At 44.3% G+C, this 144,179-nt stretch overlaps 3 protein-coding genes and 2 pseudogenes across 5 annotated transcripts; 3 read left to right on the top strand and 2 right to left on the bottom strand.

The window, feature by feature from the left end:
- The first annotated feature begins 769 nt into the window (after positions 1-769).
- LOC310778105 (N-acetylneuraminate-9-phosphate synthase-like) lies at positions 770-6,859 on the top strand. The gene is made up of 6 exons (XM_083638436.1): positions 770-1,017; positions 1,141-1,356; positions 1,576-1,675; positions 4,138-4,292; positions 5,564-5,830; positions 6,578-6,859. The coding sequence occupies exons 1-6, from the start codon at positions 886-888 to the stop codon at positions 6,761-6,763; spliced, it is 1,056 nt and encodes a 351-aa protein (XP_083494562.1). The 5' UTR covers positions 770-885; the 3' UTR covers positions 6,764-6,859.
- A 57,707-nt stretch (positions 6,860-64,566) lies between these two features.
- On the top strand, positions 64,567-112,441 carry nrg1 (neuregulin 1). The gene is made up of 8 exons (XM_083638435.1): positions 64,567-65,594; positions 88,612-88,750; positions 92,498-92,556; positions 102,998-103,100; positions 103,323-103,449; positions 103,558-103,688; positions 106,130-106,327; positions 109,118-112,441. Exons 1-8 carry the CDS (start codon positions 64,895-64,897, stop codon positions 109,755-109,757), a joined length of 2,097 nt encoding a protein of 698 aa, XP_083494561.1. The 5' UTR covers positions 64,567-64,894; the 3' UTR covers positions 109,758-112,441.
- A 2,745-nt stretch (positions 112,442-115,186) lies between these two features.
- On the top strand, positions 115,187-115,873 carry LOC310777737 (signal peptidase complex subunit 2 pseudogene; annotated as a pseudogene). Its single transcript has one exon. The product of its transcript is annotated as a signal peptidase complex subunit 2 pseudogene (transcript).
- Positions 115,874-118,257: 2,384 nt separating this feature from the next.
- Positions 118,258-119,121, bottom strand: LOC310777736 (mannose-6-phosphate isomerase pseudogene; annotated as a pseudogene). The gene has a single exon. The product of its transcript is annotated as a mannose-6-phosphate isomerase pseudogene (transcript).
- Positions 119,122-121,080: 1,959 nt separating this feature from the next.
- Positions 121,081-142,846, bottom strand: il6st (interleukin 6 cytokine family signal transduce). Its single transcript, XM_083639562.1, has 16 exons — positions 142,704-142,846; positions 142,299-142,388; positions 140,144-140,455; positions 138,144-138,288; positions 137,553-137,710; positions 136,246-136,403; positions 135,631-135,793; positions 134,226-134,296; positions 130,710-130,941; positions 128,351-128,557; positions 127,694-127,798; positions 126,425-126,571; positions 126,077-126,217; positions 124,434-124,530; positions 123,978-124,059; positions 121,081-122,657 (listed from the first exon to the last, which is right to left on the bottom strand). Exons 2-16 carry the CDS (start codon positions 142,369-142,371, stop codon positions 122,007-122,009), a joined length of 2,742 nt encoding a protein of 913 aa, XP_083495688.1. The 5' UTR covers positions 142,372-142,388; positions 142,704-142,846; the 3' UTR covers positions 121,081-122,006.
- Between the last annotated feature and the right edge of the window lie 1,333 nt (positions 142,847-144,179).

The raw sequence follows: 144,179 nt of genomic DNA, 5'->3' as shown, positions 1-144,179 counted from the left end.
TAGAATTTGGAAACCCTCATTAGTGTTTTGCTTGCACCTGTGTTTATTAGACAATTATTTGTTCATGATTGTAAAGCCACAGCACAGTGAAGAGGATATTAATGTGAAGATTAGCCTCTTCATTTTGCTCTCAGAGTGCATCAGATTCATGCATTTTACTTTAAAATGTACAACATTTCTTTGTCCAGCACAGCTTCCCCTAGAAACCCCCCAGTCAGACTAATATTTTTATCCTGCTGGTGCCACCCCTGTTGGCACCAGCGCCTATGAGTGAGTGAGAAACGGAATAATGACATAATAACAGTATACTCCTAATGTTAATTTAGAATGAGATATTCCTCTAAATGGCTAAAAAACATCCAAACATCCAAAAAAGTAAAATTTTCACAGTCCCTTCCTTGCAGCACCCCCTACTTAAAAACAGTTCCAGTGTCCCTGGTGGTGACTGGTCAGCCATTCATTTTTCCATAGACATTTTGTAAAATACCTTTAAAAATTGTATTTGCTTGGTCAAACAAAGCGATTCAGTTATATTTAGAATCAGCATTTTACTTGGACAATTCTTTTTTTTAGTTTTTATCTTGTTTTCCCCCTTCTTGTGTCCGAGTGTAATGTTCGGGGGGGGGGGATGGATTGTCATCACACCGCCATGTGATGACAATCTTCCAACACTAGATTGTGTGTGTGTGTGTGTGTGTGTGTGGGGTGAGGCTGTATAAAAACGGAGCGGTGACATGACTCAAGCCTCTTCCACCTGTGACATTCCACCTGTGACATCTCCAGTTTCATCTCCACATCTCCATCTCCATTTAACCCCACCAGGTCTTGAGACTTTTGCACCAACTCTCTTATTTCACTCGGCACTTCACGTCCTACATCACCAGGATGCCTCTGCAATTTGAACTGTGTCCTGGTAGAATGATTGGCGGCTCCCACCCGTGCTTCATCATTGCTGAAATTGGACAGAACCACCAAGGAGACATTGAGATTGCCAAGAAAATGATCAAGATGGCAAAGGTAAGCTGGTGGAGGGGAGAGAGAGGTGTCTGTTTAGAAGCTATACCAGTGCTGTTGTTTCACCACCTTTTCCTCACCTCTCCTATCTGATCCTCTCCTCTCATGTGTTCTGTATCATCTCAGGACTGTGGTGCTGACTGTGCCAAGTTCCAGAAGAGTGAACTGGAGCACAAGTTCAGCAGGCGAGCCCTGGAGCGGCCCTACAACTCCAAACACTCCTGGGGGAAAACCTACGGGGACCACAAGCGCCATTTGGAGTTCAGCCATGAGCAGTACAGGGAGATGCAAAAGTATGCAAATGAGATTGGCATTTCCCTCACTGCCTCTGGGATGGACGAGGTAAGACAGATTTTTTATTTTTTATTTTTTTTAAGCAAGAAAGAATACTTCATTGCATTCTTCTAAAAGATTCATGGAACAGCAATACTATATATACAGTGTATATATATATATATATATATATGTGTGTGTGTGTGTGTGTGTGTGTGTGTGTGTGTGTGTGTGTGTGTGTGTGTGTGTGTGTGTGTGTGTGTGTGTGTTATTCCATAATTCCCACAGATGGCCATGGAGTTTCTCGATGAGCTCGATGTGCCTTTCTTCAAAGTTGCCTCCTGTGATGCCAACAACTTCCCCTATCTTGAGAGAACTGCAAAAAAAGGTATGAGGCACCATGTATCAATGCTTCAATCATTATTCCATTCTTTATGAAAGTTACATCGTTTTTTTCCTTTGGAAAATAAATAATTTCTTAATCCTCTTGGAGGAAATTTCAAAAATATATTCTGTAGAAGTATCCCAACCAATAGTCCTATTTTTTTAGTGCATTGATTCTACTTTACTCTACAATTAGGGCACAAACTATTTGACAACACATATAGGAGTATAAAAGTAGCTGAACTTACCTTCAGTTACACCGGTTGCTGGAAAAGTATTGTGTCGTTTGAAATAATCAAAAATGCGAAACTGCTTCTGAGAGTTTTTGTTCTCCTGAAAACATTTGAGACCAGACGGCAGACTAAATAGGGAGTCTTGGGTTCGGTGATGCTTGGGTGCATAGACACACCCACTGTAGGCGTGGTGAGTAAAGTAGGCAAGGTGAGGAGTAGGCAGTGTTGAGGAGTAGTGAACTACATGTAGTTTAACTACGTATAGTTGAACCACTCAAACTACAATTTTGGGAAATAAAATGGAAGCAATGAATATATATATATATATATATATATATATATATATATATATATATATATATATATATATATATATACATATATATATATATATGATTCTTACCCTAACCTTAATCATTCCTAGTCAAGTCTTTACTGCTTATTTGTCTGACAAAACAAAACCAAGAGGAACACAGATTTGTTTGCAATAAAAATATAGCATTGAATGTATTGGGTGACAATAAACTCAATTGAGAGTTTTTGCTGGCATTGTGCTTTTTGTAGGCTATTATATTTGATTTCATATGTACCTTCACATTGTTAATTTAATGTTTTTTTTCTTTGTTCTTTTTTTTACAAAGTATTTTGAACCAGTGGTGGAAATGTGGGGAACGGGTGGGAACGGAGTTAGAGTAAACATTGAGAGGGAACAGTAATAACAAGAGGGGAACGGCATTCCTCCTCAGGTTCCCCTTCAAAATGGCTTGCAATGCAGTGGAGAGCAGAGCAGAGCAGTAGAGAGCAGAGCAGTGGACAGCAGAGCAGAGCAGTAGAGAGCAGAACAGAGCAGTGGACAGCAGAGCAGTAGCGAGCAGAGCAGAGCAGTAGAGAGCAGAGCAGTGGAGAGCAGAGCAGTGGACAGCTCAGTTAGTTCTCACTCCGGAAAGCCGACACAACATGACAATACTGTACCAAAAAAGGTGTTCTGTTGACTCAGATTCTGCACAACAAAAACGACACTCATCTGTCTGAGCAATACCCCAAATATTTAACATTTTTCTAGTTGATAAAAATTATTAACTTATTTTGAACTAAAAAGATATTAGAAATGTGTGTTGTTTTATATAATAACTTGAACACTAAATTCCACGGTATGGCACAATCAAAAGTGTCCTCTAATCCAATCGGATTAAAGGAGGGGCAAAAACAAACAAAACAAAACAAGGGATGGCTAAAGTAACTAAACTAAAAGTAACTAATGGTGAAGAGGTGGGTCTCGAGGGTTGTTTTGAAAGTGTCCACCATGAGCTTTGAGGGATGCCCTAAGCTGTAACTAAAAGAAAAATGAAGTGTCGGGTAGGTCATAGCTGCCTTTAAGGTCCTGAAATGATTTGAGACCATCATTGTTGTAAATGTCACCCAATGTACACCCAATACATGGATGCCTTTCCTTTCCCAGTGTGAAAACATTGCCTATGCCCAATAAGTAATAATAATAATTTATTACAATAACTTCTGTCATAATGATGTTGAAAACTTGGCACGCAAATTCAGTACAACCTATAGGCTATGACAAAGTCCCTGCATCAAATATCGTTCACCACTGCTGCCTGCTTAGTCGCTATTTTTTTTTTTACTTTTTATTGACAGATTATCAAATATTTGCATTGTGTATCCAGAGTATCCAGACATTGCATATATGAACTCTCAGGATTACCTATACATTGTCGTTTACTCTTGATATACTGTCATAGAATTTTGTTTTGAAAAGAGTATATACGAAGAAAAGAAAAGACAAAACCACAACAGCCATCCAAAAAAGTAAAATCTAATGGGTGTTATATATTGAACCCAGTATTCCCATCTTGAGGTAAATTGTTCTAATCTATCGTTGACAAATGCAGTTAGTTTTTCCATCTTGTAGATATCCATCGTAATATTCATCCATTCTTTCAAATTAGGGCTTTGTCACAAAATTCCTAATGACTGACAAGATATTAAATAATGACAAGTGGACTTTTGATAACATACAGTGGGTGTCCAACTTTGAACACGACACAAGTGTTTTTATCGGACAGAAGTTTGCAGCGTTTTCTTTCTTCTTCCTTTGGTGGCCCCCATTTTGAAAACACCTTTGCTTCTTCTCTCTCTCTGTTGGCTCCTTCTATTTCTCCTCTTCCTGCTCTCTATCTGCCCCCTCCTTTCTTTCTTTCTTTCCGTCTGTCTGGGGCAGGCCGTCCCATGGTGGTGTCCAGCGGGATGCAGTCCATGGAGACGATGCGTCGGGTCTACCAGATGGTGAAGCAGCACAACCAGAACTTCACCATCCTGCAGTGTACCAGCACCTATCCCCTGGACCCTGAGCATGTCAACCTCAAAGTTATCACGGTGAGATGAATAGAATTTAATAGAATGTGTCACCTGCAAAAGTGAGGGGCTTGGGATCACCTGAACCGCTTCAACTGACTCCTCTAAATGTGGAGGAGCAGTTAGCTTAACTCCAAAGTCGCACCAGATCACTGAGCTCCTCACCTCCTCACATGATCGCCTTCTTCCATATGACCATTATGAGGGCTGCAAAAAGACTACCCAATAAATCAAGCTTTGTGGCTCAGCTGTGTGTGAATGGGTGAATGTAGGCCAGTAAAGTGCTTTGGATAAAAACACTATATATATCAAATGCAAACCAATCCAGTCCAGTCTCTTCACCATTCACCAACACAGTCAAACACATTGCCGCTGCCCCTAACCAGTGGTCAATCTCACTATTATTATTTTTTTACCTTTATTTAACCAGATAAAAAGCATTGAGATAGAAATCTCTTTTACAATGCTGACCTGGCCAAGAAGGCACCAACAACTATATGTCAGGGCATGACAAAGACAGTATTTACAGTCCAAACACACTGCTTGCTAGCGGAGCTCGCAAAGGTAGTGAGCACACTCACCAAATAAGAATAAAAATTCAGGTGCACGGCACAAAAGTAATAGTCAATAAACAAGGAATGCCAGCACGCAATGAATTTCCTTTCAAGGTTTTATTCCGTCATCGAGACCTTACAACGGACGTTTCAGCCAACAGGCCTTCTTCAGCGTTGTGATGCATAAGGCGGAAATCACAATTATATACCGGTAGCATCCGGAAACACAATCAATTAAGCCAACAAATTAAGCAAAACGTTTATTTCCAAATACACCACGAAACAGTACTATAACAAATACAACTATTATTACATAGAAGATATGTGAAACATAAAGCAGATGCTTTGGATGCTTTGGAAGCTCTTAATGCTGCATATGAAGTAGTAAGCAGAAAAAAGGCCCGTGCTTCCCCGTTTTTTTCTGCTTGTATGGAGCTTACTACTTCATATGCAGCATTAAGAGCTTCCAAAGCATCCAAAGCATCTGCTTTATGTTTCACATATCTTATATCAGTTTGGAGGCCTGGCTTCAGTTCTCAGCAGTTCTCACTATGGCCTATGATAAATTGGGTTCTAATAAATGGGTTATTCCTTGGCCCCTGCTATGCTACCTTCCACCAAGTTTCATAAAAATCGGAAACAATCCAACAGACGGATAAACCGCACCGAAAACACACACTACAGACAAGCAATAGTGAGCAATAGTTTATTTTTTACCCACTCTCTCTTCTCCCAAAGGAATACCAGAGGGAATTCCCGGACATCCCCATCGGATATTCTGGACACGAGCGGGGAATCTACATATCGGTGGCCGCTGTGGCGATGGGGGCAAAGGTCGTCGAGCGCCACGTAACTTTGGACAAGACCTGGAAGGGAAATGACCACGAGGCGTCCCTGGAGCCCGCGGAGCTGGCTGAGCTGGTCCGATCCATCCGGCTGGTGGAGACCGCGATGGGAACGCCCACCAAGCTGATGCTACCCTGTGAGAAGACCTGCCATGACAAGGTGGGTCCACTTTAGTATTTCATTACATTTTGTGTTACTATATCAAACTGTCCCCCTGCGCCTGCTCACATTTTCCCAGCCGGTCGGGCAAGAGAGCAGGGATGATGTAGTTTTGTAGGCCAATTAACCCAGAAGTGATGCACTTTCTGGTTCCCTTGTCGGGCAGTCAATGGGATTTCTGAGTGGAGTTATCAGTTAGCCTCCACAGTCCCTTGTCTAAACACTAGTGAGGTAAATATTATTGATATTATTAATATTAAGCTGAGAAGCAGTTCCAGGGACTTCCAGTCATAATATATTAATTATATGATTCATATTAAAGCAACTCGGAGCAAGATTTTCGATTGTTATTAAACAGTCTAAAGTTAACATTGACGCCTCACATCTTACCTATAATAGTAGATGAGACCAAAGCCGAGTGAATGTCTTGATGATTATAGAGTCTGTGTGCGGGCCGGGCAGATCCGGAAGTGAAACAAAACGGTTTACGGCAGCCACTTCGGCCATAACCACAAAATTGCTTCCAAACAAACTATTAGAATATAACGAGAGAGGTTCGCGAGAGTAGAAAGCCCCTTGAAGTAGCGAGGAAAGCTGTTTTGGGTCTGACTGTTGCTATGGCCGTAAACCGTTTCGCTCTGCCTAGCAACGGTTTACAGCTGCCATAAACCATTTCGCTCTGCCAAACAAATATTAGTTATTAAACCATCTGTGGTTTTGGTTCTCTCTTCTCCATTTCTTTTCCAGCTGGGCAAGTCAGTGGTTGCCAAGGTGGCCATCACCAAAGGCTCGGTGCTGAGCCTGGACATGTTTGCGGTGAAGGTGGGCGAGCCGAGGGGCATCGCTCCAGAAGAGATGCATCACCTGGTGGGCAAGAAGGTCTGTGTGGACGTGGAGGAAGACGACAGCATCACAGCTGCCATGATAGAATAAGGGTCTGCCATGAGGGTTGGGCGAGAGACGCAGCCAGAGAGAGAGAGTGAGAGAGAGAGACAGTGGAGGCACAGCAGCAACACACACACACACACACACACACATACAAGACCACATGCGCACATACACAGTACATGGGAGGATTGAATTTGTTTTTCTGTTACTTTAATTTAATGTTTTCATAATTTAATTGATGGTTAATCTGTTGTTATATATACTTTGGCAATATTGTTTGTCATGCTAATAAAGCCCCTTCAATTGAAATTGAGAGTCTTTTTCAAGGACGCAATGAGTAAAGCACAAGCTATATAAAAATGCATTACAAACATTCCAGTGCAAAAAATATATGAAATCACATGAAAATCACAGGTTCAGACAAACAACAAGACTACGAGAAGCATTGTGCAATCCCCACAAAATCCCTGGACGTCTCCATAGATTTCCTGCCTCACTGTTCTATGTGGTGTGTGTGTGTGTGTGTGTGTGTGTGTGTGTGTGTGTGTGTGTGTGTGTGTGTGTGTGTGTGTGTGTGTGTGTGTGAGATACCATACAGCAGTGGTTCTCAAACTCTTTCACCTCAAGGACCCCTACACTAACACAAATTAGACCACGGTCTCCCATCTGATAAGATTTTCAGCTTTTAGATGTTTTTAGATGTGTCTGAAACCCATGAAGAAAATAGTCTGTCATGTTGTTACTTATGGATCAATCTGAGGCCTGTACTACGTAGCTAGATTAATGCTTTATCTGAGTAAGTTTGAGTTTGAACCTGGTTTAGCCTTACTACAAACCCTTGCCCTTGCTGCCCGCATGGCCTGTCCTATTGCAGCTATGTTTAACTCACAGTTCTTGCCAGCAAACAGTTATTTGAGGAGAAGCTGAAGAGTTTCCACGTTTCCTTTGGCAGATGATATATTTTGAGGGATATGCATCTCTGGGAATCTTGATATCTTTTATGTCAGTCTTTACCAGTCTGGCAGCGGTTTTCACAAGACACACTTTTTCTTCATCAACATCATTATTGTCCTTCTTAGATGCATGCAAACATGCACTCAGAATATTTGAGGCCTTCGGCTTCAATGTAACCCCTTCTGGTTTGCCATTGATTTCTGTAATGATTATTTGATCATCACTTCAAGCTATTGTTAAGTTTTCACAGTTAGGTCTCCAAGTGCAATTTGCTCATCATCATTCTGTTCTAAATAGCTGTCTGCTCTTTTTCTTTGGACAACCATGTTCTTCATCAAAGGTCTGAGGTATTTGTTTTTTGCTACAGATATATGGCATCTGCACCATGAAGATCTTGGGCAAATTAATCTTGAAGGTCTTCTTCCTCTGTGGTGTTTTATGGCAGTTGGCATCCTTTATGTTGCATTACCTCCTCCTTCTGAATTTATCAATCCACTGTTTCCCTACATTCTGTAACACCCGATCCCCTCTCCTCTTCTGTTGGTCTTTTCTGAAAGTCTTCTTCTTCTTCTTCTAATGGCTTTCTGGCAGACTGATGCCTTGCGGTGGTCCTAAAAGGAAACATAAGTGGGCGGGCGGCGTGTGTGCCACGATTGGGATGTCACGATTGTCATGTATCAGTGATGTCATCAGTGATGTCACTTGAGCAATTGTGATGTCATCAGTGATGTCACATGAGCAATTGTGATGTCATCAGTGATTTCACTCGAGCAATTGTGATGTCATCAGTGATGTAATAAATCCTTCTTCTGTGGTGTTTTATGGCAGTTGGCATCCTTTATGTTGCATTACCGCCTGGCTGAGGCTTCATAAGTGGTTGGAGTATAAGTAGGGAGAAGAGCACAAGTGGTAGGCTACATCATCTCCAGAGTAAGTGTTTATTAGTGGCTGGGCCAGCGAAGCGGCAGGGCCACTTATTGTGTTTGCCCCTATTATTAGTCTTCTTCTCCCAGGAAGTTGGACTTCCCATGTATGAAAATAAACCAAATTTGCACAAAGGTCCAGGCCCATGCCAAACTTCGTTGACGCGAATTTGGTGCCAATAGTCCTGATGGTGGCGCTACAGCGACCGTCTAAAGTTTAAAACTTTGAAAATTCATAACAAATCAGGCCTATGTGCTACGACTTTGCAACTTTCAACGAAATGTGGGCCCAAGTGAGGAGACACTTTTGTACACTGCAACCTATGGCCAATTATGAATTCTAAAGACTGCAAAACTGCAAAAACTGTCAAACTAATTAAACCCTACTCCCACATTTTTTCTTCAAACCACACCAAACTTAAGCATCTGCATCGTTAGACTGTCCTACACAAAAGTTTCAAACAGATTTTCGATTGATCAAAAATTTAGCCCACAGGCCACAGTGCATCAAAATGTTGAATGTATAGCCTAAAAAGCATCTTAATAGGTTGTATTTGTGATGTCATCAGTCACTCGAGCAATTGTGATGCCATCAGTGATGTCACTCGAGCGTGATGTAATCAGTGATGTCATAAATACTTCCTGGCTCACCCTATATAAGTGGAAGCAGTGTGTGTTTTTACACGCAAGCATCCAGTCCCATAAAACACCACCAGCAAGTATCCAGTCTGTCCATAAGAGGAAAAAGCAGCTCCTGCTGGTATATCAGTTGTGTGACCCCACAGACCTGCAGCGTAGGACCGAAGAGATACAAACTCCCCAGGTGGCTATTAATAGCTCAGCCTCCCTCTCCATCTAACATCAACTCCGCCAGTACCTCATCCACGCTACAACAGTGAGGCAACAGGCAAGTAACTACTACTTTTGTTTGTGAATATACTGATTCCTACTTGTATTGTTGTGAGATGCCTCGCAACAAAAAACGGAATCAGATGATGAAAAAGCTACATGCTGCAAAGAAACCTGAACCTGCTTTGAATCCCTTAGTTTTAGCTATGCAATGTTGTAAGCAGACTGGATGGCATGCAGCAGAAGCAGATGATAGAACGCTCATCCATAAGAGACTTGAGACTTGACTTGGACTTGTGACCAAAGACGTGAGACTTGACTTGGAGGAGTAGCTAAAAGACTTCAGCCTTGACTTGGGGACTCTAGCTCAAAGCCTTGAGACTTGCCCGGCCACGTCCCATTGCTGCGCAGCAGCTATAATTGTTTATTTATGTTTGTTTATTGTTTATTTGCACAAAGAAAATGAATAACAACAGATAGTACCTTAGAAAGTATCTTAATAAGCTATTATTAAGCTATACCTATTAGTAAGCTATTAGCTAACTAGTAAGTGCTTATTAAGCTAGCCTACTTTGAATGGTAACACACAAAGACTGTCATTGGTAACAGACGATAAATGGCGGTCAACTTATCCATAACCTTCGGATATGGAGAATACTTAGCCTACCTGTCCACTCGTCTGCATGTTTGAGCTACAACTTGCGCTGTGCCTTGCCAAAATCAAATTGCCTCCAATGCAAGCTGCAGGGCTAGCTCAGCGAGCTGCAAGGCAGGCGAACTCGCGTAGGGTGCAAGATGCCTAGTGGATTATAATTTCAATTTGAATGGTGAAATTAGATCCTACTTGATATCTTTGAGTTTTGCTATGAGTTGTACCATGTTCATGAGAATCACACACCTGTGGCATTCTCAATCCTCCTATAGGACATGGATGAAAGGCCAGGGGGTCTCTGATTTCGGATATTGATGTGTCCAACTGCTGCTATGTCACAGCTATCAGAGGTACTGGTTTGGCTCTCTGGTGTAACTCCAGCTATAATGCCCATAACATGGAATGTGTTGTGGCCATCAATGGTTCTGATGTTATGGTCCAATAAGTGGGCGGGCGGTGTGTGTGCCACGATTGTGATGTCACGATTGTCATGTATCAGTGATGTCATCAGTGATGTCACTTGAGCAATTGTGATGTCATCAGTGATGTCACTTGAGCAATTGTGATGTCATCAGTGATGTCACTCGAGCAATTGTGATGTCATCAGTGATGTCACTTGAGCAATTGTGATGTCATCAGTGATGTCACTTGAGCAATTGTGATGTCATCAGTGATGTCACTCGAGCAATTGTGATGTCATCAGTGATGTAATAAATCCTTCTGTGGTGTTTTATGGCAGTTGGCATCCTTTATGTTGCATTACCGCCTGGCTGAGGCTTTATAAGTGGTTGGAATATAAGTAGGGAGAAGAGCACAAGTGGTAGGCTACATCATCTCCAGAGTAAGTGTTTATTGTTTATTTATGTTTGTTTATTGTTTATTTGCACAAAGAAAATGAATAACAGATAGTACAAGTATCTTAATAAGCTATTATTAAGCTATACCTATTATAGCTAACTAGTAAGTGCTTATTAAGCTAGCCTACTTTGAATGGTAACAGACAATGACTGTCATTGGTAACAGACAATAAATGGCGGTCAACTTACCCATAACCTTCGGATATGGAGACTTAGCCTACCTGTCCACTCGTCTGCATGTTTGAGCTACAACTTGCGCTGTGCCTTGCCGAAATCAAATTGCCTCCAATGCGAGACTCGTGAATGACATGACTATGAAGTTATAGTTTGCGATGGCTGTCTGAGGGAACAAGATGTGCATGAAAACTCACCCTTTTCCACTAACTATTAGAACATATTAACCACACTTACATTTTTTATGTTTTGTTTTGTTATGTTACAGTATGTTTGGTAGAGCTTTTCCCTACCCTTTCCTGACCACACCCCCTCCCACCTCCCACATACACTCCCCCCCGATACACCTGTCCATGCCCCCTACCCACCTCTCGAATCCAGACTCTCTACGACCTTCCTATCCCTAGCAACGGACTCTTTTCCCTAGCCCCGCCCCCTCCCTTGAGCCGACCCGGATCAGATCCGCTCCAAAATGTAATGGGTTCTTCCTTGGCCCATGCTACACCCTTCCACCAAGTTTCATGAAAATCGGCCCAGTAGTTTTGCCGTAATCCTCCTGCTAACAGACAAACGGTCAGACAAACGGCACCGAAAACATCACCTCCTTTGTGGAGACAATGCCAATTTTGAGAATGTTCCACTACTGGGATTTTCTGGGATTTTCAGTATGTTAAATTGGAAGGTTTCAAGAGCTGAATACAACAAAAATAATTTCTGTTGCAATTTGTTTAAGGTTGGGTCATTTTTTCTCACAGATTCCCTAGACTAACAGTCCAGTCTCTGGAGACGCTTGGAAGCAGACCCATACCCTGGAGGTTGTTAGGGGACTCAGGCTATCCACTGAAAAAAGTGGCTTATGACGCCTTATCTCAGCCCAGCAAACGAAGAGTCAGCAACGCTACAATACAGCGCATATCCGCCTTATTTCTAGATGCCATGATGCCTTACGTGAAATATGGGTGCTTCTTCCGGTGTAATCGATGATGATGGTATAGTGTTCTAGAAGGTTATTGGCCTATAGATTGGGGCCTGTAGGTAGCCTAATCTATTAATGTATTAGGTGAATGACAGGGGTCCACCCGCTATGCCGACCACCCGCAGTGCCGACAGCCCGCAATGCCAACGTTAGGTTTAGGAACGGGGGGTGGGAGAGGTTAGGGTTAGGGTCTGGGGGAGATTAGGTTTAGGCATGTGGGGTGGGAGAGGTTAGGTTTAGGCGTGGGGGCTGGGAGCGGTTAGCTCCAGCCGGTCCCCGACACGCTGCACACCGCCTCGCTCAGCTGGTTCTGCTTGTGGGCTATCGGCATTGCGGACTGTCGGCACTGCGGTCTGTCGGCACATAGACGCGGCACCGAATGACAGGCATATATTGATCGAGCCTGAGAGCTGCAGTTATAGCCTCTTGGTATTGCTGAAAAATAAATAACAGTAGCTATAACTTTTAGCGACATTTATACTGTTTTCGAAAGAGACACAGATGTAGGCCTAGTTAAGTTTGGGCTCTGCTATTTCAAAGTATAGGCTATAACAACTTTAAATGGTTGTTGCCAAGTTTATTCGATTATTATACGATTATATGAGGTTTCCAGTTAGCCTTGTGACCTACAGTAGATGCTATGGCCAAGCTAATACCTACATGCCTTCCTTTGGTTATAGGCATCTTAATGGAGCCTGACAGAGCGGCGGCTGTAGCTGGTGCCTGTGTGGTGCTTCACAACATGGCCATGATGTGGAAGGTACCACTGGTGGATGAAGGAGTTGGAGATGATGGGGGTGATGACATTCCCTTTGGCAACGAGGAGCACATACCGGCTGAGGCTGCCACTGTGCGGGCCTACCTTTCTGCCTCCTACTTCGGATGAACTCAAAAGGCTCACATAGGAATAGGCACGTTTATTAAGGCCTACTGTAAATACAACACAACTGCACAGTGCTTCATGAACCAGAATTGGTAACAACAATATTAGTATAATAGTATACGTAGTAGTTAATAGTAGTATAAGTTTAATAGTAAATATTAGTAACAACAATCTAAAAAATAGTGGTATTAGTAAATAACATTGGGGCCTATAGTAACAGTCGGCCGAATAAGATTTAGCTCTTACATTTTTTTACCGTCTTGAAATACTAATACAGGAGTTGGCTAATTCCTACGGCTCGTGTGCAAATGTGATGGTGTATCCCTGTGTTTTTAGTTCTTCTTGGAGTTTAAATATTTATTATGTTCAATTTCAGCTTTTCAAGGCAAATTTTTTCTTTTTCCGCTTTAATTGTTTCTGTTTCCTCTATGACCTTCTCTATCTCAGCTCTCAAGAGTCGCCATCGTAGCGTGTTCAAATCCTCATCTGTGCTGCTCGCAGCGTTCAAATCCTCATCTGTGCTGCTCGCAGCGGAAGGCCTTCTGTTGCGTTTAGCACGCTTGGCTGGTGGTGGGTGGCTGCTGGACATATCCTGGGGGAGCTGTGTAGGCTGACTGTCATCTACATCCAGGTGGGGGAAGAGGTTGTTCAGCTGTATGAGGATGGGGTGCAGCTGCTGTTGGTGGCAGGGCTGGTGTTGCTGGTGGGAGAGACGATGGTGACACCTCTTCTGCTGTTCCACTCTCAATCCCACATGAAATGCCAATCACTGAAGGGGGAGTCCTCTCCAACTATATCCAAAACAAGTGAGGAGTAATGGCCCCATGTCTCGTCTGGCTTTGGTCCACCTCCTGTTGGGACACTCCGTGGGAAGTCCTCAACGGCCTGCATTTTCAGGTCACTCCACTTTCTTCCTCACATCTCTAATCTCCCTAGTGTTCCACTGAGTCCACTCCTTTTGAATTCATGGCTTCTGTGATGTTCTCCCATACTTGTTGTTTCCGTTTATTGGTGATGAAGTTGTTAAATTTAGATTCTAATGCCTCTTTGTTTTCTTTATATTTTGAGATTTGATTTCTCATCTATCAAACCTTGCGTAGAATCCCTACTAAGGATTCCTACGACTGTGTGGAAAAGAATGACTAACCTGTACCAGTGACTGCGTGCACGCCTGCACGCAATTCCCCGTTACCATCAGCTGCCACAGTGATTACACACGTGGATCTGCCACACTTCCCGTTCCCTGCATGTTCAAATCCAACCAATGGTCAATGCAAATCACCACATGAAGTTACAGAGCATATAAACCAGCCTATTATATCTTTAAAAGATAATGTAGAGTGCAGAGATGGGGACTCGAGTCTGCGACTCGGACTCGAGTTGCACTTAAGTCGCACATGCAGAGACTTGACTTGAGACTCATCCTCAAAAGACTTGAGACTTGACTTGAGACTCGTCCTCAAAAGACTTGAGACTTGACTTGAAACTTGTCCTCAAAAGACTTGAGACTTGAATCGGACTCGAGGTTTGGGACTCGTGAGCAATATATTTTTATATTTTTTGTAAGGGGGAAAAAGTACGGAAATGTCCTCCTTCCGGCCGATCCATTATTTAGCCTTGCACATTGACAATGCGCACTGGGCTACAGAGCTGCAAGCTAGCCAAGCATTATGCCATTGCCTACAGCGAGCCGGGCCAGCACACTTGCAGCAGCAGCCGCTGTACCATTTATTATCAGCTTTGGCTATTCACCTTATTCTTTGCCCACACATGGACGCTTCCACATTACGTCATTTCGTAATAGTATTTCCGTTTTGACTTGCCAAAAACCCTGCAGGCAAGATGGCCGCGCACACTCCTGGCAGAATTACTCCGCCATAAACTAACATATCTGACCAATACGTATGTAACATACAAAATAAAACAACCCGTAATATCTTAATTTTATGTAGAATGCAGAGGACATGTAACCGTTTAGTTAAACTTGCATTCCAGGAATATTGTGCTCTAAAGATGACGTTAGTGGCTAGAGACTGTTTCGTCCTGAAACCCACATAGGTTGCGCCAGGCGTAACCTATGTGGGATTCGAAATAACGCATCCGAGATAGAAACGTTATGAATATAGCCACGTTATAAACAACAAACTAACGGTGTTACTCGAAATGGTTAAAAGTTATATCAATTTGGTCATTCAGTGGCATTTTACTGCCATATAACATAACTAACTAGCGGCTAATATTAGCCACAGTAGGCAACTAGCGCTGAACCGGAAGAACAAATACGTTTGCGTTGAACGCGGAAGAGAGAAAAAGTGGGCGTGGTGAATAAAGACTTTGTACAAAGGGGCAACAAAAGAATCGCTAAATGCAACGCCTGTGGTATGACGATCAAGAATGCTGGATCCACGACAAGTAACTTTATCAGGCACCTGAAAACGCAACCTGAAAGGTCAGTGAATGGCTTGGTGGATAATTTAATGTTAGCTTAGCTTGCTAACCCAGTGTAATGTAGCTACGTTAACCCAATAAGCCTGTAACATTAACGCTAACGTTACATGGTCAGAAACAAACCTCTAAACCTGCCTGTAGCCGACATAATAACGAGGTGTTTAGCGAGCACATAGCTGCGACACACAACTATAAAGGTTGACTATAAAGGCTTATAGTTGTGCGTCGTGGCTAGCCTTGTTTGCTATTGTTAGCTTCCCTCCAACAGATAGCAGCAGAATAATGCTAACATTACTAGCGTTACCTTTGTAGTTTTTCTCGTTCCCTTGTATTTTAGAAAGATGAATGTTTGCTACCACACTTGTTAAAACGGTCGGATAACTACTTGTTAAAACGATCGGGTAACTGCGTTCTGCTGCTACAATCTACTGGTTAACGACAGTTATGAGAGAAACACCTCACTAGTTAATTGTTATGTCGGCTACAGGCTATTGTGGACCACGTAGCGTTAACATTACAGTCCGACACAGCATTACACTGGGTTTGAGAGGCTAGAGATGTGTTCATTTAGTAGATTATAAATAAAGTTAGTTGAGACCCAGTGTAATTATACAACATTGATGTTACTCTTGTTTTGCTAATTCATTTCCAATGTTGTTCATCTACAGGTTTACTGAATTTGGAAAAGCGAAGACTGTCGCCAGTGGAGAGGGACAGAGCACCATTGATTCCTTCTTTAGTCAGGCAACGGTTGTACAACTATACAACCACAGCCATCCCAGACAGAAGGCCATCACTGAATCCATAATACAGGACCTCATCATTTGCTGCAACCTGCCTCTGTCTTTGCTTGACAAGCCTAGCTTCAAGAATTTCATGTCCGTGGTAGAGGAGAGATACTGCCCAGCAAGTCGAAGCACCATAACTAGACGTCTGAGTGAGTTAGCAGCAGAAAAAGAGTCCAAGATCAAATCCAAGCTAGAAAAGACAGGCACTGTCTCTGTGACTGTGGATATTTGGACTGACAGAAGCATGCGTGGCTTTTTAGGGGTAACGGCCCACTTCCTGGAAATGGAGCAAAGCAGCCTAATGTAGCACCTGTAAGAATGGTCGAAGAAGCATTTGTTTTGATACATGCAGATCCCTTTGATTTAATATGTTGTGCACTGACTGACATTAGTTTTCTGTTGATTTCTGTTAGATACACTTATTTTCACTCACCAGTAGGTGGCAGTGTAAGGTGTCTGTAGTCGTGTTTCCATTACCGTCAGAAATGCGCAAAATCTAAATATCGCAATAGAAATTGGGTAATGGAAACACGTGAATTTCGAAAAACCTCCCAAATATCGCAAAAAGTTTTTTCGCTCTCATGAGGTGGTTTTTCAGACTTGTCGATATAGCAGTTTATCGCAAAAGTGTAATGGAAACACATTTTTCGCATTTGCACGTCATGTGACCCATATTATCCCTTGGAAAAGGAGCGGAAAATAAGTTTGGTAAGTAAGGTTCGATAGCCGTGTCAAAACCTCCGCAGCAAGTGGAAAACTTTGAAGCAACGCTACCTAGCAGAAAGACGAGTGTTGTGCAAAAGCGTAGCCGGGCAAATTAGATAATGTTTAATGGCAGAAATCGGTCCATGGTGACAGCAGGCTGCCTGTGTGCGCGCATTTGGCACAGCGACGAGATGAGAGGATGAAAAGCACACACTGGTGCGGTGGTGCTGTCTGAAGTGAATACAGTGACTGTGAGTAGGCTAATACATTGCACACGTTTCAGGTGCAATTATAGAACCAAATCAGCCTTTTCCCCCCTCCATCTCTAAATCGGACCAGTTGTAGGCTATTAGGCTACCTTTTTTCCTCTGCCTGTCGTGCTGACTGCATTCACGCAGCCAGCAACATTTTGCGACTCATTTTCTTTTGAATTGATAATCAGGCTCGTTTATATGCATTGTAACTTCATGTTGGGATTTCCATTGACCATTGGTTGGATTTGAGCATGCAGGGGACGGGATATATGGGGCAGATCCCCGTGCGTAATCACTGTGGCAGCTGCTGCAACGGGGAATCACTCAAACGCAACTTCAATGGAAACGCCTACAAGTCGCAATTGTACATTGTCGAAGTTGTAGAAATATCGCAATTCTTTTGCGAAAAACTGTAATGGAAACACAGCTTGTGACATAGCACTACAAGCTTCTGTAGAAGAAGACGAGTAAGAGAGAGACTTGATCGTGCGTTCCTTTATCGCAAAAGAACTGGGATGTGGAGGCTATGTGGAGCAATACAGCAATTAGGGAGCTCACAGGCCAAGTAGCATCTCTTGTGCAAAATGTCCAGCGTGACAGACAGACAGGTAATAACCAACCCAAAACACCTGCTAATGCTTTCAGGAGGCCAAAGAGACGAGGGGTAGCATGTGAACAGGACAACAGTGACTGTAATAATCATTGTTTCAAGTGCGGGAGTGACACACATTGGGCAAAAGGGTGCAGAGTAGGCGGGAGACAGAATCAGTCGGGAAACGGGAGGAGGTTGTGTCAGGGGGATGCGTCATAGCCTCAAAATCAAAGGCCCAAAATGACCCAAACTTAAAACTGAATCCACCCACAGAGCCTGTACATCTGTATGTGAGTACAGGGGAAAGGAAAAAACTGCCCACTAAGCCTTCAGCACCTTTGAAATCAAAAGGTCTTGGCAGGGAACGAGGGAGGGGAAATTTTAATGGCCGCCCGTAGCACTACATAATGCAAAAAAGTCCGGATTATCCACAATATTTAGGATATACTACCTGCGGATGCGTTTAGACCACTTTTTATTATTTGGCAGGTGTTGTATTTAGAACAAATTCGGCTTCGTGATGTGTTTTTAGTGTTGTTTTTTTGCACCATTGAACGGAGTTTATCCGCTTGGTTTGTGCGCCGAGTGGTAGATCAGGCCTAGCCGGTTGGCTAACGTTAGAAAAACAAGCGGTTGTTCATCGGAGTTGAAGGGAACATTTTAGACCCATTTCTTCAAGCAACAGACATCACACAAGGGGAGAAAGTGGTTACTCTCAGTGCAGCTCTCCCTTGCATACTCGAACTCAACAGCCACCTCATCCGTATGCTGAATATGTCTCGTCACCTGGGTGGTTTAGTGAAAGTACTGCAGAAGTCACTACAACATCGTTTTCAGGGGATTTTTGTGAATGTAAGAATGGATGTCCCAGCTCAACTTGCAGCAGATCTTCCATTTAGCATTATGTGGCAACAGACCTTCCATTTGGAGATGTGTCTGCACTTCTAGACCCATCATTCTGCCTCTTCTGGCTGGAGCAGGATGTCCTTGCACCAAATGACGTCAAGAGTGAGGTGAAGGAGATGATAATAGGTAGGTATAATAATGATAATAAATAATGATAATGTGTACTGAAATAGTGTGTTTATACTATAAGGTTTAAACACACTATTTCAATACACATTACCATCACATTAAATTGATTAATTAACTGACCACCACCACTGTGTGTAGTATGAGTAGCAAGTAGCAACGTCATAATATTGTAACAGCATAATTTTCGTGGGACATTTTCAGAACTTGTCTTGGCTGAGGCTCGGAAAGTCACTGTATCTGACAGCAGTGGAGAAGATGATCAGGAGGAGTCACCTGCTAAAACGGCACGCCTTTTCTCTGGCTATGGAAAAAAGCAACAAGAAGATGGTAGAGAATGGCTTATCTCTCAAGGCTGAACTCATTCGCTACATCCAGGTGGCCTCTGAAGAAGAGCGGGACTGCCTGGATTTCTGGAAAAGGCATGAAAAGGTCTTCCCAAGGCTCTATGTTGTGGCTATGAGAGTGCTCTCTGTTCCTGCCACCACCAGTGCACCAGGAGAGGGTGTTTAGTCATGGAGGCCTTATAATGCGCCCTCACCGAGCCAGGCTTAGTGCAAAGACACTGTCTACCTTGATCTTTTTAAAAATGTAACAATTCTGTTGTATAAACTTTTCTAGGACTTGACTGGGCGACACCTATAGAAATGTGTTGCTGGAAATGTTTTGTGGCCTGCCTATATGTTATTGGTTTGAAAATTAACCCTTTTATTAATTGTGGTGGCTATTGTTTGAAGTGGTGTATACATTTTTTTGAATGTATTGTTTGATTGGGGTCATCCCTATGTTCCCCGGGTCCTATGTTCCGCGTTTTTGTGGGACCGGGGAACATAGAACCCTTTCTATGAAAAAGGGTCCTATGTTCCCCGCTTTTCCCAAATAGGGTCCTATGTTCCCCGCTATGTTCCCTGGTCCGATGTGTCTCCCGAAATGCCAAAAACAGCCTACCTCATATGATCGCGTGATTCAATCAAAAGACAACACTCTCCGTAACATTTGGAAAGGGCCTGCCGACTAGGTCATTTTTTTTCCGGTGTCCACCCGCTATGCCGACCACCCGCAATGCCGACCTTAGGTTTAGGCGTGGGGGTTTTGGGTTAGGTTCTGGGGGAGGTTAGGTTTAGGCGTGGGGGTGGGAGAGGTTAGGTTTTGGGTTAGGGTCTGGGGGAGGTTAGGTTTAGGCATGGGGGCTGGGAGAGGGGAGGTCGGAACAGCGAGAGGTCGGAACAGCGACATGGAACCTTTTTTCCCACCATCATTTTTGAGTTCTGTCTCGGGGATTACCAGGCCTTTTTTAAATATTATGTGAGTGTTGTCTGCGCCTTCATCCCTATTACAACATGCCTCTATGGGGCGGAGCACATGAGCGGGCCTTTAAACCCAATAAAGCTTGACATTGTATGCTTTAACATAGCCTACATGCCCGCAACAGCGGGGCTTACAAGCATTAACACATGTAGACTAAGAGGAGAAAAATACGGAGAGTGTTGTCTGCGCCCATATGCATTGATTGAATCACGCGATCATATGAGGTAGGCTGTTTTTGGCATTTCGGGAGAAACATCGGACCAGGGAACATAGCGGGGAACATAGGACCCTATTTGGGAAAAGCGGGGAACATAGGACCCTTTTTCATAGAAAGGGTTCTATGTTCCCCGGTCCCACAAAAACGGGGAACATAGGACCCGGGGAACATAGGTACGCTCCCGTTTGATTTCAGGCTTGCCACAAACCACTCCTGGAACAGAGACTCAAGGATGAGCTTCAGAAAGTCAGTCAGGAAAAGGTTTATAGACAAACTCCATGTTTTAATACAACTTTTTTTCCTGCTTTTTGAATAATTTGGCAGCAATAGTGTTAGCAATAGTTGCATGTTTTGCATGTGTTGTGTAATAACTGAGGTTGTAAAATACAGTTATTGACTTTAACGGAAAGCGTTCATTGTGATTTTTTCATATTCCATTGCAATAGCCTGTTTATATACCTTTAGTTAATGATTTGATATGCAGATATGATACTGTATGCAGATAAAGAGTGATGATACATGCTTTGATTTCCATAGCTATACAGTGTTCTAATCTAAGCAGACCGGATGGCATGCAGCAGATGGTAAAACTCATTACAACCGTAAGCGACTTGAAACTTGACTTGGACTTGTGACCAAAGACTTGAGACTTGACTTGGACTTGCCCCTCAAAGACTTGAGACTTGACTTGGACTTGCCCCTCAAAGACTTGAGACTTGACTTGGACTTGTGACCAAAGACTTGAGACTTGACTTGGACTTGCAAAAAATGACTTGTGAGCATCTCTGTAGCGTGGCAACATGTTGCTGGTTGTGGTGAATGCAGTGAGCACGACAGAGGAAAAAAGAAAGTCGTCCGATTTGGAGATGAAGTGGGTAGGGGGATTTGGTGTGATAATCAGAATGTCATGTGTATTATAACATTGCACCTCAAACATGTATTACTCACTGTATATTCACTTCTCAGTCAGCGGTGTGCCTCTCCTCCCCTCCTCTCGCTGCTCAACCCGTTCTCACTCTGAGCGCGTCGCATATTGACGCTTTGTCCTGTCCCTTGTGCGTCGCTTGTTACTAACATGGTACCCTTGAGCGACACATGAAACGACTTGGGCTTTCCGACTAAACTCAATGCAAACCCATGGAAGTCATCTTTGACGCTTATGGCAACTGCTCCCCTATTAGCCTAACTGCTCCACCATTAGTCAACTGCTCGCCCATTAGGGTCTGGAGGAGCTAACCTCTCCCAGACCCTAACCCTAAACCTAACCTCTCCCACCCCATGCCTAAACCTAACCTCTCCCAGACCCTAACCCTAACCCTAACCTCTCCCACCCCATGCCTAAACCTAACCTCCCCCAGACCCTAAACCTAACCTCTCCCACCTCCCACGCCTAAACCTAACCTCCCCCCAGACGCTAATGGTGAGCAGTTGACTAATGGGCGAGCAGTTAGGCTGATGGGGGAGCAGTTGCCATAAGCGTCAAAGTTGACTTCTATGGGTTTGCATTGAGTTTAGTCGGAAAGCCCAAGTCGTTTCATGGGTCGCTCAAGGGTACCATGTTAGTAACAAGTGGCGCATAAGGGACGGGACAAAGCGTCAATATGCTACGTGGTCGGAGTGAGAACGTGTTGCGCTGCTGGAAATGCACACAGACACTTGGATTCTCTGCTTAATTCTTAACCGATTTCTGCCATTCAAATTTTTTTGTAATCTGTCACCTGCTCGCTAATTATGTGCCTCAATGATGTTCTTATCACCATTCAATCAAAAAGTACAACTTGAAGTATAAATGTCGCATTTTGGCACTCACATCCCATCGCAGGTTACATGCTGCCACTCCGACGTGCTGCCACTCCGACGTTCTGCCACTCCGAAATATCGGCACTCAGAAAGGGGGTCTATATTCCCCGTTTTTCACTAACCTCTCCCAGCCCCCACGCCAAACCTAACCTCCCCCAGACCCTAACCCAAAACCTAACCTCTCCCACCCCCACACCTAAACCTAAGGTCGGCATTGCGGCTTCTAAGGTGAACGACCGCCAGTCCGAATAATGGAAGTTAACGTTCGGAGTGGCAGGGCGTCGGAAAGGCAGAGGAACCCCGCTCCCGTACAAACACAGGCAACCGGCCTGTGATTAACCATGGATTCTGTGCTTAATTCCTAACCGATTTGTCAATAAAAATTATCTGTAATTTCTCTCATCTGCTCGCTAATTATGTGTGTCAATTTATGTTCTTATCACTATTCAATCAGAGTACAATTTGACGTGTAAATGTCGCATTTTGGCACCACACTCATCTCACCGTGTCCGACACCTGATATCACAGACATATGTTATTTGACAGCCTATTGTAGATTTCTTTATTCTTTTTATTACATTGACATTACCATGCAAAGTCCAACATGATGTCCACCACGCTTCAGCCAAGTTTGGGAAAAAAGGGTTCTTGGTGACAGTGAGGAACAGCATAAGTACATAGAAGTTTTACCTGGGCACTTCACACAGACTACCCAAAGTAAAGACACCGTGGCACTCTTTAAATGTGTAGATGGAAAAGAGTGCTCCAGTGCGGTCTATTTACTTGGGGAAGTCTGTTTGAAGTGCCCAGGTAAAACATTATTATCATGCAGTTTTGAGGATAAAGCAGCATCTCGCTACAAGTCCGAGAAGACAGGAAAGGTAGAACAATGAAGATAATATAGCCTATGAAGGGTTTGTTTCTCTTATGCCTTTTATTGGGCCTATATATTTATGTATTTATATCCTAAGCATTTGTAGATCATAATTAGGCCTATAACTTTCACCTAATAATTTAGGGGAAAACTATCAAATAACGCTATCAAAGAAAGCTATCAAATAACATGTTGGTGATGTCAGGTTATGGACGCGATTGCGATGGGGGGGACCGCCTTCCATTCCGAAACACCACCGTTCCGACACCCCCCCATTCCGAAACCCCCCCATAGTCCATGGGCCAAGGCTGAAATTTTGACATATCGGTACCACCTGAGGTGACCGCACGATTTTGTTATTTTTGTCTTCCTACATGTCTCTAGTTTATATTTTGGTATGATAACCCTTCCGATTTGGTAGCTTAAGGATAGTTATCACTCTGTAAACAAACCTACCCCCGAAAAATGACAAAACCCTGATTTCATCATATCTCCTGAACCACACATGATAACGCAGAAAATGTGATGTCTACCCCTATGTTTTCATGGTCAGGGATTACAATGACACCCTATACAACATCATAAACTGTTCACATGAATAGTTAATGGTGAATTCAGTGGTGTTTTGGTGAATTCAGTGGTGTTTTGAGAAGGATACAATGCAATTAGTCCATGGGCCAATGGTGAAATCGGTACCACCTTAGGGGGCCGCGCAATTTTTGTCTTCCTACATGTCTCTAGTTTATATTTTGGTATGATAACCCTGCCAATCTGGTAGCTTATTGATAGTTATCACTCTGTAAAAAACCTTCTCCATGTAAATGACAAAACCCTGATTTCTGTGTATTAGTATGTGAAAATCATGTTCACTTTTTCATAAAAGCATGAAACTTGGTACGCATATAGTTTGGGGCCCCGTAAATCTTCAGAAATTAAGCCATCACAAAAATGCTTCGTGGTGGCCATTTTAATTCCGCCATAAGTGAATTATGTAGTTTGCATCATATCTCCTGAACCACACATGATAACACAGAAAAGGTGATCTCTATCCCTATGTTTTCATGGTCAAGGATTACAATGATACCATATAGAACATCATAAACTGTTAAAGTAACTAATCAATGGTGAATTTAATGACGTGAGAAGAAAATTACAGTTTCTGATAACTGATGGTAGCCTATAACCTCAATTCCATGACCACTCTCTGGCTAACATTTTTTGATGAGTAATTTGGGTTAGGGTTACTTCTATGGGCCTTTTGTTAAAATAGCCCCCAGGCCCCTCCCAAACATCCTGCGACTTTCTGCCAGACGGCCAAATCCAAGATGGCCACTGGTACAATCTTGAAAAATTAACTTTTGAATCAGAGCAGCTAGAATAATGTATGAAGACACTTTTCGGTGTAAGTCAACCACAAATAATCTGATTCTGACATCAGTTTAACATTCTGACATAATTTTGACCCAGAATTCCAACATGGCTGCCATCCAGTAGCGTGAAAACTTAACTTTTGAATGGCAACATATACGTATGTGGTGTTTGGGGTTTACCATTTTTAGAGTAAGGACGGAGATTAACAATGGTGAATTATAGCTATTTTAATTGCAAATTCATGCCTACCAAACATGGTTTAGTAATGACAATTATTGTGTTTTGAGGGTAATTTCATAATTTTGTTAGTCTCGCTGGCCAGCCTCCCCTCCCTACCGGGAGAGGAGTCTGGCGCCACGGAAACAGGCAACTGGGATAAGCCCTCCCCTGCTCTACAGCTGCTCCCCATTGGAGCGACTGTTTCAGTGGCTGCCGGATGTCCGCTCCCGGCTTTTTACAAACTCTGTCATTGGCTCCGACCACGTCAATCAGAGCAGCTTCCGCTCCCTCCTCCCTGTGTGTAGCTCGTTGCTACACGCTGAAAAGGGCAAGTTGGATTGTTGGAAACTATTTTCCAAGGGCACTGCCGCTAAGCGCCGCCCATCGCAATCCCACTATGGAGACCTGCGTGGGAGGGGAGGCTGGCCAGCGAGACTATGGGATAGGTGAAGGTGAATAGCCTATGTCCATTGTCCAACAAGTTTTCTCAATTTTCTCAATAATTTCCCTCTTTGTGATGTGATAAAAGTTTCTCAGTGAGTTATAGTTGATTGCCTCACTTAATTATCTGCTAATATCCAATTTTAGCAGCAGAATTTGATGTCCTGGCGTGGCACGTCCGTGTGTAATGACATATCCAAAAGGAATTTTACTCTGTGCTGCGCTGCACAGCATAGAGATTATGGTGTGCTCAAGCGCAGCGGAGTATTTATCGCATAAGAGGTGCTTTTTTTTAGCGCGTAAGAGGTGCTGCCCCGTATTCTGTGCAGAAACGCCTGATTGTGTCCAGTAAAATTATAACAGGCATGCGCTTGTGCACGCCCCCAATTTGCATTGCGCGTGGCGTACCGCTTTTGCGAAGATAGGGCCCCCGGGACTTGCAAGAATCTGGTCAACTTCTCCTCTCCTGCAGCATAGGCTGAGTATGGCTGCATAATAGTTGCATAATAGGCTGCAATGAGTTCATCAGAGGCAGGCAGACTGTAGGGTGCGGAGGGTTGGGGAGGCCAGGTCAAACGGGAAGGAATTGAACTCATGCATGCAGGCATGGCTCAAAATGGATGCGAAAAGGTGCAAACACACCAGACGCTGAAGTGACGAAGCATCTGGAAGCGCAGCCAGTTTCATTTTGGCGCTCATTTAGACCGTTCAGTCAGACCAGCCGTGATGCGGCCGGCTCGCCCCATGCAGAGATTGTTTCGCCGTCTGATTTATTTTTGTGTGAGACCCGCGAGTGATTGTGTGAAGCCAGATGGGAAGTCAGTACAAGTTGTCACCGGCGCGGAGCAAAGCAGTGCGTCTGGTGTGAATGGCCAGGGTCCTGCTCGAGCTGAATTTACACACAGCGGCACTTTGCGTCTGCAGCATCACAATCATCTTCCACCCTCCTCCCTGCATGCATGCTCAACCCGCTCTGACTGACTGGTGGCGACCATTTATGGATTTCGTTTCCACTCTGTCTATCTCAAATGCCTGTGCCACTGTGAAACAACAGCATCAACAATGCTAGCTCGTTGCTACATGCTGAAAACGGTTGGATCTGGATTGTGCAATAAAGCAGGCCTGCTTGATACTTTTGGTGGATAGTTGTAAAGGTGAACGGAGCCTTTTTCCCCTATACCAGGGTGGAGGTATTAGCAGCCAGACTCTGCCGTTGTAGGGAGGGAGTCTGGCAAGCGAGACTACCCGGGGAGGAACTCAAGGTACGAGCTGCTGAGATGGAGTGGAGCGCTCCAAGGCAGTGATTGACCTGGTTGTGGTCAACTTGTAAACCTCCACGAGTTGCTGGAACATTGTGTTTTTGATGAATGTGTGGCCTTATTCAACTCCAACATCACATACAGGAAGACGCAGAAGAGCAAGCGCATCTAGAAGCTCTATCTCCAATCTGTAGGGCTGCAAGAACCCTACATCACTCTCGTTGACATGGGCATGATCTACAGGATGGCAACTCCATCAGCAATTGGATCGGCAGACACAAGATGGCACCCCATACAAGTGGTCGGACTATGTCCACAAGGTGTCATCCATCATCCTTGCCCGCCATGGTGATGTTGACATATCATCTGTGTGATCGACCGGTATGACACAGCATACTTGGCTAAAGATGATGAGCGGAATCTGATGATTCAGAATCTATAGCTACAGCTAATAAAAAGAGCTTATTTTAGTTATCTACATTCATTAAATATTTTAATGCAAGAAATCCTGGGGGTAGTTGGTACAGCAGTACCAAAATGGGTGTTGACATTAACATCTTTTCAGTGAACATAATTCTGAAATTACTCCCAAAACATCCACCATTGTTAATCTCCTTCCTTGTGGTAAACCCCAAATGCACAGTATACCTTCCCATTCAAAAGTTAAATTTCCACAATACTGGATGGCAGCCATCTTGGAATTCTGGGTCAAAACTATGCCATAATGTCAAACTGATGTCAGAATCGGATTCCTCGTGGTTGACTTACACTGAAAAGTGTCTTCATACATTATTCTATGTGCTCTGGGTCAAAAGTCAATTTTTTAACATGGCGCCAGTGGCCATCTTGGATTTGGCCATGTGGCAAGGAAAATCCCAGGATCTTTAGGAGGGACCTGGGCGCTATTTTAACAAAAGGTCTATAATAAGTCAAATCACTCATCAAAACATCTTAGCCAGAGAATGGTCATGGCTTTGAAGTTATAGCATCGGTTATCAGATACTGTCATTTCCTTCTCACGTCATCAAATTCACCATTGATTAGTCACTTTAACAGTTTATGATGTTCTATATGGTATCATTGTAATCCTTGACCATGAAAACGTTGGGATAGACATCTCCTTTTCAGTGTTAGCATGTGTGGTTCAGGAGATATGATGCAAACTACATAATTTGCTTATGGCAGAATTAAAATGGCCGCCACAAGGCATTTTTGCGATGGCTCAATTTCTGAAACTGTACAGGGCCCCAAACTATATGCGTACCAAGTTTCATGCTTTTACGAAAAAGGGAACATCATTTTCACATATCATCTGGACTAATATACAGAAATCAGGGTTTTGTCATTTATATGGGGGTAGGTTTGTTTACAGAGTGATAACTATCCTTAAGCTACCAAATCGGCAGGGTTATCATACCAAAATATAAACTAGAGACATGTAGGAAGACAAAAATAACAAAATTGTGCGGTCACCTCAGGTGGTACCGATTTTTGCCTTGGCCCATGGACTACCACTCCGAAATTGAAATTTATTTAACCCCCCCACCCCGAAATTGATTTTCAAGTCCATATTTCTGCGAGTTTCCTGCATTCCTGCAGCTTGAAATAAACGTTTCAACTCATTGATTTTTTTAATTATATGTCACTGTCTTCATATAATTTCGCTAGGCTATAGCAGTAAACACGAGCCATTCAGATAGATAGCCTACACTACAGGAATGTGAACGTTGGATACATCCTAAAATCAGCTGTGGATCACCATCACAGACATGTTTGCACTCTGTGTTGTTCAGAATCGCGCGAGCCGCTGCTCAGGGACTGGGCACAGCTGTCCTGCTTGCTTTCTCCCCCACTCCGCAAAAAAATAGGCTACACCTTGACAACGCACACTTAAGCACGTATCGGGCCCGGAGCAGTGTTTTTATTTGTATTTTTAGGCACACAGACTTTCCACTCTGCTGGTCTAAATAGCCTACCAGGGGCCGGTTGCACCAACTGGTCTTACACTGGTCTTAAGCTAAGTTGGTCGTAACTTTACGACCTAACAGCTACGCCGGTTGCACCAAGACGGCTTAAGCCTTATTTTCACTACGACCAGGCGTAACTCCTACGCCTGGTCAGGAGGAGGCATAGAGCCTGCCTGTAACAGAGATATCCGCGGAGACCTTTTTGACCGTCATCGTCGTAACACCGCCAGTTCGCCGTCTTTGAAAGCACGACGTTAGATTACAACGAGCTAGTTGTGTGGCTTAGCCTTCCAAAATGTTGCAGTTAATTTTTTAGAATGTAATACATAGAATTGGGAACGTTACATTCAATTTCATTCAGACTGTCTTTCTGGCTCAATCGTCGCCATTTTTCCCCCGGAGCGAGGGAGGGTGAGTGTTTTACAGTAGTGGCTGAGAGAGCGTAGTGGCTCAGTGCTCCAAGCAGGTCACGAGGCACATTTTTTGCAACATCATCCAATCAGGGTGCATTCCCTGGCAATTCACATGGACGCGCATTGCTACGACCAGCATAGTTAAGACCAGACATAAGCCGTGTTGGTGCAACAGGCGTAAATCCATGGTCTTAACTAAGACCGACGTAGGAGTTACGACCAGGCATAGTTAACACATTGAGTGCCAAGGACGTCTCTGGACGTCCTAAAAAAATGTAACGAGGAGTGCCAAGGACGTCTGTGGACGTCCTAAAATCATAATTCATATTATTCCATAATTCTGCTGTTTAAGGTCGTACCTAGCCAGTGAGCATGAATCCCTTCAAGGGATCACACGGCGCCACCTTAAACATCGACAGGGAAGCTGCGCCACCCACCTCAGATCCTTTACTTTGTGCATGAGACAGCAGGGAAAGACGTGATCAAAGAGGAAACCGATGCATGCTTCAGCCAGAGCCGTAAAGATTGCTCTGTCTGCAGCGGAGAGTGGGCTCGGCTGCATCCGCGCTCACAACTGAGCTCTTATGCTTCTATCTATCTCCACACGCGTCCCTGCCAGAAAGCCAGCATCCGAAGCCGAACGGCCAAGCCTTTTCGTTCAGTCGCATTTTGCATTTCCTTGATGCGCGCTGGGATCCGTCCGGGGCAAAAACGGAGTCGAGGAAACAAACTCTGTGCGTGTGGGGAGGAGCCCACAGCTCAGAGGTGGAGAAGGGGGGGGGGGGAGAGGGGGGGGCACGCAGGCTGCACAGAAACCACACCACGCCAAAAATAATTGTGTTCCTCAGCTCGTCAAGACTAATAAAAGTCATAATTCGCATTATTAATCCGGATAACAATGTGGACAGCAATCTCTAACAAAATAATCAGATTGGTACTTCATGCTAAAACACATGTCCAAGTCAGTCACACTATAAATTAAAAGACAATCAGTGTCGACGGTCGTGTGATCTAATGGATATAAATAGTGGTAAAGCGAGGCAGACCTTCCTCTTCCTGCCCTTCTTGGCCTCTCCTTTAGCAAGGCCAGCCTTCTTGTTGGCGTCGGCCTTCATGGCGCTGGTGATGCGCGGGATGACGCGGCGACCCTGCGGCGTGGGCATGGTCTCCTGCTTCACCTTCACTTTGCTCTTGCCACCCTTCCCCTTCACAGCGGGCATGGCCGCGTCCTCCTTCTCCTTTGCCTCGACACGCTGAAGACAGAGGAGTCGCAGGATGGAAGTCAGCTTTCTGCACGTTTCCCCATTTCAACATGTCCTACTTTTTTTTGTCAGTGTTCAATATGAGGCATTGGCTATACAATATGCCTGTCAATTAGGCCGTATTTACTCTATAGAGTTGACGCAATGGTGGTAAAAGCGGACAATGTGAAATGACTGTAGGTGACTGGCTATGTTGAAAAGATGCAGACATTATGTGGATCAAGAAAGAACAACCATATTGTCGAGACCTTGACAGAAACTTTTGACTGTTTGAGCAAATTCACTTTTTTTTTTTGCAGGACCAGGAAAAAATGCTAAAATAAATTGTCTGTGTTTCCAAGCCTGCGGAGGAACCTGGTGAAACAGGCGGGACTGAGGACCGAGCTGACGCAAAGTTTGGCATAAGAAATAACTTTAGTGTCGATAGGTAAAGGCCTATTTACCTCCAGTTCCTCAGAAAAGGCAGCCAGGTCTTCCTTCCACAGGTCAGCTGGATTCTTCTTCTTTAGGGTGTTCAGCTCCGTGATCTACAGGAAAGTAGTTGGGTCAGAAATGAGCAAGATCTACCCAAGATAGACCAATTCATCAAATCACCAATCTCACACAAAGTCAGTTTAAAAAAACAAGCAGAATCATAACATCCTGATGGAATGTTGCAGACTTAATCTATCGCTCTGGGAGCATCACCAATCTGCCATTTCAAGCTTTAATTTGAAAAGATGAAGTCAGTAAGACTGGATCAGTATCGGACCTTTGCGTCCCTCTGCTTGCAGAGCTCATCTTTCTTCTCCTTGGTCAGGTACCACATGGGCATACTGAGCAGGTAGTTGTAGTCTGGCCCGCTGGTGTCCTCCTTCTCCTTCTCCTCTTCATCTCCATCCTCAATCACCTCCTCATTCTGAGAACAGGGACAGACATATACAATTTAATTTGTTCAGGTGGAAGCCGATCTTCTCAAACCCAATTTCCATCATAGCAAAACCTGGAAACTATTCATGGTGTCCTACCTTCTCTTGAGCCTGTTTCCACGCTTTGACCGGGTCCGAATCATAGCCCATCCGCTCCAGCATGCTGATCAGCTCCTTCTTTGGCTTGTTCTCTGGAGGTGAACAGACAGATCACATCAGCCATGTTTATGGCTACAATGCTAATCACGATCAATTTTGTAGATATTGTGATTGCAATTACTAATGATTTGGGAACAAAATGTTCAACTACAATAGACGTTCTAAAACAAATGTGACCTGCTCTGACAAAATCAGTCACATTGACCCCAAAAGAAATTTTGAGTTGTATACACCGTTGGAAAGAGGAGACTCTCAGCTTTCTGGGGATATCAAAAGTATCTTTGTAGTCCAACAATTGAGGGAGATACACCCCTTTATGTCGCGACTGTTTCCAAACTGTGTTTTTGAGAAAAACGGCCTCAAAGTTTGACGTTAATTCTGAGACATAAACATCTTTTCTTGAAGTTGTCTGCATGTGCATGCCCACACACCAGGTGGGATTGGGCTGAAATTTTGTATGGCACTGTGTTATGATCCTGGGGAGGTAATGGCAATGTCATGGAAACCACCTGGAAAGTCCTTTAAACCACCTGGAAAGTCCTGGAAACTACCTGGAAAGCACTGGAAAGTCTTGGAAACCACCTCCCCAGGTTGGATTTGGCTGTAAATTTGTATGGCAGTGTGTCATGATCCGTGGAAGGTCATGAGCAGGTCATGGAAACCACCTTGAAAGTCCTGGAGAGTCCTGGAAACTACTTGGAAAGTCCTGGAAAGTCCTGGAAACCACTTCCCCAAGTTAAATTTGGCTGTAAATTTGTATGGCAGTGTGTTATGATGCAGGTAAGGTCATGGGAAGGTCATGGAAACCACCTTGAAAGTCCTGGAAACCACCTGGAAAGTCCTGGAAACTACTTGTAAAGTCTGGAAACCACCTCCGGTTGGAGTGGGCTGTACATTTGCATGGTGGTGTGTTATGATCTGGGGTAGGTCATGGTAAGGTCCTGGAAACCACTTGGAAAATCCTGGAAACTGGACTTTCTAATATTAGATTAGAAAATAAATTTGCCAGATTTGATGAGACTTTCCCTATAAACCACTTCTGGGGCCAAATGTATAAAACTGTGCATGTACTGTATGTGTAGAAATCTGTGTAAGCCCAAAAAAGCTCTACGCCCAAATTAACACATTGAGTGCCAAGGACGTCTCTGGACGTCCTAAAAAAATGTAACGAGGAGTGCCAAGGACGTCTGTGGACGTCCTAAAATCATAATTCATATTATTCCATAATTCTGCTGTTTAAGGTCGTACCTAGCCAGTGAGCATGAATCCCTTCAAGGGATCACACGGCGCCACCTTAAACATTGACAGGGAAGCTGCGCCACCCACCTCAGATCCTTTACTTTGTGCATGAGACAGCAGGGAAAGACGTGATCAAAGAGGAAACCGATGCATGCTTCAGCCAGAGCCGTAAAGATTGCTCTGTCTGCAGCGGAGAGTGGGCTCGGCTGCATCCGCGCTCACAACTGAGCTCTTATGCTTCTATCTATCTCCACACACTTCCCTGCCAGAAAGCCAGCATCCGAAGCCGAACGGCCAAGCCTTTTCGTTCAGTCGCGTTTTGCATTTCCTTGATGCGCGCTGGGATCCGTCTGGGGCAAAAACGGAGTCGAGAAAACAAACTCTGTGCGTGTGGGGAGGAGCCCACAGCTCAGAGGTGGAGAAGGGGGGGGGGGGGGGAGAGGGGGGGGCACGCAGGCTGCACAGAAACCACACCACGCCACCACATCAGAAAACACCAGCCAGAGTCAGTGAATGTGCTCGAAATTAGAGTGCAAAAGGTATTCATAAAAGTGACTATATCTTGGAAAGTTAAAAAAAACGACAGAAAACCCTTGAAAGTGCACTTTTTTCAGAGGCTGTCATTTCATAATGGAACTGTCTAGAAACAAAATTTCTTCTTTGGAAGAAGCAGGAGTGTTCAATGTTTCATTAAAGTCCAGTCCCGTCAATATAGCCCTAATAGAAAAAATTATATAGCTGTTTTCAACTGAATGGAAGTGAATCTGGCACAGGCTGCAGACAATTTTACTGAAGCGCTGTGGCACTCAATGTGTTAAGACCAGTTGGTGCAACCGGCCCCTGGTGTGGTCTTGCGCATTTCTGGCTTGCAGTTTTCTGCAGGTGCACAGAGATATCTCTACAATCACTAAACATTGTTAATTTATGTTGTCTTGCCATACAGTTTGTTAAGTTTGTCAAATGCGTAATCCGAGAGCATCCATGACTATTTTAAACAGAAGACAAAGGCAGCTTGGACAAAACATAGAAAAAAACAAATCATCGATCCATGTTCCATTTTCATCCAGTAGATGGTGCCAGTGACCAAAATATTAGGCTGCCTGACCAAAATATTTACCCACAATCCCATGCACCCACATTTTACAACATAAATCACCCCTTAATCCTCATAAACAGCATTTAAACGTGTAATAATGGAGATATGAGTCGGTAAAACAGTTTTTGTAATTGTTTTATTTTATTTTATTTGGTGAATGAATGACACCATGTTACAGACACAGACCCACCAGTCTTAGTATAAATAGGTTTCAACTAATCAGGTTCAACTGACCACTTGCGGCTGGATGGATAGATGCAAGTTGGTCAACAGTACAGTCCCCTCCCCTACGTCACAAATGCGGAAAATGTGTTTCCATTATGCTTTTGCGATATAGCCTACTGCTACAGTAGTCGGGTTTCCATCCACCTGTTTTGATGCGAAATTTCAATTTGCGCATTAAAAAAAACTGAGTGGAAACGCTGCCTAATTCGCAAAAACCTCCAAATATCGCAAAAAAGTTTTCACGCTTGAGGGAGTCGGGTGTATCGATAAAAAGAAAATGCGAAACGTGCGGTGGAAACAATTTAAGCGATATTCCGTTGTCTCTCCATTCAAAAACAACACAGTTTGCCTTGATCACTGCAAAACATGACATGCCGTGTGTAGCCTCCACACAATAGGGCTACACACGGTAAATCATGGTAAATACGCAGCACAATACCCGCCGTGGTAAACAGAAGAAGACTTGGATATTAACTTTAAGGCGACTCACTTCTAGACTTGAATGAAATTGTATTCACTTACTATCTGCTCCGTGGATTACCATTTTACAATTTCGGAGCCGAAATTGTAACATAGCAACGTTGGTCCACAAACGTTGCTATTTAAAAAAAAAATTGGACATCGGGTTGGGATTTTAACGTTAGTTTGCCGAGTCGCACCTGGTAATCCAGAAATGGCGTTACGCTACGTTCACACAGATAACTAGCTTGATCTACTGCCTCTTAAGGCCTTTAAGTATGCACTTTTTTCTTTTTAGGTAGGTAACGTTTTGCTGCTAGTAATATAATTTATATTCGAGATATATTTTATTTACTTTACCTACCTACCTATCCATGCAAGCTCAATTAGTCCCTGACTTTTATTACTTCTAAGTTCATGTACGTGTCTTTTACTACTTTTTAAGTACATTGTACGTCGTGTATTTTACTACTTTTAAGTACAATTCTTTGATCTACGGATTCTTTGATGTGTGACAATTACTTTTACTATTTCTGTGTTTACTTGATCCATTTCTGTTGTAAAACTGCTGCATATGCTCCATGTTGTTTTATGTTTTGGTTTTACATGTATTCGCTATGTTTTTTTATATCTGCTTGCACACAAATTGCCGTTCTGGGACAAATAATAAACTTGAATCTTGAATAACCTACGCCTTGCCTTGCCTCAACCCACGCCTACGCCTGCAGACCTTGAGCTGGGCGTGAACCTGTTACACGCTTTTGCGATCACACCGCACGCCTTTGCACGCTGAACCTGGAGCCGAGTCACAAGCGCCTCTCCTCTCTCCCGACTGTATTTTTTCACGTGTGGTCCCGAATTATCATGGGTAGCCTAGGTAAAATAAATCTGATATATTTAATGTTCTATTGATGCTGGATATGTATAACCAGGTCTGACTATAGTCAGACTTTTTAGAGAGGTAATCTTGCAAGAATATGTGCTGGCACAACATTGTCCATCTTGCTTCTTCGGTCGCTATTCTCGCTTCTGAAGATTTATTTGCCGACGCGGAGAAAGCCCCACATGATAGCCACCCGTCAATCTCTCTCTCTCTCTCTCTCTCTGCTCAACACTGTTGTAGTAACTCCATTTTATTTTGAAATTCAGTTGACTTTGCCATTTCCCACGGATATTGTCGCGTTTTTCTTTCATGGCTTGACAGAAGAAGCCTGCCTGCACGCGCCTAGTCGGCTTGAAAATAGAACTCACGCCTAAACGATAAAATCGGCAAGGCACAGGCGAGGCGTGGGTACACGCAGGGTTCACGCTCAGGCGCCCTGTTGACTCGTTGACTAAAACGGACGCCTATTTAAAAGCGTGGGTAAAGGCAAGGCATAGGCTAGGCTTGGGTCCCCGGTGTGAACCCAGCCTTATGGTACCTTTGTCTACTTGTAGATCATCAAGAAACTTTAAATTAATAACATTAGATGTGTTTAACAGAGCTGTATATCGGGTCTAGCAGCTGATCAGCAGCTCAGCCAGCCTCAAACACGAGGTGATTGACCGCTCTATAATTCGCAAAATAGCAGTGGATGGAAACGCGCATTGTTTCGCATTTTATTTGACCGACTTTCTGAAAATTCGATTAAAAGTTGCGATACATTTGGATGTAAACCCAGCTAATGTATATCGATACGTCTGAAAACCACCTCATGAGAGTGCAAAAACTTTTTGCGATATTTGGGAGGTTTTTCGAAATTTACGTGTTTCCATTACCCGATTTTTATTGCGATATTTAGATTTTGCGCATTTCTGAGGGTAATATCCATGTAATATTATGGATAGCATGATGCTGCTCCTGCTGCTGAATGTCTGAGCCTATAGACTCGAGCTTTCCCTCATGCAGTCTGTCAATGAAGTCTCACAACCTCGAGATATTGCGGTTTGCACTCGCCGACTTTACGCATACGAGCGGGGAACATAGGACCCGGTGAACATAGAACCCTTTTTAGCAGGAGCGGGGAACATAGACCCCGGGGAACATAGGCATGACCCCGTTTGTACGCATTTGGCCCAGCGGCGAGAGGAGGTAAGGAAAGGCACACCACTGCTGATAAAATAACTATGTATAGTGAAGATAAAAGAAAATAAATAAAAGATGAAAGTAGAAATTCTTAAAATACTATGCAGTCTTCAGCAATGGTGTAGTTGTGCCTGGAGAAGGATAAACGTCCTGTTTATAAACAGTGGCAAGTATGACATCACAATTGCAAGGGTAACGCACGCGACTCCTGCACGTAAGCTGCGCGGCGCTAGCATTCGCGACCTTGTGCGCAGCCAGTTTTCATTAGGACACCATGTTAACAGATCTGTCAGTCCACACCGAATTGCGCGCAGCTCAGCTCAGCGGACGCTCAGGGCGCGCAAGATAGGCCTGGATTTCTATTTTCCTGTGCAGCCGTCGGCACCCGTCAGCGACTCTGTCAAGCAGAACAGATCAGGGGCCGGTTGCACCAAGTGGTCTTAACTATGCCTGGTCGTAACTCCTACGTCGGTCTTAGTTAAGTCTTTAGAGTGGATTTATGCCTGTTGCACCAACAGGGCTTACGTCTGGTCTTAACTATGCCGGTCGTAGCAATGTGCGTCCATGTGAATTGCCAGGGAATGCCCCTTGATTGGATGATGTTGCAAAAATGTGCCTCGCGACCTGCTTGGAGCATCACTGTGCCACTACGCTCTATCAGCGGGAGCGTACCTATGTTCCCCGGGTCCTATATTCCCCGGGTCCTATGTTCCACGTTTTTGTGGGACCGGGGAACATAGAACCCTTTCTATGAAAAAGGGTCCTATGTTCCCCGCTTTTCCCAAATAGGGTCCTATATATGTTCCCTGGTCCGATGTTTCTCCCGAAATGCCAAAAACAGCCTACCTCATATGATCGCGTGATTCAATCAATGCATATGGGCGCAGACAACACTCTCCGTAACATTTGGAAAGGGCCTGCCGACTAGGTTTACTGCGGTCAAAAAAAGTTTTCTCTTGCAGCGCAGGGAGAGACAAAAGATCCAGACATCATATGTTACCCTGCTGCAAGTAAACATTATTATTCTAAGAAATAGTATTTTTCTCCTCTTAGCCTACATGTGTTAATGCTTGTAAGCCCCGCTGTTGCGGGCATGTAGGCTATGTTAAAGCGGGAGCGTACCTATGTTCCCCGGGTCCTATATTCCCCGGGTCCTATGTTCCCCGTTTTTGTGGGACCGGGGAACATAGAACCCTTCCTAACCTCCCCCAGACCCTAACCCAAAACCTAACCTCTCCCACCCCCCACGCCTAAACCTAAGGTCGGCATTGCGGGTGGTCGGCATAGCGGATAGACACCCCAAATGTTACGGAGAGTGTTAAAAACGGGGAACATAGGACCCGGGGAACATAGGGATGACCCCGTTAAAGCATACAATGTCAAGCTTTATTGGGTTTAAAGGCCCGCTCACGTGCTCCGCCCCATAGAGGCATGTCGTAATAGGGATGAAGGCGCAGACAACACTCACATAATATTTAAAAAAGGCCTGGTAATCCCCGAGACAGAACTCAAAAATTGAATCACGCGATCATATGAGGTAGGCTGTTTTTGGCATTTCGGGAGACACATCGGACCAGGGAACATAGCGGGGAACATAGGACCCTATTTGGGAAAAGCGGGGAACATAGGACCCTTTTTCATAGAAAGGGTTCTATAGGACCCGGGGAACATAAGGCTGACCCCCTATTAGCCACTACTGTATGTGCATCACTACACCCTCCCTTGCTCTGGGGGAAAAATGGCGGCGATTGAGTGCCAGACAGTCTGAATGAAATTGAATGTAACGTTCCCAATTCTATGTATTAAATTCTAAAAAACTAACGTCAACATTTGGGAAGGCTAAGCCACACAACTAGTTCGTTATAATCTAACTTCATGCTTCAAAGGTGACTTTACGATGATGACGGGTCTCCGCTGATAGACACGGAGATCTCTGTTACAGGCAGGCACCCTTACCCTTAGACTCTTACGCCTCCTGCTGACCACTTACGCCTGGGCGTAGTGAAAAGAAGGCTTAAGCCCTCTTGGTGCAACCGGTGTAGCTGTTAGGTCGTAAACCGGCGTAGCTTAAGACCAGTCGTAAGACCACTTGGTGCAACCGGCCCCTTGATGAGGGCAGACGGGAACTCGAAAACCGGACATTCGTCCGATAAAACGAATTTCAAAGTGAAATAATGTTTATTTACGTTGTTGATTGCCCCTTCGGAAGTGTGAAAAGAGAGAAAGTGCAGTTGGAGAGGGGGAGCGGCTTCTAGGGGCTCAAGTAGAGAGCTAGGACTCGCCTTCTCTCTACAACAGCACGCACTGGGAAAACGGGAGGAGAACAGACTTAAATATGATGCAATTGCATTTTATACCGCCGAAGGTAGCCATTAAAAGTTATCCCAAACATATTACTTTATATATTTATGTCGTTAATTACTACCCATGATAACGAAGACAGTAGAACTGGGGCAAAATATATAGCGGACGAGCAGAGCGCGCAAAGTGAGCTGCACTCTCTGTGTGGACACTTTAAGTGACTTCTGCGCGGCGCATGCACGCAAGTTCCGCGTACCGGTGTGTCCCCGGCGTAACATCACTGATAACATCCAATTGCTTGAGTGACATCACTGATGACATCACAATTATATCCTCAAAACTGCATGATAATGTCAATCTAATAAAAAGAAGAAAGAAATCTACAATAGGCTATCAAATAACATGTCGGTGTTGTCAGGTGTTGGACGCGATGAGATGCAATGGTGCCAAAATGCGACATTCACACTTCAAGTTGTACTCTTTGATTGAATGGTGATAAGAACATAATTGACACATAATTAGCGAGCTGATGACAGAGATTACAGAGCCTGAACGGTAGCGATTGTGTGTGCGTTCCAAGATTGAAATGTTAAATCGGTTATCTGTCGTGAGCAGTGTTTGGAATAACGCCGTTTAAAAGAACGGCGTTAGGTAACGCCGTTATTTTTTTCAGTAACGGGGTAATCTAACTAATTACTGTTTGCGTCGTTACAACGCCGTTATCGTTACTGAACGCTAAATGCGGTGCGTTACTATGAAATGATTGAGTAAACTACCCGTAGCCTACACTAGTGTTGTCAAGTGACTGTGAGGAGACCGGGTGGGTTAACATAACGAGATAAACGATTATGATTGGCTAAGGCAGAGTCATGTGTTTCATGGTAGCCAATCGGAGCCAGTGTTTTCACACACGAGCCAGGACATTAACAACGAGATAAGCGATTATTGGCTAAGGCAGTCATGTGTTTCATGGTAGCCAATCGGAGCCAGTGTTTTCACACACGAGCCAGGACACATCGCATGCGCGACACACACACACACACAGACACACCAAACAGATTCGAGGAAGCAGCAGAAATGACGAGTCCGGAGCAATCCGATGAAAAGTTGGCATTTTCAAGGTGGTTATATGAAGGAGAAGAAAAGCCAGCACTCTCAAAAATGTCCTTTTGTTAATTTAATTGAAGCAGATGGCAGGTACAAACGTTTCGACAGAAGTCTTCCTCAGTGTACAAAGAACCAGGAAATGATAGACCCTTATATACTGTCTGTTACTTTCTACTTCAGCTTTTCAAAATAAAATAAAATAAAATAAAACTTAACAAGTCATATATAAATAAACACAGTAAAGTAAATAAAGTGTCTATGGAAATAACAAAGTAAGATAGAAACCTATAACGCACAGTAAAGTAGATAAAGTGCATGAGCAAACAATACAATAAAGACAAAATCCAGATCATAAAGCACAGTGAAGTAGATAAAGTGCATGAGCAAACAATACAATAAAGGCAAAATTCAGATCATAAAGCACAGTGAAGTAGATAAAGTGCATATGAAAAAATACAAGAAGTCAATAAAAATACTAGATCCTAAAGCACAGTCAAATAAATAAAGTGCATATGGAGACCAAGACTAATAGAACATAGGTAATGAAAATATATAACATTACCTAGACAATAAATAGATAACTATCAAAAATACAAAATTCATAAAAAACATCCCAGTAATAACTCCTCATTAAGTCCTTTAGGAAACTCAGTCTGTAGTTGGTGTATCCAAAAGGCTTCTCTCTGTAACAGAGCTCTATCACGGTTGCCTCCCCTACGAGGTGTACCTACCATCTCAATACCCTGGAATCTAAGTGTACAAACATCGTGACCTGCTTCATTAAAGTGGCGAGCAACAGGGGATTTAACATCCTTGTTCCTGATGCTACTTTTATGTTCAGAGAAGCGTGTTTTAAGTTCTCTTATAGTTTTGCCAACATAACGAAGGCCACAAGGGCACTTAAGGAGATAAACTACAAATGTGGATTTGCATGTAATTCTGTTTCTCACACGTAGTTTCTGTCCAGAGTGAGGGTGTACAAAAAACTCACCTTTGATCATAGCGTTACATTGAACACACTGACGGCACGGAAAATTACCACCAGGTAAAGAATCTAAAAAATGTTCAGGTTTCTTAAAACAATCCGCTCTCACCAATTTATCACTCAAATTACTAGCACGTCTGAGGGCAAAGATAGGAGGATCTTTCAAGGCGTTACCAAGCTGGGGATCACTAGTTAAAATGTGCCAGTGTCTCATCACACATTTCTTCACGTCAGTGGACATATTAGAGAAAGTAGTGGCACATACAAGTCGAGAAGTTTTAGATTTCGGACATTTTGATGAAAATAAAGATTTTCTGTCAAGCCCCCTTGCTTTCTGTAAACATTGCTCAAGAAGGTCATTATTGTAACCCTTAGCCCTAAAGCGAGAACACAGGTCCATAGCCTGTTCTTCAAAAGTGGCATCAGTGCTGCAAAAAGGTGGTTATATAACGCAAATAGTTACTTTCCCTGGTAACTAGTTCGTTTTATTATAGAGTAATTCAGTTACTAACTCAGTTACTTTTTGGAACAAGTAGTGAGTAACTATAACTAATTACTTTTTTAAAGTAACGTTCCCAACACTGGTCGTGAGGTGTGTGGACTCCATAATCTTCAAGGATTTGATGTTTAGGTGTGGGGGAGACATAAGATCGCAGCATACAAAAAAATATCAGTCACAGTAAAATGTAGAGGAGGATAGAATAGAGAAGCAATTGACAGGATTTTGGTCAATCAGTTTGTGTGATGGAGAAGATGCCTCACCTGTCATTGGTCCAGAAGAGGGGATGAGCCAAACATTCCTGGACTGTAGGTGTCTTCTCTGGTTCTTCATTGATCATGTCCTGAATGAGATCCTTTGCAACCTCATCTTTAACATGTTCCAGATTGTACTTCCCTTTGAAAATGTTGAGCTCACATTCATAGCCGTCACCAAATGGATGGTGGCGTCCAGAGAGGATGTAATAGATCAACATCCCTGCCACCTTAATAAGAATTGACATAACAATTTAGTAACTACAGAATTACTTTTCACAGTCATTAAATAAATGGCTATAACAGAAGAAAAAAAACTCACCTGTATATCACTGCTCTTCTTGTATCGTATCTTAACAGCATCTTTCAAAGTCTCTTTGGCCATCCAGCATCTCGTCCCTGCCAGGCTTGTGTGGCAAGTTGTTTCTGCTTCAGGTATCTGTCTGCTTATGCCAAAATCAGCTAATCTTGCCCTCTTGAGAACATCTGGAGGACAAAAGTGTGTAGACCAAATTAAAAAACACTGTTATATATTCATCAAAATAGATTTCAAATTTTATGTATACTTTTTACATTTTAGAATGTTAATTCCATGTTTCCTCATTTCTTACTTGTCTTACCTATCAAGACATTCTCGGGTTTGAGATCCCGGTGGAGAATATTATGACCATGAAGCACACTCAAACTATCGAGAAGCTGATGCACAAGTTCTCTCCTCGTTTCCTTTGATAATTGTTCTTTGAGATGTTCTTCCAGGGTGGATTCACATAGCTGAAGAATAAGGTAACCAAAGTTTTCATCCTCTTCAAAGTCAACGTATCGTACAATGGACGGATGATCAAGCTCTGGAAGCCGTAAAAATCCTTCCTCATTCTTCAGCAGCTCATAGTTGACTTCAGGCATTCTCTTAACTGCGACTTCAGTGCCGTCAGTTGTTTTCAGCCCCAAGAAGACTTGAGTTCCATCACTTCCCATTGCTATGGGGAATTCTTTCGCATACATGATGTTTCCAACTCTTTTTACTTTACTTAGTTATAAAGCTTCTCCAACTTTCCCTTCCATGTCACGCTGCATTGATGCCATTTCCGTGGCTTTGATGATGCACCAGTGTTGGAGAGGACATCAACATTTGAACTTTGAACAGAATCTGAATCACAAACTGCTGCTGTTGGTACAAATGTAGCAGAAGAAACTTCATCATCTGGCTCCTCTGACTTTTGCAAATCCATTTCGTCACTACAGAAGAACTGTGGGGTGACAAAAGTATGAAGTTAGTGTAACATTTGGTGCATTTTGAAATTTAGACCAGTTGCAGATTTATTTTCATCTAGTGATGAAAATAAACGTAATGGATTTTGCAGAAATTGAATATAGGCTAATATTCATAAGCATGTTCCAGTATAATTCCATGAAAATAAGAAATGCTGCATTTTCCTGACATTAGAGTTAGCCCATAGAAGTGGGTCCCTCGACAGAGCCCACCATTCAATGTAATATTCAGTTTCACAACCAGTAGTTGCAAAAATCTACACACTGGCTTTTTTATTATAAGTGCTTAGAAAGTTACACAATAATAAGCAGACCACAGCCTACCCATGCTCTACAAGTCAGAAGTGTAGGTTATACAGTATGGTTAAATCATGTAATACATGCTATATAATGTACATTTATGTGTAAATAAAACCCTGAAATAACATTTTAATCCTTTACTATGTTCACAAATAATATTATATTAGCACATTATGAAGTTATAGGTGGATTTGTCAACTCCATCAGCTTACACGTCAACTCTGTCAGACGTAGAACCTGACATAGTTGATGTCTGACTGAGTTGACGTAAGGGCATGTATTTTCCCTCCAAAACATGTATTGTACACAGCAGCAAGCTGGCTTTTCATCAGTTGCTAGCTGTCTCAATAACCTCACTAAAATGCTTAAATTCAATCCACTATGGTTAAAAAAAAACATATCATAACGGAGAGATGGTGTTGACATGGTCCAGCTGTGACCATAGGAATATTGACATTGTTTGTCTAAAATATCAAAAAAATTCAAACTTACCAGAGCATGTGTGGTAGTGTTGCATTCAGCACAGGTGGGGAGATGAAAAGGGGTCCTCAGGGATATAGCTGACCATGCTATTTCCGGGGTTCCTCTGCCTTTCCGACATGCTGCCACTCCGAACGTTAACTTCCATTATTCGGACTGGCGGTCGTTCACCTTAGAAGCCGCAATGCCGACCTTAGGTTTAGGCGTGGGGGTGGGAGAGGTTAGGTTTTGGGTTAGGGTCTGGGGGAGGTTAGGTTTAGGCATGGGGGGAGGTTAGGTTTGGCGTGGGGGCTGGGAGAGGTTAGTGAAAAACAGGGAATATAGACCCCCTTTCTGAGTGCCGATATTTCGGAGTGGCAGAACGTCGGAGTGGCAGCACGTCGGAGTGGCAGCATGTAACCGCTATTTCCTGATTTAATAAGGTTTACGAAAAAGTAACGGATTTGACAGAAACTGAGGACACAATTTTGATAGGGAGATTTTTACGGAAAATATTGTTTGACATTCATTTCATGCATTGTTTTATATATGTATACCCCTTCTTTCTTATTTTATATAGGTATAATGCATTCACAATTATATAGTTTTTTTGGTGCATGCTCCCTAGTCCGATACCTCACGAGTCCGACACCTCACGAGTCCGAAAAAAGAGGCATTGGACAGGGGATCATGTCTATGTTCCCCGGCTTCTATGTTCCCCGGGTTCTATATTCCCCGTTTTTCACTAACCCTAAACCTAACCTCCCCCAGACCCTAACCCAAAACCTAACCTCTCCCACCCCCACGCCTAAACCTAACCTCCCCCAGACCGGTTACATGCTGCCACTCCGACGTGCTGCCACTCCGACGTTCTGCCACTCCGAAATATCGGCACTCCGAAATATTGCCACTCAGAAATCCCACCACTCCGATTTCCATAAGGTCCGCCATTCCGAACTTGATTTGACTTCCAGTTCACGAACCAGCCGTGTGTCAGATAAAGTAGGCTCGGGCAGAGCCGCGGCCTGTAGCTTGCACTCTCTGTGATTTCTTGTGTCTAATCTATCTGGTGTCTAAATATTAACCAAACCTGAACTGTGAACCAAACCGTGAAAGTTACATCTTTCCCAAAATCTACTTTGAATTATGGAATTGATTAAAATCGTTTTTGTCAATAAATATTTTCGTTTGGACTTTTGTGCGCAATTCTCTCTCTCTCTCTCTCTCTCTCTCTCTCTCTCTCTCTCTCTCTCTCTCTCTCTCTCTCTCTCTCTCTCTCTCTCTCTCTCTCTCTCTCTCTCTCTCTCTCTCTCTCTCTCTCTCTCTCTCTCTCTCTCTCTCTCTCTCACAATGTGCAAGATATAGGCTATGTGTCTCTATAGTCGGGTGCGCACAACGCACACACCCTGCTTAGAGAGCAGCGCACACACATGCTGACACGCCCGCGGGAACATAGCCTATTCTGTTGTCCCTCCTGGCTGCATGGAGAAACCTGTCCGGCCGCCCCGTTGCTGTCCATGGTGCTGAAAAGCTTTCCCGCAAGTTAACCAACTTTCGCGCTACAGTAATGGAGGCGTCACAGCCAATAGAAGAGAAGCTGTAATTTTCTATCAATTTCAGAGTAATGCCCTGCATCTGTTTGACAGTCAGTCTATATAACCACTTGTCCTTTCAGAGAACTGTGCTGATCTTAACACTCCTATGGTTGAACTGAGCTGTGCTGCTGCCGTCCGAACCCGCTGTCTCCCCGAGCCTCTGTCTCACTGGACGTTATCTTCAAGAGGATCTCCTGGCCTGCCTTCCCTCCTGTAGAATACTTTGTGTTACTCTCCCATGGAGGATTCCCTGGACCGCTTCCTTGTTTGGAATTAAAATACTTTCTAGTTATTGTCGGCTTTCCGACCTGTTTAGGCCAGGCTTCTCAGTTTTGACCTCTCGGTCCTTGCATTGTTTTGCAAACCTTTTTGAAAGTCAGTAAAAGACTTGAAACCTAATTTGTGTCTGTCCTCTCTGCATCTGGGTCCAAAACGTCAGCCTTACACATGCAAACGTTTACAAAAAATATATATATATATATTACAATGTGTCAATTCATATATGTGTCATAATGGTTAGTCGTGATATTTATCTGGAAATAGGGTGTCCCACAGGCTGCAAGGATTTATTTTCTGGCCGGCCAATTGAGCCAGCGACATTCCAGAATTCCGGCCTTAGAATATTTACCAGCCCAGTCAAAATGTAGCCTATTGAAAAAAGATAGATGTAGCATAATCATTTCTTATAACATAATGCATAATTTTTAGCAAACGAAATCTTAATTTTAAATCATTTTTTGATTTCAAAATAATTACCTAACTATTCACTGTGGTCTGGCTTGTAAGAGCAAAGGGAGCAAGCACACGGCTCCTTATTTAATTAATTAATTCGGTTGGGGTTTGCAGACCCATAAGATTAATCAATAAAACACAAAAAACAAAAGATATTATCCAGTCCAACAAATGTATTTCATTATAGTGAATGAACTCGTTACAAATTTTGTGAAGTGAGTTTGTCATATATTCCCGTTTAATTAAAGCCTAAAGAAAGACACTGGCGGGACTACATTTAATGTCTCTTTGCATCCAAGAACATTACTGATTTAATCTGATAATTTAAAACATTCAAATGATTGTATTATCATACTACATTTCCAAATCACATTCATTCTCCCTTTTTTTTAATTTAAAACATTCAAATGATTGTATTATCATACTACATTTCCAAATCACATTCATTCTCCCTTTTTTTTTTGATAACTACCAAAAAAAAAAGTTTGCCTTCCGAGTTTTTTTTTTTTGGCTTGGTCAAGGGCCCCCATTGGCTCTGGGGCCCTGGGCACACGCCCACTTTGCCCACCTTGCCCATGTAATCCATCTGTGACTTGACCTTGCCATTAGCATCATGGCGTACATCCAGGTTGCCAACAGCCGAGGTGGGAAAGCCCTAATTTTGGACAGCTTCAGGTATTTAAGAAACAAAACAACACAGGACAAAATATATTGGCGTTGCGCCCAGAGAGGCTGCAATATATATATGAGCACCCAATACTTCGACATCCAGGCGGACGATCCAGATATCGTCGTCGTCACGAGGCCAGGGCAACATGGCCACGAGGCAGACGTGGATTTGGTGGCCACCACTGCTCTGATAGAGCAGATGCTTTTGAAGGTGGCCGCCGATCCATCCCTGCCTGTAAAACGGGTGTATGACCAGGTAATAATAGGCTATATACCATTTCTATAGTGCTTTTCATACTGCTCAAAGTCGCTTTATATGAACAAGACACAACCTCTAATTTAATTAAATCAGGTACTGGTCCAGGCCGCGGACATTGCGCACATGCCTCCCTTTGAGGCAGTGCGGTCTCGCCTGCAGAGGAAGAGGGACAGCCTCATGCCCCCCATCCCCAACACTCTCCAGGAGGTGGACGTTGAGGGGGAATGGGCTGAGAGCTGGGGTGGTGAAGACTTCCTCTCCAAGCACCACGTCGGCCATGGGTTCCTGGTGTTTGGAACCGAAGCTAATTTTCAAAAACTGAGCCAGTGCCAACAGGTTAGAACCTCTCCCCATTGAAACTTTCTGTATTGCCAAATGAAATGCAGCCTAATAATTTATGAAATATGAATTGATTAATGAGACTGAAATTGTGACTGGCATAATGGGTAAAGGCCCTAGCCTATAGATAATAATAATAATAATAATAATACATTTGATTTATAATGCACTTTCCACTCCAAAGAATCTCAAAGCTATACCTGTACTGTACTAATGAAATGATTTGAAATGTGTTTTAGATCTATATGGATGGGACATTTAAAACGTGCCCAAGGCCGTTTTATCAATTTGTAACAATCCATGGCCTGTATTTTGGGAGGGCGGTCCTTTTCCTCATGGTCCTGATGAGCGGCAAGACAGAGGCGATGTATCGCGCTGTGCTGAGCCATGTGAGGAGGAAGATTTATCGCGTCACTGGACAACGGTGTGTGTGTGTGTGTGTGTGTGTGTGTGTGTGTGTGTGTGTGTGTGTGTGTGTGTGTGTGTGTGTGCGCGTGCGTTCACTGTATCCTGGCTTTTTTTACTCTTGTGGAAACTAATAACAATCTATTTGTTATTGTCTGTCTGTCTGTCTGTCTGTCTGTCTGTCTGTCTGTCCCTCCTTTCATACATCTACAAGATGGAGGCCAGATCGAGTCGTCACTGACTTCGAAATGGCATTGATGGTGGCACTAAGGGCAGAGTTGCCAACAGTCCGCACCTCAGGCTGTTATTTCCACCTCTGCCAGAGCCTGTGGCGGAAGGTGCAGGAGCTTGGACTAGCAGGTCAGTGGTCACGTAACAGGACCCAAAGAATCATTTGGCATGATAGATAAATAAATAAATAAATAAATAAATAAATAAATAAACAAACATATTCTCCATCAACATTTGAGAGGGGCATAGTGGTCACTGAGACCGTGCTTGTATGGTTATAGGCTACTCTTTTACCTTTGATTGCATATTCTTAAAACATACCATAAAAACATACATTTAGTGAAAGGGGGTCATTCAAAAGGTCCGCCACATTCCTAATTGTGAAAGAGGTAAGCTACTGTTACAGATAAACCACTTAGGGGAATGTAACATATTATAATTAGGGATATAATTATAATCTTCTTCTTCTTCTTCTTTCGGCTATTCCCGTCAGGGGTCGCCACAGCGGATCATCTGTTTCCATCGGTTTCTGTCCTCTGCATCGTCCTCCGTCACGCCCACTGCCTGCATGTCCTCTTTCACTGCGTCCATGAACCTCCTCTTGGGCCTTCCCCTCCTCCTCTTTCCTGGCAGCTCCATCTCCAGCATCCTCCTCCCAATGTACCCCACCTCCCTCCTCCGCACATGTCCATACCATCTCAGTCTTGCCTCTCTCACTTTCTGTCCAAACTGCTCAACATGGGCGGTTCCTCGGATGTAATCGTTCTTTATCTTGTCCAGCCTTGTCACTCCCAGAGAGAAGCGTAACATCTTCATCTCTGCCACCTCCAGCTCTGCCACCTGCCTGTTTGTCAGTGCCACCGTCTCTAGACCGTACAGCATGGCTGGTCTCACTACCCTGCTGTAGACCTTTCCCTTCACTCTCGCTGGTACCCTTCTGTCACAGATCACCCCAGTCATCCTTCTCCACCCGCACCACCCCGCCTGCACTCTCTTCTTTACCTCCTTGCCACAGTCCCCACTACTCTGCACGGTTGACCCCAAGTATCTAAACTCCTCCACTTTTGGTACCTCTACTCCCTGCATCTTCACCCCCCCTCCATCTTCCCTCCCGTTCACACACATATACTCTGTCTTACTTCTACTTATTTTCATCCCTCTTCTCTCCAGCACATGTCTCCACTTCTCTAGGTTTTCTTCCACCTGCTCCCTGCTCTCACTACTGATTGCTATGTCGTCTGCAAACATCATAGTCCACGGGGACTCCTGCCTGACCTCGTCTGTAAGCCTGTCCATCACCATTGCGAACAAGAATGGGCTGAGGGCCGACCCTTGGTGCAATCCCACCCCAACCTTGAACCCCTCAGTCACTCCCACTGCACACCTCACGACCGTCGCACTGCCCTCATACATGTCCTGCACTACTCTCACATACTTTTCAGCCACTCCTGACTTCCTCATACAGTACCACACCTCCTCTCTTGGTACCCTGTCGTATGCCTTCTCTAGGTCTACAAAGACGCAATGTAACTCCTTCTGGCCTTCTCTATACTTTTCCATCAGCATTCTCAGGGCAAACAATGCGTCTGTTGTGCTTCTTCCTGGCATGAACCCATACTGCTCCTCACTAATCTTCACCTCTCCTCTTAATCTAGCCTCCACTACTCTTTCCCAAAGCTTCATAGTGTGACTCATCAGCTTTATGCCCCTGTAGTTGCTGCAACTCTGTGCGTCTCCCTTGTTCTTGAAAATAGGCACTAGTACACTTTGCCTCCACTCCTCTGGCATTTCCTCACTAACCAAGATGTTGTTAAACAGTCTTGTTAGAAAGTCCACCTAAGCATCTCCAGGCCTCCGCTGCTATGTCATCTGGGCCGACCGCCTTCCCTCTCTTCATCCTCTTCATAGCTGCCCTCACTTCCTCCTTACTTATCTGTTGTACTTCCTGGTTCACTGCCTCCACATTGTCCATCCTCCTCTCTCTCTCATTTTCTTCATTCATCAGCTCTTCGAAATACTCCTTCCACCTTCTCATCACACTGTCCTCGCTGGTCAGCACACTGCCCTCCTTATCCTTTATCACTCTAACCTGCTGTATATCCTTCCCTGCCTGGTCCCTCTGTCTAGCCAATCGATATAGATCCTTTTCTCCTTCCTTGGTATCCAACCTCTCATACAACTCGCTGAATGCTCTTTCCTTTGCCTTTGCCACCTCTCTCTTCGCCTCCCGCCGTGTCTCCTTGTATTCCTGTCTACTCTCCTCATCTCCGAATTTATCCCACCTCTTCTTCGCCACCCTCTTCCTCTGTACACTTTCCTGCACTTCCTCATTCCACCACCAGGTCTCCTTCTCTTCCTTCCTTTTTCCTGAAGACATACCAAGTACCTTTCTTGCTGTCTCCCTCACCACTTCTGCGGTGGCTGCCCAACCAACCGGCAGCTCTTCTCTACCCCCCAGCGCCTGTCTTACCTCCTCCCTGAACTCCACACAGCATTCCTCTCTCTTTAACTTCCACCATTTAATCCTTCGCTCTATCTTCCCTCCCTTGGCTTTCTTCCCCTTGGCCTTCACTGTCATCCTACAGACCACCATCCGGTGCTGCCTAGCTACACTCTCTCCTGCGATTACCTTGCAGTCCCTGACCTCCTTCAGGTTACACCTTCTACATAGGACATAGTCTACCTGTGTGCACCTTCCCCCACTCTTGTATGTTATCCTGTGCTCCTCCCTCTTCATGAAGTATGTGTTCACTACTGCCATCCCCATCCTCTTTGCAAAATCTACCACCATCTGCCCTTCTGCGTTCCTCTCTTTTGCACCATACTTTCCTATCACCTCCCCATCTCCCTTGTTACCTTCCCCTACATGCCCATTGAAGTCTGCTCCAATCACCACTCTCTCTCCTGCCGGCACGCTCTCTACCACTTCATCTAACATGCTCCAGAATTTTTCTTTCTCTTCCATCTCACACCCCACCTGGGGGGCATACACACTGATAATATTTAGCATTAGCCCTTCCCTCACCAGCTTCACAGCTATCACTCTGTCTGATATTCTCCTCACTTCTACCACGCTGCTAGCATACTCCTCCTTTAGGATTACTCCTACCCCATTTCTTCTCCCATCCACCCCATAGTAGAGCAGTTTGTACCCTCTCCCCATGCTCCTGGCCTTACTCCCCATCCACCTGGTCTCCTGCACACACAGAATATCTAACTTTCTTCTCTCCATCATATCCACTATCTCTCCCCCTTTACCGGACATGGTGCCAACATTCAGGGTTCCTACCCTCACCTCCACACTCCTCCCCACTCTCTTCTCTCTCCTCCTCCGGACATGCTCCCCCCCTCTTCTTCTCTTTCTACCACCAGTAGCCCAATTTCCCCCGACACCCTGCTGGTCAGCAATGCCGGTGGCGGTCGTTGGTAAACCGGGCCTCGACCGATCCGGTATGGAAACATGATTATTGATCCGCATAATCTCTTTGGCATCTAGCTAGCTAGGTTTTACGCCGGATGCCCTTCCTGAAGCAACCCTCCCCATTTTTCCGGGCTTGGGACCGGCACTCGAAAGTGGCTGGGTTTAGGGATATAATTATAATAACAATCGTTATTAATAATGATAACAATTTTATTGAGTCTGATTAAGTGTTCATGAAATTTGTACATCCCTGTATGTACAATAATATATCTTGAATCAATGAATGCATTGTCCCCCTCGAATAAATGTATTACTTTAGTGTATTTTAAGGTGATTTAGGACGCCAAAGCACAAAGTGCGTGGCACCCTCTTGTAATTGCCAGTATTCTTGATATGCCATAGAGTCTATGGAAGCCCCTATAACCGACTGTTTGGTTTGTAAGAAACTTGGCACAGTGATAGAGGGTCATACCCCAAGGCCATGGAGCAAATATTACATCAATTGGCCAAGTGGTGGCACTATAGCAATCGCTCAAAATCGCAAACTTTGAACAGGTTTATCTCATGGCACGTATAACACGGTTGTGTTGACGTCAAACTTTTCCCACATGTCTCTCTCCTCATAAAAAGTGGTTCAATTGTGTGTATGAGTAGGTCACGTGATGATGTTTATACAAATTGATGATAGGAAATTAGTGCATTTGTGGCTTTTGCCCCCGTGATTGCTGCTTGAGACTATATTTAATATTTGATTTTTCACTTTGATTTAAGTCAATTTTCTCTAAGTTAACTTTTACTTCTTTACTCAACTTTTGCAGCTCCATACAGGCGGGACAGGCAGCTGAGATTGTGGGTGAGGAAGGCCATGTCCGTGGGATACCTGCCCCTTGCCGTGTTGAGGAACACGTTCCAGCTCATGGCCACGGCCCGACAGACCAGACGCCTCATACGTGTATACCCAGCATTGGATGATTTCATCCAGTACATGCAGCACACGTATGTGGAGGCCAACGCCCTCTTCCCCCCTGCCGTCTGGAATGTCCATGGCCGTGGCTCTGACAACAGGACCAACAACCATGTGGAAGGTAACAACTTAGATTTCTTTACTGTAATGGGTATCATGCTATTTGACTGTACTTAAAGCAGAGTAAGTGATTTTTTGTTGTTAATATAAGGATTAAATAGTGCATCTTCTCACTCAAAATCGTTTTAATTAGCTTGAATGTCACTGAGAAACATGAGTTCATGTCAGTGGGCCATGTGCCATGTGTGCTGCATGTAATTCTTATACATTTATGATTATTTCAGGCTTCCATCACAGGTGGAATGCAGCGATGGACAGGCGCCACCCCTCGCTGTGGGTTTTCATCCGCCGCCTTAAAGATGAACAGCAGAAGGTGGAGAGGGTTTGTCTGACCGCCGAACGGGGGGATCCTCCACCCCCCCAACGTCGAAAGTGGCGAAGGCTGGAGGAAAGGCTGCAGAGGCTGCGGCGGCAGTACCAGCGAGGAGGACGCACCCTTGAACAGTATTGGAACGCTGTCCAGTACTGTGTTGTCCACTTCTGAGGAAGTAGGAAGGGAGGAAAGAAAGGAGGGAGGGAGGGAGGGAGGGAGGGAAGAAAGAAAGGAGGATGGAGGAAGGAGAGAAGGAGGGGGGAGGAGGAAGGAAGGAAGGAGGAAAGAAAGGAGGGAGGGAGGAGGAAAGAAAGAAAGGAGGATGGAGGAAGGAGAGAAGGAGGGGGGAGGAGGAAGGAGGAAGGAAGGAAGGAAGGAGGAAAGAAAGGAGGGAGGGAGGGAGGGAGGCGGAAAGAGGGACGGTTATTTCTTATTTGTTACAGTGTCCAGTACTGTGTTGTCCACTTCTGAGGAAGTAGGAAGGAAGGGAGGAAAGAAAGGAGGGAGGGAGGGAGGGAGGGAGGCGGAAAGAGGGACAGTTATTTGTTATTTGTTACACTGTGTTGTCCACTTCTGAGGAAGTAGGAAGGAAGGGAGGAAAGGAGGGAGGGAGGGAGGGAGGGAGGGAAGAAAGAAAGGAGGATGGAGGAAGGAGAGAAGGAGGGGGGAGGAGGAAGGAAGGAAGGAGGAAAGAAAGGAGGGAGGGAGGAGGAAAGAAAGAAAGGAGGATGGAGGAAGGAGAGAAGGAGGGGGGAGGAGGAAGGAAGGAAGGAGGAAAGAAAGGAGGGAGGGAGGAGGAAAGAAAGAAAGGAGGATGGAGGAAGGAGAGAAGGAGGGGGGAGGAGGAAGGAGGAAGGAAGGAAGGAAGGAGGAAAGAAAGGAGGGAGGGAGGGAGGGAGGCGGAAAGAGGGACGGTTATTTCTTATTTGTTACAGTGTCCAGTACTGTGTTGTCCACTTCTGAGGAAGTAGGAAGGAAGGGAGGAAAGAAAGGAGGGAGGGAGGGAGGGAGGGAGGCGGAAAGAGGGACAGTTATTTGTTATTTGTTACACTGTGTTGTCCACTTCTGAGGAAGTAGGAAGGAAGGGAGGAAAGGAGGGAGGGAGGGAGGGAGGGAGAGAGGAAGGGAGGAAAGAAAGAAAGGAGGATGGAGGAAGGAGAGAAGGAGGGGGAGGAGGAAGGAAGGAAGGAAGGAGGAAAGAAAGTGGGGAGGGAGGAGGAAAGAAAGGAGGGAGGATGAGGAAGGAGCGAAGGAGGTGGGAGGAGGAAGGAGGAAGGAAGGAAGGAAGGAGGAAAGAAAGGAGGGAGGGAGGGAGGCGGAAAGAGGGACGGTTATTTGTTATTTGTTGTCAAATAAACATGTTTAATTACTTGACTGTATTTCCTGCACAATAATTCCTTGCCAAAAAGTGATTTTGCAGATGTTTTGTGAACAATACCAGCTCGAATTTTATTTTCAAGTCCATATTTCTCCGCGTTTCCTGCATCAAATTCCGACTTCCAGTTCACGTTCAGGCAGCTGTCCAGGGTGCCTGACGGATGTCAGATAAAGGGGAACTGCCCATTTTTCTGTTTTCTACTGATTTCCAGTGCGCTGATTTTCTGTTCAGCACCAAGGACAGCGCTACACACTCGAGTACAGCCCTGGGGCCAGATGTATACAACTCTGTGTATATTTAGGTGTAGAAAGCGTAATTTCACTGATTGTGAACTCGAGATTTTAATGGACCAACCCGAAAAAATAAAACACGTTTTATTTGGAAGCCTAAACTCTGGCGTTACAAATAAAATGAAACGGGCAGAGGCAGAAAGTTACTGACACAGTAAACTCTGTTAGTTCAGAGTCAAGGACCCTCAAAGAAATAAAAAAGAAGTGGGCTGATTTTAAGCAAGAAGCAAAGAAGCGCAATACTGCCCAAAAAGATAGTGTACAGTACCGGAGGAGGAGGAGACCCGGCACTCACACAAGTGCACAGCCGTTGCGCAACACTTTATATTTACATTTTAACAACGGTCACACCTGAGTAGTTAAATCTTACTCCCTGATATAGAATGAGAATCTTTTTTTTTTACATACAAATCATGTAGCCTACTTGTGTATTTTTATATATAGATATTTATAATTTTAATTATCATAATAGTGACAAACATATTTACTCTGATAAAACGAATTCTGAAGGCTCCTCTAAAAAGGATGTGAACCACTCACACATCACACACGTGAAGGTTTTTATAGCTTATAGATTAGGCTACTTCCTAACACAATGCAGTTGTTTATCTCTATGTTATTTTATGACTGAAGCGCTTTGTGACTGTCTGTGAAAGCTGCTGTATAAACAGAACTTATTTATTTACTTAGTGGTGAAAGGAAAACACTTAATAAAATGTCTCCCACATTTACACCTTTATAATCCTCTACTTTGCTGTGCCCTGCAGCTGTGTAAAATGTCATACGAAATAATTATAAATTCCAATAGGATAAGCTTGCCTGATTAACTGAAAAGTTAACAAATAAACAATAACGAAAAAAATAATATCCTAAAAAAAACAGAAGTCTAATCAAGTAGGCTAACCTTCAGAAAGCATCAGTAAATTTGTGCCATATTACACAATATCCAAACTTCGGAATGGCAGCTCCTTTAGAAAAACGAGGAAGTGCCGAGATTTCGAATAATGAAGGCAGGAATTTTCGTAATGGTGGGGCCTATGAAAAAAAGGTGAACGACCGCCAGTTCGAATAATGAAAGTTAACGTTCGGAGTGGCAGGGCTTCGGAATGGCAGACAGTTACCCCCCAGACCCTAACCCAAAACCTAACCTCTCCCACCCCCACGCCTAAACCTAACCTCCCCCAGACCCTAACCCAAAACCATGAGGTGTCGTCGGACTCGTGAGGTATCGGACTAGGGAGCAGTCCCCGTTTTTTTGGACTGGTCAATATTGTGACCTCTTGCTGAGGACAAGTACAATAACATGGATCTTCTAACCACAGACCATACATTTAAACAAATTACCTAAAAAAAGATACAAATGTGTGCTAAAAAAATAACATAGGTATACACAGTTCCTTTAGATTTAACTTTGTAAGTATGTAAATCATGATGAATTTCTGGATTTTTAATATAAATTAGACTTTTCTATGTAGGACATGTTTTGTCCCGACTCTCAAGAATCAGTGATATATATATATATATATATATATATATATATATATATATATATATATATATATATACACACACTATGCAATTCCATCGCGGGCCACACAGGGGGTGCCCTGTATTTTGCCCATGTGTGTGCTAATGCCATGTATGCAGGACAGGTACACTGCATATACAGAGAACTTTTAGAATTTTTAGATATATATATATCTCCACTTCTGTTATAGCATTTCAGTCAGTGGAATATGGAATAGGCTATCTTTCAATAATATTTATGACTAAAAGGCTAAAAGTAATCTCATGTGTAAGAAATTACTGTTCTACAGTCATTTCTTGCAGCTCTGGGGCAAAATGCGGCCCCAGGGCCGGACTTCAAGAAAAACAAAACAACCCCCAGAAACTCAATAAAAGGCAGAATTATGTTAATAAATCTCATCTGCTACAGCCATTGGATTTGTATCACTATTATATCAGGAGATTAACAAGAAATTATCAATCACAACGGGAGATAGGGTTAAAAATAGGGAGACTCCCACAAAAATCAGGAGTGTTGGCAGGTATGATCTCCAATGTGTGGCCCTTCGCTTACTTGATGTAAATCAGTATGGCCCTCAGGAAAAAAATGTTGCCCACAGGCACACTCCTGCCTCTGATGTCTGAAAATCACTCACTGCAGCATGCTCATCCTCATCTTCTGACTCTGATTGAAAATCATGACTCTCTGCTGATTCTGAGGCATCAACACCCGCACTTTGACGCTCCAACTCTTGAGATTCATTGAAACCTCTCCCAGTTATCACTGGTGCTCTCAACACATCTGTCCTGGCTGGTATGTGTGGTGTCCGACTAGAGTGAGGAGACATGACTTCCTCAACCACCACAAAATCCGGCTCACCAGGCTCAGATATCTCATTAGCCGTAGGCTCAGACTGACTACCCGTGAGTAACCCTGCCTTTGTCCTGGGTTTGGGAACGGGGCGTGCACCAGGACGCAACTCTGACCTATGGACTCTTTTGCTGGGACCGCCTTCAAGAGGCTCAACAGTGTGTGTTGTACCCTGAATGTCAATTACCTTATAGACAGTAGGACTCCACGCATCCTGAATCTTATTTCTTCCTAGTGGTCTGTGACGCAAATAGACAAGTTGACCAATATCAACCGGAGGGCAATATACCTTCTCATTCTGCCTAAAGCTGAGACTGACTACCTACTATGCCACACGATCATATGAGGTAGGCTGTTTTTGGCATTTCGGGAGAAACATCGGACCAGGGAACATAGCGGGGAACATAGGACCCTATTTGGGAAAAGCGGGGAACATAGGACCCTTTTTCATAGAAAGGGTTCTATGTTCCCCGGTCCCACAAAAACGGGGAACATAGGACCCGGGGAACATAGGTACGCTCCCCCGTTCACCACCATTATTTTCAGGACCAGGCATTATGACTTGTATCCTTTAACTCAGTCCAGCGGGGGTGTAGTGTCCAGTCCAAATGTAGAAAATCAAGGATACTATGAAGGCAGTCTCTAATTTGGTGAAACGCTGAATCTTGCTTCCTGCGGCTGAAGTCGGCACTGGAAACTGCTGGGCTGATGAGTCTTCTCCACACAGAAGCACCGGGACCTTCCGGAACGCCACCAGTCGTTTCTCGACGATCACCGCTCCCACACCAGGCTGGCCACTTGGACTCAAACACGACTGGAAGGCTGACACCTGCTGATCTCCACCACTGCCGGATTTTTATATTTAAATTTTGTATGTTTTGTGAAGCCACTCTGTTGCCAATTTTAAAGAAATTATTTATAAAGGGACCCCACTCCTGGTACCAAAATTGTAGCCCGTGGAATTGAGTACCACACAGGACACAATTACTTCTTTTGTGGTTACTTATCCCTTTCTTTTATTAGAAAGTTACATACATGTTTGCCCACATATGTCCACTGCATCCAAACACTGTTTTGATACAAATGAAGGTGAAAAATAACCAAACAATCCTCAAGTTCTTTGCAGTGAGGAAATATTTTAGTCACATTTTCACACAAGTGAAAGGCATTGCAATAGGCTACTAACCATTTTTTTCCTCTAACAATCTGAAACTCTGTACAATGTTTATCAGGACAACTATACATTTGTGACATGTTCATGAGATAACCGATAGATAACTTTCATACCAAATCTTTAAAAATCAGTCCATGTCTAAAAAAAATAAGTTTTATGAATTATTGTAGTTTTTTTTAAGCTAATTTTAATTATCATCAGTTTGGCAACTTAAAAAAACCCAACAGCATAATACTAAAAGTTTTGGAGAACAAAATACTGATGCACAGTTTGTGAAGTTGAAGAAAAAGTTGGTAGCAATGTTAAAAGGTGTTCAGTTAAACTTAACTCCCAAGAGGTCACACAGGTCTCTCCAGGACCACCACAGGTCTGAGGTACTGAAGCTGCTTAATGGCCAGGTCCCCACACCCAGCCAGGGCCTTGTCCAAAATGGACTTCAAGTTTTGGACAGACATGAAGTCCCCAGTCTTGTTAAGGGGCTTCAGCAGTGGGGAATGACTGCGTCTGGTGTGGGCGTGACAGATTCCCCAATTGATTGTTCTCCTTGACGGAACAACTGAGTCTGACAGAGGCTCGCCGTATATTCTGCGTCATCTCTTCCTCCTTAGGACTGCTCTCTTGCGTTAGGAACTTTAGGAATGAGGACTCAAAGCCCATAGGTTTATAAGTGGCAATGTCAAAAGAGCGTTGAGGGGGGCAATTAGGCTGGTCATCCAACTTGGATGGCTGCTCGGACAGTTCATTTTTACGTTTCAGTGGCTGGCGAACATGAGGGTTGGGTGCCGACCCGCTCACCATTTTACCAACATCACTGCTGCCTGATGCGTCTTGGAAGCCCCCCTTAATAGTAAAGCGCAGTGGTGGCGAAAGATCAACAGTGACAGGAATTAGGAGTAAAACTGCAACGACAGAAATAATATACGTTGCGTTAGGCTACTTATAATGTTACACAAAAAGTAAATGTATAGACATTTGCTATTAAAGCAGAGCCAGAATTACACAAATTGCTCAAAATATAACTTCTCAAAATATACTGAAAAGTATAGGCTATGCTACTGAGGCACGATGTATTGACATGTCGTATGAGCATTTATCAGCCAGCAGGCCTATTTAGCATTAATCGACTAAACAACATAAAAACGGTTACATGCTGCCACTCCGACGTGCTGCCACTCCGACGTTCTGCCACTCCGAAATATCGGCACTCAGAAAGGGGGTCTATATTCCCCGTTTTTCACTAACCTCTCCCAGCCCCCACGCCAAACCTAACCTCCCCCCATGCCTAAACCTAACCTCCCCCAGACCCTAACCCAAAACCTAACCTCTCCCACCCCCACGCCTAAACCTAAGGTCGGCATTGCGGCTTCTAAGGTGAACGACCGCCAGTCCGAATAATGGAAGTTAACGTTCGGAGTGGCAGCATGTCGGAAAGGCAGAGGAACCCCCATAAAAACATCCCATCGACGATAAATCTACTTCAATACTCAAAGATAACCTTGCAAACAACAAATAATTACTCACAGACAATGCGTTCGATGGCCCAAATATGGAACAGCATGTTGCTCTGCAGCTTTCTTCCTTTCAACTGCCACATTCAGAAGTGCAGGCTGTGTACGCAAGGCTTTCCATGTATCAACCAAGACGCCACCAGTTGTTTACCACGCAGTTTCAACTCGACAGATGGAGCAAAATATTTTAAAGAAGAGGATTGTCGTGGGAGCACTGGGGGTCAGGTAGGAGGTAGTCTCACGTAGTCAGACCCACCGTCGACGTCATCAAGCTTCCAGCGACGGAGGTAGATATCATCTACGGCTGGCACTGCGAGACTAGGTAGGAGGGCCCCTCAGCAGAATTGTTTGCTTCATATTTATATTTCATATCATATTTCATGTTATCAATCGTTTGATTTAACTCTTTTGTCAAATACTCAATTCTGATTGGCCAATGAAGGCCATAAAAGCTGTTCACACAACTACATCTAATCACCATTCCACCGCCTCAGCCCTCTCCATACTGTTGATTTCCAATCAAAGTATCTAGCAGCACCTTGTGGCACAAACACATTACTGCAAACCAACTCTGGGCTGAGGTTAGAAAGTTGCCAATGTCACTTTTCATTTGTTCAGAGAGCTCATACACCTTGAATGGCTGTAAACGCAAAGGTTTAGTGAATAACATACAAGACATTACATTAAATTGTATTATTATTATTAATAATAATAAATGATCATCTAATAAATGGTCATGGCAGGTGTTCCATATATGAAGAGACAGAGAGGAAAATAGAAAAATAAGGCCACTCTTCAGTGACCTTACAGAAAAAAACACACGAGGTTCATATGTGTCCACATGTGAACATGTGAGAAGGTCAATGTGACAGATTTTTTTATTGATATATATTTTACCCATTACTATTAGGGGTGGGGGGGGGAATCGATACACCATTGTATCGCAATATTTTGCCTGATGATATTGTATCGATATTTGGATTCCAAGTATCGATATAAAAAAAATAAAAATTGCAGGTCATGCCATGCCAGGCCACCGGGCATCTGCCCGAAGCGCCCGATGGTGCAGTCCGCGCCTGAAGTGGCGTATTGAGTCCAGATAAGCTTAATAATGTAGCCTACGTGTGGGGCAAAGGTGCCGCGTCTATGTGCCGACAGACCGCAGTGCCGACAGTCCGCAATGCCGATAGCCCACAAGCAGAACCAGCTGAGCGAGGCGGTGTGCAGCGTGTCGGGGACCGGCTGGAGCTAACCTCTCCCAGCCCCTACGCCTAAACCTAACCTCTCCCACCCCCGATGCCTAAACCTAACCTCCCGCAGAGCCTAAACCTAACCTCTCCCACCCACCACGCCTAAACCTAACGGTGGCATTGCGGGCTGTCGGCATTGCGGGTGGTCGGCATAGCGGGTGGACACCGGGGCAAAAACAAAAAAACACTGCATGTTTTACTTCCGGTGAGGTCAAGGAAAAGGTAGGAAAAGGAGTTAGGAGTGACAATATATCGAAATATCGCAATATTCAATATATCGCAATACTAGCATATCGCAATACTATCGTATCGTGACTCAAGTATCGTTTTAGTATCGTATTGTGGGCATCTGGTGATTCCCACCCCTAATTACTATCTGCCCATTCTGATCAAACTGCAGTTGGACATCCTTTCCCACCAGTTTACAGATACTGGCTTCAGTTTTGTGATTACAGTTTGTGTTGTAGTGATGCAATATGTTCCACACCATAAAAGTGTGTACAGACAGCGTGAAGCTATTGAGAAAATAATTGTTCATACTCATGTTGGCAAATAATTGCTCTGCACACTGGCTGTTGACCGGCTGTTTCTGGGACAACTGCAATCCTCCGAAGGGAGTCTCTAGGATCCCTCTCATGGAAAACGTCATAGAGGGCGCAGTGGTCCAGTAATCGGGTGGCAGTTTGCATTGATTACAGAAAGTGTATAAAACCCATGACCAGAATAGTCAGTGTGTTACTTATGAATGGAATTATAGCTAAAATAAATTACCCCCCTTTTTGCTGGGGACCCCCTGGAACCCCCTCAAGGACCCCTGGGGGTCCCCGGACCCCCATTTGAGAACCCCTGCCCTAGATTAATTAGTGCGTCTTGGAGCCTCTCTTCAGTCATTTGTACATCAGCCATTGTGCATGAAGCTTTTTGTGTTCAGTGTTTAAAACGGTGTCCCCCTGGATGTCGACTGCTCACTTGTTGGCGGAGGCATATATCCGCGGTGCGGTCGTTCTACTTTTCAAATTCTTCTTTATTGGTTTTAATACAGATGCAGTGTAGAGCATTGGACATAAGTTGGTTCACAGTGTTAGCAACATTTTTACAGATCAACCGATGATCTACCCCCCCCCCCCCCCCCCCCCCCAAGGAGAGAAGGCATTTATTAAAAAAAAGTATTGTGACAGTGAAGCTTATAGGGTCAAATGGTGCCTGCTACCCAATGAGCTGTAATAAATGTTGGAAGTCAAGGCTAGGGACACCTTCTAGATATGGCTCCAGCATAACGTCCGTGATTTGGAAGTATATAAGAACCGGTCCCCGGACCCTATAGAACCTTTCCTCCGATCCACGGATTGAGTAGCAGATTTTCTCTAAATTCACACAAGACATAAGGTCCCGAAGCGATTGCGAGTGCGTGGGCAAGGCACAGTGTTGGGGGTAACTCATTACAAAAGTAACATATTACATGTAATATATTACTTTTAGCAGTAACTCAGTAATATAACTTATTACCAATAGGATTTCAGTAATATTATACCAGTTACTTTGTCAAGTAACACACAAGTTACAAATTGAGTTACAAGTTTCAGCCCGATCGCACGTAGAACGGCATAGCTGTGGCCAGACACAGAACTTGAAACAAACAACCACACAAACGAAGTCCATACTAAATTGTGTATGTATATGTATGTATGTATGTATGTATGTATGTATGTAGCCTATGTATGTATGTATGTATGTATGTATGTATATTATATATATATATACACACACACACACACACACACACACACAGTGTGTACACAGAGTGCACATTGAAAACATTATTGAGGTGATTTATGTGAAAATTATCAGATTAATATGTTTTAGTTATGATTGACTAAATAAAAATGTCCAAAAAAAAAAAAAAATTACAGTATCAATACATCAATATATAAAATAAAATGATAAAAAGTCCAAACGGAGATACCTGTTTTTGCAAATGAACTCTTCATATATATATATATATATATGTATGCATATATATATTATATATATAAAATCAGTACATCAAAGGACGTGTTTCAGCGACCCAGTGGTAATTAAAATAATAAAGGGAGATATATATATATATATATATATATGGGTGTAGTTTTTAAAGTCAGCGTTCACACACTGCAATCATGCATACCCAGTCCACGCCATCCCTCCACTTGAGCACCTAGAAAAGGCACACTTTCATCTGCTCTTGTTGTAAAAGCCTATAATCAAAGCATTCATTCAATGGGGTAAAACAAACACACACATTTAATCAATATCCAGATTCCCAGCGCAGAAATAGGAGGCTCTCCAATAGATACCATTACTGGTATTAAACAGAATGGGCGCAGAAAGGTCAGGTCAATGCCACACTTACCATTGACACCAGGGTGACCCTTTTCAATTTACAGAGAAAATGAAGCGCCTGCTCCTCAAGCAGTCTTTGGACTGTCCTGCTAACCTGGGTGGGCGGTTGGGGAGGGGGGCAGACAAATTAGAAGCCAAAAGGGAATTGTGCCTGGCCATGGGAGGGAGAGGGGGGTGGAGAGTTGTTGTTTTCCAGGCTAACGGCACATCTGTTTCATAGTTCTTTTGTCCCGCGTATTGGCTACAGCATGCTGGCCTGGTAACAGGTCAACTCACCTTCTGAGTGTCAATTAGCAAGTTAATCATGTGTCAGCTAGCAACCATGTTAATACTGCCCACAAATGATGGAATAACATTACGCTGCATATACTTGCACAAAGAGAAATTCCTCGCATGTAATCTTGCATAGTGTGGCAATACAAGTGTCTCTGATTCTGATCTGATATCGATAAAGAGAAGAAGGAATAAAGGAATAACAAATAAATTTTAATATGGTTTTAGTTTTTTTTTACAATTAGTGATACAAAAATGAGATTTGTGGCATTCTGTATGAATACATTTTATAAACACACTAATTGGAAGCCATGATTTCCAGAGCTGTCAAAACTGTTCAGATAGTTCTACTTGTAGCAGCAGTGGCAGCACTAGCAGCGGTATAGTAATGGCTGCAGAAGTAGGAATAATGAATAATCCCCCTGGCTGGCTTTGTTTTGCATTGCTTTTTAGCAAATTGAGCAGCTAATAAGCTTAGCTTCACTTTGTATTATAGGCTACCTGACACCGCTGAGCTAGTCTAAAATCACTGGCCTATATATAATTCCCAATGTAGGCTACCGCGAACAGACCGCAGTGACCATAAATTTGCCTGTAACAGTAAATGTGATTAGTGCAAAGAGACTTGACTTGCACTAGCCATAATAGCTACTGCTACTGACAATCACATCACAGCTACAGCAAAATAGAGGACCAGGCAACTGGTATACCCTGTAAGTAATGGGCTTATTCATCATTGTGTCTAATGTCACCTTCATATTCTTACTATCAGCCTGAACGAGGGGAGATATTTGAGAAGAGTATAAAACAATGACTGCATCCTCTTGGGACGGATCGTATGTCTGCTTCCTTTGGCTCCTTCCCCTCCACTAAAACACACCCTTTTCCTATGAGCATAATCAATGATGGGAGGGAGAGACAGAGAGGTGGGGGTGGGGGGGGGGGGGGGGGGGGGGGTTAGAGGAGTCTGCTTGCCTGTGATTCGCTGACATTCCCCATAATTGGATCAAATAGGAACTTGCTTGGCTCGATGCTTTATGCTCCGACTGAGAGCAGGAAGAGAGCGCGGACGCACCAGACAGGAAGAGGAGTGGTACGAAACAACTGCGTGCGTTTGCGTGTGTATGACTTGGGGGAGTACAAAAAAAAAGAAAGAAAGAGGGGTTTTTCGGAGAGATTGAGAGAGGAGAGAGTAGAGATTCACCAGGGGGGAGAGGAGGGGTGTGTCCCGCGTCTCCTCCTCCGTCCTTCCGTGTTGATGCGAGTGTCCTCCCCGCCCTCTGTCTCTCCCTCTCTCTCTCTCTCTCTCTCTCTCTCCCTCCCTCTGTGCCTCTGTGGCTGCAGCATGCGCCGAGAGGAAGGGCAGCACCTGCCTGCCGCTCCCTGATGATTCAGCAGCACAGACAAGACAGCATGCTGCTCCTGCCTCTGCAGTGCCCTCCTCCTCCTCCTCCTCAGCACTATTCCTCCTCCCGCAACCGCAGCCTGCTCCACACGCTCTCACACCGCCTCCTCTCTCCCAGCGACTCAGGTGAGTGAGCCGCCTGCTGCCCTGCCACTGCTCGCTAGTGGACCAGGCAAGACGTTTGAGTGAAGAAATTACATTTTTTTTGGGGGGGGGGGGGGCAACCCTTTTTTGTGCTCGCAGGTAATTTGACCGGTTCTATTTATAAACTTGGCTGTGGCCATGACAGCAAACCTGAGGGAGGAAGCGGCGTCCCTCCTGCCTACAGACTCTTAACACGGTTAGCCTCGCGCCCGAGAGCTTTTTTCTCTTTCTTCCTTTCATCCTCCACTGCGACCCCAGCCCCCCCACGCAACGCCACGCCACGGCCTCATAATGGGAAACGGTCTTTATGAGACTGGTGGCAGCCAGCCACTGTGCGACGCTTTCAGCTAATCTCTCCTCGTGGACCACAGCAGATCCTTCGTCCGAGCAGGAAGTCGGGGGCAAGGATGACCGAGGGAATCGAGGAGTCCTCCTCTGTAGGGCCGGTGGTCCCTCCCGGACCGGCCTCCCCCACCGGCTCCTCCACGGCCGACGGCACCAAACAAGCCCCCGAGGGGGAGAACGAGGAGGAGACGGCGGCAGGTGGTGAGGGCGGGGAAGAGGAGGGCGTGGAGGGAGACGCGGAGGGAGGCGGCGACGATGATGATGGCGAGCGACCGGGGGCTGTGGGAATTGTGGGCTCGGCGGGGGCCTGCTGTGTGTGCATACAGATGGAACAAATGAACCGCTGCCTGCACTCTGAGAAGATCTGCATCCTCCCCATCGTGGCCTGTCTGCTCAGCCTAGCCCTCTGCACCGCCGGCCTCAAATGGGTCTTTGTGGACAAGATCTTTGAGTACGAACCGCCCACACATATGGACGCAAAACGCATCGGACAGGGCCCGTTCATCATATCAGCCGACCCCACGCTTGGACTTCCGGTGTCGTTTCCTCACTCGTCCTCGTCCGGTGCTCCCTTGATCACCGCCAGCACCACCACCACCACGGCACGTCCCCAGGCCCCGAGAGGCACGCAGTTCACCCCTTCTGTGGCACTGGCATACCACGCGGACCAACCCACACAGTCCGGGGTCCCCGCCATCCCAAGACACACCCCCTACCCTAAACCCACTTTGGAATTTAATGACATCATCGTCCCCACAGTCTGTAAGTACACACAACCTGTTCATTGAATACATTAAGATTCTTTTTTCTTTTTTTACACATCTCTCTGTCTGTCTCTGTCTCTCTCTCTCTGTCTCTCTGTCTCTGTCTCTCTCTCTCTAGACATCCTTTGTTTCAATCCTTGCCACTGAAATACGTGAAGTGCTGACTGGCTTGTGGCGATAAGAGATTGGAAGTGGCGAATGGGATGGATGTCTATGGCTGATAGGGAGGGGGAAGTGCAAAATAAATGCAAGATTGGTAACACTTTATAATCGTGCTGTCGTGGCTGTTTATCATTGTTTCCCATAGAAAATCTTTCAGGCCTGGAGGGATTTCGAAACGTACCCCGACCGCAACGGTGGGGGCTCCTCGCTGGCGACGCTAAACTTTTAGCTAACCTGTTCGCATCTATGTTGGCAATGGCATCCCAAGTATCATCATACTATTATGGGATGCGATGCGAACAGTTGTATTATGGGATGTGCGTTTCCCAGGCAACGACACACGTTGACACATTTTGGAACAGCGGCGCTCGCTGGCACGATGCTCCTAAAAGCAAAATGCTTATTGTTTTGAATGATTTGGCATCTTCTATGACACACTGTCAACACCAGGGGGGGGGGGGGGATCCTCTTCTGGCCTGGCGGGGGCGTCGTTGGCCTGGCGGGCCCGCCAGGCCTGTAGAATGGTAGGGGAAACACTGAAGATTGGTAACACTTTATTTGGATAGTAACATTTCAACAGAGTATTAGTTGACATTCAAGAATTCAACTGTTTAACATATGCCCAACAGATTACCTATGGAGTCTATGTGGCAATTTATACGAGAAGCAAACGGAATGTGTTGAATCTCAACAGCTTAACTAAGCTGTTAAAACAACATCAGACAAAGTGAAACAGTTGAATTGTTGAATGTCAACTAATAAATCTGTTGAAATGTTACAAATACTCTGTAGACTCTGTGTAGTGGGACTATCAAAATAAAGCGTTACCGGAAGATGAACTTGATGATGTAAACTTTGGGGAGAGTGACATAGCATATTGGGCAGAGGTTACCAGTTGAGCCTGAGGATTTGTGCTAAACACATGTTGTTGACTTCCATCATGACGATACAGGTTTGACTTGCCTGAAAGCAGACTTGTTGTGACTTGCAAAGTTGAGGACACTGCATTCCGCACACGGTCTACACTTGCAGATAAGACATTTTCCAGACAGTCTCGGTGCTTATCTTCCTACGTGTTATATCTGTAAGTAGACAGTGATCTCTTCATGACTACGCCTTCAAAACCTATATCGCTACAAACAGGTGCAACTCTATTTCAAAACCACCTCACCACCAGAGAATGTAACAACCACAAAAAAGATATACTTTTTAGTAACTGTATAATTACTACCATCCACTCTGACCTACTACTGTACTATTCATAAACACTTAAAGGAACACTCTGCCCATTTTCAACCAGCTTTGTATCATTAGAACATCAGTAGTATATCAGAAAACTGTCAACTGTTTTGAAGTCTGTCATTTCATTTGACAGTTATTGAGTGTTAAAGTGTGGACCAGTGACATCACTGGTCCACACTAACTCAAATTAATAACTCATGAACTCAAATCAACTCTCAATAACTGTCAAACTAGATGAATGATGAATAGTTTGACAGTTATTGAGAGTTGATTTGAGTTGATGAGTTATTAATTTGAGTTAGTGTGGACCAGTGATGTCACTGGTCCACACTTTAACAATCAATAACTGTCAAATTAAATGACAGACTTCAAAACCGTTTACAGTTTTCTGATATACTACTGATGTTCTAATGATACAAAGCTGGTTGAAAATGGGCAGTGTCCCTTTAAATTATACCATAAAACAAAAAAGGGACACTAACCTAAATGCACATCTGGTTATTGTGTTTATTATATTGTTCCACAAGAATGTTTTAGCTGCTAGGCAACATGGGACGGTCCCCAAGCTGTCTGCACATTTCCAGTCATATGCAGAAGAAGAAAAAAATCAATAAATGATGTATGACTTCCTAAAAGTAAATGGTGGTGTGCACGGAGACTTCCTCTTCTCTGCCTGAGCTCTCCATTTCAAGGTCAGAGTCAGCTGACCTCCATCCTCCATCGCTAAGCCACAGGGAAAAGAGCATCCCAGTAATGCTGTCTGTCTACTAGCAGCTCTCCACCATGACTTTTAGGTTGCATTCACACCCAGCACGTTTCCAGCAGTTGACTTGAACTCGGGAGCCTCTTTACTTCGGTTCATTTTTACAGACGACGACGACAGCATTCGAACTTGGGCGGCATCAAATAACTGAACTGATATGGCTGAAGCTGTGGTCCGTTCCCTCAGGAGTGGGAAAACCGTTTCATGGCTACAAGATGTTGACATCCAATAGCCAGCAGGTTCTCACGTATGGAAAACCTAACAACATAATGAACCAAGGGTAAACCACAGCTTGGATCAACGCTTATATTCAGTTGTTTCATCATGTGTTCTTCAGTAGCATGACCACAGAAGGTCTAATGCTTATATTCAGTTGTTTCATCATGTGTTCCTCAGTGGCATGAACACCACAGAAGGTCTAATCATTAGACTAGGCCTTAGTATTCCCTGAGGAACACAGGCCATCGACGAAAACCCTCCATCCACTCCGGTCTTGTGCCCTCCTTCGGTCAAGTTGTTGCCTAAATAAAACAAACACAAAAATGCCACAAAATAAATATTTCTGCCGTGACCAAAGAAAACCACAGGAGTGGCACCTTTGTCCCTCATACAGTCAGTTATATAGTGTCATAGTTGTTGATCGGTTCAGTTGAGCAGATTACCGCGGCACCACTGTGTTAATGCCACAGAACCATGGCTGCATGCCACCCAGCGTCTACAGTTTAGGTCCCGTGCTGATCTGGCAGTAAAGTGGCCAAACGAAACCATCACGTCCTGTGATTGTGCCTATAGCTGCTTTTTGTTCAGCTATATAGCTCTTTGTGTCTTTGTGTCAGATCCATCACTTGGCACCACTTTGTGCATGCTGCACTCTCCAGTATTGGATTGTACTTTGTCACTTTCTCTTGTCGGGAATTCATGGTTAAATTTTTAATCGTTAGAAGATGGGTCATAGAAAAGCTGCTTCTGGTGAACTTGCTCTGCTAACATCTCATCATGGATACTGCCAGAAAGGACGTTTTTACAGGAAATCCTGTGTGTGTGTGCGTGTGTGTGTGTGTGTGTGTGTGTGTGTGCGTGTGTGCGTGTGTGTGTGTGCGTGTGTGCGTGTCTGTGCATCAGTGTTGCCAGATGGTAAATGTTGAATTATCCTACCAGAGGGTCAGAATTATCTTTTTGGAGGTAAATTATCGTATGCCCCCCCCCACCCCCGCCTAATTGGAGCAAAAGCAAAAAAATATATTTTTTTTATTTTTGCTCCAGCTGAAAAGTTGTATGGTCACTCACGATTCGGTAAGTCACGAGTCGGCTTGGTTCCAGCCTTAAAACTCGTTATATAAGGATTTTTCCAAATGTCTATGGAGGAAATGAATGGGAAACTCACTTCTGGGGCAAAAGATGTCACGTGACTGTTCAGTTCTATAAACAGACGTAGGATTAGATTGATTACAACTGTCACAAAATGATCAAATTATCGTACATTTGGGGAATTTTGGGAATATCGATCGTACATCGTACAGAGGTTGAAATTATCGTACAAATACGATAATTATCGTACATCTGGTGAGGGAATTGGGTGTTGAAAGTCCTTGAATTTGATGCTAAGTGGTGGGACCTGCGTAAACATGATGGATGGCAGCTGTTATAAATGAATGCACTTGACATGAAATGATATTAAACTAGGTGAAAAGCCTCAGACACCCTGTATAGTTCAACAGACTCCTAAAACCTCAGACACCCTGTATAGTTCAACACACTCCTAAAACCTCAGACACCCTGTATACAACAACAGTAAGCTAGCTTAGCCAAACAGGCCCCTCTCTCCCACTCCGTGTGTTAGCTAAAACTACCGTCAGCTAGCTAAGCTACAAAAAAACTACGCTATGTCCTCGTCTCTTCTGCATTCCTCTCTTCAGCTCTCTCCTCTCTTCTCTCCTCCTCTCTCCTCTCTTCTCTCCTTTCCTCTTCTCTAAATATTCTAACGCTATCTATCTATCTATCTATCTCTGTATGTATGTTTGTCTCTCGGTGTCTCTGTGGTCTGACTGCGCGGCAAGTGACAACAGAACAAATTAGCTCCACTTGGGGCCGCGGGAGCGCGCATCAACCCCGCAATGAACTCTGGGTATTGGATGAGCTGCTTGAACACCTCAGAACAACGAAAATGCAGTTTTTTTCCGCCAATGTTTGATCGATTTGAAAACAAATGGCTGCTATGAACTCGGGAATTAATTTCCTTTCACATAATGTCCACATGAATGTCGCCCGGAGCATTCCTTTAACTACTTCAGTAAAATGGGATCATCGTCTGCCCTAAGATTCAAGAGCTGATATAGATGACCACTTTAACTCATTGAGTGCCATGGACGTCCTTCGACGTCCAATTAAATAGTGACGTAGAGTGCCACGGACGTCCTTCGACGTCCAATGCGTTTTTTGACGGTGGGACGTCGATCAAAGCCTTCCGCAGCTCCTGTACAACTATAGTAGCTATTGGAGGTCTATAACCTATTTTACAGAACCCTTAGGTGGCGACAGTGCTCTCCAGATTACAGAAATGTCAGGAATACACAGCCTGAAATAGCCTTGATCAAAGAGAACCCGCTCATGCTGCAGTCCAGAGCCATGTAGATTGTTCTGGCTGCAACTGACGGTGCGTGCGAACACAGTCAATCCGCGCACACAACTGAGTCCTTCTGCCTCTGTCTGTCTGTCAGCATAGTTTCTCCACATGATTAGCCGCTAGAAAAGCAGCAGCGCGACACTGAAAAGCCAAACCTTTCACTGCAGTCCGCGTGTGGCTTCTCCATGTTGCGCTGCCTGGGAGGCGGCGCACCAAAAGCATTCCGAAAATAGACGCTTGGTGCGAGGCTGTGTGTTACTAGTGTGGGGAGGAGTTTTCAGCTGAGGGGGGGGAGGGGGGGTGGGGCACGCAGGGCAGGACACAACTACACCACATCACTACATCAGAAAATATTATCTAGAGTCAGTGAATGTGCTTGAAATGCTGCATTTCACAAAAGGCTGAATATCTCAGCTTATAATTTGAAATGCCTGAAAACGCTGAAAACAACCTATCTTCTCCGGCTCATAACTAAAGAACGGAAAATGGTATCAATAAACTTTTTTTTGCTGATGATACAATAGAGTCTCCTTGTTCTTTTTGCGTGTTCGGTGTTTACATAGTAATATCACACAATATTCTGTGGGCCTCGAGAAATCACTGAAAACGCTCTGAAAACTCTGGCACTGGGAGCGTCCGTTCTCCAAAAGTGGCTGGCACTCAATGAGTTAATCAGTGTGGCCTGTTAAGGCTTGTCCCTGTCTTGCCACATGCTGTACAGAACTAACAATTTTCCTTAACCCTGTAAGACCCGCTGTTGCAGAATTACAACATTTTTATTGTATCTAAAAAAAGGTATAAATGTTTGTTTTTTGTGTTCCCCCCCTCATAAACATTGGGTCCTATTCTTCAGTCTAACAATGCTATTGGATAGGACATTTGTATATAAGTCCCACCCACAAGGTCATGATGTATCACAACTTCCAGAACTTGGCTGAGAATTACAGTAACCAACCTTTGTTTCATTGGACTAGGTTTATCAATTCTAAGTAAGTAAAATGCCTTTATTTATTTTTGTGATCAGTAAAATGAATAGAACATGTACATATGTTGTTATTGTGAAATACATTCTCCAAATATTATATTATATATTATATAAATATTATATAAATATTATTATTTCCATAAACATAATTATTTTGCAAACACTTCATTATCATCTCCAAAGGCCTCCTACAACACCATCTGAAAGGTTTAAAAAAATATATATATGTTTTACTATGTCTGGGTTCTACAGGGTTAAGCAATGCCTTGCCACCTCCTGCTGTTGACCCCCATGTGCTGGACCTCCTGCTGTTGACCCCCATGTGCTGGACCTCCTGCTGTTGACCCCCATGTGTGCTGCGTGGGAACTGTGCACTGATGTGCACTGAGGTGGCTGATGTGCACTCTCAGTCACGCAGTGGTGCTTGGCTTGGGAGTTTTGGTGTGTGTGTATATATATATATATACAGTATATATATATATATATATATATATATATATATATACACCATATGCTGTGAAATTCTTTATGGCTTTCTTCCCATTTCTGAAGGCTGCACTAATGAAAGCAGCATCAGCTCTTTGTCCAAAAGTGGATTGGTTTGAAAATCATTGGCTGCAGTAAAAACACCACGACTCCTTTGACTGGTGGACTGTAAGGTTAAAGTACTGTATCCATGGAAACTCTCAAAACCATTCTCTCGGTATGCATTGCCAACGACTTGTTAGCAGAGTAAGAGTTTGTGTTGTTTCTATACTACATTGGAGATGTGGTACAGTAGCCTATGTGGTTGGTATATGGCTTTGTGCAATCACTGAGGTTTGAACTACGCTGAGGTTTGAACTACGCTGTACCCTGTCCCCTGTGCTGGCAATATGGTCCTCATGATCTGCGCCCCTCCCTGGCCTCTTACCCTTCTACCATATTCTTCCTAGAAAATAAATAAGGTGTTTTGTCAACTGTCAACTCTCAAGGGCGGTTGTACTGCCATACCACACTGTGACTGAGGCATGGTCTGCATTAATGCAACAACTACTAGCAATACTGCTACTAAACACACACACACACACACACACACACACACGGATTCCATTAGATGCCACTCTCGAACTGAACAGACCAGCTGGTTGTGGCCCTGAACAACGTGTTCAGAGCAGCAGGGATCCCTTGCTGCCCAAACCTGTACTCTATCTATACAGGTGGTAGATGTATCCAGCAGAGAGCTCAATTTGGAGCATTTTGCAAAGGCACTGATCTTCATGATCCTTGCCTCCTTGAGACCGTCACCATCAGCTAACTGCCATGTGTGGACAAAGCATTGCTGACATTCAGCGGTTCTTCTGGTGAGCACCTGGTCCACAATGTACTGTTCGGCCCTGGATAGGTCTTCACAACTTTGCCTCATCCAGATTTTCATCATCATTTACTTTGTCATCTTCCTCTTGTGGAAGGCACGCGGTACATGCTTGCTTCATATTTGCGTCACGTTGTCACACATGAGTTGGCATGTAGTGTAGAGTTTTTGTCTGACGTCATATTCGTCACATAATGGATTTGAAGGCTTCCGATATTCTTTCTCCTTTGAATCTACTGCAGGCCAGCAAGTACGAATTCAGCTGAATTCCCTCAGTTGTTGTCCATACATGGGTAGTGACTCCCAAAAAGCCATGCAATCTCCTGTCTGACCAAATGTTCACTGTAACTCTCGACTCTCTGCAACAAGGGGATCTACCTTTGAGCTAGTTTGCAGCCTGTGAGTGACAGCCAGGCAGTTATTGGGGTCAGCCACAGACAGGAAGTGTCAGAAATCCTGGTTCTCTGTGATCGTAAGAGGCATGTTCCATCCCATCGACAGGCCCGTTACATTGGCATTTGATATAGCCTTCTGTTTTCGGATGGTTCGCAGAATAAGATTCCTGGGGGCGAGTCTGGACGATCTGAGAAATGACTAGCTGTGTAGAATCAACACAGACCAGTCTCATCGTTTGAAACCTGCAAATGTGTGAAACGGGAGCAAAAATAAAGTATGGAGTCCATTATGGATTGCATTTACCTCAACAGTTAGACCATTAGATTTAAACTTTGTTCAGATAGAACCAACAAAAATAAAAGTAACGTTATGGTATGAGTTCATTAGGACTTGAATGTAGTTTTGCATTAGTGATCATTTTGCTATAGCAGGGAGGGCAATTATTGTGCTTTTCAGTCAATTATCAAACCCACACACAGTTGTGCCTGTATGTTCCCTATACAGTGATGACCTGGGAATTCCCAAGGTGCCAGTAGGATTTCCCAGGAAAGTTTTTTCTTTTTTAATCTAGGCTGTTAAGAACATAAAAGAATGCAGATTAGTATAATTGATTTTATTCTCATCAGTATTATCTCCACAGTAGTAGTAGGCCTAATACCCAATGTCATTCTGCCCTGAAAGCAAGACTTTACCAGCTGCATTTGTATTGGCATTTGAGTTTTTTTGGCATAAAAAAACTTTATGCCAAACTTTACTTACTTCATTAGTGCATTTGTCACATTATGGTTTTTGGCAGTTCAAATCAAATAAACCTTTTCTCAGCAATGTCTCAGCATCTGTTTATTTCAACCAGTGCTGTATGTAAGCACTAGGGGGCGGTATAGTATAAAGAATCTCCCACAGCCTCATGCATTATTACGTTTGAAAAGACCCATCACATTTTGTTTGTGGGGTGCCTCACAGGTAGGGGAATTTATGAATTTTATATGATTTTGAGCTGACTGATTAAATTGAATGAAATTGCTAATGACACCAGCCAGTTGTGAGAGGACAGATTGTTAACATTAGCAAGCTGTGGAGTTGTAAGAGAACAGATTGTATCTGGCTTACGTTAGCACCAACCCTCACACAGACACTACCAATCCCAATGAGTCTTCAAATGAAAAACACATTTTGTCTCGCTCAGCTGTCAGAAATCTCTGATGAGCACGTCTTGATTATATTATTATGATTGTGACTTTGAATCCTACAGTGGGTATTACTTCACACCATTAAGTTTGTGGTAATTGATAAGTGTCTCATTTTTGGAGAAATTATCATCTTGGTTTGACTTGACACATTTAGCTATTTTCACAATCTGCTTAGACTCTGATTATTGCCACTTGGGGACGTTTGTGAAAAGAAAATGACCAAAAAGACATGGACAGTAGTTTGGATCTTGAAAGGATGCGCCTTCCCGGTGGTTTTTGGTGGTGCTAAACCAACATCAAGTTTAAAGCAAAGTACCAATGGCACAAGGTAGCACTCACAAAACTTCAGGACAAAGGAGCTCTCAATTTCACCAATTTATTTGGCCATGTCACAAATAATGCCAACGTTTCGGCCTCTCTGCCTTCTTCAGGGCATAGAGGAAATTGAACAAAATGGATGTCATGCCATATATAGTAGAGTGAACAATTAGGAAAGTCACATGGTACACTTAAAGGGATCAGGTCACATAAAGATGTTTCATTTACTTAACCACATAACAATGACTAAAAAAACACACATGGTGAAATGGCACATTTACATACAATTAAAATAGTTATAATATGCACTTTGAGGTATACTTGTCTTTTCAGAGGGTTTAGAGGAAACATTTGAGAGAAAAGTCATCATTCAGTCCAGCAGGTGTCATTGTGTTAAGTGTGGAGATCCAGTACATTTCTCTCTGTGAGAGAAGTTTTGGTAGGTTGCCAGACATGGACAGTGCTTGTGTCATCAATGTTCTGGCATATTTCACACATACAGTGGGTACTGTTACAGTGTTACTTTGAAATGCTTTCTGCTCTTTTTTTTTATAATTAGTTATATAAAGAAAAAAAAACATCGCATGGATGCATAACTGGGACGTATCCTCAGTGATGTACCCTGGGGTCATAGGATGTTTCGGGTCTCGCAACATCATACACCCTCGCCCAGGTGACCCAGCCGGGGCTGGCCAAGCCCCAACTTACGTCCCAGTAGCTACCCACGGTCAGCCCTATAGGGAGGGTCGAAGGTGGTCACGTGGTCAGGGCCACTCAATCCGCTGCTCCGGAACTACTCTGCTGGGACCGGGGGAGGGGGAGGGCTCTGGTACGTAGAGGGACCGGGCTCTGTGGGTTGCCACCCGGCCGGGTTCCTCCCTCGTCTCACCAGGTCTATGACCTGTGCGCTGCACCAGACTCCCCCGCTCCAAACATCTCATTCCGAGGTGATGGTATCTTAGTGGACACCATGCAGTACCAGTACTTGGTGGCACTGCAGTCTCCACTTGCGGCTTGAATGGCCCTCCTAAAAGGCCTCTCGTGGGTTCTTGGGCTTCTTCCTCACGGAAGACGCAGGCTGGGGAGCTAACCCATACTGCTACCCGGGTGCCGTCCCTGTTCCGGCTGTCAACTGACTCTCCAGTAGTCACTAGTCTTTCCTGGTTGTCACATAGTCTATTCCTATGAGTCACTGGCTAGGCCAGGCTAACTAATAAAGAAAAAAAAACATCGCATGGATGCATAACTGGGACGTATCCTCAGTGATGTACCCTGGGGTCATAGGATGTTTCGGGTCTCGCAACATCATACACCCTCGCCCAGGTGACCCAGCCGGGGCTGGCCAAGCCCCAACTTACGTCCCAGTAGCTACCCACGGTCAGCCCTATAGGGAGGGTCAAAGGTGGTCACGTGGTCAGGGCCACTCAATCCGCTGCTCCGGAACTACTCTGCTGGGACCGGGGGAGGGCTCTGGTACGTAGAGGGACCGGGCTCTGTGGGTTGCCACCCGGCCGGGTTCCTCCCTCGTCTCACCAGGTCTATGACCTGTGCGCTGCACCAGACTCCCCCGCTCCAAACATCTCATTCCGAGGTGATGGTATCTTAGTGGACACCATGCAGTACCAGTACTTGGTGGCACTGCAGTCTCCACTTGCAGCTTGAATGGCCCTCCTAAAAGGCCTCTCGTGGGTATATATATATATATATATTAGGGCTGTCAAACGATTAATTTTATTAATCGCGATTAATCGTGCAATTAACTATAGTTAATCACGATTAATCGCATCTTTGTATCGCATGTTTAAAATGCCATTATTTTGCATTTGAAAGCATTTTTGATTAGATATTAATCATTCTTACCAGTGTGTCGTGATTGGGAATCAAATAAATCCAAATAAATGTACTTTGTGATCTTGAATTTTAGATTTGGAATGTAGACAGGAGGTAACAATGTCTACAAAATATATCTAGAACCGATACTTCCGGCAGCGGCGCTGTGGAGCATTTGAAACCCAAAATGACACAGCTGTGTCTGAGCTAAAAACGTTGGCACTTCCATGTGAATAATGGCTCGGTATTGGAAACTGAGTATTGATAACGTGTATATCGCGTGAAGCCACTGGAGCCGACCTCCCAGTGGTTAGAGGACCCGCGCATCCGAGACTCTGAAGGAAGAATGAGTGATGAGTCTCGCGCTAGCTAGCTGGCTGCTAGCTGGCTGCTAGCTGGCCGCTAGCTACTTTTAGGTGATGGCTCGCCTCAAACTCGATGTACTTCGGTGATATTTTAATTCCGTTTTACACAAGGTGCAAAATGACTACAAAGTTGAGACTCCTGTGAATCCAAAGAGCCCAACCACATTAATGTGTGATGAAATAATGGCCTCATAGTAACATTTCCAAATTTGATGATACCATTTTTTTACTTGACCTTATACTGTATAAATGACCTATTGTCAGCTCTAGGATAATCACAGCCTTGTTAAATAAACTCTCTAGTCTAGACCCAGAATGTAGATGCATGAAAATGTATGGGATGTCCAGGTACATTGAAGTGTTTTTCTGAGCCATTTTCAGAAAATAGTGCATGTCATCCAATCGTCAACATTGTAAAAATCACAAACTGGCTCAGATTCCTGCAAATCAGACATTATGTTGGATCCAAGATTCGCACCTTTGAAGCGCTCCCAAATGAACATGCTTTTTTTTATGTATTGTTGAGCCCTTCTCACCGCAAACATGTAGGGCTCTATCTTCCCCTGGGCCTTAAACGCTAATTTAAGGCCTGGCGCAGTGATATTAGTGGGCGTGGTCAGGCGCATTCCATAATTTGTCCTCGGCGCTAAAGCCAGCGTTAACCATTTAACCATGCCTTTTAAGCGCAGAACTATTCACAACTGTGGCCATTGGCGAACTGCAGTAAATGAATCACACTCTTCTCTTTCAAGCTCCGATTCCACGGAGCGATCCAGTCCGGTCAGAAAAGCCCGACCAAAGTGCTCTGAGCTCCCCCCCCCCCCTCCCTCTCTGCCCACTCCCATCCCCGTCTGTCCATTATGCTCCTTAAACAAATCTCACGGCAGTTTAAATACAGCAAGCATGTAAATACGCGACACTATAGCAAGATCAAAGTGAGAAGAATGTTCTAAACGCATCGGCTAGAAAAATATAGCCTATCCCTGGATGTCATGCTGAGATTAGATTGGTGAAAGTTTGGACAGAATCATTGCATCATCTTCTCCCCCTCTGCACGGCAGACAGGTAGGCTGATGCAACAGCCTCTGAATGACAGGGGCTCAAAACTACTTTTTTCATCGGTCGTTGTGCCTGCCTAGTGCCTACATATAAATTAGTCTGGCCTTTCTTCCAAAATACTGATGGTTCTGTCATTCTGTGGTGTAGCCTACATTTCAGATCTGATGCTTGCAGTGCTCTATAGGGGCAGAAATGGACGCGCGAGAGAGAGGGAGAGAGAGAGTGAGATAGCGGCAGAAAGAGTGATTGAATAAGGCCTGGTTTTGAAAAGCGTTAACCGCAAAATTAACGCATTTCGAGGCGTAAAAAAACATGATGCTATCTTCCCGAATGGAAGTCCTCCTCTTCACCTTCTTTCCAACTGTGGTTGACGGACATTTATGCTCGCCGTGCCGCGAAGGGTGCGGGGAGGAGCGAGGCGTCAAATGACGTCAATGTGTTGGGCGCGACCGACGTGAGCTGCCCACCGCGTACCTGAAGATTTTTCTAGCAGCGCGACCTCCACACGGCTTCTCTCCAAACATGGACGCTTTTGAACCACTGAGCCGTGTTTTCACCACATTTCTTGACCCATGTAGTAAACTTTGATTTGCAACTGTTCGTTTTTAGTCATTTCAACAAGTAAATGTGTTGTGTTGAGCGAGATTAAAAGCAGGCTATCAGGGCTGAGAACTGAAACGGCTATTCAGTAAAAACAAGTTTGGTGATTCATTCATGTGCTGATATACGGTCGTTTGAGAGTGAAAGCACACTCAGTACTGCACATAATAGCGTTTCATTGCGACTTTTCACGGGCTGTTAAAAGCATCTGCCCCAGCGCGAGGTCCGCACGTGACTCGTGGAGTATAATGAGCCCTTTAGGTTTCTGAGGACCAACTCACTTCAAAACTTTTCCACCATTTGGGACCCGTTTCTGGCCTACCTCGACGAGGTTGGGGGTGACGGGTGACTTGCCTGGTTGGTTTCTCATGGACCCCATGCGTGGGATCCCGGGCGCGGTGTCTCTCACAAGCAGTAAAGCACCTTATGCGGCTGGTAATCACCTTGAATGTTGATTGTATAAGTTTGTTTTTTGTTTCCTTTCCTGTGTCTGAGCGTGTTTGTTTGTTTTATCTGTGCATTGTTCAGAAATTTTTTAAATAAAATATATATAAAAAAACATTGTCAAAATCGCACAAATCTCCAATTCTCAAACGTTATTGATACACAGCATCACGCACCCCCCCCCCCCCCCCCCAAAGGTCTAATCCTAAAACGACCCCTGATCTGCACCATAACATTACGGAAGATTACTAGTAATATTAAAAAGTCCTGAGCTGGGAAATAGACAGCACTGATAGACTGGCATTTCCACACCGCCACTTGTTCACACGCGACGGCGTGCCGTCACATTGATGGAACAGGGTGCGTGTGTCTCCTGGTGCAGTGTGTTGTGGTGAGTCACGGTGAGACAGATGTCTCCTGGTGCAGTGTGTTGTGGTGAGTCACGGTGAAACAGATGTCTCCTGGTGCAGTGTATTGTGGTGAGCCACGGTGAGACAGATGTCTCCTGGTGCAGTGTGTTGTGGTGAGTCACGGTGAGACAGATGTCTCCTGGTGCAGTGTGTTGTGGTGAGTCACGGTGAAACAGATGTCTCCTGGTGCAGTGTGTTGTGGTGAGTCACGGTGAGACAGATGTCTCCTGGTGCAGTGTGTTGTGGTGAGTCATGGTGAAACAGATGTCTCCTGGTGCAGTGTGTTGTGGTGAGCCATGGTGAGACAGATGTCTCCTGGTGCAGTGTGTTGTGGTGAGCCACGGTGAAACAGATGTCTCCTGGTGCAGTGTGTTGTGGTGAGTCACGGTGAAACAGATGTCTCCTGGTGCAGTGTGTTGTGGTGAGTCACGGTGAGACAGATGTCTCCTGGTGCAGTGTGTTGTGGTGAGTCACAGTGAGACAGATGTCTCCTGGTGCAGTGTGTTGTGGTGAGCCACAGTGAGACAGATGTCTCCTGGTGCAGTGTGTTGTGGTGAGTCACAGTGAGACAGATGTCTCCTGGTGCAGTGTGTTGTGGTGAGTCACAGTGAGACAGATGTCTCCTGGTGCAGTGTGTTGTGGTGAGTCACAGTGAGACAGATGTCTCCTGGTGCAGTGTGTTGTGGTGAGTCACGGTGAGACAGATGTCTCCTGGTGCAGTGTGTTGTGGTGAGTCATGGTGAGACAGATGTCTCCTGGTGCAGTGTGTTGTGGTGAGTCACGGTGAGACAGATGTCTCCTGGTGCAGTGTGTTGTGGTGAGTCACGGTGAGACAGATGTCTCCTGGTGCAGTGTGTTGTGGTGAGTCACGGTGAGACAGATGTCTCCTGGTGCAGTGTGTTGTGGTGAGTCACGGTGAGACAGATGTCTCCTGGTGCAGTGTGTTGTGGTGAGTCACGGTGAGACAGATGTCTCCTGGTGCAGTGTGTTGTGGTGAGTCACGGTGAGACAGATGTCTCCTGGTGCAGTGTGTTGTGGTGAGTCACGGTGAGACAGATGTCAGCTGGTGCAGTGTGTTGTGGTGAGTCACGGTGAAACAGATGTCTCCTGGTGCAGTGTTGTGGTGAGCCACGGTGAAACAGATGTCTCCTGGTGCAGTGTGTTGTGGTGAGTCACGGTGAGACAGATGTCTCCTGGTGCAGTGTGTTGTGGTGAGTCACGGTGAGACAGATGTCTCCTGGTGCAGTGTGTTGTGGTGAGTCATGGTGAGACAGATGTCTCCTGGTGCAGTGTGTTGTGGTGAGTCACGGTGAAACAGATGTCTCCTGGTGCAGTGTGTTGTGGTGAGTCACGGTGAGACAGATGTCTCCTGGTGCAGTGTGTTGTGGTGAGTCACGGTGAAACAGATGTCTCCTGGTGCAGTGTGTTGTGGTGAGTCACGGTGAGACAGATGTCTCCTGGTGCAGTGTGTTGTGGTGAGTCACGGTGAGACAGATGTCTCCTGGTGCAGTGTGTTGTGGTGAGTCACGGTGAAACAGATGTCTCCTGGTGCAGTGTGTTGTGGTGAGTCACGGTGAGACAGATGTCAGCTGGTGCAGTGTGTTGTGGTGAGTCACGGTGAGACAGATGTCTCCTGGTGCAGTGTGTTGTGGTGAGTCACGGTGAAACAGATGTCTCCTGGTGCAGTGTTGTGGTGAGCCACGGTGAGACAGATGTCTCCTGGTGCAGTGTGTTGTGGTGAGCCATGGTGAGACAGATGTCTCCTGGTGCAGTGTGTTGTGGTGAGTCACGGTGAGACAGATGTCTCCTGGTGCAGTGTGTTGTGGTGAGTCATGGTGAGACAGATGTCTCCTGGTGCAGTGTGTTGTGGTGAGTCACGGTGAAACAGATGTCTCCTGGTGCAGTGTGTTGTGGTGAGTCACGGTGAGACAGATGTCTCCTGGTGCAGTGTGTTGTGGTGAGTCACGGTGAAACAGATGTCTCCTGGTGCAGTGTTGTGGTGAGTCACGGTGAAACAGATGTCTCCTGGTGCAGTGTTGTGGTGAGTCACGGTGAGACAGATGTCTCCTGGTGCAGTGTTGTGGTGAGCCACGGTGAGACAGATGTCTCCTGGTGCAGTGTTGTGGTGAGTCACGGTGAGACAGATGTCTCCTGGTGCAGTGTTGTGGTGAGTCATGGTGAGACAGATGTCTCCTGGTGCAGTGTGTTGTGGTGAGTCACGGTGAGACAGATGTCTCCTGGTGCAGTGTTGTGGTGAGTCACGGTGAGACAGATGTCTCCTGGTGCAGTGTTGTGGTGAGTCACGGTGAGACAGATGTCTCCTGGTGCAGTGTGTTGTGGTGAGTCACGGTGAGACAGATGTCTCCTGGTGCAGTGTTGTGGTGAGTCATGGTGAAACAGATGTCTCCTGGTGCAGTGTTGTGGTGAGTCACGGTGAGACAGATGTCTCCTGGTGCAGTGTGTTGTGGTGAGTCACGGTGAGACAGATGTCTCCTGGTGCAGTGTGTTGTGCTTTGCCCTTGCTTGACACCTAGCGAAACCTGTCCTTTCAAAAACACCATCCACTGCAGGAGACTGCTGGGTCTGCAAATACAATTAGAGCCCTGCCGAAAAAGCAGAGGGAAGAGGCGGCCTGTCGGCTCCCCACCAGTACTCGGTGTCTCTCACTGGTTTTGGGTTTCTTATCTACCAGCCCACCAGTACTCAATGTCTCTCACTGGGTTTCGGTTTCTTATCTACCAGCATTTTTTTTTTTAAATGGAACTCAATCGATTATAGCTGCCTTCTTACATGATAGGAGGAAAAAGCCTGGTCAGCTCTGCAGCATTGTAAATTAAAGGGATAGTTCAATTTTTTAAGTCTAGCCCTATTTGCTACTTACCAATGATGATTTTGATTGGTAGAGTTCTTTCTCGGCACAATCCATCCTGTTCCTCACAGCAGCTCTGGAAAGTTCAATGGGGTCACACTCCTCCTGTATGTACCAGCTGACTGAAGCTCACTGTGTGTGTGTGTGTGTGTGTGTGTGTGTGTGTGTGTGTGTGTGTGTGTGTGTGTGTGTGTGTGTGTGTGTGTGCACTGTGTGTGTGTGTGTGTGTGTGTGTGTGTGTGTGTGTGTGTGTGTGTGTGTGTGTGTGTGGGTGTGTGTGTGTGTGTGTGTGTGTGTGTGTGTGTGTGTGTGTGTGTGTGTGTGTGTGTGTGTGTGTGTGTGTGTGTGTGGGTGTGTGTGTGTGTGTGTGTGTGTGTGTGTGTGTGTGTGTGTGCACTGTGTGTGTGTGTGTGTGTGTGTGTGTGTGTGTGTGTGTGTGTGTGCACTGTGTGTGTGTGTGTGTGTGTGTGTGTGTGTGTGTGTGTGTGTGTGTGTGTGTGTGTGTGTGTGTGTGTGTGCACTGTGTGTGTGTGTGTGTGTGTGGGTGTGTGTGTGTGTGTGTGTGTGTGTGTGTGCACTGGGGATGAAATTTTAATGAGCCTCAGTCAGCTGTTACTTACAGGAGCGTGACACCGTTGACCCTGCGTTCGTTTTTGCCCAACTTTCCAGAGCTGCTATGAGGAACAGGATGGATTGTGCTGAGAAAGAACTCGACCAATCAACATCGTCATTGGTAAGGAGCAAATAGTGCTAGACTTTAAAAAATGTGAACTATCCCTTTAAACTCCTCAGTTGGCACCCCAACCCCAACACATTCAAAACCTAAGCCACTAAGTGTATTTTCAGTGTGTATATTATTCCATATTTATTTTTCCATCACTTCATTTGAATTAGTGGGTGAAGTCCAGTTATTTTAAAGGAGCAGGCAGCTGATTTCCACCGGATGTTTACATTTATGGTTGTCAATTTCTAATGTATCCAATGCTTACTGATGCATTGTACATTCTGACTTTTGCCAGTTCAATCAGTGGCAGTAATGGGTTTTGTATTGATAATTTGGGGACATTTGAAAATGTCCATAGGAAGCTCAAAATGTAGCTTAGGCAGCCTGAAGATTTTACAAAGAAGAAAAAACCTGCTGTTACAAATCAGGAAAAGAGACTAACCAACATCAGGGAATGGATGGAGGCAGCAGTACTCATCTTAAAAAAGAAAAGAAAGTTATTACGCTTAGACAATGCTTAACAAAAGATCATTGCCTCTGCCGTGGCCGGAGGAATTATGTTTTCGGGTTGTTGTATGTACGTCCGTCCGTCCGATTCTCGTTAATGCGATATCTTAGGAACGCCTTGAAGGAATTGCTTCAAATTTGGCTCAAATGTCCACTTGGACTCAAGGATGAACAGATTCGATTTTGGTGGTCAAAGGTCAAAGTTCAAGGTCACTGTGACCTCACAAATGCCATTTTCATGCTTGTTAACGCAATATCTCAGGCCTTGACGGAATTGCTTCAAATTGGCTCAAACGTCCACTTGGACTCATGCTCGTTAACGCGATATCTCAGGAATGCCTTGACGGAATTGCTTCAAATTGGCTCAAACCTCCACTTGGACTCATGCTCGTTAACGCGATATCTCAGGAATGCCTTTACTGAATTACTTCAAATTTGGCTCAAACCTCCACTTGGACTCAAGGATGAAATGAGTAGACTTTGGTGGTCAAAGGTCAAAGTTCAAGGTTACTGTGACCTCACAACCGCCATTTTTATGTTCATTAACGCGATATCTCAGGAACGTCTTGAGGGAATTTCTTCAAATTTGGCTCAAACATCCCCTTGGACTCAAGGGTAAACTGGTTAGATGTTGGTGGTCAAAGTTCAAGGTCACTGTGACTTCACGACTGCTTGCTTCATGCTCGTTAACGCGATAATCTCAGGAACGCTTTAACAAAATTTCAACTTGGACTCAAGGGTGAACTGATTAGATTTTGGTGGACAAAGGTCAAAGTTAAGGTCACTGTGGCCGCATGTCCGTCTGTTCCATCAAGGGGGCGGGGCTAGGTAAAAGGGGCCATAGCTAGGGATAGGAAGGTCGTAGAGAGTCAGGATTCGAGGGGTGCGGTAGGAGTGTGGGTGGTGGGAGGGGGCGTGGTAAGGGAAAGGGGTGGAGCTAGAGAAAGTGGGCCGTAGCTAGGGATAGGAAGGTGATTGGGGGTCTGGGTTTGAGCGGTGGCTAGAGAGAGTGGCTAGGGGGATGTGGGAGGTGGGAGGTGTGGGGGTCAAGGAAGGGGCGGGGCTGGGAAAAAAGGCTGCAGCTAGTGATACGAAGGTCGTAGAGAGTCAGGATTCGAGGGGTGGGGTTGGGGGAATGTCTAGGCGGGGGATGTGGGTGGTGGGAGGGGGTGTGATCAGTAAGGGGCGGGGCTAGGGAAAATGGGCCATAGCTAGGGATAGGAAGGTTGTAGAGACTCGGGGTTCGAGGGGTGGGGAGAGGGAGCGGATAGGGGGGCTCTGGGTGGTGGGGAGGACCGTGGTGCGGGAAAGGGGTGGGGCTAGGGGAAATGGGCCATAGCTAGGGATAGGAAGGTTGTAGAGACTCGGGGTTCGAGGGGTGGGGAGAGGGAGCGGATAGGGGGGCTCTGGGTGGTGGGGAGGACCGTGGTGCGGGAAAGGGGTGGGGCTAGGGGAAAGGGGCCGTAGCTAGGGATAGGAAGGTTGTAGAGACTCGGGGTTGGAAGGGTGGGTAGGGGCAGTGGTTGGGGGGATGTGGGTGGTTTTTGGGGTAGGACCATTTTCCACATTGAAAATGATTAGCCGTGTTGCTGAGGTGCTCCCAAACATGGCTAAAGTGCCATAGGGCTGAATGGCCACACCACTGCACCTGTGGCCTTCAAGGTATTTGTGCTTGTATGAGTCTGGACAGACATGCATGATTGTACAGTATTTCTAGTTGTTCTTGTGAAAGTTCTACATGGTAGAGTGATTGATTGATAACGTCATTCCTTGGCTCTAATCACTGTCAGGCCATGGCATCTGAGTTGTGCTTGCATCATTTCTGTGTCACTGTCTGGTCCACTGTCTGTGTCACTGTCTGTCTGTGTCACTGTCTGTCTGTGTCACTGTCTGTGTCACTGTCTGTGTCACTGTCTGTGTCACTGTCTGTGTCACTGCCTGTGTCACTGTCTGTGTCACTGTCTGTGTCACTGTCTGTGTCACTGTCTGTGTCACTGTCTGTGTCACTGCCTGTGTCACTGTGTCACTGTCTGTGTCACTGTCTGTGTCACTGTCTGTGTCACTGTCTGTGTTCACTGTCTGTGTCACTGTCTGTGTCACTGTCTGTGTCACTGTCTGTGTCACTGCCTGTGTCACTGTCTGTGTCACTGTCTGTGTCACTGCCTGTGTTCACTGTCTGTGTCACTGTCTGTGTCACTGTCTGTGTTCACTGTCTGTGTCACTGCCTGTGTCACTGTGTCACTGTCTGTGTCACTGTCTGTGTCACTGCCTGTGTTCACTGTCTGTGTCACTGTCTGTGTCACTGTCTGTGTCACTGCCTGTGTTCACTGTCTGTGTCACTGTCTGTGTCACTGTCTGTGTCACTGTCTGTGTCACTGTCTGTGTTCACTGTCTGTGTCACTGTCTGTGTCACTGTCTGTGTCACTGTCTGTGTCACTGCCTGTGTCACTGTCTGTGTCACTGCCTGTGTCACTGTCTGTGTCACTGTCTGTGTCACTGTCTGTGTCACTGTCTGTGTCACTGTCTGTGTCACTGCCTGTGTCACTGTCTGTGTCACTGCCTGTGTTACTGTCTGTGTCACTGTCTGTGTCACTGTCTGTGTCACTGTCTGTGTCACTGTCTGTGTCACTGTGCATATTTGTGTCTGTGAAAGGTGAGAGCTCATTCCCTGAGTCTCTTGACAGCAGCGGTGCATTTATGATGCATAGGACTTCTGTTGGCAGAAGTACTGTCCAGTTCAGGCAGAAGGGTAAGAAGAACCTGCTTATTTAATAGATGCAGATGTAGAGAGGACAGGTAGTGAACGTGTATAACTAGACACTCGGATTAGCTGGACAGGGGGAAATGCACTTCTACATGGCGAAACTTTTGAGAAACCTCGCAGGTGAGCTTCGGAGTTCCACACCTGGCAGACTCCTCATTTTTATCTTCTATTTTGACTTACCGTGTTGTTTGACAAGATCATTTAACCGTGGCGTGTTTTGATAAATGTGCTGTTTTAATTGATATCATTTATTGTATTATGTATACTTCCATTTTGCTGCATTTCAGCGTTGCTCAAGGTCATATGGCTACCTCTGGGATATACAGTAATACAGCATGTTGGGCTTCATTTGCATTAAACAGCATTTTAACAACAAAAGTGATGGATTTGCCAAAGGGACTTTATCATATCTTTCCAAGATGCTTATTAGATGGAGGTCCTATGGTTAGAGTGGATTTAAGCAAGTGCTTGGTTATGAGTGTTCTAACTTGTAAAAGGGGTCGTTAGTCACTGGATTTGAATAAACTGACCACCCAAACAATACCCCAGGTAATACGAGAGGCAAGCAGCGCTGAGTAAAACCACCGACAAGGAGCAAAAAGTTTAAATGTATATTTATTTTCACTAAATAGTGTAAAAACGTTCCCCAACAAAGTTAAAAATATAAAATGTCTAAAAATATAAAACGGTTCCAATTTGTCAAAGATGAAATCATAAAACTCAGTCCTGCAGCAGCCAAGGCAGTCTCTGGAAGTGACCGCAGTCTGGTGTTACAGTCGCCCTGTAGTTGCTATCCTCTCCTCTCGCCCAGGTCCTCCACCGGTTCTCGTCTCCGCTCGTCTTGCTGCCACCCGCGGAACACTCTTCCCGGCGCCCTAGGGACCCAGACGATAGCCAGCACTCTGCACAACAGAATGGCTTGGCAATAACTGGAGAAGATCCACAGTGTGTGTTGGGAGCTACTACAATCACTGGCCACAGCGGACACCACCAAGTACAAGTAATATCGACCACGAGAATGTGGATATCGTATGCTCACAGAGTCAGGCAGAAGCTCCAGGTTCTGCCCCATATCCACGTGTTAGTGCCCGTCGATATGCTGCGGTTACTCTCCTGGATGGCTCCTCTGCTACTTCGCCCACACAGGATCGTCTGCCTCGCCTTGGCTCTGCTCCCTTGCCGTCTGTCTCCTCATCCACCTGGAGGGGGAACGGCGCCTCGCGGTGGCTGGGGAGCGTCATGCTGCCTGCAGTTCCTGGATATCGTGGTGAGGCAACTTGTAGGCCTTCCCTCCCTCTTCCCCCACCGTGATTCAGCAATCGTGCACCCATAGCTATGCTGAGGGAGAGAGGGTTATCTAGTCGAGGTGGAGCCGAATACAAATACAGTATTTGGAAAGCACAAATAGTGGGGGTTTTTCCTAATGCAAATACAAATAGTTTACAGATTATTTGTTTTTGGAAGAAAAAAAACATATCAAATAACAGCGTGAAGGTCGGGACTCGTAGCGTAGCGGGATGCTGTCTCCATCTCTCCCCTCTGCTCTGCTGTCTGTCATGGATAACTGCAGGTCTGTCTGGTGGAGGTGATCTCTCCCCTCTGCTCTGCTGTCTGTCATGGATAACTGCAGGTCTGTCTGGTGGAGGTGATCTCTCCCCTCTGCTCTGCTGTCTGTCATGGATAACTGCAGGTCTGTCTGGTGGAGCTGATATTTTCGTCTGTGGTCTGGGAGACCGGGGTTCAAGACCCGCCGTGGGAACCGTCCTTTGCGGAATAGTTTATTGAATGACACCTACTTTAATACTTTAATATCGTAAAATGAGAAGTGTAATAAAAAGGATTGCTACGCCTATTTCCACTTTTATTCAAATACAAATACTGGGCTCTCTGCACATCATAATATCTAAGCCTCACCTGGACCGCAGGGAGGCTAGGTCCAGAGAAAGGCCCTCCCCCACAGCACCTATTGGCCCATGGGGCCAGCATGAGGCAGTTCATTGGCCAGTCTGTTTGGCCATCAATGTCAATTGTCTCACTGCCTCATCAGTTCAATTTGTGCCAGCTGCGTCTGCTTAAATACAATCAATAGTAAGATACGCAAAACATTGCATGCAACTACCTCAATATGCAAATCAATTAAAACACCGCAAACCACAGCAGAAGTTTTAGGGTTTGTTTATTGAATTTCCTTTTTATACAGATAAGCCAGAAACGGCATTGGCAATGAATCATGAGCAGCCATGGTGCGCCCATAGGTTGTTACGCTGTGGGAGAGAGGGATATCTAGGCTGTCCATCATCAATAACTTGCTTTATTAGTTATTCTTAACAACCCCAGGGCCCTGTGTCTGTGTCCTGTGTGTCTTAACAACCCCAGGGCCCTGTGCCTGTGTGCTGTGTGTCTTCTGCAGCTGCCACCAGCACCACCCCTGCAGGAAAGACCTCCAGTCATGTGACGCGCTGCAACGACACCCAGAAGAACTACTGTGTGAATGGAGGGGAGTGCTTCACCCTGGAGATCATGCCAGGCAGCACCAAGTTTCTCTGCAGGTAGGACGGGGAACTCAACACTGAGTACCGACTCTTACCTACCTTTTCAACTTCAACATGTTGTCGGGACAGGAACGATCAGAAGACCGCTGGTGTCTCGGAGCCACGGGTGAAGGCGAACGGGCTCCGTAGCATTGGTGGTGAACTAAAACAACGTGGGGAAAGTTAGGGTTATGGTTTGGGTACTGTTGAAAACGGCCACGTTGGGAGGCAAACCCGGTCCTCTCGGTTGAAAGACGAAGACGCACACCATATGCGTCAGGGAGCTATTTCAATATCAGACTGTTGTCACGTTAAAGACCGCCACAGGTCGCCGCTACTTCCTGGCTACATAGCTCCCGCCTCCGGCGTATGCACTGCACGCGTGCACTTTACTCACACGATCACACAAGAGACTCCGGCGTATGCACTGCACGCGTGCACTTTACTCACACGACCACACAAGAGACTCCGGCGTATGCACTGCACGCGTGCACTTTACTCACACGATCACACAAGAGACTCCGGCGTATGCACTGCACGCGTGCACTTTACTCACACGACCACACAAGAGACTCCGGCGTATGCACTGCACGCGTGCACTTTACTCACACGACCACACAAGAGACTCCGGCGTATGCACTGCACGCGTGCACTTTACTCACACGACCACACAAGAGACTCCGGCGTATGCACTGCACGCGTGCACTTTACTCACACGACCACACAAGAGACTCCGGCGTATGCACTGCACGCGTGCACTTTACTCACACGACCACACAAGAGACTCCGGCGTATGCACTGCACGCGTGCACTTTACTCACACGACCACACAAGAGACTCCGGCGTATGCACTGCACGCGTGCACTTTACTCACACGACCACACAAGAGACTCCGGCGTATGCACTGCACGCGTGCACTTTACTCACACGACCACACAAGAGGTCGCATTCGTGAACATTGGTCATTTGAACCCACTTGAAAAAACGACCGTTGCTGTTGTCGTTTTTCCCTTGTGAGGACGTGCTGGGAGACTCAGTTTCCTGCTGCAAGGACATCAGCATGTACACCACATCAGCTCCCGGCTCCATTTCTTCTATTTTTGGTTCCCCCCCCCCCTCTGACTACAAAGGCCTGGCTGTCCCACCAGCCTCTGAAACGCTGCAAGCTGCTAAAATGGACCCAGCATTTCCCACCAATATATCTATTTCAGCAGGGTTTTACACGGGCTCCTCCTTCCTGCAATCTGGATTCCATTACAGAGCCATCTAGGGCCAGCCAGTGCTTGCATGGCCGTACTGTATGATGCTACTGAACAAAATAACATCATCCTATAATAAACATGTTCATCTGACCAGGGGTCTCATAAAAAGAAACATTGTGTACATACAGTATACATAGGCACATTCACACAGATTTTCGTATTTATAGAGAGCAAATAATATTATTTTTAAGAAGCATTTAAAATGTAGCCCGATTGCTTTTAACCATTCCTAGCTTTGAGATTTCACGTTTAAAATGGGATTCTCAGATCCCGTTTTTATGTGTGGTTATCTATCGTCCCCCAAATTCAAGGGTTCATTTCCTGCCTGAGTTTTCACAATTTCTATCCTCTTTGGTGTTGAATGATGACAGTGATGTTATTATGGTCACACATTAGATTCAGACCAGTGACTCCCAAAGTGTGAGCCACAGCTGTGGAGGTACTGCGTGTGTAACGGCAGCAACCCATGTTAAGGGCTTGCCCAGGGGTGGGATACGAACCGCCGACCTTCGGCTTGGGAGTCCGACATGTTAACCGCAACACCAAGAGAGCTAGCTCCCTTGGCGGAGCTGATCAACATGCCTTTATACCTGGGGAGTGAGTTTAACCAATCCACTCGCTACCACTCGGGACTCACGAGGAATCCGCGCTGATTCACCTCGGTTACACATGCAGGTGGGCCGCGAGTGGCAAAAAAAAAAGAGAGCTAGGGATAGGAGAGTCAGGGTTTCAGGGGTGGGTAGAGGGAGTGGCCAGGCCGGGGGATGTGGGTGGTGGGAAGGGCCGTGGTGAGGGAATGGGGTGGGGCTAGGGGAACGTGACCATAGCTAGTGATAGGAAGGTCATAGCGAGTCAGGGTTCGAGGGGTGGGTACGGGGAGTAACTAGAAGGATTAGTGTGGGTGGTTTAGGTGGTGGTGTAGGACCATTTTCTATGTTGAAAATAATTAGCCGGGTTGTTGAGATACGGCTGAATGTCCACACCCCTGCGCCATGCGCTTCAAAGTATTTGTGCTTGTATAGCCGTTTTCACACATGCTTACAGGAAAATTACCTGTAAGTCAATATCGGACATTTCCCTTCACACCTGAGCGCTGCATGTGTGAATATAGTCGTCAAATAGCCTGTATGTTGGGGGGGGGGGCTTATTTTGGGGGTCGGCAAAACTCCGATGGTGAAATAAGTTCGCTTGTCACACAATAAATCACACTCGTTTGACTTCAGAGTATGTTGTATCCTTCACATTCGCTCATGGGCTGCAGTGCAGAGTAGCCTAGTATCCAGGCAGCGTCAAGCCAGCGTAATAAACACAGCCGATTTCCCCCCTCCCCTCTCTGCTCGAGAGAGGCCAGTCCTTCAGTCCTCTGCACTTCGCAGCAGCCCGACACAGGACAGACACAGCGAGAATGGCAGCGGCTTGCAAGCCGCCCAACGCTTGTATGTATGTAGAGAAAGCAAATGCACGAAGCGAAATGTGGAAGTAGTTTGCTTTGATGTGCGCGAATGATTAGATGATGCACGCTGGAAGTGAACGTTAAGCAACGTGTGTACACCTTGCCCATGAGAGAAGGACCCAAATGACTGGACTGACTTATTTTGTTATGAAATAGTCGACCGATGAATCAATTACCAAAATAATTGCAGGCCTAAACTCTAGACGACATACTGTACGTACATTTTTATCAATCGGATGGCACCGCATGGTTAAAGATGCCTCCATTATGGCTAGTTTCAACGGATAATCAAATCACCCATGATAAGATAATTATATCAAATATCTTTCAAGTCCTTTGACAGTCCATTATTTGGAATTGCACTCGGTTCAGCGAAATAACAAACTAAACTATGATCAATTAAGATGTTTGTGTGTTTGTTATATAATTCATATGTATTGTGTGTCACGTGTTAGTGTTGTACATTTAACCTCCTCCCTCTGCAGGTGCTTGGTTGGATAGACTAGGAATCGATGTCAAGAAACTAGCTAAAAGAGTCATGAACCCAAAACCCAGTGTGAACAACCCAGTGTGAACAACCCACTGTGAACAACCCAGTGTCATCTGTCTTGACAATTTATTGTGGATGGATGTTTAGAGAGCTAGGTTTACACATGGTTTTATCAAGTGATACAGTTATGTTATTGATACGCTGGGAATTGTTCCTTCTGGACAAATCTAATTGTTGTTTGTTTAGTCTCCCCAAATTGGAGATCATGATTCAATGTATTTGTGTATATATACGGACCTGGTGGAATGGTGACTAGAGCTCAGGTTTGACGTCTTCTCAGAGCTGACAGACTGGTGAGATACTCGCCTCGCTCGCCCTTCCTGACAACACCAGTGATGTGGAAGTCATGTCATGGCTCTTTAACAACTCTGGTGTGAACTCACTGCTCTTCTCTTCTCTTCTCTTCTCTTCTCTTCTCTTCTCTTCTCTTCTCTTCTCTTCTCTTCTCTTCTCTTCTCTCTCTCTCTCTTCTCTCTGTGACTTTTTTGTTTCCCTCTCAGGTGCCCAAATGAATTTACTGGTGATCGCTGCCAAAACTACGTAATGGCCAGCTTTTACAGTATGTCTATTTTTTTTTACTCCTGTCTGTGCTTGGATTGGAGCATGTTCTATCAGCACTTCCTGTTGCTTCATTTTCTCTTCAGATTCCAGACAGATGAAGTTATCACATTTATGTTTTATGCTGCCCATTCCTTCTTTTGGCATGTTGACTTTTTTTCGTTGTTTTATTTACTTACTTATGTTAAAGCAGTTTATGGCAGTTTAAAGCAGTTTAAAGCAGTTTATGGCACTGTCGAAGAAAGAAATAGGAAATCTGCATGTTTACATTACTCAAGTGGAAGAAACCAAACGTTTCTATTGCCAAACGTTCCCATCCTTACCTTATGTAGATAAGGAATTGAACAAAAAACTGCATCAGTACTTCAGAAGCCGTCTACTCTGTCTACAACAACAAAAAGTACTACTACTGTACACGTACATATTTCTTCTGAAGATTAACTAAGAGCACCTGTCAATAGAGTGCCAAAGTCGCGCCGTCTTCCGGGTTAGGCATACGAACCAAGGGATTTCATCCGCCATTCTTTTTTCCTTAGACATTTTGTAAAATGCATATAGAAACCAAGCGATTCAGCTATATTTACAATCAGGAGAGACTATATAACATTTCACCAGGACCCTTGGCTTGTATGCCTAATTCAGAAGAGGGTGTGACTTTGGCCCTTTCACTTTGCTCAAGTGAAAGTGAAATCCACACACCAAAAACACAGTTTTTAGTAAGATAATAATATTAATAATAATAATAATAATAATAATAATAATAACAATAACTGATTTTAAGGCTAAGTTTACTGCAGTTTTAACTCTACAATTACTTGAATCCCTGATTGTCTGATGAATGCAATTTGCATGAATGGCCGACAGAACTTGATTACCTACTGAGAGAGACCAGTGGTTTAAAGGTGTTCCCAGTGTTTATCCTTGAGGTCCATTCAAAGCTGTGTGAAAAAAAAAAATATATATATATATATATATCTTTTTTTTTTCTCTCTGAGGCTTACCAAGAACAGGTTGTTTCTGTTGTTGTGTCTTAACAACTCCACGGCAGCTCCAGACAGGGACAAGAAGGAAAGAATTCTCTGAAGTCCAAACGGCTCATTTGGAAGCTCTGCCATTGTAAAATGGACAAATTTGACAATAAATAGCCAATATCATAGAGAGGCAAAGTGACCGCCTACTTCCTGCTTCAGCACTGTACCAGAGATTTTCCTCCGCCATTTATTTTCCCATACACATTTCGTAAAATGCATATAAAAATAGTTTTACTGGTTCAAACCAAACGGTACAGATATATTTAGAAACAGGAGAGATCACATAACATTTCACTGGGACCAAAACGTTAAAAATGCGGGTTTAAAGAAAATAATTTTCGATGTCGTTTTTTTAAGTTTTGGTCCGAGTGAAATGTTCTATGGTCTCTCCCGATTATAGCGGCCAACGTTTCTACAAAGTTTCTACAGTAGTCAAACCTGCACACTTTTGGAGGAATATTCTCCACCGCTGTCGCCCTGTCTGGGAAGAGTTTCTGTTGCCCCCGTCTGGGAAGAGTTTTAGGTGAGATTCAGCCAAAAACACACCTTTGTCCCATGCTGCTAGCTGAAGTGATTTTGTACAAAAGGAAAAATGGAGGCCAGGTGCATCAAAATGTATCTGGATGAAATGTTTGTAGATGTGTAGTGAGGATGAGTCCTCAACCAAAATGTGCTGTTTACTGGAAAGAGACACACTTACAGTAATTACATTTCGAGAAAGCTTTTTCTTTCATTCTTTTCCCCCCTTTTTGTATTAGTGAGTAGGCGACAAGTCCAACAACATCATCAGAGAGGTTTTTTTCTTTCTTTTTTCATGGGGTCTTTAATTATCTAGCCAATTATTGTTGGTTACATACTTTATTATTATGATTATGATGATGATGATTATTATTGTTGTTCTTGTTCTTGTTGTGAGAAGACGTGTTTTCACTCCAGAGAGAGAGAAAAATCATCGGATCATTGAGATTGGAAGGGCAAAAATGTTGGTTAGTTTTTTTATTAGATTTGTTTGTTTTTTACATTTTTGCCTTTATTTGATAGGACAGTAGATTGACAGAAAGGTTGGGGAGAGAGAGAGGGGATGACATGACAAAGGGCCAAAGGTCGGAGTCGAACCCCGGTCGGCCATGTGAAGGATTAGGCCTTAGTGGTACGCGCTCTAGGTGAGCCATCGGGACGCCCCTGCTTAGTATTTTTAAGTATGTCTACTGGTACTCAATGAAGTCACCACTGAAGATTTTATGTTTTCTAGGAAGAAAAAATTAATTTGATTTTGATATAAAAATACAATAAAATATTTTTTGTCATGTTTTGGGCATCAATTGTCAAACAGGTGTATCGAATGATCAAAAAAGTAATTTATCATGTGTGATAGGCCTGTCATTAGGCCCGTCATTTTGTAACATTTGTAGGTTACCACCAAAGTCATATGCACTGCTCACGCAGTGAAAAACAAAATCCTAATTGAAAACCTCCTGGAGTGAAACCATGACTGACAGCACATGGGCAGGCAAGGCAGACAGCACAGCGCCACAGCAGAAAGCCAGAAATAGCCATGTTACAAAATCTATTAATAGCTGGTACAGTATATTGTAGCCTATAATAATAGATTGTCGCTCGCAGCGTGCTGCTGCGGCTCTCCCTCTCCTCTCTCATGGTACGTGTCCACAACAGCGTGTGTTTTCAAGCCCGACCGCCCCGCTTCCACAAAATCGATGTTTGCTCCTTGCTGCACCTGATTGGTTGAACGCCGAGTTCCCCATTGTGGGCTGTCCTCAACGGTTTGAAGCGTAGAATAAACATTGATGCCTACAATAGGCCATGCTGAGTCTCCCTGTGCCTTTGTTTTGGGTTCACAACCGTTCGTTTAAAAGATCAGATAAGAGTTGGGGAGGGACGGGGCACCGGGAGGCGCGGGCCACCGGGAGGCGCGGGCCACCGGGAGGAGTGGGGCACCGGGAGGCGCGGGGCCACCAGGAGGCGCGGGCCACCGGGAGGCACGGGCCTCATTTGCACAAAGTATCTGGCTCAATAATTTATGCAAATGAACAGGCGGGCGGGGCTCGCAGAACTCCCTGCCTGCCCCACAATGCATTGCCTGGCTGCCTCCAATACATAATGAATGGGACGCGTGAAAACACATGCCGTGGTGGACACGTACCATCAGGCAGGCAGAGTGAACGAATGGGTTGCTATGGTCACGGGGCGGAGATGCTCTGTGTTTCTGCTGCAGAAGCCATGGCACACTTCAAGCTGAAGTCAAAAGGAACTCGTCGTAATAGTTGCCAAACTAGGCGAGAAAAGACCAAAAAGACTGCCATGCTAGTCTCTTCGTCAGGGTGTCGTGAGGCGTCCCAGATGCTGGTCTTTGTTGATGTCACATTACAAGAGTAAAGATGTCCGTCCGTCGTTCACGACGGTCATTTTCGGGCCCGACGCTGTAAATATGTCGCCCGCAACCAAATCGTTTTAAGATCGGGCTGAATTTGTGTAGTCTGAGCGGTGCTACGTCTATTTGCCGACAACACGCAATGCCGACAACACGCAATGCCGACAACCCGCAATGCTGATACCCCGCAATGCTGATACCCCGCAATGCCGATAACCCTGAACCCAGTCTCAAGGCAATTCGTGCTGACAAATTTTAATCGACAACCTCCGCTGATTCAGGACCACGGACAGCGCAGGGACGAAGTCGTTTTCAGATGTTACCAGATTAGCGGGCGATCGGCATTGCGGGTTGTCGGTATTGCGAGTTGTGGGCATAGTGAGTGGACCCCGTCTGGGCCCGGCATAAAGGGCAGTTTATAGTACAGCGATTTATGGTGGTTGCGCCCAACCATAATCATATTCCATCATTGGTGGCAACGATATAATGTTCATACTTCCAGCGACGATGGTGTCACGCCCATCGCCAAGACTTTTTCTTTTATTCAACTTTGACCCCATCACTGGCTCAAGAAAGTACTGCTAGCTCTTGTTTTTCTACCTCCATCATGTCTTGAGAGAAAATGAAATTGGCGCAAATTAAATTAAACTAGTATTTTGTACTTTTTATGAGCGACAACGTCCAAAATCAGCATCCAGCGATAATGGAACGTAACGCGACGTTCAGCGATGCTCAATTGCTGTGCTCTAAACTGCCGTTTAGAGAAAACATGGCCCACAGCTCGGGAAGAAATGACAAGAATTTCATCAAATAACCTATATGACATGCTTTTCTTTGAAACAGCATGTGTCTTGTCATGGAACTCTACTGCAAAGAGGCCAAATAACCCATTTATCATCAAATCCAGCCTGTTCTCATTGCCTCTGTGTCACTACTACCAACGCGTCACTTTTGGACGTGAAGGGTAGTCTAACACAACTCCCACATCATCTGAAATCAACGCCACAGGAGGGTGACATTCATTCAATTAAGCCCGGTGCACTCAGGGTGCAGGGAAGGGTGGGAATTTCGTCGAGCCAATTACAGAATTACATTACAAATTACAAAACGAGCCAATTACAGATCCTTTGCATAGGTTGCGTCGAAAAATGAAGGAAAGGCTAACCCTGTGAGTCAACATAGGATGTGTAGGGAATGAGGATGTGTTGCAAAATCATAAAAGAAATAGAGAAAGGAAAATGACATTGGCACTTAGTACATATAGCCTATATTAGCACAATAAGTGCGAGACCTCGAGGGTACAGTAAAGCAACGAGGCATGGTAGAAATGAGTGCATATATAATATACGGTATATATAAAAAATAATAATTTGGTATTGACATTGTAGATCTGGATAGTGAGTTGAGAATGTTGCATGATCTTCACAGCATGCTAGCCTGAGTTGTGTAGCATTGACCTGTATCCTTATCCTGGCTTACTGACAGTCTACTGACTGCTGACAGTCTACTGACTGCCAGTCTACTGACTGTCTAGAGATGCAAGCACAGTGATGTTTGCATGTGCATGCCACTGCACTAAGCCAGATCACTGCAGTAGTAGTGCCTTACAGATGAATACACAGTAATGCATTTTATATCATTATGTATTCAAATATGTTTAAGTATTTCATTTCTGTTGTGCAGAAGTAAAAATCAAAATTAGCTTGCTTAAGTTTAAGTTTTACCAGCTTACTTTTTCGGTAACACTATATAATACGGTTGTATTAACTAACATGAGTTAATGCATTAATGAATGATGAACAAATGTTTATTTCTTTATGTTAACTAAGTAATTAACAAATGCATTTGTAAATGCAGTAATTCAATTCTGTTCATGAGCTATTTATGACCGATGTTTCCGAGTTTTAGAATGTCCTCTTGTACTCATCACAGCCCCCCTTTAAAAAAGTGTCAGGAGGGTCTTGTCTATTCTCAAAGGGCCTATGCTGGCGTCTTTCCTCAGTTCTGTGTCTGTGTGTTATGTAAGAGTTAACGAACATTAACTAGTGCCTGCTAATTAGTAGAAACCATTACAAAAGAGGTTGATAGATCATAAATAGGCCATGAACAGAGTTAACTTAGTTAACGTGAAGAAGTGTATTCATGTCTTAGACTAGGCCATTTACACCTGGCGCTAACATGCGTTTTCTGTGATCAGATTGCAATCAGATTGTGTTTTATCACTTGAAATGCCAGGTGTAAACACCCCCAACACGCATTACAATCTGATCGGCCGAACCACCTCCGGAGGTGGTCAGGGATGCATTGTGTACACATTGAACACAAGTGTAAATGCAATGTGTCCTCTCAATCTGGATACAACAACTTTATGCGGATTGAGAGGACAACCATTTCTGCAATCTGATTGCAACCAGATTGCAGAAACCACATGTTAACGCCAGGTGTAAATGGCCTCTTAGTTATGGCAGAGGAAAGCTCACAGACCAGATATTCCATAGCAGTGGAACACCCATCCCAATGATCTGAAGAGCTTACAGTGTAGGGCGATGGTACAGTGCAAGCATCAAGGATGCAGACCCAACGTGAACAACGGAGGAAAGAAGCCATCATAGGAATGGACGAGACGCTACTTCCTGGCAAGTTGAAACTGCATCGCTCCCCTGTCTGATGTAACCTCTCTCTAACGGTCTATGAAGTCTCTATAACCAAAGTTGAGAAGCAGTTCAAGCCATATCGGCTTGTATGGGAATGGTGTGCTGGAGCTGCCCATCTCCAGCATTACTGTCACCGAGGAGTCAATGAGCCAAGGCAATGCTGGACATGACCTGCACCGAATCCCAAGAAGACTCTACAATATGAGCAGCTGCTCACAGGCTGGCTACTGGGAGGAAGTGGTCAGTGTCTGAAGCTGTAGCCTACAGCAAGAAGAATCTTGCTGTCATGCATGGAGAGATAGTACAGTATGGGTCATGGAAGATGTGGTTTTGGTCTCGTACTGTAACAAGCGCACCAATCAGGGAACGCAGATTCGATCATCAGTCTGACAACTGATAAGACTCATTGGGGACAGACAGCCAAATTTGGGGCTTTCTGGTGTAGAAGGGATGTCCGCTCCGAGACCTCCGCTTCCATGCGCCATGGTCATTGTTTACAGGCAGATTGACGCGGGAATGGATTTGGAGCTGATCAATCGGTACTTTTCATGGTGTGTTTTAGGTCCAGACAACATTTTGGCCGATCTCTACTGTGTCAACAGATAACTGCATAATGAGATGTTGTCGGACTGTAATCTGCAATGACGGGAACCGGAAGTCCTGGCGCGGATGTCCACTCTACACCAGAAAGCCAGAAATATTGCCCGTCTGTCTTATTAGGCGTCAGACTGGTAGACTTTGAGTGCCCAGATTGCAAAGCACACCTAAAAAAGCAATGAAGTAGAACGATGCGCAAAGGCCATCTAACCAGGAAGGAAGCAGACTTCGCTTCATCATCAGCGCCACCTATGACCCAACATGCCTCCTCTTCCAAACAGCCCAAGGCTGCCCAGGCAGCAAGTGGATCTGGTGTAAAAGAAAGGATGGGCTGCAAAATGCAGAGCAGCCAGCAGGAGGCTTAAAAGCAGAAGGGGGTGCGGCGTGCACCTGGGACACCAGGTGTCAGTGTTGAGCCCAGCCTATCAACAAAACACCAACTACTGTAAAGAGGGTGCCCACCGGGACCCCGATGAAGTGGTTGCCGGCGCTATACTGCCATTCACCAAGCAAGAGCCAATTACTGTTAGAGGGATTGTAATATAAACTCCTATGAGCTCACCTCAATCAAGCTTCTTCTTTTTTACCATAATCAATGCATTAACTCATGTTAATCAACCCTGTTAAAAAATGTTACCACTTCTTCCTTAGAAACATTGACATAAAGGACAATTCCAATGTGATATTTTATTATTATTATTATTATTATTATTATTATTATTACTTTACATTTCCCATTTCTTTAATGTTAATTGTGACAATTTGTACATGCCTGCGCCATGACTAAAGATATATTTAAGTAAGTGTTGCTGTATCTCTTGGGCTCATTCACTCTAATTCAGCTCCAGATGCCATAAAAAAAAAGTTTGATGTGACAGGAGGCGGGGCATCTTCCACTTCCTGCTTCTCTGAACCAATAACACATGTCCTCTGTAGTTACATTATGTTACGACCCACCTTCTGTCTGTCACAACCCACTCAAGCCAACAGATGAAACAAGACATTCTGCTCAGCTCAGCTGGCCCAGCTGTACTCCGTAAAAGAAAATGGAGCTATATAAAGTTCGATTTTACACAACTACTGCTTAAAATGTGCGCCACTTTTCTTTACCGGACGTACCTTAGTGTTAATTTTTATTTTATTTTATTTATAACATAACTAAGATATTGCAAATATCTCAACATGATGAAAGTGATCTGCAGTGGTGTAAAAATAGTAAGGGGAATGCAGGGAATTCCAATCACATTGGGGTTGTCCTTATGTGTGAGGAATACTCTAGCTCTGAATAACACCTCATCTAAAAGGTACTCTTCTCTCTTCTTGTCACCTTTCTGCACTGGCAGAACATCTTGGGATTGAGTTTATGGGTATGGATCACTCCTTCCTCCTCGTTTGCAGATGTAGGATGTCTAGTTAACCCATTGATACCTGATGCAGCAATTGTGTGTGTATCCCTTTAAGACCGCGGTCTTAAAGGGATACACACACAATTGCGGCATCAGGTATCAATGGGTTATAGAAGCTTCAGCCTGCCTCTATTAGCCAGTCTCCTTTTTGCCAAATGAAGGGATCATACAGCCTTGACAGACTACATGCAGCACAAACAATAATATGACATTTCATATCATATGTTTGCAATCAATAACACCTCAAATGTTTTTATGAAAGTTGTCGACTCTCAACCTAAAGTGTCACATGCCCCATTTTGTTAGAATTGCGATTGATTTGAGCACACCATTAAAGTGGCTGTACAATGATTATGCTGTATGTTCAGATCCCTTCAGTCTTCCCTCCCTGCATCTTCTGTTTGAACACGTGTTCAGCATGTAATGATAGACCAGCATCAGCATCTAACTCTTGCATTTCCTGCCATTTGTCTTCCCATTTCTAACTCCATCATGTATGTCTCCTTACCTTCCCTCTTCCTTCTATCTTTATCTTCTAAATTATTAATGCTATCTGAACCATTGACAACTGGTTCAGATAGCATTAAAATAGGTGTTTGGTGTAGCATCATTTGGCTGAATCCCTGGCACTGGATTAATATACTTCATTAATCAATTCATTAAAATTACTTTTGAGAGAAACAGGGTAGATTTACAGATCTCTTTGCAGTAGATCTCTTTCAAACTGACAAAAACATAAAAAGCATTCAGTTGTTTCAATTCCAAGTATTATGTCCTGTGAAAACATATTGTTTGTTACTGTTTTGATTATAAACCATTAATGTTTTCCTGAGTGTGATTTTAATGAATTAATTTGCTATAAACAGCACCTGCATTATTAGTGCAGTAGAATGGTTATAATGTATTTCAGGGAGCACATGCTATTGTCGTTTCCTCCATTATGATTGCTCAGGCTAACCTTGAACTAACACATTGATACATTATGATTGCTCAGGCTAACCTTGAACTAACACATTGATACAATATCATTGCTCAGGCTAACCCTGAACTAAAACATTGATACATTATCATTGCTCAGGCTAACCCTGAACTAACACATTGATACATTATGATTGCTCAGGCTAACCTTGAACTAACACATTGATACATTATCATTGCTCAGGCTAACCTTGAACTAACACATTGATACAATATCATTGCTCAGGCTAACCCTGAACTAAAACATTGATACATTATCATTGCTCAGGCTAACCCTGAACTAACACATTGATACATTATGATTGCTCAGGCTAACCTTGAACTAACACATTGATACATTATCATTGCTCAGGCTAACCTTGAACTAACACATTGATACATTATGATTGATCAGGCTAACCTTGAACTAACATGTTGATACATTATCATTGCTCAGGCTAACCCTGAACTAACACATTGACGCATTATCATTGCTCAGGCTAACCTTGAACGATCACATTGATACATTATGATTGTTCAGTCTAACCTTGAACTATCACATTGATACATTATCATTGCTCAGGCTAACCTTGAAATAACACATTGATACATTACGATTGCTCAGGCTAACCCTGAACTAACACATTGATACATTATCATTGCTCAGGCTAACCTTGAACTAACACATTGATACATTATGATTGCTCAGGCTAACCTTGAACTAACACATTGATACATTATGATTGCTCAGGCTAACATTGAACTATCACATTGATACATTATGATTGCTCAGGCTAACCTTGAACTAACACATTGATACATTATCATTGCTCAGGCTAACCTTGAACAAACACATTGATACATTATGATTGCTCATGCTAACCTTGAACTAACACATTGATACATCATCATTCCTCAGGCTAACCTTGAACTAACACATTGATACATCATCATTGCTCAGGCTAACCTTGAACTAACACATTGTACATCATCATTGCTCAGGCTAACCTTGAACTAACACATTGATACTCAGCAGAATTGTGTCCCAGCTCAGTGGATTAGATTTCCACCGCCTCAGTAACAGCTAATGAACACTAATACGATTATCCATTTTGGACTGTTGGTTGTTGTGAATGTAAAAACCTCCACCTTAAGTTGTTCTGATCATTTCGGGTGTATGGCTAGAATGACCCATGTGTGTGTGTGTTTGTGTGTGTGTGTGTGTGTGTGTGTTTGTGTGTGTGTGTGTGTGTGTGTGTGTGTGTGTGTGTGCATGCGTGCGCGCGCGCGTGTGTGTGTGTGTGTGTGTGTGTGCGCGTGCGTGCGTGCGTGCGAGAGAGTGCGTGTGTGTGAGCACGTGTTCGTGAGCTGCGTAATTGTTTTAAGAATGGGCTTTCCTCTTTTCCAGAAGCTGAGGAGCTGTATCAGAAACGTGTATTAACAATATCAGGAATCTGCATTGCACTCCTAGTGGTTGGAATCATGTGTGTGGTTGCCTACTGCAAAACAAAGTAATTCATGTCACATTCTTATACTAAACTGAAAGTTGAAATGACATTGTTACTTATTTTGTATTGTTGTCAATACATGAAAATATGATCATTCATCATCCATTACAACATTAAATCCATAATATCATTAGATCAAACATGATTTGGACCGTTGCTCTCAGATATTTTGAGCAGTTGCAAGCCAGGCAGTCTCACAATCCAGCTTCTTCCTCCACAAAATAGGAAGCAGAGGAAGAAGCTCCATGATCGTCTAAGGCAGAGCCTGAGAAATGAGAGGAGCAACATGGCAAGCTTGGCCAGCGGACCTCCGGTTTCCAACTCTAACCTTGAAAACTTTCAGCTTGTAAATGTAAGTTATTACTTCTTGATATCAATGAATTCAAAAGCATGTTAATCTCTACAATAATGTGCACTTGAGTACATTATCATTCATGGTTTCCTGCTCCTCTTTTCATAGCAATGCGTGCCTAATAATGCAACGACTATACAGCATGTCGCTGAGAAGGAGACGGAAACATCCTTCTCCACAAGCCAATACGCTTCGTCGGCACATCGATCCACGACAGTCACCGACATCTCTAGCCAAAGGTGAGGAAAGAGTCTACAGCCTTCAGTCTCTAAAAGTACTGTTAATGAGGTCTTTGTATGATGTCCCTATGACACAACTGTCAGAAGATACTGCCACCAGGCTCCGTACATTGTCTTAACCCCTTGTCTCCACGAACAATGAGTTACAGGAAGTAGCGGTTTCTTTAGTACACTGGGAGGGCAGAGAGTCTCAGGAGTCTCAGAGTCTCTACTCTGCTTATTTCCTGGTTCCCAAGAAAACCAGACATATGAGACTCATCTTGGATCTCAGACCCTCCGATGCGGCAGACACCATTTCGCATGCTTACAGTGAAAAGGATGCTGGAATTAGTCCAACTAGGCGATTGGTTCACCACAGTGGACATGAAGGATGCCTACTTTCACGTCCCAGTGGTGTTTAGAAACAGGAAATGCCTACGTTTCGCCTTCCAGGAAGTAGCCTACGAGTACAATCTGTACTACCATTTGGCTATGCCCTGGCCCAGCCTCACACCTTCGTAGTGTGTGGACACAAGGCGATCGAACATCTGCGCCGCCATGGGGAATATGGGACTTCTGTCTATCTGGACAACCTGATTCTCATGACCTGTTCCAACAAATGTGCCATCTCCCACACGGCACAGTACAATTGATGTGCCAGCTGACCAGATCAGGGGTTGCCATCAATTGGAAGAAGTGCGTTCCCATACTGAGCGAACAGGCGATGTATTTAGGAGTACAGCTGGACTCCACCAGCATGTCGGCCGGATCCCAGATACAGATGGCCACCATGTTGGAGGAGGCGGCTCATGGCTTTCATGACTCTGGCACACCTGGTGGTTCCACCGGGGCTCCACATGCAACACATTCTCAATGTGATGGCGTCCTATATTGCCGCTCTGTCATCATGCATGTCGGATGTTAACGAGCAGGGTACCCTTGTGCGTAAATAATGTACACGAACGGGTGGACCATTACACAAGCGTTTTCTGGGCCAGGTTCTGCGGGGGAACCTGGGCCAGGGTCTGAGTTTCCACAGGTTGCATTTAGACATTTTGGTAGGGGGTCTCCACTGGTTTGGTTTAGGCATTAGGTAGGGGGTCTTAAGGTTAGATATGGGGAAGGGGGGTTGGGGTTAGGCACTGGTAGCCACTTGGTTGGGGTTAGGGTTTGGATATGGTGGAGGGCCTAGGGTTAGGTCTCCAGCGCAAAGCTGGGGGTCTCCCTAACCCATAACAGGGAGAGCTCCATTCCTTTCACCCATCCTCTACCACTACCAGCTCCAGCAGAGTGGACCATCCTCTACCAGTACCAGCTCCAGCAGAGTGGACCATCCTCTACCACTACCAGCTCCAGCAGAGTGGACCATCCTCTACCAGTACCAGCTCCAGCAGAGTGGACCATCCTCTACCACTACCAGATCCAGCAGAGTGGACCATCCTCTACCAGTACCAGCTCCAGCAGAGTGGACCATCCTCTACCACTACCAGCTCCAGCAGAGTGGACCATCCTCTACCACTACCAGCTCCAGCAGAGTGGACCATCCTCTACCACTACCAGCTCCAGCAGAGTGGACCATCCTCTACCACTACCAGCTCCAGCAGAGTGGACCATCTTCTACCACTACCAGCTCCAGCAGAGTGGACCATCCTCTACCACTACCAGCTCCAGCAGAGTGGACCATCCTCTACCACTACCAGCTCCAGCAGAGTGGACCATCCTCTACCACTACCAGCTCCAGCAGAGTGGACCATCCTCTACCACTACCAGCTCCAGCAGAGTGGACCATCCTCTACCACTACCAGCTCCAGCAGAGTGGACCATCTTCTACCACTACCAGCTCCAGCAGAGTGGACCATCCTCTACCACTACCAGCTCCAGCAGAGTGGACCATCCTCTACCACTACCAGCTCCAGCAGAGTGGACCATCCTCTACCACTACCAGCTCCAGCAGAGTGGACCATCCTCTACCACTACCAGCTCCAGCAGAGTGGACCATCCTCTACCACTACCAGCTCCAGCAGAGTGGACCATCCTCTACCACTACCAGCTCCAGCAGAGTGGACCATCCTCTACCACTACGATCGATCAACTACAACTCCATCCCCTCATCAATCGCACTGTAAACAATGACCACGACACATGGAAGTGAAAGTCTTGGCCTGGACGTCCGCTCTGCACCGGAAACCCGGAAATATCAGCCACCTGTCTCAGTCTCATTAGTCATCAGACCAGATTGGGGTTACTGTGAATTCATTCAAAGTGATGTTATTTGATAGTTTTCATTATTAACGTGTATATTCACCCCCCCCCCCCCCTTAGATATGATCATTCATTGTCGGATTGTGGCACAGAAAATGTTTCACATGCACACAAATTGAGAGACAAGACGTATTTGTCTCATTGTCTACAAGCAAAGCCTGTCTTTGATCTGTTTCCATATCCCCCCTCTGTCTCTGCAGCTGTAATGGCTGGACCAACAGTGGACTGTCTGACAGTCAGTCCACCTTGGTGATGTCATTGGCAGACAATAGCCCGCATACCACGGTGAGCCAACGGGGTCGTCTGAATGCCATCAGTGGTGCCAGAGAACTGAGTGCCTGTGTCAAAAACGGCAGAGACACTCGCAACTCCTATGGAGACGTGCCGCACAGCGAGAGGTAGGGTGATACTTCAAGCCTTGCACACAATAAACATACAATTGTATTACAATATCAGTCAGGCCATTATTACAGTCGAAACCCTAGGCTCGCCACACGCAGCTTGGCCGCTACGTCACTGATGATGTCATAGGCATTGTGACATCATCAGTGATGTCATTAGAGGATTTTGGTCAATAATGATGTCACTGATGACATCACTGACGATGTCATAGACATTGTGACATCATAGTAGTAGGATAGGATAGTTATAGAATATTATTATGTTTAAAAAAAAATTGCACTGCTCCAAATGGCAGCAAGAGGTAACAGGAATCCTGTAATGATGTCAGCACAACCTCAGCTGATATGTGATACTTAAAGGTATCAAAAGGGTCGATTGAGGCAAAAATATCGGACACTGGGGAGTCACTCACTCACTGCTGTTAGGACACTTTAGAATGTTCTCTTAAAGGAACACTGCCCATTTTCAACCAGCTTTGTATCATTAGAACATCAGTAGTATATCACTCAATAACTGTCAAATTAAATGACAGACTTCAAAACCGTTTACAGTTTTCTGATATACTACTGATGTTCTAATGATACAAAGCTGGTTGAAAATGGGCGGAGTGTTCCTTTAAGTTTTGATGCGTTACTTCCCACCAGTGACCATGTGACCATATCTGACCACTGGGAAACAATCACACCCAGGTGTTGTTGAAGTAAGCGGTGCAGGTTTGCGCAGATGGAAACCTATTACTTCTCCCCTTCTCCGCTGCGCTCTCTCTGGCACACTGTGTGTGTGTGTGTGTGTGTGTGTGTGTGTGTGTGTGTGTGTGTGTGCGTGCATGCGTGTGTGCGTTTGGTTTCACACAGAGCCGTGGTGCATTCTGTCTATCTAACTACTACATAATTGCCGGCGTGCAGTGTTGGGGAGTAGTTGAACTACATTAGCTTGCTGGTAGTTCAACTACATTCACATTTGTGTAGTGAGACAAGTAGTTAAACTACTTTTTGGTAATTTGTGTAGTTTAATTACTGAAACTACAAGCTACAATTTTGGGCAATAAAATGGAAGGAATATATATATATTTATTTGTTTTATTTTACCATTACTGTTGAACCAGAACCCTTTGACAGCCCCTTTTTCTTTCGTCCTGACTGCTTTGAAGGCAGCATAGACCGTGAAGGCAGCCAGGATCCCAATAACGTTACTCTACTTCTTTACAAGAAACACAGCCTACGCTGCCTCTGATTGACTTGCCCTGATATTCTTACCCTAACCTTGACCAATCCTAGGCAAGTCTTTACTGTTCATTTGTCTGATAAAACAAAACCCCGAAGAACCCAGATTTGTTTACAGCAAAAATATAACATTGGATGCTATTGGGTGTCAACTATTGCAATCAACTCAATTGAGAGGCATTTTTTTGCTGGCATTGTGCTTTTTTGTAGGCTATTATATTTTATTTCATATATCACACGTACATTGTCAGTTTCATGTTTTTTTTTACAAAGTAGTTTGAACTACTTTTTCTGCGTAGCTTGTAGTTTCCGAAACTGCATTTCTCCCAGGGTAGCGTTGCTGTAGTTTCAATTACTTCCATGGTGAAGTAGTTGGTAGCTTCCTAAGCTATGCTTTCAAAGTAGCTTCCCCAACACTGCCGATGCGTGTATCTCTGTCCGTCCGTATGTCGGGAGTTGCAAGGCACACATTGCTCTGATCGCCTCCAAACTTTGCCGAAACACTATTCAGGGGTCGGGCATGAATCTGCCGCTGGAGCGGGACTGAGCGGGTGATCGGTGCCGCTCCAACTTTCGTTCCGGTACCGCTCTGGTCCCCGCTCACCGCTCAAGCCAAAATCCCCCCGCTCCGCTCCCCACTCGCTCCACGCTCCGCTCCACTCACATTACATGCTCTGATGTACACCACCTCTGGAACAGATGCGGTACGGCTGCAAACAGACCCACACTCATGTAATCTGTCAGACGTATGCGGGAACTGACAAAAATGGAACAGGTGCGTAATTTTTCTGTACCGCATATATCACTCATCAATTAACATGAGTGAGAGTCAATCCGGCATTTTTGCCGGATCTGCAACGCAGCCGTAATGCATCTGGTGTATATTGCCTTTTAGAGGGACCTGACAGAGTGCAGTGGAGAATTTCGTGAAATTCGGACACACGCATGGTCATAGCTCCACCTACTGGCAACATCAAAAAGACTATAAAAAAGTTTATTTCGAGAACCATTCATCTGATCAACTTGAAAATTGGGGAGTGCGCTGTCGGGAACCCGACGGAGTTTGGTGCCCAATCCCGGACACGTGCATAGTCATAGCGCCACCTACTGTCAACACAAAAATGCTGTTTATCTTGAGAACCATTCATCTGATCGACTTCAAACTTGGGGGGGCGCTGCTGGGGACCCAAGAAAGTGCAGTGCTGAATTTTGGCAGGAGTTTGGTCACATACCCCCAAAAAAGTTGAACCATGGCACATTGTCTCCAGTCTCCACCCTAGAAATGATGTGGTAGAGATACAGAATTCATTTGTGCCCATGTGATGCTTCTAGATTAAAGAACAAGACTTAATATTCAATGTAAAGAAAAAAAGACGTAGGAAAATCTAATCAAGGAACACTGAAGATCTTAAACAGATAAGTAAACATCTTTCAAATTGTGTAAAACGCATTTGTATTGTATTCGTAACTTACAGAGTGTGTGTGTGTGTGTGTGTGTGTGTGTGTGTGTGTGTGTGTGTGTGTGTGTGTGTGTGTGTGTGTGTGTGCGTTTCCTGTGGTTAGGATTGTGTCCGCTGTGTCCACCGCGACTCTGCTGTCTCCGACGCCTCTGGGCTCTCCTGCAACACCTGGATCTCCTCCCTCAGAGATGTCGGCCCCGCTGTCCAGCCTGGCCACCTCTGTCCCTTCCATGGCCGTCAGCCCCTCTGCTGAGGAGGAGCGCCCCCTACTCTTGGCCACCACATTTCAACCACACAAGCCCTCACGCCGAGACCACAACCAACACAAGAGGAACTCTGCCCACTACAACCATGGCCTTGAAGCCCACAGTCCCTTGCCCAAGAGGAAGGAGGACGACTACCAAATCACAGCTGACCATGACAATACAGTTGCTGTTCAGGTGGCCCCAGCTTCCCCTCCCAACCTACCAATAAACATGGCCAATACCAACAACAACAACAACAACAACAACAACAACAATGGCCACAGTGCCAAAAGACCAAAAGCCAATGGCCACATGGGACACAATGTGGAGTCAGATGGTGACAGCATGTTAGAGAGCGAAACAGAAGAGGCGGTGGGGGAGGATACACCCTTCCTGACAATAGATAAGCCTACAACCCTGTCGAACAGGTCGATGGACATCAGCAGGACTACGTATCCCAGCATCACCGCGCGACGACCTGCAAGCCAGGTCATTTAGCACCACCACCAAACGAGATCCAATTGCTGTTTAAGGTGAAAATAAATAGCGTAGAAATCTTTGTCACGAAAAAGAGTCACTATTAAAACTTTATTTTCTATAAATTATTTGACATGTAAAGAATTTTAAAGATAAACAGAAAAAAAAATATTTTAGTGATGTAGTGAAGAAAGACTTTTATAAACTAAAAAAAAATGTACAATGTGTTCAAGTCATGGGGGTAAAGTGCCATACACTAGTATGTAGCAATGGTTCACAGTGTTTCCGTGGAGAAAAATATCAACGGTGCCTTTTGGTTTGGTGTGCTTAAGGGAACTGCAACATGGCACACTGGCCCATGTATTCTTCACCTTCAAGTCACACTGAAATGGCATTTTGCTTCCTTAATGTGATGTATCTCCTGTTGGAACAGGCAGGAGGAATCAATCAAAAGTGTAAACCAATAGGATATCAGTTAGCGAGCAGAAGATTGTTTTATTGGAGGGGAGGGGACAGCGCAGTGTTGGCGTGTTACGCATCTGCAAGCCATGGATAGGTTGGATGTCAACGTTTGTCAACCAAAAATATGTTCTATGCATTAACATTATATCAGCAGATCAAAATTATATCAGTATATCAACATTTCTAGATACATGTAATGTTAACGTTAGAGCCTAGACCTCTAGCTGCTATTGAAATAGCATGCAGTAAAGTAAGGCTGATGTGGTCAGGGGTGGCGGATAGTAGCTCAAACACCTTAGACACCGCAGACCGCAGTTCATTTACCAACGTTTTCAAAGTCTACATTTCAACCATATGTCATATTTGTTATTTAACCCTAACCTTAACCAAGTTGTTTTAGTTCCCTAACCTTAACCAAGTTGTTTTAGTTCCCTAACCTTAACCAAGTTGTTTTAGTTGCCTAACCATAACCAAGTTGTTTTAGTTGCCTAACCTTAACCAAGTTGCTTTAGTTGCCTAACCATAACCAAGTTGTTTTATTTACGTGATGTTATCGAACCAACGCTGGAAAAGCAGACACTTTTCAAGACACTTTTTCTTGAAAAGCAAGACACTTTTTCAAATTGATGTTGGGAAACGCTCCTGTGGTTGGTGTACTTGTATTTTTGGTTGAGAAACGTTGAGATTCAACGTATCCGTGGTTAAATACAATAATGCATAAATAACATGCCGACATTTTATCCTGGCAACTCGGTTGGAGGGGAAGAGGGGTGGGATTGGTCTGTAATGCATTTTTAAAAAGTAATGAGATTTTAATATAATGGTAAACAAGATAAGAACGGAACATTCTTGTTATTTTTGTGGCACAAATTGCCAAATAGGTGTATGTTATGATAGATAGAATGAGCAAAAAAGTACATTTTTATTTTGCTATGACTAATCTTCCAGTTAACAATCCTACTGAGCTAAATAACAAATGAAGAATCTCCTAGCTGCCTGTAGCTGTCCTGCAGTTGGAAGTGCCACAGTTGACACAACAGTTTGATGAGTAAATCTCTTGTGTTCAAAGTGCATGTGCTGTTCTTCTTTAATGCTGTGATGGAATCCATGAGCTATGAGTCTATTTACTTTTCTCACCAGCTAAGCCCCTCCTCCACCCACAATGCTTTCACTGTTCTGTCACACGGCCCCGGTCTGTTTATGGACTGTTTAGTCTCTCCAGTACTCTTATGGAAATACTATTGAATAATTAAATTATTAAAGGAACACTCCGCCCATTTTCAACCAGCTTTGCATCATTAGAACATCAGTAGTATATCAGAATACTGTAGACGGTTTTGAAGTCTGTCATTTAATTTGACAGTTATTGAGTGTTAAAGTGTGGACCAGTGACATCACTGGTCCACACTAACTCAAATGAATAACTCATTAACTCAAATCAACTCTCAATAACTGTCAAACTATTCATCATTCATCTATTTTGACAGTTATTGAGAGTTGATTTGAGTTAATGAGTTATTCATTTGAGTTAGTGTGGACCAGTGATGTCACTGGTCCACACTTTAACACTCAATAACTGTCAAATTAAATGACAGACTTCAAAACCGTTTACAGTTTTCTGATATACTACTGATGTTCTAATGATACAAAGCTGGTTGAAAATGGGCGGAGTGTTCCTTTAATCAGTTCATTACCCCCATCTGTTAAGAGAGGTGAGAGATACTGTAAGAACATTTTTATTATTCACGAGACATTATAGATTTGGTTATACAGATGTGTAATTTGGTATCCTGCTGGTGAAATCATATTGTAACATCTTGTTAAATAGAACTAAAATGACAAAAATGTTAATTATTGAATGGAAGATTGAATATAATGGCTCATCTTGTCTTTCCTGAACACATCCAAGGGTTCCTAAGTAATGCATTGTGGGGATCAAAGATAAGACATAGATATAGGTGCAATAGGTAGCATCTTTCATTTGCTCAGCGGTGTCTCTGGTATGGTAACTGAATAATAATAATTTAAAAAAATCGTTAAAAAGTGAGCTTTTTAAAATATCCACATAATTGTGTTACAGTAAAACAACAGCTTTTTCCAAACTTCCACAATCTGTTCATCAAGTTACAGTATGTATGTGTAATATAAAACAACATTAAACTGCTTTCATGGTTGTTCCTCTATATCCCAGGGATATGTTAAAGCATGATGTTTGACATAAATTATTTGACACATGGCATACATCAGCTATATATATATATATATATAGAGAGAGAGAGAGAGAGAGATATCTATATACAGTATATATAGATATATACACACACACACACACACACACACACACAGTATACATATATGTGTACGTATGTGTATGTGTGTATATATATATATATACTGTATATATATATATATACCGTATATACAGTATATATACAGTCTATATATCTCTCTCTCTCTATATATATATTATACATACACACACACACACACACACACACACTTGTATGCTATGTTGCGTCTGCTGACTGCTGCCACACCTACAGCATCTACTGCACTGATTTTGGTGGCTTATTTAAGAGCTTTAAAGAGAGACAAGTGTGTCCACACACTGATAAAATCTCCAAGAACGACCAAGACTTTATTGCAACATTTGGACCAGCAGGGACTTGGTCATGAGGCACTTTGGCAGCTTCCCTTCAGTGTGCAGACAGCCTTCCTTATCCATCTGTAGCAAGTTGAATTGGATGTGTTGTGCACAGCATTCTCCTTTCCATATTCAAAGGCCTTCACACTTGCATCCACACTGTACGTTGATGCATGCTTTGCTGCTGCATACTTGCTGCTGTTATTGGCAAGAACCTCCTCCACCCCAGCCTCCAAACACCTCCACGCCAGCCTCCAAACACCTCCACCCCTCCAAACACCTCCACCCCAGCCTCCAAACACCTCCACCCCAGCCTCCAACCACCTCCACCCAGCCTCCAAACACCTCCACCCCAGCCTCCAACCTCCTCCACGCCAGCCTCCAAACACCTCCACCCCTCCAAACACCTCCACCCCAGCCTCCAACCTCCTCCACCCCAGCCTCCAACCTCCACCCCAGCCTCCAAACACCTCCACCCCTCCAAACACCTCCACGCCAGCCTCCAAACACCTCCACCCCTCCAAACACCTCCACCCCAGCCTCCAAACACCTCCACCCCAGCCTCCAACCACCTTCACCGCAGCCTCCAACCACCTCCACCCCAGCCTCCACCTGATGTGGCTGTGGCTCTGTTGATGCACGCTGGGGGTCTTTAATTCTAAATGAATCCTGATGGATGGGAGGATTACTGCAATCCTCCCTGCATCTTATGGAGCATCCACAAGAGTAGAAACGTAGCGCAGAGTGAAACAGTATTTGCCATCTCTATTTGCATAAATGGTTAAACTATGATGTGAGTCATTCCTGACAAACGTAAACTGTGTCCCACATGTTTTGATCAGATATGATCACAGTATTAAGAAACTAGATTACATATTTTGTCAATTACTGTATGCTTAACATACCCCATGATGCATTGCTTTTAAACCTCTGTGAGTCTAAAAATGATGTAAATACACCATGACAACCTTTAGTGCTTTAGTTTCTAATTAAATATCAAATGACTATTTTGTGGTTGAGTCTCACAATCTCTAATGTTTCTTTCTACTGATTATGGTTGAAAATAGAATTGGGGGCTCCGCTGAGTAAGTTGCTCTGCAACCATTAAAAAAAGAAAAGAAAATTTTTTCATAATCAGGCATTGACTTTGTTACCATACGTCTTCGAGGCAGGAGATCGTAGTCATGACGTCGGTCGTAGAGGACTTCTTTATGTAGAATACCATCATTCCCCACTTATTTTCAGTATTTATTAGGGTTTTACTTTATAGTGATAAATGTTTGCACCTCTAGGATGATATAGATCTAGGGGTAGGTAGGCAGTAGGGAAAGACTGACATTTCACATCCGGAGTGAAGGGTTGACACTTTTACATAGCTTTACATAGCATGGTATGTTCCGGAACCTTTTCCCTCCAGACTGACTTGGTATGTTCCGGAACCTTTTCCGTCCAGACTGACTTGGTATGTTCCGGAACGACTTGGTATGTTCCGGAACCTTTTCCCTCCAGACTGACTTGGTATGTTCCGGAACCTTTTCCCTCCAGACTGACTTGGTATGTTCCGGAACCTTTTCCCTCCAGACTGACTTGGTATGTTCCGGAACCTTTTCCCTCCAGACTGACTTGGTATGTTCCGGAACCTTTTCTCTCCAGACTGACTTGGTATGTTCCGGAACCTTTTCTCTCCAGACTGACTTGGTATGTTCCGGAACCTTTTCCCTCCAGACTGACTTGGTATGTTCCGGAACCTTTTCTCTCCAGACTGACTTGGTATGTTCCGGAACCTTTTCTCTCCAGACTGACTTGGTATGTTCCGGAACCTTTTCTCTCCAGACTGACTTGGTATGTTCCGGAACCTTTTCCCTCCAGACTGACTTGGTATGTTCCGGAACCTTTTCTCTCCAGACTGACTTGGTATGTTCCGGAACCTTTTCTCTCCAGACTGACTTGGTATGTTCCGGAACCTTTTCCCTCCAGACTGACTTGCAGGAGCACCGACCACTTGGTGTTCCACGACTTCATCATTTACTAATGAAGCCGCGGTTCTCATCCATAAAGCTGCCATTGCTGTAGTTTCCCTCCTGACTTTGCTGAGCAGAACCTGGACCTGTGGAACTGGTCTCTGCGTGGCTTTGCGGCGTATGGTGTGAACAAAGGCTTATGCAGAGACATTGTGACATCATCAGAGGTGTCGTAAATCACCGATGATGTCATAGACACTGTGGCATCACTGATGATGTCACAGCAAATTATGATGTCATAGACACTGACATCATCAGTGATGTCATAAATCCTTCCCTGTTGAGATTACAAATTGGACCGTCCATTCATACAGGAAGAGATGATGGCTGCTGCAAGAAACGGCAAGAGGGGACTGCTGGAGAAATGGCGGATCAATGAGAAGCCGGTGACGATCGACAAGTGGGACGGAGCTGCCGTAAAGAACTCTCTGGACGACGCTGCCAAGAAGGTCTTGTTGGAGAAGTTTGGCTATGTGGAGAACTTTGGGCTGGTTGACGGCCGTCTGTTGATCTGTACTGTGGCCTGTCTGTTTGCCATACTGGCTCTTGTGTGGGACTACCTCCACCCCTTTCCCGAATCCAGGCCCGTGCTGTCCTTCTGCGTCATCTCATACTTCATCATGATATCTATCTTGACTTTGTACATCTTATACAGAGAGAAGAATATCTTTCTGGTTGCCATCCAGAAGGACCTGGCCGGCATGGACCCTGAGCACACCTGGGAGCTCTCCTCCTCACTCAAACGCTTTGATGACCAGTACTCTCTGAGAGTCTCCTTCATGGACGGGACATCGAAGAGCTGGCGGGATACGGAGGTCACCCAGTCTGTGGCGGCTTTCTTTGATGAGAACGGCACGCTGGTGATGGACCAGTTTGAGAAGTGTGTCTCCAAACTCCACAACAAGCTGGCCTCTGAGAAGACAAACAACGTTAGGCCTCAAGGGGTTGGGGCGATGCACGATGGAATTGTCCGTCGACGACGTCGGGCACAGCTTATGCACAGCAAATAGCTTATGGGGCTATTTACACCGCAATTCAGAAAATGATTAGAATGTATTTTATAGGCTATTTTAAAATGTAAACATAACTAAAAGTTTGTAGAGCACAGGGCCTAACATTTATTTTTGCAAATAAATATGCTTCATGAAGGAATGACTCCAGGACAGCACTCCACTAAATTTGAAAGGCTATTTAAATTGTATTGCCTGCACAAACGTTTCGGGCCAGATGCCCTTCTTCAGTGTTCTTAGGCCATGTTCAGACTAGGAGGCCAAATCTGATTTGTGAACTTTAGTGACCTATTAATGACTTTATCCAGATTGGTTGTATGAGTCTGTGATTTGTGTCACTTGTCTCAAACCACATATGGAGGTAGTTTCCAATCTGCTTCAAATATCCTTTTGACTGATGCAGGGGCGGTTCTCGACCTTTTTTGGGTGGGCTTTAGCCCACCCAAAAATAGTCTCAGCCCACCCAAAAAATATATATATATATATATATTTTCTTCTCCAAATCCATGGTGGTCATTAGTAGCAGTTTCTGTTAAAATTATCTTTATTATTTATTTTTGCTTTAAAACTATTTTTTAATTTTCTGCTTAAAGTTCATGAAAAAAAGTGGCATTCTTGTTTTTCCCCACAATAATTTCATAATACCATTTGTAATGCCACAGTTGTAGTGCTGTTGTTCAAAATTAAAGTACATTTTCTCTGATTTATTGGTGTCTTTCTAGTCACACAATTTAATAGTCAGTGTTTCCCATACACTGATCTATTTGTGGTGGTACACCCTACATAGATTTTGACCCCCACAAATACTGCCACATATTAATTTCAACTAGTTGACTGCAAACTCCTGCTTTAGTGCTTACAGTATATTATTATCTTGTCGGAATATTATTCCAGCCAATAAGTTAGGAAGTTCCCTTTTGATTTAATTTTACTTTTGTTTTGCCTACAAAGCAAAATGTTACTTTACTTGAAACTCCCCTGAAGGGATTTTGGTATTATTTATGCAAGCATAATTCTACCATATAGTAACCTGTATGCAGAATATATATAAACAATTATTTTTTCATCGCTGTAAAACCACAGAAGGGTAAAGAAGATATTGATGTGTGTAGTTCTTCATAGATCTAGTCTCTTCATTTTGATCTCAAAGTGCGCCAGTTTGATCCATTTTTACTTGAAACTGTACAACATTTTCTTCCGGGGGGCATGCCCCCGGACCCCCCTAGGGGTTCAGTGGTCCATGACCTTTAGCTCTGATGCTAAAACCGCCCCTGGACTGATGTGACTTGAGTGCGGACGCGCAGATCCACCAAATCTGATTTGACCGTCACTCGCAACTCGCCATCAAATGCTTCTGTGCAGGAAAACCATGTCACCAACGTAAGTATTTACTGATGCCCACGTCGTTACCATAGCAACCCATGCAGATAGGCTGTTTAGGTCTGGACACACAGATCCGACTTGAAAATCAGATTTGTGGCAGTGCGGACACACTCCCAAATCAGATTTGGGAAACTAATCAAGATAATGATGATTAATGACTTTATCAGCAAATCGGATTTGCCTGTAATGTGAACATGGCCTTAATCATCTGATTCAGTCACAGGTGACGCTTATCAGTGATCAGGCTGACACAGCAGCAGCTCACAAAAAACCCACGACATCAACAACACTCAACAATAAATATGTAGGCTATGTATTTTTTACACTGCAAATTAGCTTATTTTCTTCTTCTACTTCCTTTTTAATATATATACATAATCACATTATTTTACAAGATTTTATTTGATCCATAAACCCAGAAAACAGGTATAGGACATATAGGGACAAATTTAATCCAGAACAATATCAAGAAAGTTACTAAAAGCAAGATAAACATATAACTCCTCATTGAGTCCCCTTGGCTCCATTGTGTCAAGGAAATGGATCCAGAAACATTTTTGTAGAATATCCCAGCAAACATTTTCACGCAGAACGACCATCTTCTGCATGTCAAACCAAACGTCGAGTCAGGGTCTAATTAAACGGAAATCCCAGCGACGTCAATCCTGTCCCTCTCCACATTGAAATATACCGCTCCAACAACGGGTATATTCAGCTATTCTGCTAAAATATGTGCACAGTGTGAATTTGGCAGCGTACATACTGGTAGTCCATATTTAACGATTTTCGGTACATCCAAAAAAAAACAAAAAAAAACATGCAGAATTTGAACCCAGACCGCCGGCATGATAACGCTCTAACTTATCGACTGTGCCATCGATTTTTGATATTTCAATAATGTACTTCGAACATAAAACGTTTACACTTTCCAATGTCAGCCACTGTTTAGCAAGCAATTGCCATGATTCCAACAATGAGGAGACAGGTAACATTACTTTATATCATGTACGTCGATAATATAACAGACTATTGTATATCTTGACGTGACATGTGCGTGACATGGTGTCCGAGCATGCCATGCACTCCATACAGTCTCCACAGAGGTAGGCGTGGGGCTCGCTGGACCCCAGGAACATGGCCTGGCCGGGCTCTAGGACCATGTGGTTGAGGAAGTAGATGGAGAAGCAGCCGATGTCGCCGGGGGTACTGGGAGTGGAGGCGGAGCAACAGGTCGCCAGCGCTGCTGGACGTGTCCTTCCCTGCCGCGGTGTCTTCGGTCACTCTCTTCACCAGCACGTTGAGCTGGTCTATGAACACCTTCTTCTCACAGTTCATCATCCGGGTGAAGCACTTCTTCATCGCCTGGCTCATACAGACAGTGTGTCCCACGCTGCACTGCAGCTCCTCTGCCGCCTCGTTCCCCACCAGAGCACGGAACTCTGGGACAGATTTAAGGAATGCCAGGTTCTCCTCCACCGGCCTGAAGCCACACAGGCCCTGGAAAGTGAGCGTGGAGACGAGCAGCCAATTCCCTGTTGGGGTGGGCCTGTATAGGACAGCACCTTGAAGAGGAAAGGCAGCTGACCCTGGAAGGTGTCTTTGACCTTGGAGCCCAGGCAGCTGGGGAAGTGGGCGATCCGTTGGCCGAGGGTGGTCTGGGCGATCCTGGTGTCTTTGATCTGGGCGTCACCTTTAGGGTGGGCACCCATCCAAAGCTCTGCATAGGGTTTGCTGTCTTCTATGACAGCCAGCGGGTCTCCACCAACCACCAGTCTGGCAACCTCACTGTCCAGCCCCACCTTTCCCCAGGCATAGTTCTGTATGGCACAGGTCAGCAGAAACACTCTTACTTCCTCCATGGCTGCAACATCCACATATCCCTCACTGCCTGTTGGTTCTTGTGATGTGATGTTAATTTCAGGCAGTTACAATTACATCAAGCTCCTATGGACAGAAAAATCACACCCAGGTGAGAAGTGGGGGTACGGTGGCGCAGTCGGTAGCGCTGTCGCCTCATAGCTAGAAGGTCCTGAGTTCGATTCTCGCCTGGGTTGTGTTCCCCCCCATATCTTCAGTGCCTACTGCCCAGGTGGGTTATCTCGTCGAAAGGGCCTTTCTGTGTGGAGTTTGCATGTTCTCCCCGTGCTCCCCAGGGGGTTCCTCCCTACATAACCCCCTCCCCCCCCCCCCCCTAAAAACATGCAGAAGATTGTCATCGTCATCCGACCAGTGACGACAACATCCGAAGTTGGTCCCCGGGCGCTGGAAAGAAAAAGCGACCACTGCTCCTGGCCTGCCCCCCGGAGGAAAGGACAAGCCTGGATGGGTCAAATGCAGAGGACAAATTTCACCGGCCACCGTCAGCATGAGTGTGTGTTTGTGGCCGCATGCATGTGTTGGGTGTGTTTGTGTGACAATAAAAGACGGGCTTGTCCGTCTACTAACTGTGTGTGTTTTTTTTTAAGTGGTGCAGACATCATCAGCCTATCAGTGTCTGTCATAAATCACTGATTACATCACAATTGCTTGAGGGACATCACTGGCATAGCATAGCATATGACATCACTGATGATGTCACAATGTCTATGACATCGCTGCAGATTACCCACAGTGCATTGTGGTTTCTCATCATTTCCATCTGGATCTCAACGAGCTGCTGATTACAGTATTTAAAACAGGTGCTTATGATGTTAAAACAGCTGTTTGAGATCGTAACAAAGACAAAGAATGTGTGAGCAAACAATCTACAAGTATAACTAACAATAATCCAGATAATCAGACATGTCAATTCTGCCAGGCGCGAGACTGCAAACTAAAATAAACACTCATAGACAGGCTTCAAATGTCTCTCACTCGCTGCTGTGGAAACGTTTGAAGCAATCATGTACACTGATCGCTACAATACTTGCATTACACCATCAATCATGACATACTCATCTCCAAACTCTCCAATTATAACTTTTCAGATATAACTTTACATTGGTTTAAATCTTATCTATGCAACCGTGAACACTGTGTCGTTAAATGGTAAATGGCCTGCATTTATATAGCGCTTTTATCCAAAGCGCTTTACAATCAGTAGGTACATTCACCCATTCATACACCGATGGCAGCAGGCTACCATGCAGGGGGCTGGCACACCATCAGGAGCAATTTGGGGTTCAGTATCTTGCCCAAGGACACTTCGACATGCAGGGATGCACAGCAGGGATACTCAACCTGCTTTGCTCGGGGGCCACTTCTGCGAAATGACAGGAGGCCAGGGGCCAGTTAATAAACAAACAATAATAATATAAAGAAAAATTGGAGTGGATTGTAGTTTTTTGGGGGTACCAGCTGGAGTTTAGTCTGGCAATTTTGTGCACACAGGATAGTTACTGTATTAGTTAGGTTACATTAAGTTAGTTAAGTACATGTAAGTGCCTGAGCGGCGAGCAGGCGGTGATATTTGACAATTTATCTGGAGCTCAGTCAAACTTTATTTAACATAAGTTTTCATTGTGAATGTGAAAATGTTTGGGAGGGGGGGGGGGGCACTCTGCACCCTATCACGGGCCGCAAGTTGAGCATCACTGGTGTACAGGGTGAATAATACTATAGGCCAGATGTATTGAGATGGGCTCAGATAGGGTCCTGTTCACTCCGACCTGTTGGGTGTGGTTAGTGAGGAAGGTGTCATAGCACTTGGTGATGGTGAAGGGAATGACATTCAGCTGATGGAATCTGTTAAATACTGAGCTGAAATATATACAGTACTGCACTAATACTGTGCTTCTCTGTCTGTATGGAAAGCCAATGAATCAATGAGAGCCTTTGGTATCAAAAGTGATTAGTTAAAACATTTATTTCATATTTCATAATGATTTATTAGCCATGCAACAAAGAACATCCTTAACGTCTGGCGGCATGTAGTGAAATGTTGGGCTTTTCCCCTCTCGTACGTGGACAATAGTGTTTAAAAGCTTTAACTACATTCTCCTTTTTATTATTTAGATACTGTAACTCTCCTCCCACGGCCCACAGAAGAAGCGATGAAGTATCCTGTTGTGGCTACACCCCGTTGAAATGCAAAAACCGTGATCATCAAAACAAACAAACAAAAAGACAAAAAAAAAACAAGTTTTTGCAAACAAGCTGGCCTTTTCTTTGGCCAAAGATCAGTTTTAAGTGTGCTTTGCCTTCTGCACTAACATACACAAAAACTCCAAACATGAAACAATAACAAAGCAAAACAATCAAAACACTGTTCTCTCTTTGAGATGACTGATAAAACCTCCTTAACAAAAGCAACGCCTGTATTTTACAGTCACTGACAATCTGACATAGTATATATAGACATAGTATATTATACATATTGTAAGTTTTCATCCGGAGTAAAACTGAAGTAACGGGGTTTTGGATTGGCAAGATCCTACTCTGGCATCTGTATGGCAGCTGTACACTATAATGCATGTCAGTGTGAACCGATAATTGGATTATATTCATGTGCAGTATACTTATCTTACTATGAAGACATGCCTATATAATCTTGTCATGTAGGTTTAAAGCCAGCAACACTACTACTACAAGCTCCAAGCCACATTGTACATGTAAAGAGTAATTTACTGAAGTCTATCGGGATATTTATATTTGGTTAAGTGCAAAAGAAATACTGATATTTTTTTTTTGAAGACATCTTTCTTACTTGAAATGAACAAAAGGCACAAAGGATTCACAGCAAATGACATGTTACTCAAGTCCCTCTCACGTCTCACTGTTGCCTGTAGCCGCCCAGTTGAGGCATATAACTGGAGACTGGCGCTGCTGGCTGCCAGTCGGAGGAGCGGCCTTCTTCTGTCGGCGAAGCCTGCTGAGAGCCCTCCTCCGGCGGACAGAACCTGAGAGACACCACTCCCTCCTGGTCCTCCATCTCCAGCTGGTCCAGGTCTGCAGAGCTAGCGCTGCCTTGGTTCCCTGGTGAGCGTCTGAAGCAGGGGTTTCGGGGGAAACGGCGGGACTGTCTACTGCCCTCCTGCTGCTGCCCCGGCGCGTCGCTGCCGTTCTCCTCGGAGTCCAGCAGCGGCTGGGTTGACTCGGACCGGGAGAAGGTGGGCGGCGGCGGTTGGGGCAGGGAGGTGGGCGTCTGGCCCTTGTAGCCGTTGGAGGCCACGACCGAGGAGTACTGGACAGTGCTGGCGGTGGTCTCGCTGGAGTCGCCGCCTTCGTCGCTGTCCGACACACTCTGGCGAGGCGAGGACATGCAGGAGGAGCCTCCGATGCCGCTGCTGTGCTCCTCAGACAGGTACTTGTCCTTCTTCAGAGGCAGGCTGGCCTTGTCCTCCTCAAACACAGACTTGCCATCAAACAGGTCCACCTCCACCACGCTAACGTCAGACAGGGCCTTTTCCTTAGGTGTGTCCGCCTGTGGAGGACAGGACAAGTTAACGGGGCTTACGTCTTATAGAGGGCCGAGGTCGCGCCCACTTCCGGGTTAGGCATACGCACCAAGAGATTGAATTTATTTTCCCATAGACATTTCGTAAAATGCTTATAAAAATAGTTTTACTTAGTCAAACCATAGAGACTCACTATATTTAGAAACAGGAGACCATATATTTAGAAACAGGAGACCATATATTTAGAAACAGGAGACCATTTAATTCGAACCAAAACGTTAAAAAAATAGATTTAAAAAACACAAAAACGTTTTTTTTTTATGTTTTTTTATGTTTTGTTTTGTTTTGTTTTGTTTTGTTTTGTTTTGTTTTAGACAGATTGCAGTTCTGGAGCTGGTTTCCCCAAACATTGGGATTGTTTTGAGGAGAGACTGAAGAACAGAGGGAATATCCTCAGACCGACTCGCCACAGAGACGTCCTCTGAAGCTTATTATTATATCCGTTAATTTTGCCTACTAATGTCAACATCGTTTGAGTATAAATAGCCAAACCTACTTACTCATAAACTGTAGCATTCCTCCTGGCGCCCATGTTGCAATCATGATTGTATCCACCTTATTTCTAGCTGCCATGATGCCTGATGGGTGCTTCTTCCGCTTCCGGTGTACTAGACTGTTTTACAGTCTATGGTTTTAACTTGACAAAAAAAACGTCTATGAGGATTTTACAGCAGAGCCATTCTGCTCTACAGCCGTGTCGTTCGGGTGCTGGGATAACGTAATGCATTGTGGGTAGTCGGCTACTGTGGCTAATGCTAGCGGCTAGTGTAATAGTTACTTTACATGACAGTAAAACACAACTGAATGACCAAATTGATTTAACTTTTAACCATTTCGAGTAACACTGTTTCCATACGGACCCCCAGCATTGGTTAGTTGTTTATAACGTGACTATATTTATAACTTTTATAACGTCCTCCAGTTTCCAGTTTATAATTCGGGTCTGCAGCCGAGTATAACAAAGGAAATTGCAAGCTGCAACAATAAGTCACGTTAAACCGGACCTTGTTCCCACAATTATTTTTTTACAGTGGGGCATTCAAAAATAAGGTGGATAGGCTACTTTTTTAACCCTTTCAGACAGACGTCGATTCGGGGCTATGACTACCTCCACTGGCAGAACGAAAGGCGGAACACAATTGTTACGTACCACGTGGGCATGGCACGTTATGCAACTTCATCACTAGCGACTCTCACTAGCCACCAAAACTTGTTATTGTGTGGCATAAATAAAAGCATACATCACTGATTTAAATGTGGAAGTGAAGAATAAGTGAGCTGCTTACTTTTGAAGGGAAATCAGGAGACCAGGTACCAATGCTGCTGTTTCCAGGGTTTGGAATCTGAGGCCAGAAGTTCTTCTTGATACTGTAGAAGAAGATATAAGGAGGGTTTATCCATCAGCCTCATTAACAACAAGCAACTGGAAGTTCAATGGAAGACGTATATTGGTATAGACTGATATATACCTATTTTGCACATTATGATATTCCATGTCCTTAACAGACACCCTGTTGTGGCAAAATCCTATAATCAACAAGCCTTTAATCTGAATACACTTTGCAGCCTAACCACAACATATTGGGTTTGAATTTGATCCAGGATGTCACCCCTTCTGTCTAAAAACTGACAGTTAAGGGAGATATACCTTCACATTGCACATATAATCAGCATTGTGATGCTGCCGTGACATTTCATTATGAAGATATTGTACGGCAGTAACACAGCTAAGGGAAACTTACGACTCTTTTTTGTAGATGCAGAGGAGCACGGTCAGCAGGACCAACAACAGGAAGCCAAAGCAGACTCCTACCACAATGCCCTCGATCTCTCCTGGTGCTACGGGAAAGCAGAGAGGACATTCAGAGAACAGAACATTTCTAAGTCGTCAACACATCCGGTCAGCGTGGTGCCGGGCAGCGCGTCCCGGAAGGTTTCAATGTGTCGGACAAATGGTAGAAATTCCGGTCAAAATATGATGTGCGTTTATTGAGCTTAAAAATAGGGTTCGTTTGTTATGTCTCTCTGCTGCCCGCAGACGTGATGGGAAAATAGGCTGGGCGATACGGGTGGATAATTAACGATAATATGGCCGTAGCCACTCCCGTTTTGAGACGGTCGATATGTGAAGCCTCCTGCTCTTGGGGGTCTTTGCACACCTCGCGCGAGACGGCACGAGACGAGGGGTTTCCCAGAGCTGCAGCTCCACCTGCTTTTGGTCCGTGATCGGCAAGCTGCACAATCACTGGACAGGCGACCTGTCAATCATCCCCAAATCATCGTCTTTTCTATCGTCTATTTTACTCGGAACGGGTGAGTTATATAAAAATGCACCCCCCGTACAGTTGTCATGAGAGGTGAAATTAGCAATATAGGTCAAACCAGCCTGTAAACATGCTTAATCCTGTTACAATACGGGCATTTTAACATGGGGCTGAAGAGGGAATTACTCCCTTTTGGGTACAGCCTCAAGTGGCCATTTGAGGAACTACAGCTTTCAGTATCACTTCCGCGGCTTCCTCTGTCAAACCCCGAGCTAGCCCACTGGGAGAAACACACAGCAACATCTGCTCACCACACTCTGTGTTACCACAGGTAACAGTGAACAGAGTGTTACCACAGGTAACAGTGAACAGAGTGTTACCACAGGTAACAGTGAACAGAGTGTTACCACAGGTAACAGTGAACAGAGTGTGGTGTAACTTACTTACTTCAGCAGGTTCTCCGCCACCTCCTCTGACAAGCGAGATAACGCTAATGATGGCTAGCTTCCTAGTAGCGCTACTAGCTAGACTGTGACTGACAGCTGCAACGCTATGTCAACAGTGTGACTACGCTACCGTAATGACGCCGATAGAATGACACGTGAAAATCAGACCGGACAGGAGAGATTTAAGTGTCGGACTTTAACTGATTTTACCGGTAAAAGACCGGCAATTAGCGGATAACAGAAGTATTTCTCTGATTGGATAGTGGGAGGTCGTTCACCTCATTTTTATCCAATAAGAGAAATGTTTACATTTTCTGGGAAACGGAAGGTCAGATTGCGATGCCTGTAAAGGACTATATGTATTTTTTCACCCCAAATCGCCGGCTTGTGAGTCTGTACGAGTTACGGTTTGCGGAGATACGACCGCCCTGCAGGGCTACAGGAGAGAGACAGAGCACAGCGGGGGGAGAGCGGGGGGGTTTAGAGTTCCAAGTTACTGACCAAACACTCTATTTCGGCGATTGCCGTCAGAATATAGAGCCATTTAACACTTATTTGAACACGCAAAAAAATCGCTTACTGCAGCTTTAAGTGCCCTATTTTGGGATCAAAACGGTGAGTGTCACCTGAAGGTGACTAGCTTGCATCCCTGCAAATACAAAAGGCCACACTCACCATACTTCAAGGTGCTGAATGAATGCTCTGTGCCATTGACTGAGCCTTGTATGGTTGTCGCCCCGAGCCAAACCATATACTTGGTGTCACTGGACAATGGCTTCAGAAGGTATGAGTAGGTGTCAGCTGACACTGCTATGGCTGCAAATGAGCAAGCACAGAAATCACTATGTAAGATCGGATTCTCCAATACTGCCAAAGATGAAAAACAACAGTTAATCTAATTAGAATACCACGTGATGTAGCAGCGTTGGATTGGTCACACTTTATTCAGTAAAAGTAATCACTTTACGGTAACATGTATTCCGATTACTTACGAGTAAGCTTGCCCAACAGTTGGGTACTTACCATGCTCTTCAGTCCCAGTTGAGTAGAAGATGGTGTAGTTTGTGATGAAGCCACGCTGTCTGTCCTGGGGGATCTTCTTCCAGACCAGCTCTGCCTCATTGCTCCCTGGCTTACCCTGCAGCGCCACCGAGGGGCCCTCCAGTGGAACTGCAAGGGCAAGAAAACGGCGAGTGAGAAAAATGGAAAATTCCTCCTGCAAGCCTTAAGATACACTGGTCAACTCCATGATTTTGTTTTCACCACGCAACACGTCCACAAGTCACTTGTCCTCAGGAAATAGTAATCCAGTTCCTAACCTCTTGGCGCCGTGTAAATTTCAGCTGGTAGATTGCTCCTGACATACAGTAGGCTACACAGACGACCAGTCCCCCCCCCCCGCGCAAGACGAACGCGCGATCCGGGCTCCCCTCTCTCATAACGGGGTGAATCTCTTTCTCACACCGGTGTCACGGTAAAAGCTGTGCCCACGGGCAAGTTTGACCGGAAGGGGAAACAAAATCATTACAGGGTTCATAGTTGAGTGTAACACCGGCCAGTATCCACCATCAAAGGCATTTATTCGGGTCAGGAGCCGTGAAGATGACTTCATTTACAAAAATGCCATTTTCCTCCTGGTCAGAGACTGCCGTTTTTGGGGAAAACGACCTACATTCAGGTGTCGATAACTAAAGAACAGATGAAGGTAGAATCAAACGTTTTTTTCCATATGAAAGTCGAGGCTCTCTTCTCTCGTTTGGGATATGCAGTCTTTACGTAGTCATAGAAGAAAATATTCTGTGGGTCTTGGAAAATTAATGAAAATCATCAAAAACCCTGGCGGTGGCTAGTGACTTTTTCTGAAAAACTGTGGCGGAGAATGAGTTAACTCACTTTTTCTAATATTATGGCACCCCAATTGCTGGTGTGTATATTTTATGAATTATGTGAGCATCTACCAATGTCTTCATATGTTCCATCTCGATTAATATGCAGCCTAGCCTACAACATGCCTTGTGTATTTGTCTCTCCTCCATTGTGGGCTTATTTCTATCTATGTACTATTGTCAACACTGGCCCTATGATTCGACCATTTTTATTTCCTGTTCAGCGATGATGGCGCGACTTGACTGAAATGGCGTCAAATCGCTCAAAGTGCTGGCCTCACTCACATCTGCCACCTCCAACCCCAACACAAACCCCCCTCGTGCACAAATTCACTTTGGTCATGATTTCAAATCCAAGATTCTGTTGTAGAGGTTTACCGTTTAGTTGACCAGTGTGTGATCTTACCTCCTTGCTCCAGAAAGGCTTCTTGAGTTACTTGCTTCCCGGTCCGTCCGCCGCAGTACAACGGATACACAGATATGCTGTAGCGCGTAAACTTCTTAAGGCTGCCTGAGGTTGAAATCAAGGTCATAGCGTCGGTCATAGCATTATAAAGATAAACATAATAGTCTAATAATATAATGTAGAGCCCTTTGATTAGGAAACATCTATCCACCTTATTTCTAGATGCCATGATGCCTTACGTGAAATATGGGCGCTACTTCCGGTGTCATTTTCCCAGCCGTTACGTTGCTGACACAGACACAACATACTGGAGCCCGTAGCGCGTCCAGACTTGGCAAAACTCTCGTCGATAAATATCCCGAGTTGTTCAAAGACCAACAGAAATAGCGGATGTGATAGATACAATTATTACATTCCCTCAAATAAGTCGTCAAACGAGTGTTATTTATTGTGACAAGCAGCTTTTTTTTCTCCGGCGTCGGAGTTTTAGCGAGGAAATGCGCCAGCTGCCACAATCAGTCACGTTCTAGACCGGACCTTGCACCCCATAATTATTTTACAGCGGGGTGTTCAAAAGTAAGGTGGATAGGACTATAGGTATACTGAGCAGTTTTAAGACTAATTAAATCTAACGACTAACAATCATGATTAGATTACCTCTAATGGTGGTTTTTGTGGTGTTTCCATGCTCCCTCTGCCAGTCTATGATCTGGAAGTCTCCACTGGCCGACAGATTGGACCACTCCACTATATACTCAGTCACATTGCACCTGTAATCTCCTGCAGGTGTCACATGTGGGGGCAGCCATTCCAGCCACAACTGACCCCCGTGGGTCCACGACTTCAGCCCTTCCACTGAGCGTTCTGTAACGCATGCACATGCGCACGCACGCACGCACGCACGCACGCACGCACGCACACACACACACACACACACACACACACACACACACACACACACACACACACACACACACACACACACACACACACACACGTCTCAAAACACAATGTCAACAACTTGAAACTAATGAGATTATTAATGGGATGCTCGTCAACATCTCATTCTTGGCCAGTGTCGGGCAAGTTACTTTAAAAATGTAATATACTACATATTACTAGGTTACTTCCATTTGAAAGTAATAAGTTACTTTACAAAATTGCTGTCTCTGTAGAGTAACTTGTTACTTATTACTAGGGGTGTCACAATATATCGTCCCACGAAATTTCGCGATAGTAAAACGTCACGATATGTATCGTTGAGATGAAATCTCATATCGTGAAAAAAAAAAAAAAAAAAAAAAAACTTTTTTTTTTTTTTTTTTTTTTCCAAAAATAGACAAAGAAACGTCTTTGTTTGTTGAAGTTCAATGTCTGGAAAGTAGTTCAGTTGAACAAGTCTCTGAAGAGACACATGAGAAGTTATACAGGAGAGAAACCATTCAATTGAGTTTCTGGCAAAACTGTTTACTTGACAGGAAAAACTGAAGATGCATAAAAAATAGACTAAGAAAAGTCTTGTTGTTTGAGTTTGAAGAAAAACTGAAGATGCATAATGAGAATTTATACTGCTGAGAAACCTTTTAGTTCAAAGTAAATCTAAGTGACGGTGTAACTCATTCTATTTCAAGATAAGCCTTATCTCCAATCTCATGTTTTTTCTAGTTGTTATTGTAATAACAATTTCCCACAACAGCATGTTTTGTATTTGTGCATTTCAAATAAAATACTACTTTTCCAGTCATATATTGTCATTATTCAAGTTTAAAAAAATATTGTTAAAATCGTATCGTATCGTATCGTTATCGTGAACCCAGTATCGTGATACGTATCGTATCGTGAACTGAGTGTATCGTGACACCCCTACTTATTACACTACTTTTGCATTACTTTTACCAAAACAACAGCAGCAGCAGAATGACATCGCTGCCCCGGAACCATCCCGAAAAATCATTTAAACCGCCTTGAAGTCAGTAACTGGGTTTCCATCCAAATGTATCGCATAATTCAAGCGAATTTTGTGAAAATCCGCAAAATAAAATGCGAATTTATGCATGTTTCCATTCAGTTTTGTTTAGCGAGTTTTGGGAGTCGGCAGGTTGAGCAGTCGGTGGCGCTTCTCGTCAGGAGGAGGCGTAACGTGCCTGTGTGCCTGTAAGAGATCTCTATCAGCGGAGACCTGCTTTGATTGAGTCATCACCCGGTGATGGTGATGATCACCGTCCTCATCGTCGTAAAGTCGCCTTCAAAGCATGATGTTAGATTATAACGAACTAGTTGTGTGGCTTAGCCTTCCCAAATGTTGAGGGTCGTTTTTTAGAATTTAATACATAGAATTGCGAACGTTACATTCAATTTCATTCAGACTGCCTGGCGCTAATCGCCACCATTTCCCCCTGGAGTAGCATAAAGCGGAAGTGAAGTCACATCTGGTACGTCATCGTTAATTCGCAAAATCTGTTTCCATTGCAAAAGTTCGCATCTTCCTATTGTCGATACGCTGATAAATCCACCTCCTCCAAGCGTAAAAACATGTATGCGATATTTCGACCTTTATTCGAATTTCTGGTGTTTCCATTCAAGTTTATATTCGCATTTTGGGTAAATGCGAATATCCAGAGGTGGATGGAAACCCAGTTACTGTAAACAATCCAAAATCCTAAATGTTATTCTTTTCCTTTTGTTATTGTCATCTATAGTGGTTATATTTGCATAAAAACACACAGTTTGATTAGGAAATGATTGTATCTTTTTTAAATATGTGCTTTGATAATAAAAAAAAGTAACTCAATTTGTAACTTTATATAATATTATATATAATATTACTGAAACCCTATAAGCAATAAGTTATATTACTGAGTTACTGCTAAAAGTAATATATTACATGTAATATGTTACTTTTGTAATGAGTTACCCCCCAACACTGTTCTTGGCACAGTACTGGATCGACACTTTAACACACAGACATGAGTCATTCTCCATTCTCCACATGTTCAGGGCCGCCATGGACACCTACCATACGAGCCGATGAATAACACTGCCTTGGGAGACTTCCCCACAGAATTGTTGGCGGTGACTTCAACGTAAGCCTTTTCCCTGTCAGACAGGTGGATCTCTCGGAGTTCAGTGATCTTCCTCGGACTGGAGTTGTCGTCTGAATCTGAACTGGTGGTCGGGATGGTCTCCCACTCCGTGCCTCCAACCCGTATGTCATAACTTCTGATCTTCCCATTGGACAACACAGGATCCTGGCGGGGCAAAGTCATACGGCAATGTAAATTATGTTTCAGAATGAAATCAGCTAAGTGGTATATGGGCAGGACTGCAAGGGCAAAATGTTCTAAAGGAAACTGGGCTCTTTATTATGCATTTTAATGTACAATATGGACCACCTTCCTTCTCGTGAATTCAGGGACTGTCGCGGGCTCAGTACTTTTGACTTGATTGCCTTGTCTTGTCTAGATGCTCCACTGAATGCTACAGGAAATCCTTTTTAACACAAGCAGTTAGATGCTGCATTAATTCAATTCCAGATTATCTGGTCAACGTAGAATCATGAATTGTTATGGCATGATTTTTTTTCCATCATGCTTTTTGGTGCCAAAAATAATTTCCCTAACTGAATCAGTAAATAATTGAATTCAGTTAACTCAACGCCCCTAAGCATATGTAGAATTTGTATCTGATTATATCATCCTCCAGTAGAAAAATGAGACCACCACGGAGAGAAATAGTTTTTTTGTATTGTGTTGCTTCCAGTCTGTTCATTGTGTGTCCCCGCCTCCCGGACCGCGGCAACTGGCCGTAGTGACTAATCTCATCTTTGTGCCATAAGTCAGACGTATGGCACAAAGATGGCGCCTCAGCCAACCCAGGAAGAAAAGCGAGGTAGTTTGTATCCAGACTAGTTTCTTAGAATCTAATCTAGATTGAGCAGCATGAAGCAAGTCGATACGGCAGATAGGGGTAACATGGGAGGACAGGACTGTAACTGCTGGAGAGGGTGGGGAGCAGCTGAGAGGGAGAGGGTGGGGAGCGGTAGACCCAGGTGAGAGGGAGCGGGTGGGGAGCAGCTGAGAGGGAGAGGGTGGGGAGCGGTAGACCCAGGTGAGAGGGAGAGGGTGGGGAGCGGTAGACCCAGGTGAGAGGGAGAGGGTGGGGAGCGGTAGACCCAGGTGAGAGGGAGCGGGTGGGGAGCAGCTGAGAGGGAGAGGGTGGGGAGCGGTAGACCCAGGTGAGAGGGAGAGGGTGGGGAGCGGTAGACCCAGGTGAGAGGGAGAGGGTGGGGAGCGGTAGACCCAGGTGAGAGGGAGCGGGTGGGGAGCAGCTGAGAGGGAGAGGGTGGGGAGCGGTAGACCCAGGTGAGAGGGAGCGGGTGGGGAGCGGTAGACCCAGGTGAGAGGGAGAGGGTGGGGAGCGGTAGACCCAGGTGAGAGGGAGAGGGTGGGGAGCAGGTGAGAGGGAGAGGGTGGGGAGTGGTAGACCCAGGTGAGAGGGAGAGGGTGGGGAGCGGTAGACCCAGGTGAGAGGGAGAGGGTGGGGAGCGGTAGACTCAGGTGAGAGGGAGAGGGTGGGGAGCGGTAGACCCAGGTGAGAGGGAGCGGGTGGGGAGTGGCTGAGAGGGAGAGGGTGGGGAGCAGCTGAGAGGGAGAGGGTGGGGAGCGGCTGAGAGGGAGAGGGTGGGGAGCAGCTGAGAGGGAGAGGGTGGGGAGCGGTAGACCCAGGTGAGAGGGAGCGGTAGACCCAGGTGAGAGGGAGCGGGTGGGGAGCAGCTGAGAGGGAGAGGGTGGGGAGCGGTAGACCCAGGTGAGAGGGAGCGGTAGACCCAGGTGAGAGGGAGCGGGTGGGGAGCAGCTGAGAGGGAGAGGGTGGGGAGCGGTAGACCCAGGTGAGAGGGAGCGGGTGGGGAGCGGTAGACCCAGGTGAGAGGGAGAGGGTGGGGAGCGGTAGACCCAGGTGAGAGGGAGTGGGTGGGGAGCGGTAGACCCAGGTGAGAGGGAGCGGGTGGGGAGCAGCTGAGAGGGAGAGGGTGGGGAGCGGTACACCCAGGTAGCCCCGCGGATCAATTGGCTTGAAGTTGGAGGCTCCAGTCACCAAACCCCAGGATCCCCACAGATCCATTGGTGAATCAGCGACCAACACTGGTTCTATATGAGGCTCAAAGAGCTGCAAAGGAGCATGACAAAGCACGTGCTCAGACAGTCTACAGCAGCTATTCTCAACCACTGGGTCGTGGCCCACTGGTGGGCCTCAGAGCACCGTGTAGTGGGCCACGAGGGCAGTGGTATTGCCAATAAATATATATAAAAAAAAAAAACATGATTACAGCTAGTTGTTTATTTATTTTTTATATATCTAAATGTGCTCAAGAATGATATAAATCAAAAACTTCAAATTAAAATGCATAATTTTGATGACATTTTTTTCTCTCTCTCGCTCTTTCATTTATCTGGGAAGGTGGTCCTCGGAACTATTTTAACAATCAGAAGTGGGCCTTAAGTTACAAAAGGTTGAGAATATGTATGTATGTATATGGCTGTAGGCTATGTTCACAACGGCAGAGATCCCACTAGCATCTCTTAACTCCAATTGTCACAATTGCAAACTACTTCATATAGTACAATGCTGTGCAGCAATATAGGAACTAATGTTTGAGCTACAGTTATCTGCAGCAGTATTTTGTTTACATATTTAAGCTATATGCGGGGGAGGGGTGTGTGTTACGTAACAGCCGCTAAGAGACGTTTGTGATAGGGGTGGGGGAAAAAATCGATTCACCTAAGTATCGCGATTTTTAATGTCACGATTTTTTGGATCGATCTTTTATTCCAGAATCGATAATCGCAAATTTAAAAAAAAAAAAAAAAAAAAAAATTTTTTTTTTTTTGGGTGCTTGCAGTCAGGCCACTCACTGAACAGCAGGCCAGGCGCCGCCTACTGGTTTACTAGTGGTTTTATTACTTTATTAGTTAGTCTGAAGTAATAATTACACTTCAGGGTTAAAGTGGGTGCATCTCATTGTAAAATTGGACTTCAAACGGCCCAAATCTGGCTTCAAACGGCCCAAATTTCACGTGCGTTGGCCCATATCGGCCTGGCCTGCTTGGTATCTAATGCCCGGCCTGAATTATGATCCCAGTCCGCCCCTGTTTTTAACTATATCGCCCAGCCCTACTCATGATATATAATATACAGTCTCTAGTGTATGATTCAACTTTTCCCATGTTCTAATCTAGTGTAAAAAAGCAAACAAACTGAAAAAAGAAAAGAAAAAAATAAACAAAAATCGCAATAAATCGTAATATCGAATCGCAATAATCGTAGAATCGCAATACTTAAGAATCGCAATATAAATCGAATCGGCACCCAAGAATCGTGATAGTATCGAATCGGGAGATAAGTGAATCGCCACAGCCCTAGTTTGTGATAGTGTCGTTTTCTGGCACTACCACCAGGAGTCACCAAAATCAACAATTTTCAAATCCTACACATAGGGGCTTTAATATAACTGTAAAATACTGAACGGCTTTACCTTGCAAATCAACTGCACTCTCCTCCCGCTGTCATCCATGACTCTCCATAAATCTGGTTTACTCTTTGGTACTGTTGAGGGGAAGAAGAACAAAACATTCTTTGTAGGTTTTCCAAGCATCGACAAATGAGAATAATATTCAAAAGATGCAGTACTGTACAACACACAAAGAAAGGGGAGAATCAAAGGACAATGATCCAGGTGGTATCTCTCATGAATGCCCGTGTGTTCAGCTTGGTGTGCTGCACCTCTATCACAAAAATGGTAGCAGAACAGTGTACAAACTACAGGATAATAATAACTGTGTAATTACATAGAAATGGTCAGAAAGTAACTGGTCATTTCTGGTAATGAGTATTTTAATCTGTCTGAAGAAAATGATTCATTTGAACGAGTTTAAATGTCTTTAACATTTGAATGGATCTCAAGCAATTTCTTCACCAGCCAAAAGTCCCTGCAGTTATCAATCCATGGAAGGATAGGTGATTATGTTGTAAAACATATTGGCTGTACGAGTTGTAGTAAAAGGAGTAGTTGTAACATTAGCAGTAGAATAGAAGAACAATAGCAGTAGTACAGTAGTAGTATTTGGATCAGTATTATAAAACAGTAGAAGTAGTAATAGTAGTGGTATCAGCACTTTTTTGCTCGAGACAAATTTCCCCTAGGGGACAATAAAGTTGATCTCATCATCATCATCATCATCATCACTGAAGTCCTTCGAATGACCTCGGTCATTATGTTGTGTTTGTTGGTGGGCAAAAGCTTTTATTTCAATAGCAGTGACTCCAGTCTTAAGCTTGTTTTATGCTCGCCGTGGCTGCCAGGCGGAGGGGAGGAGCGAGGGGCGCGAGCGTCAAATGACGTCAATGTGTTGGGCGCGACCCCCGCGGCGCGTACCTGAAGATTTTTCTAGCAGCGTGACCTCCGCGCGGCTTCTCTCCAAACATGGACGCTTTCGAGCCACTGAGCCCTGAACACTGAGCCGTGTTTTCACCACATTTCTTGACCCATGTGGTAAACTTTGATTTGCAACTGTTTGTTTTTAGTCATTTCACAAAGTCAATGTGTTGTGTTGAGAGAGATTAAAAGCAGGCTATCAGGGCTGAGAACTGAAACGGCTATTCAGTCAAAACAAGTTGGGCGATTCATTCATGTGCTGATATACGGTCGTTTGAGTGAAAGCGCACTCTCAGTATTGCACATAATAGCGTTTCATTGTGACTTTTCACGGGCTGTTCTCACCATTCCCATTGTACAATGTAACATGCTGATCACTTGGCTGATCACTTCTGAGTATAAAAGCATCTGCTGCAGGGCGAGGTCCGCACGGTGACTCGCGGAGCTCCGCCTCGCTCGACTATAATGATGAGACCTTTAACTCCCACTCATAGTACTCACTCACCGTCTTCTGGTGTTCTTGCTGTAGCATTGCTACTCCAGTCGCTCCAGTAACCGTAGCCCTCTCTGTGATGTTTGCACCGCACCTGAGTGACATACACCGTGTCTGGTTGGAGGTATTGGAGTCTAAAAGACTCGATGTCCCTGCCGATGTCCGCAGAAGGTACCTAAAACACATTTCAATACAATCAATGGACACATACGGTAGCCACAGAGCTCAATCACTAATATGAATGAACATGATATTTACAATACTGACAATACGTCACTCTATAATAATAATAATAATAATACATCGGATTTATATAGCGCTTTTCCAAATGCTCAAAGACGCTTAGGATTTGATTATTATATTTGATTATTATATTTATAGTTTTTTAAAGCTGTACAATTGATACAGTTGCCTGTGTTCATTTACGGGGAAACTGCGGGGGGTTGATTAGAAAAAAACGTTTAGCATTGTAAAATGTACTACCAATTTAACTTATGTTGCCATTAGTACATTATTACTCTCAACCAAATAAAAACCGTTTACTACTACTAGAACAGTGAATTATAAAAGTGGTATGGAATAATACGACTGTGTGAAAAAATAAAATCTGAACTGAATCAGACTTACGTCCGTCCACGTCCGCGATCTGTCCGAGCTGAATTTGATCTGGTACATCAGTTTATCATAATATGTTTTATGAATAGGACGAGTCCATTTCATTAGAAGGGAGGTGGGAAAATCCTTCTCCGGAATGATTTTCACATCTGTGGGAGGGTTTATTTTCACTACAAGAAAAGACAAAATAGGCTGTCAAAACACTGTATGGTGATGACCATCATTACTGCCTGCCACATATTTCAGTAGTGCCAGCATCTTGACAAAGATGACAAATGTTGATAAGACCAACTCACAGAAAGCAGAGATAAATACCAGACTAGTATTATGCAAGTCTACATAATACAATAATGTAACATCAAAATGCTGCTGGCAATACATTAGGTTAGATCAAGGGAGTCAAACATACGGCCTGGGGACCAGAACCGGCCCGCCAAAGGATCCAATCCGGCCCACAGGATGACTTTGCAGAGTGTAAAAATTGCACTGAGAAGTCCTTCAATCCAATGTGATGCACTTGTGAAGGCTAATAAGTTAATTAAGTAGCCTATTCATGATTTCTGTATTCCTCACTAAATTGTAAACTATTTTCACGACCCTTGCTTGACTTTAGAGAATTGCACATTTGCCGTCAATTGTAATTGACAGTTCCAGACAGTAGATTTGATCATTTGTTTGATGGTAGCTGAGATAACCCTATGTGAAAACGTGTTCTTAAAATCTACCTGCAATTCTTTACACTAAAAGAAGCAGGGACATTTGGAGGTTTTGTCATTTATAAGTTATTATTGATTCTCTTTTGTCCGGCCCACTTGAGACCAAATTGGATCACATGTGGCCCGTGAACTCAAATGATTTTGACGTCTCCGATGGAGAAACGGTAACATGAAAGAGTACATTGTATTTTTCCAGGTATCAGAAAAGCATCGATGACCACCTCAACACTTAAATGAAATCGATTGATGTTTTGGGCCTGTTTGGCTGCTAGTAGTCCAGCGGCTCTTCTTATCAAGATCAGTGGCATATTATTGAGTTCCAGGATATTTTAGTCTAAAACCTGGTCGCCTCTTCCATTGTGTTAGATAGATAATAGACATTATTCTGACTGAAAACACATTTTTGAGCAATTCTGAATTAATATGTTCAACTCTTCCGACAGCTTTACATAATTGGATACTGTCATAATGCCATTGCCCCTGAAAAACACTTGTTACATGTAGGTGTAATTTTTGCTCATTTTCATAAAAGGTGCCAATAATTCTGGAGTTGACTGCATGTCCTCGAGTCTACAACAGCAGCTGTAACTGCCTTTAACTTACCAAACACCTCGGATTCTTCGATCAGATGCTCAGACTCCACTTTCCCCAGTTTGTTCTCTGCCTCCACCCAAAGATCAAGTCTCATATGATTGGGGAAAATGCCCCATGTGATAACGCCATTGTTGGTCTTGGTATTGTTGTCTTTCCGGGTCTCACCGCTGTTGAGAAATGTTGCTGTTAAACCAGCACTTGATAGAGGGCAAATCAGATCACAGCAAGACAAACATCAACAATACAGGAACTGGATATCAGATCATTTTACATTTACTTTCCAGAGCTTTCATTTTGAAACACAATTGTACTTATATAAAAACTAAATTCTTATTTAACATATCATTTATTCTTTTGGAGCCCAAGGCAAATTTCCAGAGGATTAAAATGACACTCCCCACACAATGATTCCAGTTTAAAGTAGGAAAATGGCTGCTAAAATATTCCACATGCAATAACTTTTTTTTTTCATGTGGGAGGGGGTGGGGCATATAGAGACAGAATTTTCATTTTTGGGTATTCCTTTTAACAAAACTAAACTAAAAATCGTATTATTTAATGCACTGCTATTTACTGTATAATGTGTAACACGGTACTCACAGCATTTCACCATGAAGTGTGTACTTTGTGATGAGATCCATGCTTGCACGTGTCCCTGGCTGCCACTCACAGCTGATGAGCGGGGAGATGGAGGAGCCCTCCTGGAGCGCCACACAGGACAGATTCTCAGGCTTTTCAGGGGCGTCTGATTTAGAGAGAAATAACGGCTCATTAACACACAGGGATTACACTATTCAAATATTGATCTTCTATCTGCAATCTAAACCCAAGAGAGAAAATAACTGCATGTGCACAAACTAGGGACGCACAAATGATATCGTGCCGATAATGGCAAATGTATATTTATCGCTATTATTGGTATCGGCATTATTATAATATTTATCCAAAACGAGTTGCTTGCAAAGAAATGACATAGCAGCCTTAGGCTTTGGGTTCTATAAAAGGCTTCTATTTTGTTATTGAGTGATGCACTTTACTACCCATAATCTAATATCCTGTATTTAATACGTTGACGTGCCTGATTTGACAGATTATGCCAAATCATTTAATTTCTTAGTCAAAAGGTTCTATAAAAGCCAACATATGTTTGTGAAATAAATGGACATTTGAAGAGTCAGCACTGTTTGTTGTTTTTGTTGGCGAGGTCAGTTACATTTGGCGAGGTCAGAGCTATGGAATATTACATCATCCATCTTTGCTCACTCACTACGTCTTAGCATTTCCTACCCTCGGGTCAGTGTAGGAAATTAGCCTGGGGCAAGACATCTCAGAATGCCCCTAAAAACCGTGATCGAGGGGAAAAAACGACCCCCAAGATTTGGATCATTTTATTCATATTCAATTAACTTCATTTCCATCTCGAGCACACACTCGGCAGCTGCAAGCGGTTTGCCAGGAGAAGACGATGAAGAACACACTCACACAAACAGAGCTGTTGTTCACACTGCACTTTAGCAACTTCAGGGTTGCCACCGTTTCCTACAGATACATTTCAAGGACTTTTCGAGCAATACAGCTGCGGGGAAAAGAGATTAAAACAAAAACGTATCCACAGCAGGTTACCTAGGCGACCAGCCGCATATCTGAGCTAAGAACGCCTACGAGAGAGAGAGCACAACAGCCAATCACAGCTCAGCGATCAGCAAATCGCTGTATGCTTCTAGCCTACGCGGAGAGTCATACTGTAGATAGGAAGAAAGTGTATCAAACATAGGAAGAAAGTGTATCAAACTTGACCCAGCATGCCATAGAACACTTTGATCATAGGTGATTTTTTGACCCAGCATGCCATAGAACACTTTGATCAGAGGTGACTTTTTTTTTTTGCAGGCTCAAACTCAGAGATTCCTGTAGGCTAAATCCAAACACTTTTAAGTCCTTGATTATCTTTTCTTAAATCCAAGCACTTTCCAGAACCGCGGCACCCCTGAAGTTTATGCACTAGCTACATTTACTGTCAATGACTAGCTACCTTTTTTATAAGTGCCCCAAAAGTTTTGTAAATGTCCTACACTGCCTCATGTGTGCATAAACTACAGGTTATGAACTTCTTTTTCAAATAGAAAAATGTGAAATTATCGGTTATCTTATCGGCATCGGCCATAAGAAGCAGGTAATTATCGATGGGGGGGGGGGGGGGGGGGGGGATCCACATTGTGCACCCTTAGCACAAGCTAGTGCCCTCTAGAGAGAGAGAGTGGCATCAGCGGAGGACCAAAATGCGAGACTCATTAGCCAATGAACAGCCAGGAATGGGTCTCGCGCTACTTTTGCATGCTAAAATAAAGCTGATAATGTATAATTTGATTCAAGAAAAAGCAAAAAAACGTTCAAAGGACAACACAAACTGTCCATTTTGCTGCAACTCGACAGTGCTGCTTAATCCAGGACCTTACTTCCTGGAACTCTTGAGAGTAGAAAACTGGTCCATTGGAGTGAATGGAGATGTCGCAACTCTTCTTACACGGCTCTGGTTTCCATAATGGCATTAGAACTACACAGGGAAACATTTGATTTGACTTCGCTCCAGAAGAACTTACAGCCCTTTGTGAAGTGGATCCCATGGAGAAACTGGCCAGAGTGCATCTCTACATAGGGCGACGCATCCTTCTTGCATTTACAGAACAGCCATGGAGGCGTTTCGCTGCTGATGGTGATGGTGACGTTAACAGCCGATTGGTTGATCTTGGTGTACTGTTCCTTAGGTACAGTCGTCTCTTGAGAAACCCAGTAGAGGTCATCTGCGGTAGCTTCAGTTGTGTTGAAGAGGACACACGTGGCGGAGAAGTTACTCCCTATCTCCACCACTGGATCCTGCGGGGCTATCATCACATGGCGATGGCTGTGATATTCTGGAGACCAACAAAGTACAAGGTAACGTTATCACAACGGTTGCAATGAAAGCATGAGTTTCATCCGTTTCATATCAATGATATTCAGGTTGTCGTCTGCAACACAGATGCAAGTTGCAACATGGTCAAAATGTTCCCCACTCCCTTCTCATGTAGACTGTCAAAACACGTCAGATATATTCAGGAGACTTGGAAGGAGATGATCATCCGATGATGAATTTTCATGTCGGTTTTATTTAGTTCAATGATATTTTCAAATATAAACTCGTTTTTCTTTTTATGCAGATGGCACTATCTGGTCATGGCACTTATCTGGGTCACAAAGAACTAGGGGTGAAGGTCTAAAGCTCAGTGTTGAATCTTTGTGCGAATTAAATTAGCCTAATTGAACTGAACAGGTAATGAACACGTTTTATTTTGATTTCGAGTCACATCTGTTCAAGTACCCTGAAACCAACATTCCCAGAAAGAAACGTTAGTAATAACGAATCACTGCCCATCTTTCGGCGGAGGCTAAAAACACACCTTTTCAGGCACTTCCTGAACTTTCTTTCTCCCTCTTCTTAAAAAGAAAATCCAACTAATGTTACTTATCCCTTCTCAAAGTACTTTCTACAAGTGCTACTCTATTCCTTCAAAAGGTCTTAGCTGTCATAGATTGTGTTGCATAGTTGATGTCTGTACTGTTGACAAAATGTGATACTGTAAGTCGCTTTGGATAAAAGCATCTGCTAAATGACGTAATGTAATGTAAATTAATCTTTGAATGAAACAACATATTGATCATATCGATATATTGCCTGTAGCCTGTGTTCTTTCACCATATATTCATTGATTTACTTTAAGACAGATATAGTCAGCATACTAACATACTACACAGCAGCATACTAACATACTACACAGCAGCATACTAACATACTACACAGCAGCATACTAACATACTACACAGCAGCATACTAACATACTACACAGCAGCATACTAACATACTACACAGCAGCATACTAACATACTACACAGCAGCATACTAACATACTACACAGCAGCATACTAACATACTACACAGCAGCATACTAACATACTACACAGCAGCATACTAACATACTACACAGCAGCATACTAACATACTACACAGCAGCATACTAACATACTACACAGCAGCATACTAACATACTACACAGCAGCATACTAGCAACTTGTTCAACACTCAAAAACCACACATCCTGAAAGTTGCAAGGAAGTGGCAGAGTCGTGACAACAACAAGATGTCTGCGCATCTCTCTGTGAAATGCTGGCCTATTTTGTAGCAGATTCAGAAATCTTTGCACTATTTATTTCATTTATATTTTGTAATACATTTGTCATAGTGACCACTTTGTGTCATGTCATTTGCATTATGTAGATATAGACTGGCAAGTCATTTCAAAAAGTAATTACTATCACTGACATTTAAAAGAAAGTCTCATTTAAGAAATTATTGGTATCTGTATCGGTATCGGTATCAGAAAAACTGGTACATAAAATATAAGTATTGGTATTGAATGTAGTGTCTGGTGGGTTTGCCTTTCTACATGGGAGTATCAGAGGAAGAATAACTAACTAGATACAGGCTATTAAAGTACCCATACCAAAGACTTTGATAGTATATGATGATGATGAAGAAGATGGCACGGGACAGAATCCAGCCTTTTTTGGTTATGTTTTTAATAACATTATCATCTCCGCCCCAGTCCACCTCCTGTTGTGTAGAACTCTGATTTAGATGGGTTACGTGAAGTTTTGATGTAAGATGATTTCCCTAGCATGCACAATAATAATCAATGTCATAGATGAAAGGTTACTGACCAGCGCTAGCAGGTAGACTGAAGGCCAGGCATGCCCACGCTAGAAGCTGGGGCAGACCTCTCTGAGAGACCATCGCGATGCCCAGGACGACTAGGAAAATAACATTAGGTTAGTTAAGGCCAACGTTAGCTGTATGCTGCCTGACATTTTGCTTCCACTAACGTCACTATGTGGTTAGAATGCAGTTCACATTGTATTAACTAGCAATCAACGGCTTCAAACAGTAATAACGTTTCTCCAGGTTTATAGACATAATCAATATAACTGCCTACATAAAAATGTTATACAACAAGACATTTAAATAATGTTGCGAATGTCACCATTTAACATCTTAGCTAACGTGAACTGGCTAGCGGCATGTTGTTTGATCCTTCATTAAAAAAAGTACACTATTGTAACACTTACCTATTGGATGTTGGCTTCTTTATATTATAGGCTATACTATGTCAATCACATGTTTGGACGGCAGGGATCGATAGCTAACAAACGTCAACAATGTTCATAAGGACGTTTGTTGTGCAAGAGGGCAAAGCTAACCAGTAGTTTACTGTAAGGTTTAACAACGACGATCATGTAGCTAGTAGCTACTAGCTAGAGACCTCCCACTTCCCGTCTAGGCATACTTGTTGCGTCTGTATCTTTGCGTTACTGCGCCACAGTATGTGATGTAAAAGCATGTGGATGGGCTAAAGCCATCTGCAGTAGACGCCTGCCCCGCCACCAGCCTGCTCACAGATCTGTCGTGTTCCCTCGCCAGGAGACGCTTACCCGGGATTGGTCAGAAAGCCCGTCTGTCTTCGGTGCTCGACTGTTTTCCAGTATGTCCCCGCCCTTTTCACAAGTGGTTGTCAAGCATAACTTTACAAGCAGCAAACAGGAAGGAAAGAGGGGGGGGGGGTGCGGTACTAGGCCATTGAGATATTTATGTCGATGTACTTACTACTAGACAAACACAAATACGTCCAATCAAGCTCTATGAATTTCACTTAGGTCTATATTACCACCGCTGACTCACATGCCCAAATACGGACTTCCGGTGTTATGCCGGGAAAGGCCGTCAGAAGCATGGTCAGAAGTAGCCTACAACCAGGGACATGCAGAGGCAGGTAGAATACGATGGTCTCTTGGCTCTGGATCAGCCCAGCGGCATTTTGGTAAACAAACCGCGTCATTGGGTGGCAACGGCAATGGAACCCTATGGAGCCTGAGTTTGAGCGTCTGACTCTATACTCGATGTGATGTACAGTGTTGGGGGTAACTCATTACAAAAGTAACTACATGTAATATATTACTTTGAGCAGTAACTCAGTAATGTAACTTATTACCAATAGGATTTCAGTCCCTTTACTTTGTCAAGTTACAAATTGAGTTACTTTTTTTTTTAAACAAAGCACATATTTAAATAAAGATACAATCATTTCCTAATCAAATTGTGTGTTTTTATGCAAATAACCACTATAGATGACAATAACAAAGGGAAAAAAATCACATTTCGAATTTTGGACGGTACACTGACTTCAAGACGGTTGAAATTATTTTTCGGGATGGTTCTGCAATGTCATTCTGCTACTGCTGTTATTTTGGTGAAAGTGGTGTAAAAGTAGTGTAATAATAATGAGTTACCCTACATGAACAGTAACGTATTACTTTCAAATGAAAGTAACTAGTAATATGTAGTATATTACATTTTGAAAGTAACTTGCCCAACACTGGTGGTGTATAGTTGAGATATTAACGTTTGTTTGGCACAACTCATACTACTAGTTAACTGCCGCAGCAGGACATTTGTCATCGGTCTCACCCAGTTACAAGAACGTAACCAACATGTTTACAAATAGGAACATCAACAGGGCATCACATCACATAAATCAGTCAATAGTG

Source organism: Poromitra crassiceps (genome assembly GCF_964638095.1).
Source record: "Poromitra crassiceps genome assembly, chromosome: 6".
In the NCBI taxonomy this organism is placed as follows: Eukaryota; Metazoa; Chordata; class Actinopteri; order Beryciformes; family Melamphaidae; genus Poromitra; species Poromitra crassiceps.
Note: the sequence above shows the minus strand (reverse complement) of the source record. Positions and strands in the feature narration are given on the sequence as shown.

Bases quoted from the DNA above. Each gene is read 5' to 3' on its own strand.
- nrg1 (XM_083638435.1), top strand. From the start codon at position 64,895: ATGACCGAGGGAATCGAGGAGTCCTCCTCTGTAGGGCCGGTGGTCCCT. The intron at 103,689-106,129 runs GTGAGGAAAGAG...CTGTCTCTGCAG, and splicing joins ACCGACATCTCTAGCCAAAG to CTGTAATGGCTGGACCAACA. The intron at 106,328-109,117 runs GTAGGGTGATAC...TCCTGTGGTTAG, and splicing joins GACGTGCCGCACAGCGAGAG to GATTGTGTCCGCTGTGTCCA.
- il6st (XM_083639562.1), bottom strand. From the start codon at position 142,371: ATGGTCTCTCAGAGAGGTCTGCCCCAGCTTCTAGCGTGGGCATGCCTG. The intron at 127,799-128,350 runs GTAATCTAATCA...TTTCAACCTCAG, and splicing joins CACAAAAACCACCATTAGAG to GCAGCCTTAAGAAGTTTACG. The intron at 126,572-127,693 runs GTAAGATCACAC...TTGCCCTTGCAG, and splicing joins AGCCTTTCTGGAGCAAGGAG to TTCCACTGGAGGGCCCCTCG.
- LOC310778105 (XM_083638436.1), top strand. From the start codon at position 886: ATGCCTCTGCAATTTGAACTGTGTCCTGGTAGAATGATTGGCGGCTCC. The intron at 1,018-1,140 runs GTAAGCTGGTGG...GTATCATCTCAG, and splicing joins AAATGATCAAGATGGCAAAG to GACTGTGGTGCTGACTGTGC. The intron at 5,831-6,577 runs GTGGGTCCACTT...TTTCTTTTCCAG, and splicing joins AGAAGACCTGCCATGACAAG to CTGGGCAAGTCAGTGGTTGC.